This window comes from Lynx rufus, unplaced genomic scaffold (genome assembly GCF_022079265.1).
Source record: "Lynx rufus isolate CCGP_SWC_20201006 ecotype Redwood Valley unplaced genomic scaffold, mLynRuf1.p SCAF_3, whole genome shotgun sequence".
Taxonomy (NCBI): Eukaryota; Metazoa; Chordata; class Mammalia; order Carnivora; family Felidae; genus Lynx; species Lynx rufus.
The window spans coordinates 57,589,284-57,733,462 of record NW_025814845.1 but is presented as its reverse complement, the minus strand read 5'-3'; the positions used below and the strand labels follow the sequence as shown (position 1 = coordinate 57,733,462).

At 44.2% G+C, this 144,179-nt stretch overlaps 1 protein-coding gene across 1 annotated transcript; it reads right to left on the bottom strand.

Annotated features, from left to right (window-relative positions):
* Positions 1-34,478: 34,478 nt before the first annotated feature.
* On the bottom strand, positions 34,479-141,291 carry PARM1 (prostate androgen-regulated mucin-like protein 1). Its single transcript, XM_047091077.1, has 4 exons — positions 141,003-141,291; positions 69,708-70,433; positions 48,077-48,155; positions 34,479-34,666 (listed from the first exon to the last, which is right to left on the bottom strand). The coding sequence occupies exons 1-4, from the start codon at positions 141,043-141,045 to the stop codon at positions 34,582-34,584; spliced, it is 933 nt and encodes a 310-aa protein (XP_046947033.1). The 5' UTR covers positions 141,046-141,291; the 3' UTR covers positions 34,479-34,581.
* Positions 141,292-144,179: the final 2,888 nt, after the last annotated feature.

The following is a 144,179-nucleotide window of genomic DNA, read 5'->3' as shown; positions in this document are numbered from 1 at the left end:
AACCAACTCTGGGTTGGGTGGGAGATTAGGCTTGGCTGGGCTCTGCTCTATGTGTATCTTGTCCTCCTCTTGGGACCAGTGAGGCTGGATATGTACTACTCATGGAGGTCCAACAAAGCAAGTGGTAAATAAGCAAAGCCTCTGAGGAGCTTGGTGTATAGTTATTTCTCTTTTGCTCTATTGGGCACAAGTCATATGGCTGAACCCAATGGGAAGGGGTGGGAAAATATACTTCATCCACATAATGGGAGGATCTATGAAGTTACATGCAAAGGATGTGGCTAAAGGGATGGTGAAGAATTGGGGGGGGTCTCCTTCCTTGTGCCAAGATGAGAAATACTTAGGCAGAAATGTCAATTATATTGCTTACTGATTAAATGTCTTGCAAAGGTTGCTTAATCTTTTTGAGTCTTAACTTACTTGTCTTTAAAACTAAACTAGTAAAATGTTCAGATTTTTTGGTAAAACTCCTGGAATTAAACTGGATTATCTTTTTTTTCTTTTTCCTAGTCTATGTATATGGCCATATATTTGCTATCATCACATTCCGATAATGATGCCCATATATACTCTCTTGTGCTGCTCAGGGCTTCCTCTATCACCTTTCAAAGGTATGTTACTGACTAAAAATATTTAAAAAAAGGAAAAGAAAGGAGGGCATACTTTTTCTCCATGTCCAGTAATGCAAAGCTGGGGAGGGGAGAGTGTTCTTGGCCTTCAGAGTGACTATCAACACCATGTTAACTTTCTTTTTGCTCATGTTCCTACCCAGAAATCTGAAGGATTTACTTTACCTGAATAACCAGTGCTTTTCCAATATATCCTCCAATGATTAGTATCAGAACTCTATTTGATATCAGCGATGACCATACTGTATGCCCTACTTTCTTGCCCAATGCAGTGTGAGGTCTCCAAGGGAATGTATAACTTTTGCACAAAGGATCATTTTATAAAGGCATATACTAGAAAGGCAGTAAAAAGTTGTGATTAGGAACATAAATTAAGTAGCGGAGTGTGTCGTATGCTTTTCCTCATTTGATCCTTGAAACAGTTCCATGAGGTACTATTTTACATACCCATTTTACAGATGCAGATTTTAAGGCTTAGAGAGGCTGGGTAACTGGCTCAGCATCATCTGTCTAGTGAGTTGTAGAAACTAGTCCCAAGTATAGAGCTAATCCTAAAGTCCGTATTATTAACTGCTTTTTTTTTTTAAGAGCAACGGTGTTATAATCTGGAGTTGAATTCCTGATTTAAGATGTACAATGAAATAAACCATAGATATAATCTTTGATGTCAAAAAGAAAAAAATATAACAATAAAGACATCTAAAATAATTGAAATTACTTTCTTGAGTATGAAATGTATATAAATATTGTGCATATAAGCTTCCAACAATTATTAATGATGCATATTTCACATCATAATTCAACTGTACAATATCTTTGACCTGTTGTCAGCATACTAACTACAAGAATATCACTTAAACATTCAAGTCAGTACAATTTTGCTTGCCTTTGGAAAAAATTTAAGGCCTTTCTGGAAATGATTTGAATGGTCTAGTTCTCTCCCTCTCTCTGTCTCTCTCTTTTTCTCAGAGAGAGAGAGAGAGAGAGAGAGCACGCTAAAGCAGGGGAGGGGCAGAAAGAGAGAGAGACTCTCAAGCAGGCTCCATGCTCAGCACAGAGCCTGATGCAGGGCTTGATCCCACATCTGTGAGATGATGACCTGAGCTGAGATCAAGAGTAGGACACTCAACAGAGTGAGCCACCAAGGCACCTAGTTTAGTTTTCTTTTTAAAGCAAAGGGGAATCTTGAACTGATAGTTTCCCCTTTTCTAAGTTTCCCTGCAGCAAGTGGAGGCCTTCTAAATTCCTTCACTGACCTTAGGTTGTTTGCCAAATTGAGATCATTATTTTTATTTTTTAATTAAAGTGTAGTTGACACACAATGTTACCTTAGTTCTAGTTGTACAGCATAGTGATGCGACTGTGATCATTATTTTCCAAATTAGCCATTGCTGTACCTAAAGATTTGAAAACCTGGTGGAGATTTTAATGATGAAAATCTGGTAGAAGAGATATCCCTCTAAATCAATTTTCTCTCTCTCTCTTTTTCTTATATTTTATTCTTTGTTTTCTAACATCTCTCTTTTAGTCCTTCTCCTGCATCAACTCCTCAATCAAGGAGAAGGTTATATTTTGGGGTCTGTGTATGGAGGCTATTTGAAAGCAGATTTTATGACTATAAGTTTTCTCTTAGACCACCTGGCAGCCCCTTGGGTCTTACCTTCATTTGTTTTCCAGAACAAAGGCCCAACATAATTCACCTTGCCTGCAACACAACCTGAGAGTGAGCAGACAGTTAGTGCAGCATGAATATTTATAGGGTAGCAGAAAGTGGAGAAAGATTAGTACCCAGAACATGCCAAATGAGGGGCGAGTTAGCTACCACAATTGAGAACCTAAAAACAAATGGGGAGCAAATTGTTTTCTTGTTGGATATCATGACACCACCAATCCTGTTTTTCATCTGTCAGTCACCACCACTCATTGTCTTCTGCACCTTCTCTCAGCTCTGCTTCTCAGTGTATGAGTTCCCCAGGATTGAGACCTGGGCTTTCTTTTGGTTCACTCTACCCTTACTTTGTTTGGAAATTGTGTACTCTAACAAAGTTTTACATGTAAATTACATTCCCACAGTTTCAACTTGTTTTCTCTCTCCAGCTTGGATCTTTATTCCAAACTTCAGCTCCTTATGTATAGATGCCAACTTGATCGCCCCACCCAGGCATCTCACAAAGCGTCTCAAACTCAACATGTTTGAAACTTGCTTATCCCTTTTTAATCAGCCCCCTTTTGGTTGGTGCTTAGTAAATGCTAACTCCATCTTTCCTCCTGGTTGCTTCTGCCAGATACCCAGGAGTCATTTTTCCCCGCTTTGTTTTCTCTTTTAAAACAGCAATTTAAAGTTTACTCTAGCTATAATACAGGCTTCTCTGGCATGCTTCAGAACCCATTACAAAGACAGTCTGTTGTACTTGTCTGTCTGATTTATGGGTTGGTGCAATTTCTGGCACTAGGGCATCATCTGAGTTTGGACCAGAGAACAGTGATAGAATGGGCAGAATAACTTTAGAAATAGTTAAAGCTAGAGACCATTATGTTTCTAGGACAAATGGCTATCATTATTATTTAATGTTTGCGTGATAAATTAGAATCATTAGCATTTAATTTTTAAATATGATTTAAAATTTAATATTATGTTAATATTTGGGTGATGAATTTTTGTTGTAAATGCAGTTGTCAAAAAGAATATGCATTGATACAGGCTGTCATTAGGGCCTGGAGTTGTGGCTTGTCAACTTGTCATAAGCCAAATGGTTAAGTTCCTTATCAGTGTTTTTGGTCACATGGTCTGTGCTTTCTCCTTCGGTTTTCCACTTTCTCAGTGCGGATGTCAGATGTCTGACCAAACTCCAGGGAAGGAAGAAGAGGCTGTCCTTTTGTGTCACAGCATTTTTGCTGAACACAAGTGCCACGTGGATGACAGGTTGGAGGTGAGGATGCGTTGAGAGGTGGATGAGGGCTGAGGGCAGTGAAGGGGACACAAAAACCTTTATAGGTTGGGAGTCACCCTCAGTGTCTCCTTCCCACCACTCACTCTCCACATCCAACGCGCCACTTAGCCTGGCCAACTAAAACTCAAACCCACCAGTCTTCTCCACCCCACCAGCCACCGTTGCCTTCCTGGAGCCTTGCACTAGCCATCCAGGGGTCTTCCCTCTCATTCTGGCCCACCTTGAATCCGTCCCCTATGCTGCAGCCAACATGAGCACTTAAAAGTCATACATAAAACCGGGGCACCTGGCTGGCTCAGTTGGTTAAGCATCTGACTTCGCTCAGGTCATGATCTCATGGTTCATGAGTTCAAGCCCCACAACTGGTTCTGCATTGACAGCATGGAGTCTGCTTGGGATTGTTTCTTCTTCTTTCTCTGCCCCTCCCCCCCATCTCTCTCTCTCTCTTTCTCTCTCTCTCTCTCTGTCTCAAAATAAATTAATACACTTAAAAATCATACACAAAACTATGTCTTTTCCCTTATTAAAATCCTTTCATGGTTTCCCACTGAACTTATGATACAATCCAAAAGTCTTTTTTTTTAAATTTTTTAAAATTTATTTTTGAGAGAGAGAGAGCGTGAACAGTTAGGGGCAGAAAGAGAGGGGGACAGAGGTTCTGAATCAGGCTGCACACTGACAGCAGTGAGCCTGACGTGGGGCTCGAACTCATGAACTATGAAATCATGAGCTAAGCTGAAGTCGGATGCTAACCCGACTGAGCCACACAGGCGCCCCAGTACAATTACATTTCAAAATTCTTAATGTGTCCTACAAAGCCCTGTATAATCACTATTTCCCCAGATTGCTTCTCCAGCACTCGCCTTTTCACGCTACCCACCGCCACATTTTCTTCAACATACCAAGGACTTTCCCACCTCTTGATGAGGCATGCCTTCTGTCTGCCAGGATGCTTTCCTCCTGCTCTCTATAGAGCTAATCAATTCTTCCTCCTCCGGGTCTAGGCTTAATTGTCACTTCCTCAGAGGGACAGTTCCTAAACTTACTGATCTAAATTGCCATCCTCTGTTATATTCTCACATAATACTTTCCCTTATAATCCTTACCAAAATATATAATTTCGTATTTTTTATGTGGTAACTGTCTGCTATACCAGTCAGTGACTCCAGCCAGCAGGAGAAGGGTCCACTTTGTTATCATGAGCACACATCCAGCTACCATCCATGTGGTAGGTTGGCGATAAGTATCAGTTGGAAAAAAGCTAATCTAATTTTTATTGTAAAATATATATATTTTCTGGAAAATCTAACTTTAGGAGGATCAAATTATTCTTTGCAGAATTTATCACCTAAGTCCACATATAAAAGACATTATTAGGTGGTATAACAGACAATGTGTTTAATTAGGATTTAAAAGAAATATGAAAATATTCATTAAATTGATATTAAAAATGTAATAGTGGCTGATTTTTAATCACAAAAAGAAATACTTGTGTAACTGGTATCTTGAATAGGCAGGACTCTTGGGATATATTCAAAAAGCATATTTATTTTTTATTTCCCACGATCTGTTTCACATATATCCAATGGAAGAAGTATTTCCTTTCCCAGTTTACTTTCCATAATAATGATAAAAATAATTGTATAGTTACAACCTCAGTTTCAATTCAGAAATTAAGATATCCATCCCAAGTAATGACCCAAACTCTGAACTTCATTTAAAGTTAAGATGTTTCTGGGGCACCTGGGTGGCTCAAATGGTTAATTGTCTGATTTGGCTCAGGTCATGATCTTGCAGTTCATGAGTTTGAGGCCCTCTTCGGGCTCTGTGCTGACAGCTCAGAGCCTGGAGCCTGCTTTGGATTCTGTGTCTCCCGCTCTCTCTGTTCCTCCTACTCTTTCCCTCTCTCTCAAAAATAAATGAAAACATTAAAAAAATTAAAGTTAAGATGTTTCTGCCCTTCTGGTTGGTAGTTTTCTTCAGGCGGAAAAGTGGGGACGGGGATGGGTCACCCTCTCTCTCCTTTCCCCAGTTGGGCCTTCATTCCTCCTTTTTTATTTTGCTAATTGTGTTTCCTATCCTTACTGGTATTGATGTGGTTGGGAGAGGGGTGATAGAGGAAGGAGAGAAAAGAGGGACAGAGAACTTTTTCTAAGATGGATATTGTTGTTAGATGGCTGTGCATTTATTTATTTATATTAAAAATTTCTTAAACTTTACTTACTTATTTTGAGAGAGAGAGGGCATGCGAGCATGGGAGGTGCAGAGAGAGAGAGAAGATTCCAAGCAGGCTCTGCACTGCCAGCACAGAGCCTGACATAGGGCTCAAACCCACGAATGTGAGATCATGACTTGAGTGGAAATCAAGGGTCGGATGCTTAATCGACTTAGCCACCGTGGTGCCCCAAGATGGCTGTGCATTCTTTATGCTTGGTTGGTGTTTAATATTCTCTTTCTTTCTTCCCCTTTGGAGGTCCCCTCTGAGAATTCTTGAATGCATGTCCTGTGAGACAGGGAATATATGTATACATATACATACATACATACATATATATACATATAGTGGAGAGGAACAGAGAAGGGAGGAAAGGAAGGGGGCAACTGATGAAGAGAAAGAGAGACGGAGATAATGTTATTTTAAGGAATTGGCTCGTGTGATTGTGGGGACTGGCAAGGGCAGATCAGTAGAACTGGCTGGTAGGATGGAAATTCATGCAAGAATATTATCTGAAATCTCCAGGGTCTTGAATCTGAAATATCCAAGGTGGAAACTCAGGCAGGGTTTCTATGTTTCAGTCTTGAAGAGAATTCCTTCTTTTTTTGGGAAACCTCAGTCTTTGCTTTTAAGGCCTTCACCTGATTGAACGAGGCCCACCCACATTGTGGAGAGTAATCTGCTTCTACAGAATTAAATGTTAAACCCATCTAAAAACTACCTTCACAGAAACATCTAGACTAATGTTTGATGGAGTATCTGGACACTATAGCCTAGCCAACTTGACACATAAAATGAACTGTAACTATTTCTGGTAAGACCCATCACACCCACATGATACTCTTTTGGGCAAGGTTTCAAAGGGCTTCAGCCTGGTTTTTTCTCAGGTGCCATGCCAAATCTTAAAGAAATAGTCATACATCACTTTCCAAACAAGTTTTACTTTTTTTTTTTGCTTTTTTAAGTAATACCTTTTATCTTGTAGCTTTATTGAGGTATAATTCACAACTAAAATTATAAGAGATTTAAAGTATGCAGTATGATAATCTGATATTCATATACATTTTGAAAGGATTCCTCTATCTAGTTAATTAACACCCCCATCATCTCACATATTAACTCCCCTTTTTTTGCTTAGAATACTACATATATTTTTCCTATACATATATCTGTGATAAAGTTTAATTTATAAATTAGGCACAGTAAAAGATTAAGAACAATAACTAGTAATAAAATAGAACAGTTGTAACAGTATACTGTAATAACGGGTTATGTGAACATGGCCTCTCCCTGTCTCTCAAAATATCTTATTATACTACACTCACCCGTCTTTTACACTCACCTTTGTGGTGATGTGAGATGATAAAATGCCTATGCAATGAGATGAAGTGAGGTGCATGGCGTGCGTTGTGACTTAGCTTTAGGATACCATTGACCTTCTGGGGATAGTCAGAAAGAGGATCATCTGCTTCTAGACCATGGTTGACCACAGGTAACTTATACCCGTAAGTGGGATTGCTGGATCATATGGTCTTTCTATTTAAAATGTTTTGAAGAATCTTCATACTATTTTCCATAGTGGCTACACCAATTTACATTTGCACCAATAGTGCAAAAGGATTCCCTTTTCTGCACTGCCTCACTTGTTATCTTTTGTCATTCTGATGATTGCTATTCTAACAGGTATGAGGTGATATTGTGGTTTTGATGTGCATTTCCCTAATGATTAATGATGTTGAACACCTTTTCATGTTACCTGTGGACCATGTGTGTGTTTTCTTTGGAAAGATGTCTATTCAGTTCCTCTCTCCATTTTTTTTTTATATATGAAGTTTATTGTCAAGTTGGTTTCCATACAACACCTAGTGTTCATCCCAAAAGGTGCCCACCTCAATACCCATCACCCACCGTCCCCTCCCTCCCCTTCCTCCCACCCCCCATCAACCTTCAGTTTGTTCTCAGTTTTTTTTTTAATTTTTTTTTAACATTTATTTATTTTTGAGACAGAGAGAGACAGAGCATGAACAGGGGAGGGTCAGAGGAAGAGGGAGACACAGAATCTGAAACAGGCTCCAGGTTCTGAGCTGTCAGCACAGAGCCCGACGCGGGGCTCGAACCCACGGACCGTGAGATCATGACCTGAGCCGAAGTCAGACGCTTAACCGACTGAGCCACCCAGGTGCCCCTGTTCTCAGTTTTTAAGAGTCTCTTATGCTTTGTCTCTCTTCCACTCTAACCTCTTTTTTTTTTTCCACTCTCCATTTTTTAAAAAATAAAATTGCTATTTTGTTTTTTTGTTTTTTGTTTTTTGTGTTTTTGTTTTCTTTTTTGTTTTTTGTTTCTTTTCTGTTGGGTTGTATGAGTTCTTTATATATTTTGGATTTATACTCTTTATCACATATGTGATTTGCAAACATTTTCTCCCCTTCTATAGGTTGCCTTTTCATTTTGTTGGTGGTTTCCTTTGCTGTACAGCAACTTTTTAGTTTGGTATAGTACCACTTGTTTATTTTTGCTTTCGTTGATTTAGATTTTGGTGTTAAATAAAAAAAAAATCATTTAAAAGATCAGGGTTAAGGAGCTGACCCTCTATGTTTTCTTCATTGAATCTTATGGTTTCAGATCTTATATTCAAATCTTTAATCCATTTTTGTGTTGATTTTTGTGTATGGTGTAAGAAAGTGGTCCAGTTTCATTCTTTTGCATATGGCTATTCACTTTTCTCAATACTATTTATTGAAAAGGCTATCCTTTCCTCATTGTATATTCTTAATGCCTTTGTCATAAACTAATTGACCATAATATGCCTGGATTTGTTTCTGGGCTGTATATTTTGTTCCTTGGATCTATGTATCTGCTTTTATTCCAAAACTGTACTATTTTGATTACTACAGCTTTGTAATATTGTGTTGTCAGGAAGTGTGATGCTTCCAGTTTTATTCTTCATTCTCAAGATTTCTTTGGCTATTAGGTGTCTTTTGTGGTTTCATATGAATTTTAGGATTGTCCTATTACTGTAGAAGATGCCATTGGAGATTTTATAGGAATCACATTGAGTCTGTAGATTGCTTTGGGTAGTATGGACATTTTAACAATGTTAATTCTTTCGATCTGTGAGCAAGGAATATCTTTCCATTTATTTGTGTCTTCTCCAATATTTTCCACCAATGTCTTGTGGTTGTTAGTATACAGTTCTTTTACCTCCTTGGTTAAATTTATGCGTAGGTATTTTATTCCTTTTGATGCAATTGTAAAGGGGATTATTTTCTTAATTTCTCTTTCCAATACTTCATGATTATTTACATATATCAGATTCCAATAAAAGTCATGGCATTCAAAGTCTTGTTACTAGCCCTGTGGCTCTTTACCATTCCTGTTCAAGCTATGTGGATGGGGGTTATAGATTATGAGCCATCTTGAAGATTAGTAATGATACGAGTAAATCTAGGAGATGTAGGTAACGTGGCATCCTTTTAAATTTTGGCACCATTTATAGTGACTATAAATTGAACCCTTCCTATCTGTGTAACAGATAAAGATCTCATCCTATCCAAGGCCTTTGTCCTCTGGTGGTTAGGAAACTTCAGCAAACTAAGAAGACAATTACCCTCTACTCCAGTTATTTGGACTGACACATTTGCTTCCTTACTGGGTAAACTGTATATTCTCTTATTCTCTGTTTACTCTTTCAGGCTCAGTCTTTTCTCTACCCTTCTCTGCTCCCCTGAAGGTTGACATGTATCTACTGGATCAACCAGGCTCCCATTCTTCCAGAAGTTCAGAGGGTGTCAGAAGAGATACAGGCAAAGTATTTCTTTCCATGTCTCCCTCCTGCCCTGCTCAGGTTGGTAGTGGCTGAGTTCTCCTTCCAAAGACACAGCTCCTATCACGTGACTGTCCAGTAACTAAAGGTTTCACTGCTTTCTGGCAACTGCTCCGTCTCTTCAGGTCTAGGCATGGCATTCAAAGTCTTGGTACTAGCCCTGTGGCTCAACCATTCTTGTTGATTACCACAATACTTTTGTGAATAATCCTTTACCTTTTCTTCACTACCCTGTTTGAATATGCCGTCTGTATGCTGCCAGCAACCTGATGGATTATATAACTCGTACCGGGAGACACCCCAGAAACGAACTCTTAAAATGGACTCTGATTGAGATTCTTACTTATTTGATGAATACGTGAATAATTGTTTTCTTCTGGGGGAAATGGGAAATGCGACATTGGTGATTGATAATATGTAGTGTCATCATGAATACTCCAAGTATCACCAGTAATAGCATATGATGGAGTTCAGGTGGAGGGCAAAGTAATGGGAGACCAAGTTATCCAATTCCTCTGACACATTTATTGAATAACCCAGTCTTTCTTTACTGATTGAAATGGTCTCCTTTACCATAAACTAAATTCTTTTATATACTGAGGTCTGTTCCTGGGCTATTTTGTTCCATTTATTTGGATGAATCTCACACAATCACTTTATTTTATTGACCCTTTATGTGAGTTGAGGACACAGCACTGATTCATAGTAATAATAGCCTCTGCTTCAATAGTGCTAACTCTACCAGGCCCCGTTCTAAGTGCTTTGTGTGTGTTACCTCATTTTGTCTTCACGGCAACTCTGTGAGGAAAAGCTGCTGTTATCTGTGTTCTGCAGATAGAAAGTGAGGCACAGAGAAGTTAAACCACTGGCACCAGGTGGCACAGCCAGAAAGCAGAGGATCTGGCTTTGAATTTAGGGAGTCTGGGTTCAGAGTCTGTGCTCCTAAGGACTATGCTACATTGCCTCTAACTATGAGGCAGTGAGGGCCTTTCTTCTGGAGACTAAAAAAAATATAGTCTAAATGCACTGCTCCTGATGACCTAAAGTAATCAGATCAGACTTATATAACCTAAAAAAATTGATAGTTACTATATCTCCTCGACTGTCTCTTTCAATTACATGTTTCTCAAGTAACCTTCTAGTTACTGTCAGACTTTATCTGTATCAGACTAGGAAATCAATCCAAAACATTTTATACTTGCCCATCTTCCCTACTGTTCGTATTATTGAGGGCACCAAATAATTTCAACTTTTTCTACTGCTGGTTTCTCATAAATTGTGGCTGGCATGTGTATATTTATGAAGGTTATTGCATTGCTAGATTCTCATTGTGTTGTTATAACAGATTACAGATTGTGTTGATAAATGCTGTGATGAGACATGATAAACACAGTCCATTTAGACTCGGTAAAATTCTCTTCAATTTCCTGGTCTCTCCTAAAGGAAGGATTAGAATAACTGAGTCACAGTGTTGGGGTGAATATTGTAAGATCATGTATATGAGAGCAATTAATATAGTGCTTCGCATGTGTAGGCATTCAAATCACGTTGGCAGAATCTGAATCATTCCAGGCTATGGTTCCTACAGGGCTCAGACTAAAGACAGAGAGGAGATGCAGAGTGATATCTATTTATTGGGCATTTTCCATGGTCCAGGCATTATGTTTGGTGGTTTCCACGCATATAGTTTGATATTTTTTTATAAGATGGCTTCCCCGTGTGGTACAATGCCTGAAATTAAAGTCCTATTCTCTATGCTACCCTGATATCTGGGGAAATCAGGAGGGCAAGGGGCACTCTTGAATATCCTAACCACGAGTTCCCCTCCCACTGTCCTGCAGGCAAGGTCCCCAAGTCAGACAACCCTTAGCAGCAAATGGACAAGGTACAGTTCCCACATATCCCTGATAGCAGGTTTCAGTTCCCTGCCAGCCCACAGAATTATTCAAACGAGCCAATTGTATCCTCCCATGGAAAGCAGCTCTCTTGATACTACAAAGCTTATGTCCCATAGTCCTTGGTTGTTCATTCTGTTCCTGAGCACAACCCTTGTATGGCCTGTGGAGCATGTGGTGTCCTCCCTGCCTCTGGGCTCAGAATATGTGTGACTACTAAGGCACTGTGATCTCATGCATCCAGTGTTGGGTGTTGTGGGTTGGCCACCCCCGTAGCCTTAGGACAGGAATCCCTCTTTTTACCCACTGGGTAAATAGGAGGTGGTCAAACACCCTAGAAGAAACTGAACTGAATGGGTCCCACTGAATGCCCTAGATCATTCTTCTCAAACTTTAATGTGAAAACCAATTACCTGGAGATCTCATTAAAATCCACTCTGACTGAGCTTTGGAGAAGGTCCTGAGTGGGGCCTGGGATATTGCATTTCTTTGTTTTACTTAATTAATTAATTAGTTTTTAGTTTTTACTTTTTAAGTCTTTTTTTATTTTTTGAAAATATTTGAAGTATTTAAATATTTGAATATTTTTCAAAATATTTATTTTTTGAAATAGCGCATTTCTAACAAGCTCTCAGATGAGGCAGCTGTTCCTCAGGCTGCGCACTGAATAACAAGACCCCAAGGAACACAGAATCCAGGCCTAGGAGACCTGGAATGTTTCCTACATCACTCATCAATGACCTTCCAATCATCTAGGAATCTAGCACATCAAAGGATGGCTGATAGTACTTTTCACAAACTGGGACATTCAGCCTGAAGGACTGGAAACTGAGCAGGATCTATGTTAAGATGCTAAGGTGGAACAATCCAGTGGTACCAGAAGAAAGAAACTGCTTAGAGATCACATGACCAAGACACCCATAAGTAGCTGGTAGAAAGGTACTTACCCATCCAGAAAGGACAAGTGCCTTGTCCTAGCCACTCTGTGATCAAAAAATTTTAAAGAAGGAAATACTGGTCTCCGTAAAGTTTATCAGACTTCCTAGGATGAAAGAACTTTGCTTATTTCTATTAACTTTTTAGTAAGGATTGCTGGGAAAATGTCTGACTTGGGGGAAGGGGAAATGAGACAGAGGAGTTGTTGAGAGGTTTGCTAATAACAAGCAAACCAGCTACTTCTCATAGAAGAGGACAGGAGGGAAAGGACAGAAGCAGAAAGAGAAGGGCTGGATGAAATCAAATCATGTTTTCTCCAGGAAGCCTGACCTTAGTGAAATCTAAAAGCAGAGGCCCCAAAGGAGTCCTTCTGTTCCCAAGAGACAGTGCATATTAGATTGGCCTTATGCTTAGCAGACAGGCCTTGATGCTAATTTCTCTTGACCTTCTCATGTGATTCTTGTCAGCCCAGCCCTCATTTGTTAAGCTTGCTTTAATTATGTGCATAATGGCTCATTATTTTTTATAAAGGAAGCAGCAAAGGAAACAATTATGCAAATGAATGAGGTTTGTTGTTCACTAAGGAGTTGGGGGCTAATTGCACATTGGTACAAAAACGCTACCACCAAACACAATGCCAAAAAGTATCTCCCTAATCTCTATCTCTGAGGTCTCTTTAAGCACAACCAGAACCTACAAGATAAACTTAGTGTCTAAGAACAAAGATAAAATGCCAGAGGAATTCACCTAAGGCCAGGGACTTTGGAACCACTGATCTTCCTTGCTAAGGTTGAAGGTTTATCTAAGTTGTCCAAGATTGGGCTTCTCTAAGCAGCACCTCCTTTTTTGTTCGGTCTTCAGTTGTCAGACAGAAAGGGATTTGTGTGTTTGGACTTAGTATTTTTCTGGTCTCTCCTTTGGAATGTCTTTCCCATTCATTCATTCATTCATTCATTCATTTTGCCTGTTTTAATTCCCTTCCTGACTCAGCTTACTCATCACAGGTGGCCTTCTTTCAACCTTAAATGTTTCAACCTTCTTTCATCTTTGATATTTTACCTATAATAGACTAATTCCCCCCATGTAAACTCTAATTCTGATTAGATCGGGGGTAACGTCATATGCTTCCCTGTTTCCCAATATTTCTCCCTTAGGGCATTTGTAACATTTGAAATTAATTGCTGTTGTAAAATGACCTAAACTAACTTGGTCATTTATAATTATTATATCTTCTCCAGAACTCACAACCAGCAAGGATATTATACTGAAGGCAAGTCCCAAAAGGGATTCTGCACAACAAATGTCATTAAGCAGGCACAAAAACTATCACACAACCTATTCTGTAAGCTCAATGAAATCCTAGCTTTCTTTTTGTGCACCCAGACAAGCTCCTAATTCAAGGGTTTATTTGAGGCAAAGGTGAAGATATTCTAGCAGCAAGATTCAGTTATATTTCTAATCCATATCAAATAATACCTAAATGGTAAGATATGGAACCAGAAGAAATACCAAGGCCTAGGGCATCATTTCAAAAGATATAAGGCTATTAGGTTTGATAGATTTCTATATTTGTTTATGTAAGGGTAGCAGGGCTTATACAATATTTTCAGTCATTCCATACAACTGGAAGGTCATCTATTTCACCAAAGAAAAATTACTTCCAACATCCATTATACTAAGTAACAAATTTTCTGATGTTGATCAGATATTGAGGTAATTGTACTCTGGTGGTTCCTGGAGTGTGGATCTTGATTAGAGTCTTTCAAATGCTAACTAACCACTCCTGGAGTCTGTATTTCTGATTAGGGCAGTTCAGATATTAACTAACCACCTCTAGATATAAATTAAAATGCCCACCTATATATTACATAGTCTGTGAAGTAATTTAAATTAAAATGAAGACAACACAGCAGTTGTTAAATCTGCAGGTTTACTTACTGGAATGTAAGCTCAATGGATGGGGCGGTAATTTATTCATATCATATACGCAGATCTATACAGTTCTAGATGCAAGAAATGTTGGAATAAATGGAGATCATCTGCCAACCTCTGCCCCTTCCCAATTTTGCCTTCTTACTTCTCATTTTCTTCTATCACTTTCCTTCCTTCCTTCTTTCCTTTCTTTCTTCCTTCCTTCCTTCTTTCCTTCCTCCTTCCCTCCCTCCCTATTTCTTTTCTTTCCTTTCCTTTTTCTTTTCTTTCTTCTTCCCTTTCTGTCTCTCTCTCTTGTCATCTTTCTCCCCTCCTTTTTTTATTTGTATGGGAAATCATGTGGCTTTTTCAGAATTCTGACAGAATATTCTGCCATTGAAGACTAGAGTGTTTGAAGACTTGCTTTATCTTGATTAAATTGCTTTGAGGCTGTATTCTTTCTTTGTTTCCTCATCTGTAATAGGAGGATAGCAGTGGTGCCTGCTTTGGAGGGTTGTTGGGAGAATTTGTGGAGTGTTCCCAGCATACTTAATTCTCCTCCCACCCCACTTCTAATTTGGGCCCAGCCCTCATTTTACTAATTATGTGATTACTTTAATTTCCTCAGCATGATGTCATTTATTTCTTTCTCCAACTGATCTTGAGAAGGTGAACACATAGCATGTTCTTTGCTGGGTGTATTGACATGTGTGTGAGGTGGATGGGGCAGGAGATGACAGGCCAAGGAGAATTACTTTGCTCCCCTCATCTTTATTTTCTAGTGGGATTTTCTTAGGCAAGCCAATTAATCCATTTCAGTTTTTTGTTTTTCTATCTATGAGAGGGAGTTAGGATGCTAACCTCATATACATGTCATGAGGATAAAATGAGATTGGTATATGTGAAAGACAGTTGACCCAGCCAGATAGATGCTCAACAAATGTTAATGGGATTGAATGATTCTTTCTAGCCAATTGTAACATCAGGGTTCAACCAGGAAGCTGACCACTCTGAGTGACAGATAAGGGATTTATTATAGGACTCAAACCCTATTCAGTTGTGGGAGGTTGGGGAAATGAATGTCTGAAGGGTGAGTTGGTAGATCACAGAAGACACCAACCAGTCAATCTGAAAGCCAGGCACATCCAGCTGCCAAAGCGAGACCAAATGGGGAGTGGATGGAGAGGTTCTATGAGGAACTATTGCCTGTCTGGATCCATAGCCACGCACCTGTTGATGAACTTGTGATCTCTCTTAAGCAGCAGGGTGTGTAATCAGGAAGAAGAGCTTGACCTTGAGTGGAGGAGAGTGACAGCAATATGGAACCAGCTGGTACCTGCGTCTGTCTGTCACCCACGTCTAAGCCTGAAGGCTTTAGAGAATAATGGCTGCTGCTTCATTTCTACCTTTCAAATCTCACACAGATTCCAATTTTGACCAACTTTAGCCTCATATAATATACAGGTGTAAGAATTTTGGGAAATGTAGTTTCAGCTTTACCAAGCTGACCCAGAAAAAGAACCATACCAATATTTTACATTTTACAGCTCACCTCTTTTAGATCTGATTTAAATTATCTTTTTTTTTAAAGAAATAACAGGAGTTAGCCTTTAATCATGATCTTAAATCTATGGAATTATAGGAGTCATATTCTAGAGGAGTCAGACTCCTTGCACTTGAAATACGATGTCACATAAGAGAAGGATTTTAAACATAATCCTATATTAGTTTCCTTACAAATGGGGAAGGGAGATTTCATTGACTATAAATTTGGGTTTAAATTTCAAATAGATGCTACAATGACCGTATCCAAGGGCTTTCCAGTTTATTCATTTGTTATTTATCTCCTCCTACTAGATTTTAGGTTTCATTGTCTATCTTGCCATTTCTTTTCTGAGCCTCTTGGGACTCCTGGCATGCAAAGTCTGGACTCTCAAACCTATGCTTCTAGATTTCCAATGGGTCCAGAACACTTATAGATAATGACTAAAACAGTCAATGCCATCTCTGACTTGTTGAGGAAAAATGAGTGTTAAGGTTCTTGAGTATATAAGGTTAGGTCCTTAAATTTTTTTTTTCTGATCCTTAATATTTTCTTAAAATTTGCCTCCCTGGAAAAAAAAAATTGCCTCCCTGGGGTGCCTGGGTAGCTCAGTTGTTGAACATCTGACTCTTCATCTCGGCTCAGGTCAAGATCTCATGATTTGTGGGATTGAGCCCTGTATGGGGCTCTGCCTGATGATTCAGAGCCTTCTTGGGATTCTCTCTCTCTCTCTGCCCCTCCCCTGCTCACACACACACACACACACTCTCTCTCTCTCTCTCACTCTCTCTCAAGATAAATAAATAAACATAAAAAAATTGTCTCTCTTAGTTGAGGCTAATAGCACAACTGTGAGACCACTTACTTCAGGAATTCTGTAGAGTTTAAAGCATTAGTTCATCTTTCTTGTTAAGCAACAGGAGTTGAATAAGATGCCAGCACTGTCTCAAGAGATTTAAAATCTAGTGTGTCCTGGGGGCACCTGGGTGGCTCAGTTGGTTAAACGTCTGATTTTGGCTCAGGTCATGATCTTGTGGTCTATGAGTTCGAGCCCTGCGTCGGCTCTGTTGCTGATGGCTCAGAGCCTGGAGCTTGCTTCGAATTCTGTGTCTCCCTCTGTGTGTCTGTCCCTCACCCGCTTATGTTCTCTCTCTGTCTCAAAAATAAATAAAGAAAAATTAAGAAAACCTCACTCCTTTCATTAAATAAATAAATGAATAAATAAAAATGAAATCTAGTGTGTCTGGAGGGAGAGGGAGGAAAATGGTAAAATAACTTCAGGAGTGAGTTTCTCTGGAGGAAAACATGGCCAGTGACCAGTTCTTAGGAAGAAGACAGAAATTGGGGGAAGCCAGTAGAGAGCTGCCTTCAGGTGTCAGCCCTCGTGAGAGTTCATCAAGCAAAGAGAGCAGCCAGGGTGTTTATTCCCAGTAGAGGAAACTCAAGGAGAGCTGAACGTTTTATCTTTTAACGGCCTGGTTGAGCGAATGGAGAAGTTTCCTTCTTTTAACTAATTGAAATCTGGCAAGAATGGACAGAGGAGAAGACAGAGAACAAGCAAAACAGGCTGAGTTTGTGATTGTGAAAGGTAAATCATTAAGGGAATGAAGTTTATTTGTAGCATCTCCATTTATCCTCTGGGGTCCCTCTAACGCCCTTTGTCTGGGGTCTCAGTCACCTTATGCTCTCTATGCTTGCTCTCTCTACTGTCATGCCATACCTTGGCTCACCGGAACTCTCTTTTCCCCATTAACCTGTACCTGTCTTGTCTTATTCTTGGAGGCTCTGCTTATTTTCTATTTTATTTTTTAATTGTTTTAATTTTTTAAATGTTTTTTTTTAATTCATTTTTGAGAGAGAGAGACAGAGTGTAAGTGGGGGGAGGGGCAGAGAGAGAGGCAGACACAGAATCCGAAGCAGGCTCCAAGCTCTGAGCTGTCAGTACAGAGCCCAACGTGAGGCTCAAACCCACAAACCACGAGATCATGACCTGAGCCATAGTCGGATGCTTAACCAACTGAGCCACCCAGGCACCCCATGATTTCAGACTTTTAAATAGTCCTTGACATTTACCACATTATATATGAGGGAAAATTGCTTGACAATTTTTTGTTTTATTTATTCCTGAAAACCTACGACCTAGGAGATCTTAGTTCACTTAGTTACATCACAACTTTTTAAAGTCAAGATGTAAATGGGAAAATATACATTCAGATTAGTTCCGAAGGAAGACCAGCCATGTTTACAGCAAGTAAAAGAGATTCAGTTGGAATGTGGAATCACTCACTGTTTTATTCACATGGAATAGTTGGCAGTGAAACAGGTCACAGGTTTTGATTTTAGAAGGAAGAGAAAAAGTTGTAAATACAAATAGTGGTTACGTAGTGTGTTATGTTCAATGTATTATGCAAAAAATTGGGCAGCAAATGAAATCTACTGATGGCAGGTAGAACACAGATAGCCTGGGGCATGCCGTGGTGGTGGTGTAATTGTTAAGCATTTTAGTAGTGGTACACTTGGATGATATGCAGCCTTGACTTTGGCCTCATGAGACCCTCAGCAGAAAATCCAGTTAGGTCTGCCTGGTCCTCTGACCTAGAGAACCATGAGGTAGTATTAAATGGTTAAATGTGTGGTAATTTTTTCATGCAATGACAAAAAATTAATACAACTTAATACAATGTATTCCAGAGGGTTGGAGTTAAACTCTAAAAAGACTCAGTGGCCCACAGCCTTAATGCAACTTTTAGGCTAATGGTCTGAAGCAAACTGGAACATTCTCTCTAGTAAGGGGCAGATTATTGTGTCTTGCACTTCTCATTACCAGGAAAGAACACAGTACCTGATAGGAGTCTTTGATTTCTGGAAGCAGCATACTAGGAATATTGATTCAGCCCATTTACAAGATGACCCATAAAGATTGCCAGCATTATGTGGGTCTCAGAACAGAAAAGGGATCAGCAGTAGGTCCAGGCTGATGGACTTCTCCGTAATGGGTTTGATGCCTCTTCCAAATATGCATTTGCCTTTTCTGCCTACAGTACCTTAGCCAGCACCACAGACCAAGGGCTTAGAAAAAGTTTGATCCATAAACATGGGATCCCACATAAAATTGTATGGGACCAAGAGACGCATTATATAGCAAAGGAGGTGAGCAGTAGGCACATGACCATGATATCTATGGTTCCATCATATGCGCCCCCATCCACAGGCTGCTGGACTGACCAGAGCACTGGAAAAGTCTGTTGAAGGTCTAGCTCATGTGCCATCTTTGAGAGGATGCCCTGTGCAGAGGAAATACTCTCCTTGAAGATGTGGTATACACCTAAATCATTAAATATTATATGCTGCTGTGCTTTAAGATGTAGAAGTCATGGATCCAGGAAGCAAGGGGTGAAAATAGCAGTGACCCTGCTTACCATTTCATCCAATAGCCCCATTAGAGAGTCTGAGCTTCCCTTCCTCACAACAGTGAATTCAGACACTTAATCATCTTGGTTCTTAGAGGGGTGATTGGTCCACTAAGGAAAACAGCAAGATCCTATTAAAGTAATAATAGGATTAAGCACTTGGTTACGTCAAAGATCTTGTCTTAAGAGACCAGCAGGCAAGGAAAGTAGTCACCATACCGGCAGGAATAATTGACCCTGATCATCAGGCAGAGGTAGAGCTGCTGTTCCACACTAGGGGTCAGGGAAGTATATATTTGGCATTCAGGTGATCCGCTTTGACTGCTCTCAGTAACTGCCCAATTCTGATGATTAAGTGTGGCAGCAGTGGTCAGTCCAGCAGCCTGTGGAGGGGGACGCATATGATGGGACCATAGATATCATGGTCATGTGCCTACTGCTCACCTCCTTTGCTATATAACCACGGCCTGGGAAGGTCATGGCGACCAGTGGCCCATTGCCTCTCTTATTCAGAAAATAAGTGTCTGTGTCATCTCAGCAGCCTAGCCACCCAGACCATCAGAGGTGTTAGTTGAGGGCAAAGAGACTCTAGAATAGATGGTGGAGGACAGGCAGGGTGAGTTTGTTATTGCCTCAAGATCCAGTGCAATGGCAGGGATGGTAGTTTTTCCTACTAAGCTTCCTCCTGTGAGATTCTCCCAGGAGGAGAGACCAAACAGAATATTGGAGGAGCTTCTCTCAGGATTTGCTGTATGAAGCTAGTGGATCCAAGTGGAGCGTCTACATCCAAGTGTAGACATCCAAGTGTCTACAAAGGATGCCATTGCGTGTCACCCAGATCCCCCACCAGGTCGGTTCATTCATTCCTCCACCTGGTAGGAGTGTTGGTGGCAGATAGCTCTCAGCTGAGTTCCTCTTCTGGAACTTTCTATAGGCTGGAGAGAGCTGTCTTGCCTAAAGTTATGCAGAAGGGAACCTGCAATTAATACCCCAATTTGAGACCACTCTGCAGGGTCATTTCAGCCCCAGAATTCCCTGTAGGATTGGCTGAGACCTTTGCCGCAATGGTATTGTAATTCCAATACACCCTCTGCCCAGCCCTGCTTCCTTCTTTCTCTCTCAGGTGTTGATCTCTATGTAAATAATCCCCCAGTAAACCTTTTGTACACAAATCTCTGTCTTGGAGCATGATTTGGGGGTTTATGACCTGTGACAGAAGGTTGGTGCCAAGCTATATCCTACTAGAAATATATGAAATAACAGTTCATCACAAAATTTCTGCTATTGGATACCTTGGGGTGTTTAAAGTTGGGGATTCAGTTTTTGTGGTCTAAATTTATTATGCAAAAAGGTGCACTGGCTTTATGTAGAATTTTAAAAATTACTAACAAGGTTGAAAATAATCTTAAAATGTCTGAGTCATGAAGATGGTTGGATCCAGTCTTTACATGTCATCCAGACCAATGGCCATTTCTTTTTGCCTTTCATACTTCTTTTACATGGTGCACAGCGGGAGATTTTGAAGTATGCTGGTCTTTTCTACCATCAAATAAGACACTGTCCTGTCCTCCAATCTCCCAAATTCCTAGAAGAGCCAATTCATAAAACTGGGTTGGAAATATGCTAAATATAAATGGGTTTTTTATTAGAGGCCCGTAAACATACTTCATGACTTCTCTTTGTTTGTTTAAGCTTTTCAAGCTTGTGACTTCAAATTTTCCAAGGCTGGGCTATTTTTTCTGGATACAGGGATACGTATTTCAGGACAAAATGTGCAGACATAGCACTCAGCATCGATGGCCCTGTACTGGGATCCCCTTCAGACTGACAAAAACTTCAACTTTTATCTGACTTCATTTTGAAAGATTAAACACATGTAAAGGTATTTGGAAACCTTTTCAGAAGCCAGAAATACTTTAATAATGCTCCAAACTGCTACTGACATTTAAAAACCTGATTATGCAAAGAACTTCATCTCTGGGACACGGAATTACCTACTTCCAAAAATAACTCATCTTTTTCCAGCTCGGAGAGAGGTGATGTTAGTAGGATTAGTTAACAGACCAGAATCCCCCTTTTGAGCAAAGACATCAGATGTAATTAAGGGAATATTTGGAAACAGACACCACCTGACTTGGGATGGCTTAACTTGAGAAGTGCGGTCTTTACAGGCTTATCATAAGTAACGCTTTAACCATACTGAGCAAATTTTGTATTTATGCATACGTAATAGCTGAAGCTGATGTGCTTTTAGAATAGCCTTCAGTCAATGCAAATAATTAGTGATGACAATATGGTGTGCCGATTTTAAAGGTGAAAAAAGCTCTTGGTGACATGAATTCATGATTGGCTAAAGAGCACGCTCTTCAACTAAGCCATAAATTCTTGGCTTATTAATAGGTATTGGTCGCCACCTTTTAAAACTCTTACAGACAGAGCTTGGGAAACCATTGAGAAGAGGAAATAAGTGATGTAAAGGATGGCTTAATCATTCAGGAGGATGATGACTGGCTGGCAAATTTCAGATTTCAGGGGAAGCTGGAAGAGCTGATCTAAGGGACGGAAGGCTGCTCTGGAGTAGTTGGCGGACATCTTTGAAGATGAAGATGACTGAGCAAGATGGTGTTTCATGTTTTTGAAAAGGGAGCCGGAGATACTGTAAGAGAAGTTACCTTTGGAACTCCTCCCTGAGAATTGACTATTCATGCTCATTAACTCATCAATGGAAAATTTTGCCCCAAGTGAACCAGATATTGAACCTTGGCAGGGTCCCTAGAGCAATGACAGCTGTTGATGCTGATTATAAAGATACCTACCAGGAAAGGAGGCACCTTTGGCCCACATTTTGCTGGACTCACATTTTCAGGAACCAGTTAGCTTATGCCCCCCCCCCTTTAATTTCAAATATAGATTTATGATACGTGTTTGGTTTTATATATTAAGTAGGTATCTGTCAAAGTGGGTATCCAAAGTGAGGGGTTTTACTTTTTATGATTAGTATTTGGCATTTTAATTATATGAAATAGATTTTTTGGGAATAAAACTCCAATTCAAGAGGCAACATGGGACTCTTAGCTGTCATCCAGAGACTTTATTGTATATCATGGGTCAGTCATATCTGCATTTCTAATTCCAGTTTGTCATTCCTTCTGAGACACAGAAGGGGAAGAGCAGAGATGGGGGTAATGGTTTTTGAGCGCTACGCGTAAAGGATCTTATTTAGTCTTTATAAACACGATTGCCAAGAAATGATTGCCATTTACACTTTTTTTTCTTAGGTGAGGAATCTGAGGCTCAGGAAGATTAGGTAACATGCCTGGGGTCTTTAAAGTGTGTGATTGACAGAACTGAGATGTAGCTGCAGGTCTATTTTCATATGCTGCTTTTGCCAACAACCTATCCTACAAGAAGATGAAGATAATAGCATTGAATTACTAACTTGAAAGTAATTATCGTGACTTTTACTTTGTTTTATCCCAAAGAAGTCTAGCTCAGTGCTGGGTACTGTAAATGACCACAGGGGTAGGTGAGGAGCTGGGCAAAGCATGAAATTTGGAGCTGTGGCACCCAGGCTTCAGAGCCAATTCCCAGGGCTTCCCGGATTCACCACTAACCAAATACGTACCCTCAGGAAAGTCAGCTTCCTCAGACTACCTATCTTTTCGGGTGGTTGTGGGGATTAATTGAGTTGATGCTAGTAAACCACTTAGGATAGTGTCTCATACATGATAAGTTCTCACTGGATATTAGTTTTTATTACGATTGATCAGACGGATTGTACCATAGTGTAGGTACATGAACTTGAGTAAGCCTCCTTTTCCTCCTTGGTAAAATATGGAAAACTCACTTATATGGCTATCATATTTAGCAAACATATGCTTTTATAGTCTTTGATCCGTGCTGTGTGCTCTTCAGGTATTAATTTATTTAACTTTCATAATAGGCCCACGAGGCATATACCATTCTGATCCCCATTTTACAGATGAAGAAACTGAGGACCTGAGAGGTTAAATATTGTCTTTAAGGCAATACAACTGGTAATTAGCCGAGGTGAGATTCAAACCCAGACACTCTAGCTCTAGAGTCTGAGTTTGTTGTGTCTAATCCATGCCACGGCTGCAGTGAAACAACATTCGTAAAGCATCTGTCCGTTTCCTGGCAAAGAGCAGAGGCTTAGCAGATGTCAGCCCCTCTCTCATTTTCTCAGTGTATACCCTTCGAAATTGTCGTGGAGTGCAACATACGCATTTATTAGCTGGCCAGCGTGCCTTCCAAAGATGCCCACGTTTGTGTAACAGCAGCATCCCTGGACTCTTTAGGGGTCCCAGACAATATGTGAACATACCTCTCTCTGATTAGGCCCGTCCTGGATCGTCCTTTCTGTTGCAACGCTGGAGTTCGAGGAAGCGGGACGTCAACATGCACTCATGCGTGTGCAGTGATCTCCTGTAGGGCAGTTGTCGGTGCTAACAGTGTGGAGTAGAGCAGCCGGAGGGCACCGCTGATGTTTCCAATGACGGAGAACAAGTAATGGAGATGAGGCAGCCAAAGGGATGGCACCTGACAGTAGTGTGCACACCCCCAGCTGCTGTTCAGGGTTCCTTGATGAAGATCCTAGGAAAATTTTAGGTGAGGCAGTCTGTATCATGTAGGGCTGTCCCAAGAAAATCAACTGTGGATGATTTCATCCACTGAAGGATTTCTAGCATCCTTTACTCCCAGATATGAAATGCAGGTAACTGCACCAGTCATGGCAACAAGCAGAAAACAAAACCCAAATATGCTGCCACACATTGCTACCCGTGGGTAAGGGGCAGTGGTATTGGCCCTATTGAGAATGGCTCCCTGTCGGGCCCTTGGGGTCTACCTGGGATTATGAGTAGAAAGCTGCTTCTTCCACTGCCTTACTGCTCAACATCGGGGCAGCGGGGAACCCCTAGCATCAGCACCACCTGGAGCTTATTACAAATGCAGATTCTCACCCCTTCTCCCCGACCTGTGAATCAGAAGCTGCATTTTTTAATAGACTTTATTTATTTATTTTTGAGAGAGAGAGAGAGAGTGCAAGCAGGGGAGGGGCAGAAAGAGAGAGAGAGAGAGTCATAGAATCCAAAGCAGGCTCCAGGCTCTGAGCTGTCAGCACAGAGCCTGAAGCAGGGCCCGAACCCACAAACCAACCGTGAGATCATGACCTGAGCTGAAGTCGGAAGCTTAACCGACTGAGCCACCCAGGCACCCCCGAAGCTTCATTTTAATGAACCCCCCCCCCCAGTGATTTGTGTACACATTAAAGTTTGAGAAGCACCATCATCTAGATAGAACATGGACTTGGGAATAAGAAGGTCCAGAGCTGAAATCAAGATTCTGCCTCTTATTAGCTCTGTCACCATGGGAAGTTCACTTAACCTTTCTGAGCCTCAATTTTCTGGTCTCTAAAAAACCCTTCCTCACCATGTAGGCACTTAACAGGCATTCAACACAGGCCATTTCCCTTCTGTCCTCCTCTCTTCCATCAGACAACACAGGAAGGCCAGTTAAACTCCTTGGTGAACCTTAGTGAATTTTTACTGTAGGAAATTGTGGCAAGATGAGGATAGGATGACATTCTCTCTCCCTGCCCCCTCCTCACTCTCCGGCTTGCTTTCTGCAGTGAGAGATACAATACTTACCGAGTTCCAGCCTGAGGCATCACTGGGCCATGACAAACACTGGAAGCACGGGCTGATCTGGGCGTGTCCAGGTTGGGGAGAAGCCAGTACCCTTGGCTCAAACGGGTCAGTTAGAAAGAGCAAGTAAGATTTCTAAGATAAAATCTTGGACTAATGGTAAAGGATGGATCTTCAAAGGAACAGCCCAGAGGGCAAGTTCAGGTCCAGGAAATTCATTAGGCAGATGGTAGGGGACTGAGGATCAGAGAGATCTCTGGGAATGAGGAAGATGAAACCAAACTTGTCAGGACACTTTCAGATCTTACTACTACATCCTGTTCTGCGCTCCCAGAGTACCCTGTACATTACCAAGGTACCCATCACTCTGCGTGGAGTCACTGTTTTTATTATTAGATTGAAAGCATTTTGAGGATGAGTATTATTTTAGGGATCATGTCTTGTTTCATTTGTTTATACATCTAGAATGTATACACGAATACTGTTTGTTGAGTGGTGAATGAATGAAATTTTTGCTTCCAATGCTACAGTTCCACCACAGGCTATTCCTTAGTGGAATCCACGGGACCTTTAATGGAGCAAACAGTGAGGCTCTCAATGAACAACTGCTTCTCTGTTGATCTCTAGTCCCATATGCCTCTACCAGGTAGCAGCCTGGGTTTCCCACGGCCCCCTCTCCTCTTACAGCTAGTGTCCTAAGCACAGAGAAGGAACCGAGGGGAAAGGATACAAAGTGGGGCAGAATTTCTAGCCTACCCGTTCTCCTGTGTCGATGGTTTTGACTCTGGTTGGACTGAGAGCCTGTTATTCCACAGGGAACCAGCTGCCTCATTTCCAGGAGATTATAGAGTCTAGGAAAGAGTGATTTTACTTTTTTTTTTTTTTTGAAGAGCCACCTGTCAGCTCCCTGGATAGCTCAGATGTCCAGCCCCAAAGGAGCTAGTTCAGGAATTTACCTGAACTCATAGGGGCATTGAAACTGGCCTAGGGGAGACAGACGTAAAATCCAGCCTCTCCATTATAGAGGAGAGGAGGCCAACAGCCAGGTATTGCTGGGAACCCTTGGAGGGTGGAGGCAAAGGCAAAGGTTCCCAGGCTGTGCCCCATGATTAGGGCTGCTTAGTGAACTTGGCTGCTTTCCAGAAATGAATGTTCTGAAGGAGAGAGCACAGCCCCTCATGTAGCCCCTGGGCCTCAGGACTGGAGATTAATTGCCATCGGGGATTATTCATCCTGTAAGTTAAATGTATTTCATTTCATCGCGTATCGGCTCCAGAGCTTGTTATCATGGTTCAGCAAGACCATCTGCAGCCAGGTGATTCCTCACAAGGGGAGATGAAGGAGGGGGCTTGTTGGTGGGATGTGGAGGGAGGAATGGCCGGTGGAACTTTGAAAGGAAATCTCGCTCTTACTTTCCCCCTCTCTTCCTAGCAGATGTTTTTATCAAGTTCTGGCTTTCTGAAGAATGCATTATTCTCCTCAGAAGACCCCAAGCAGAGATGAAGGGTAGGGAGGAGTTGGTGGGTGGATGGGGGGTGTGGAATGACCCAGGGCTCTTGCATGCAGCAACCTAAGTGTTGACAATGGTTTTGAACCCCTTCTCTACCCTATTTTTTGTTTGTTTGTTTGGTGTGTGTGTGGGTGAGGTGGGGGTGGAGAGAGAAAAGAGCAAGGAAAGTAGGGAAGGGAGAGTATTTGGCATATATGGACCACATAGGCATCTCTCTCTCTCATGTTCATTTGTTTGTAGGGTCCAGTTCAGTCGCACCCTTTCTTTTCCAGTCCCCAAGCTTTACTCACATTTTGGCAGAAAGTTTGAGTCACCCTGCCATGTAAAGACCCATGACCAGATGAGACGTTGGCTAAAACATGAGATGTTAGGGTAAAAGAACATGCAAAGGCTAGTGGAAGAAGAAAGTTCTCAGTGCCAACAAGGTCTAGTGATCAGTTGCAGAAAGGAAGTCTTTCGTAACTATGTGTTATTCTCTTCCTCAATTTGATATATCTCTGTATCTGCCTATCTCTCTATTTGTCTAATCTACCTACAACCTATTTGTTATTTGTATTCATCAGTTCCTCCTCTCTCCTTCATCCCTGCCATGTCTCCCTGCCCCCGCCCCTTATCCAATATCAAGTGGTTAATCGTATAAGTTGGCATATAAGTCATTGGCTCTCAAAGGAAGATTGCATCTGGACTAGGAGTAAATGTTCCCAGAGCTCAAGTCACACATGGAATACTGTGTCTTTCTTTTTAGGGGGCAGGTGAGTGTGTAAGAGACAGTTGCATCACCTTAGGGATAAAATGATGTTGTTACTCTCCTCTTGAGGGAAGTTGTAATCTGGAGTAAGAAGGGTGGACTGTGCTCACTTATTTTCAGCTCAGTATCCTCACCACCTTGTCTAAGGTCTCCTTTGCAGGACAGAGGGGAAGCTGGGAACCGCATTTCTTTCAATTCCCTTTCCTACAGGGTTCTGGCTAGAGCTTGTCCATAAGACGTTCTCACATGAGATAGGAAAGATGGAAAAAAGGGAAAGTCATTCTCCAGACCATTGCTGGCAGGTGTGGGGGTAGCTGGGGCTCCCCAGTGAGCTCTTAAGAACCCCCTGCCTCACTGCTGGAGCCTGAGACAGTGGCAGCCTCCCAGAGACCCAAGAATTTCAGCAGTTACCTGCTATGGCTCCCCTACCCGTTTCTCTTCCTGCTCTTAAAAAGTTTGTGCAAGACTGATTTCTATGTGAAATCCTTAGCTTTGTGTTCAGATGTTCTTATATATTCCAGGAACGCACGGGGAAGTGTTTGTTGTTTTCCCCGATGAACGCCTGTGGCAGGTCTCAGTGTCCTGGCATGGGGGCCAGGGGTGAGCATTTGTCTCTCACACCACCCAACGGCCCCTGGCTTCCGTCGGGCTTGAGCTTTTCAGCACTTTGCCCAGCAGTGTTTGCTGTGGTGAGTTCTGTCCAAGTGCCGAGGCAGACACGGCTAGTGGGAGAACAGGAGTGCTCTGCACTGTCTCACCACAGCTACTGTGTGGCCCTCGTGACAAGAGAAGGGTCAGCCTGGAGTCCCCTGCTGTTGAGCTGGAGGTTGTCAGGTGGGTGACCTTGTCTGGAAGGACCAGAATCTTGACAGAGGGAGCCCAGAGTCTGCCAGGCCAGGTGCCCTACGAGGGGGCCCCTGTGGTGACTCTAGAAGCCTCCCTTCAGGTAGGGGCCTTGCTTTTGCAGCGGGTGCCCGGCCTTGGCCACACTGGATTCAAACACAGATGTCTGGCTGAGTGTATGTGCAGGAAACTCGGGCACTGAGTGAGGGCTCTGTGGAAGCGGTCAAGAGCATGGACTCTGGAGTCTGACGGTTGGCACCAGAATTCTGTTCCACAACTTACCAGCTGTGTGACCTTGGGCAAGTTTCGACACCTTTGGCCCTTAGTGTTCTCATCAGTACCATGGGAATACTGTATTAATAAGATCTACCCCCTTGGGATGTTAACCCACGTAAAATACTTGGAACAGTATCTGGCTCATCGTAAGTGTTAGGTGAGAATAAGCCATTATGATGATGATACCAAAGAAAGACAAGTCAGTGACATAATGGAACAAGAGGGCAAAAGGGGAAGACATTCTGAGGCTAGAATTTCTAGTCCACGCTGCTGGGGAGTCACGCTTGTCTCCTACGGAGAGCGGGGTGGCTTCAAGTGGAAGCTAAGAGGGGGGTTCTTCACTAAACTCTGGGAGACAGTCGGGCCAGTGTTTGTGCTCTGACAGAAGGGGGTAAGTAGAGGCAGTCTCTTCCTTGGCAGAGAACACAGCCCAGCAGGGCAGCATGAATTGGCAGAAAGGTGACAGTGCCTGGCAGGGGACATGTGCTTGGGACCTGACTGGGCTTTCTCTGGGCTGCATGCCAGACCCCCTCCAGATCACCTAAAATAGCTGAGGGGGGTACCTCACAAGACGGGGAAGGGCCCATTTTAGTAGAAGGTGTGAGAGTCTTAAGAGCTGGGTTATATTTAGATAGGAAACCAGCCCCTTGAGTGGAAAATAACCAACAGCTCTGGCAACAGACCGACCTGGTTTGAATTCCACTTCTGCCACTTACTAAACTGTAAATATTTGGCAAGCAGGGGCCATCTTATTCATTGCGGAGTACATGGAAGGAGTCCGTACATGTGTGAGTGAATGGAGTATCCTGGCACCTCAGTTTCCACATCTGTAAGATGGAGAGAGTGTAGTGATCACTGAGTTGATCCAAGGATTACATTAGACAATGCCCACAGGTACCCAAAGTTCCTAATGGATACTACATTCCTTCTGTTTTATAGTAAATATTCAGTATCTTGCTTAAAATAGGAACACAATACACTTCTTGCCTCCAATGGATTAATGCTGCTTTAGTGCTATAAATGGAGTCCATTCTGTACTTGTCATAGATTAGGTCCTTTAAAAGAAGAGACCGTACTGCTTACAGGCGTTTTCCCAATTTGATCATTGCTTTTCAATGGTCATTTATGACTCAATGCTTTCTGACAAACATCAAAATATAGCCAGCTATTGGTGAGCTGGGTGAGTACTACTGAATTTTAGGAGAGTAAAACATCACAGATAGCTTACTAAAGACTTGAAACATGTTATGATCTGACTTGGAAAAGCTATCATATAGGAAAATATATTGATGGGGACCAAATAACTCATAATATGTAAACACCACCCATTAGGCCGTTTCTTTCCATGCATGTTCAAAGTGCTTTCTGACTGATTCTGTTCAGACAAGCTTGGTTGGAATCATGGACTGGTTACTTGCTTTTGTGGCCATGGAGGGCCTCAAAAAAATGGCCGAATCATCAACAGGAAAGGGTCTGTTTGATGTCTGGTCCTGTTTTTTCATCTAGACTCTTCCCAGTCAACCCTCCACGTCGTGCCACTGGAAACCAGGCACCTAACCTTATGAAATCTGACCTTAAGTTTCACATCATCAAATCAACTTGCTCTAGCTTACAGGTGGCTCCGTTCCTCTCCTGTGTTGCAAAGTGCATGCATCTTGTTGCCGTTCTTCTCCTCAGAATCAGAATAATCTTTGGTTAGCTTCTGAGGGTTGATGGTCTATTCTGAATGATTGAAATTGCTTGCTCTTTAACTGTCAGGATGGGTATGATGGACTTAATTTTTTTGAAGGAGAGCCAGCAAGCATCAAATGTACTTGCTGATGTCAAATATGCCTTAATAAGACTTGAGTTTTTCTCACTGCCTACTTACTGAATCAAAGTGTTTATTCTTACATCTACTTTCTAAGACGTGGTGTATTGTTAAGAGCAAAATCACTCCTTAGAAAGTTTCATTTCTGACACTCTTCAATTCTGTTTCAAGATCAGAGAAGCCTTCCTGCCGTGCAGAAAATGCTATTTATTGATGTGGGGTAAATTTTCTTTAAGAACAAGTCAAGGCTACTTAACATGAGCAGAGCGACTCAATGGCTTGAATAACAAAACATATCAAAATGTGAATCACTACTGTCAGATGCAGGCTTTTAACAACTTTAATTGATATAATTAGTATGCAATATGTCTTACAACAAATGTAGGTACAATGACATCAAATATCAAAGAAGTTGCACATCTTTCCATCTTTTAAGTGATGTTGGCTAACTCACCCCAAGAAAGCAAGCTGGCATGGGTCTTCTGGTTAGCACTATTACCAGTATCAACTAATGCTTTAAAATCAAAGTTGAAATGGTACATTCATTTGCCAACAGGAGGTTAAAGGCAAAGAAGGTGAATCAGTGAATCAACGTGCAAATCAACACGGCCCAGTTGCAAAATTCATTTCCCACCCGTGAGGGTTTGAACCATGCACCCTTGCAAGCAGGACGAAGGGCAAACAGATGACTTCAAACCAGAATCAACTCCGTAAAGAACCCAGAACAACTTCGGGGTGGTGAAGGCCAGAGGTCTACCGCTGTTAGTGCTCAGGTATCTATACTGTGTTACCCTAACCTCCTGGATCCTAACTCAGTAGTCCGGGAGACCTATGTCCTGGGACATCTTTTCATTTGGAGACAGAAACCATTCTGGTCCCGGGCACAGCTAACCCTGCAGCCGGTCAGCAGCACGGGGGGTAGCTCATAGCTATGACAGCTGCCTGATGTGGCTACGATAACAGCTGTCGCTTGATAGATGTAAGTGAAAATAACACACCAGTATCACAACAAACAAGAAACTGAAACTGAGATCCTTATATATATCTGCGTAATACTTTAAATGTCCATAAATATCTTTTCTCCAGAAACTGAAAACACTAGACATCGTTTCATTAATCCTCACAACACGTTTGTGAGGTAGTGTGGGGTGAGGTCAATGTGAAAGCAACACCCTCATTTAAGAAATGAAGACAGACATCCAGGGAGGGCAAGAGACTTCACTGGGGCCAGGAGAAAAGACGACAAAGTTGGATCCCACTGTTCATCATTTGCAATCTGTGGTTTCGAAGAGGCTGCTTGCCTCCCTCCTGCTCTGACATTCTATTGCTTTATTGACCTAGTCCTATTCCTGGAAGGAATGTGGTTGCTTTAGATCCGCTGAAGCTATTTCCCTTGGGTAGACCTGAACAGACTCTCTGATGTCTAGGCGTCAATTATCAGCATGTATTTCAGGGGTGTGTGTGTGTGTGTGTGTGTGTGTGTGTGTGTGTGTTGTGTGTGTTAAGCAACCTATGTTGAATACAGTTGTTCAAATTCTTTGGCCAACTCAGAAAAAAAATGCACTTGGCAAAATAAGGTTCAACCTATGGTAGTTTATACTGACATAACACGGAGTGTTAGTTTTTACGGGAAGCTGTCACCTTGCCGAACAGATCTTCCTGAGGTCCAGATCTCTCCCTTTGCCATAAGGATTTGGAAAGTAACAGGAGCAACAAACCCACCAATCGCTCTTGAACAACAGAAGACTTTGGTTAGGACAGATGTTACTGAGTCCGTGGTTCATAACTGGTCAGCTTTTCCTGGGAAGAGGTTGGTCCCTCTGACCCAGCATAATGACTGACCCAGTATTTATCCAGAAGAGCACCGCTTTGAAGGTGTTTCATGGACATTTTGTCAAAATGTTTGTGGAGGGAGAAAATAAAAGGGATATCCTGTTTTTACTGAATTGTCCTTTGCTAAACTGAGAGCCTCTAGGCTTTATAAAGGGCATGACAGTAGGGAAGAGAGACAACTATTCAGGCCCATCATGGCCAGAGGGGGCACCACTGGTCATCCCTGGCCGTTTTTCTGAGAATGTCCACTTTTTTTTTTTTTAAATCAGAGATACCAGAATTCTTGGCACTCTACTTCTCATTACCTAGTCCTATTGTAAAATACCTCTGGGGGTTGCTCATTCTCCTTTGATATGGAAGGAATTTAAGAATAATTTCTTCGCAGGGGCGTCTGTGTGGCTCAGTCGGTTGAGCATCCAACTTTGGCTCAGGTCATGATCTCACGGTTCGTGAGTTTGAGCCCTGCATCGGGCTCTGTGCTGACCAGCTCAGAGCCTGGATCCTGCTTCGAGTTCTGTGTCTCTGCCCTTCACATGCTCACGTTCTCTCTCTCTCTCAAAAATGAAATAAACATTAAATTGTTAATAAGAAGAATAATTTCTTTGCAGAGTGTGGGATGGCAGGCTGTGGAAAGTGGAACCCTCCTGGCAACTGTGAATAGCGTGGCAACAATGGTTTTCATGTCAGTACTTGCTGGACCACAGTGAGTGACAGGTTGACCTGAGGGTAAAGTTTCTGGAAACCAAACAGAGCCATGGCAGCAGGTCCGAGTTTAGAAAGAAAAACTGATCCCATTTCAAGTTCTTTAAAACACTGTGGGACAACAGAACACATTCTGAAACAGGGCCCAATTTATGTTTCCCAAACCATGGAAGTTTCCCACTCCAATCAGGACATGAGATGCCATTTGCTAACATCAGGTGTTACGGGAGGATAGAGTTTGAGCCATGAAATAAAGCTATCTAGAGAACACAGAAATACACAGCCAGCCACGCATGTCAAAACAACCCATAAGCCAACAAACTAAATACTTTTTAGATAACAATTTAACAAATTGTTTCATTTAATTAAAAAGAAAAAATACTACTACTCTGGCAGTGTCCTGTTAACGATGGGCATTTCAGTAACTCATGGTTTCTCAAACTCCGTACTATTGACATTTGGGGCCAGATGATTCTTTGTTGCGGTGGGCTAGCCTGTGCCCTGTAGGTTGTTTAGCGGATCTGTGGCCCCTACCTACTAGGAGCGCCAAGTTTTGACACTCAAAAATGTCACAAGACATTTTTAGATGTTTCCTGGGGGACGCAAAATTGTCTGCCGGTTGAGAACCCCTGCAATAAATGGATATCTGCAAACATGATCGGTTCCTTCTCAAAATTCAAGTTGTAGGGTCTTAAGACTGTATACCTAAGAGTGCTCATTAATTCAAGGGCAGAATTAGTGAGGTAAGTGTATGGGAAGAATGCACGGATTACTCATGGTGTCTGTTTCCTATGGAATTGCCTCCCTGAACAACTGCATATAGACTAATGCCTTTACCCTTAAAAAAAAAAAGTTTACAGCCATTATCCAACAGACCGGAAGGCAGTGGACCAGCTGTTTCATAGGTATAAAGCAAGGATTCCAGACGCCCCTCCAAGCAGTGGATGACTCTGTTAGTTATTGAGGGCCGATTCCTAGTTTCCTTAACGCGGCACTCAGTGCTTGTCTGCTCCCAGCCTGCCCTCCCAGCCTCCCCCACTGCCCCACTGCACGCTCACTCGCACACACGCTCCCCCTTTCTCTCCGATAACTAAACTCATGTCACAGCCCTCTCCCACGGAGAGCCTGGGGGCCGCGATCCCAGCCGCAGCCGACTAGAATGAGCATCCTTAGCAGAGATGGCTGGCCTGGAGGGGAGAACAGATAAGAGGGCACGCTGAGCTCTGACAGCAACATGCTACTGTCCTTCGGCTTGCTGGCCTCCTCCAGGTCACCTTCTAGTTTCCTCTTCCATTAATGAGGCAGTGAAGAAGCCGGGATCCAGCTTGTAGAGCCAAGCAGGCATCCTGTCAGATACAACTAGGTAAAAACAGATTAAAAAGGAATCCGAGCAGCCCCTGCTTCCTCACCTGCGGGGCGAAATCCTCCCAGTACTCATTTCCTTGCCCCTCACTGAGATTTAATAGAATTTCCTAAATAAAAGTATAAGAAATGCCACAAACAAAAAGTCCCTCCCAAAGTAACCCCCCCCCCCCCCCGGACACAAAACAACTCAATCCCTGGCCCTCAGTCCCTCTTCCAGTGGACCCTGTGGTGGGTCCAGAAGCCTCCACCACGGTGGTCTGGCCTGTGGCTCCGGCTCCAGGCTGGCCCATTCTGGCTGCAGATAAGCCTCCACTCACCTTAAAACAAAGATTCTTTTTGTACCAGAAAGGGGAAGTTACAGCAGCCAGAGGAGAGGGAGGAAAACAAAACAACCAAACCAACAAAACAGGGCTTAAGATTGTCGCGCGACGCGCATCAGGTACTTGTATTAATTCTACTGGGAAAGCACTTATAAATAAAGAACAGTTATTTCTCATCCCAGCCACGTTCCTTCGTTAGGAGTCGTCGTACAGAGGGTTGTTGTAGTTTCCCCAGGATCCGTAGTCGTGATCATCCAGAAGCCTTCCGTAGGAGGAATGCCTGGTGGGAGGAGGAGAGGGCTGTGGTTATTTGGAGAAGTTGGCCGTCTGGGGCTAGCCGACGGCGGCCCGACAGCCTGAGCAGGGGAGGCCTCCAGGGCCCTCACGAGGGGAGACAGGATGCTTGCACCCACCAGCCGTGGAAGCCTCAGTCCACAAACCCCTGGAAGTTACCACCTGGGAACTACTCACCTGCTCACCTGGGAACCCAGCTGGCACCTTCCACTGAGACCAGCTGGGTCCTTGTCCCTCTCCTTGACCTCCAGTGCTAGAGAAGGAGGGGGACCCATTCCTATGGCTACTTAATAAGAAGTAATGGCAAAGGGAATGTTGCATTCGGGCATTTCACTTAAGTCCTGGACTCAGTTTCCCCAGAAATAATAATGACACCACTGTTCCTCTCTCCACCCCTCCTGACCAGCATATAGTGTTTTACAATCTACAAAATGCTTCTGTGTTCCATTCGTACTTGAGGGTCCTCAAAATAAGGCCATGGACCAGGTATTGCTTATTTTTCTGCTGGGGAAAATTTCTCCCTCAGAGCGAGCTGTTGACTGACGTGCACAAAGTCACCCAACTGAGCTATGAATCAGATTCCTACCTCCTGGATCCCGAGCTCTGAGCTCAGCTTCCCAGAGTCCGATTAGCACCCCTCAGTTCAATGGCAATGTGGGCTTAACAGGCTTTGATGGGTTATTCTGGGAACCTGTCTCACAATCAATATTATTTCTATAAGAAACTGAAATCAAACAGTGATCACTCCTCTGTTTAAAACCTCGGAGTGGTGGGGCGCCTGCGTGGCTAAGTTGGTTAAGCTTCTAACTTTGGCTCAAGTCATGATCTTGAGGTTCACGAGTTCGAGCCCCGCATCAGGCTGTCTGCTGTCTGTTGTTGGCACAGAGCCTGCTTTGGATCTTCTGTCTCCCTCTCTCTCTGCCTCACTCTGTCCCTCCCCAGCTTGTGCTCTCAAACAAAAATAAACATTTAAAAAACAAAAACCCAACAACCTTGGAGTGGGTCCTCATCTCATAGAGTAAAAGCCAAAGTTATTACAACAGTGTTCAAAGCCCTTCGGGATCTGTCCCCTGTTACTTTTCTGAGCGCATCAGCTACTACTCCAGTCCTTCTCGCTCTTTCTGCTCCAACCATGCCTCCCTGCTCCTTCCCATCATGTCTGGCACCCTCTTGCCTCAGGGCCTTTGCATGTACCATTCCCTCAGCTTGGAACAGCTGTCCTCCAGGTGTCCACACAGTTCATTCCTTCATCTCTATCAAATCTTTGCACAAATGTCACCTTTCCAGTGAGGCCTTCCTTAAGAGCTCTATTTAACTTGCAATTCCCACCCCCCCCCAGCACCCCTGGCTTGATTTTCTCATAGGACTCATCACCTTCTCACATACTATATAATTTCCTTGTTTATTTTGTTATTGCTGCCTCCCTTGACGAAACTGTAAATATGGATGATTTGCCTACTTTGTTCTTAGCACCGTCTCCAAAGCCTCGAAGAATATCCAGCATATAATAAGTCCTTAATAACTGTTTGTGGAAGAAACAGTGATTGGAAATAAACTACATCCCGAAAAGCCAATCTGTTCCCAAGACAGAAGCTTCCCAGGGAGGATTATCATCATTTTACGGCTAAAACTAATGTCAGGACTGGGAGAACACCACAGAATGAAACATAGAGTGGTTCTGAGGTTCATGCTAGTGTGTGAATTATCACACCTGGCCACTGGAAATCATGTCTGCTATATATAGGACACGCAAAATGTGGCCCCCCTATCTCCCTCCCCCCAATGTTTTTCTCGGCTCAACGTGAAAACTGAACAAAATGAAAATACAATCTGAAAGGCACAGAAAGCGTGCGTTACACTTACATCTCTGGCTACCATAATTGCTGTCGCTCGTCTATATGGTGTTTACATATACCAGGGATTTGAAAAGAGAAGATCTGTTGCAAAGAGCCAGGCCCTTGCTGAATTCGTTTTGAGATTCTTAGACCTCAAAATTCTGAGAGCTGGCTCAGCTCACCCAGCCGATGCACCTGGAAATTTGAGAATGTTCCAGCATGTGCTTTGTTTCCCCTAACGGCCCACACTCATTTCTGTAGGTGTGAGAAGGAAAGAGACCAGAAATAACACACCGTTGGATCTGATGGACAGGGATTAAGGGAGGCCAGTTTTGGTAAACAAGGTCACAGGCCATGCATCGCCAACACCTCCCCCACACTTAACACCTCCAGCCTCAAACAAATCCTTCAATGGGACGGTTGAGAAATGGAAGCTATAGAATGAACTAGTAAAAACCTCAGGATTATAGGACTGGAGCTCAGCCTAGATTTCAGCATGACTTACTGTTGCACGCCTGGCCAACATCTACCTAAGAAACTTGCTCCGATATTGATAGGGTACTCCTGCTTCGCCTTTGTATGGTAATATAACGTCTCACAGCATTTTACATCTACCATATAATTTTATTCCCATAAAGTATCAGTTGGGTCAATAGATGCATGTCCTTGAATATGTTTTTAAACCCCTGTTTATTCATCTATAAAATGGAGAAACTTAAAATGTGTTCGAGCTGGTGGGAGGACTAAATGAGGTAATGCATATAAAAGGCCTGGCACATAGTAAATGCACAGTAAATGTTGGCCAGTATCGCTGTTTAATTTTTATTATAATGAAACTTACACAAGCACACGGCAAATAGTGGAAAAGGGCACTGAGTGAAAAGCAAGCCTCCTTCCCACCAAGAACTCCTGAAACTACACTCCAGGCATAGTTAAAAACCCATTTCTGATATTATTGTTATTTGAATTAAAAAAAAAATATTGTGCTGGAGTGGGGCCAGAGGATTAAAACTCTCTCGGTCATCAGGTTTTACTGCTTATCGTTATTTTCAGGCAAGACTATTTGATCAGAGCCTCCCTGAACCTGCTGTTTTCTAAGAGACATTCATGACATCAATACTAGGAAAATAAAAGCAAAAGATAGATCTTTACTTTCATTTTTCTTTGCTTTCTCATTTGAATGAACAGGGAGTTGAATAAATTACCAATAAATGAGGAAAGTGAAGCAAGAGATAGAGATAAGCCATAAGTGGGAATGTACTGAACTTGTAGCTTGTTTCAATATATTAACAAGGCTAAACAAGAAGAATTGGGTGTGCTGGGATCCCAGCCAGGTTTGGATAAATCGTATAATACTGTAGAGAGAGAAAGACAAACACATTTGTGTGTGTGTGTGTGAGAGAGAGAGAGAGAAGAAAAGACAGAGAGGGGTAAGAGGAGAACAATGACCCTTTTAAACTATCTCTCTAGGTCAGAACTTCTTAGATCATGCACGTTTTAGATGGAAATCGGGAGGCTTCAGATCGGTACTCGTGGCGTCCAAGAGGTGAAAACAATCTCACTTTCAAGATTAGGAAGGTAGGGCTTAAGAAACCTACGTGACTCTGTCCACGTGATTTAATGGTAGAGCTGCTATTGAAACCTGGTCTCCTGGCCCTGTTCTGCAACACCGCTTCACCTAATTTCACTCCGAATAGCAGTCTGTACGAATGTCACCGCTGTCAGGTCGAGGCGGTTTTCTTTACTCAACTTCATGAAGACTGGTACCATTCAACATAGCTGCATTTTCTAACTGCTGTGCTTTGGCTCCCTTAGATGGTAAACCTCTTGGGGGCAGCCTACGTCTTACCTTCCTTTGAATTTTCTGGACATCTAGTATGTTGCTCTTACTGCGGTGGCTCTTTCATAAATATTTGATGACGAGTGCTTACATCAGGTACAGATAAATAGTGTATATGGAGTTTGCTTGGTCGATACCAGCAGGGATTAGTCTGGCCCGTGGCAATTCATCGTGCAGTGTAACCGCGGCAAAGTGAAAATATTAAAGAATACAAAGGGTCAAAGCCATCACTTTGACCTTAATTGTAGGGAGAGGAAAGAGAAGTATAGCTAAATTTCTCTCATGCAGCGATGTAGCTTCAAAGCACCCAGCACCGTGCTCACAGGCCCTGTGAATCAACGGCACTCTGCTGTCAGTGCCCTTTTGCGGTACCGTATGGTTTAGGGAGCTAACAGCAGAACCCGGGGAGGACAAAACAGGGAGTGATTTATGTTAAGCCCTGGCTTCGCGGCTTCCTTCTCAAATGGCTTGGCTCTAACAGGAAGCAGCCCTTCCTACTCCCCTCCTCCCTAACTGCTGATGCCTTGTGACAACTGGTACCTGTGGTGGTGACGTTTGTGGTTTGAGGCCTTTTCCACAACTGCAAAATGGTACCTATTTTAAGACAACTGTAGCATCAGTACTTAACGGAACTCCATTGTCTTTGAAAATGAATGAGGTGTTTTACTTGTGCTGAAACAAACTTATTTCAGATCTACCCTATGACCCAGCAATAGCACTGCTAGGAATTTGCCCAAGGGATACAGGAGTGCTGATGCATAGGGGCACTTGTATCCCAATGTTTATAGCAGCATTTTCAACAATAGCCAAATTATGGAAAGAGCCTAAATGTCCATCAACTGATGAGCGGATAAAGAAATTGTGGTTTATATACACAATGGAGTACTACAGGGCAATGAAAAAGAACGAAATATGGCCCTTTGTAGCAACGTGGATGGAACTGGAGAGTGTTATGCTAAGTGAAAGAAGTCATACAGAGAAAGACAGATACTGTATATTTTCACTCTTATGTGGATCCTGAGAAACTGAACAGAAGACTGTGGAGGAGGGGAAGGAAAAAAAAAGTTAGAGAGGGAGGGAGGCAAACCATAACAGACTCTTAAAAACTGAGAACAAACTGAGGGTCGATGGGGGGTGGGAGGGAGGGGAGGGTGGGTGATGGGTATTGAGGAGGGCACCTGTTGGGATGAGCACTGGGTGCCGTATGGAAACCAATTTGACAATAAATTTCATATTAAAAAAAAAAAGGAAAGAAAACACCTTCCCCTTTGTAAGAATCAACCCCAGTTCTCAATGAAGGGTCCAGCTTTGTTTATTGTGACACCTCCCAAAGTTCTCACCTCTTTAGTCGAGGAGTGAGTCTTGCCATTCAATTGTTAGCTCTTATTATGTGCTAAGAAGAAGAGATGTAAAGATGAAAAAGATATGGCTTAGTGCTGGGAAAATACAGCCTAACCTGCAGCTCATTAGTCATTGGTAATTAAGCCTTCAGACTCTTATCATCCATTTGCAAAGTCAGTTCGGTGCAGCTGCCACTGTCTCCTTTGTTTCTGTTGGTGGCTTTCGCTGATTGTCATCTCCCTGGCTGGCTCCTTTCATTTCAGTAGTCACTGAAACCTTACCATCTATTAGGCCCGATTCTGGAGCTGGGAGAATGGCCACGATCCCTGTCCTAAGGGACTTTACAATCTCCTGGGGGCCGACACAATAAATAAGACATGAAAAATAATAGGACGAATGGTAATATGTGCAACAGAAGACAACAAAGCAATGAAGGGGAATGAGGAGTTCCAAACGTGAGGTGGGGACTGTAACCACGAATATGGTTGGTGATCAGAAAAGGTCTCACTAAAATGACATTTGAAGAGACAGGTAAACCAGGTGTGGGATGGGCCATGTGAAGGCCCGCCAGGAACTGCACAGGCAGAGAGAACAGGAGTGCAGAGGCTCTGAGGAAGGAGCAAACAACACATCTGTGTGGTAGCTACTGAACTACGATTGTTTCAAAATAAATTATTTATTGGAATGATTCTGGATTTATAGAAAAAATGCAAGGATGGTACAAAGAATTCACATATGGCCCCCACCCAGCTTCCCTTGATATTGACCTCTTATTTAGCCATGGTGCATTTGTCGAAACTAGGGAATTAGCACTGTCAGCTATAGTTTTGGAGCCGAGAAAAACTGTGACTCTTAGGGGTAGATTTATTTGCCCACAGTTCCTGAAGCAAGTTAGTGGCAGAATGAGTATTCTAATTTAGGAATCAGTTTCTGCCTTTCTACTAAAATCCCAATAATGGAAACTTTCCAAACATTGATTTTCAAGGTATTCTTCCCATGTTCTGGGTTTCTTTTAAAGAGCACCTATTTTAAATTTATCTTTAAGTAACGACCTCTACTGGGGCGCATGGGTGGCTCAGTCAGTTGAGTGTTCAACTCTGGTCATGATCTCAGAGTAGTGGGATCCAGCCCCACATCGGGCTCCACACTGAGCGTGGAACCCACTTGGGATTCTCTCTCTCTCTCCCTCTCTCTCTCTCTTTCTCTCTCTCACTCTGCCCCCACCACTTGCACATGCTCTAAGATGAAATTTTTTTTAAAAATAACCTTCACTTTGAAGGAGTAGATGAAATTTATTTTTTATTTTAAAATTATCTGCCAGTATCATACTGGCAGGCTCTCATCACTTGTTTATTTGTAAACAAGTTCAGAGTCAGGAGGTCACTAACGAAGTGTATGGTTTCATAGATTCCCAGAGCTTCCCCTCCTCTAAATCTAGTTTCCCTTTATTTGGAATAAATGAACACTGCCCACTGCACCCTAAACTTTCCTACCCAGAATTATTCACTCAGCCAGGAACTGTTTATAAAACAATTATGCCAAGGGCTTTCTATCCTTCTAGTGGAGGAGTCCGACCAAGAATACAACGATTCCAGGACAGGGAACGGAGTGGTACAAAGGAGAGGTGTGCAGCTAGGAACTCACCCTGGAGAGGGTGGGAGGGAGGCTTCCCAGAGAGAGTCTCTTTCGAGATAGACAACCTGGAATTAGGCAGATAAAAGAGAGGTGAGCCAAACACCTGTGCCCGAGGGATCAACCTGTCAAAAGTAGCCAAGACATGAACCAGTGGGGGCACTGTATCTAGAATGTGTGTGTCTGGTGTGTTGGGAGATGGGGGTAGATCAGGGTCACTCAAAGTATGGTTCTCACACCCAGCGGCACTGGCCTCACCTGTGAGCTGCCACACGGAATCAGAACCTATGGGGACCAGCCCCAGGAAACCACGGTGGTGCTTTTTGTTTTTGTTTTGGGGGGGGAATGTCTTGAAATTTATTTATTCTAAAGACCCATGAATAACAGATATAGGAACGGGGACAATGGTCACAAGGAAGGCACTTGAAGAAGAAAAAGCGGTGAAACAATTATATAAAGGAGTTCAGATAGGAATACAAATTTTTCCAATCATAAACATTTTTATAGATTGGTAATTTCTTTTCTTTTTTAAGTTTATTTGTTTTGAGAGAAAGAGAGATAAAGAGAGACAGCAAGCATGAGTGGGGGAGGGACAGAGAGAGGAGAGAGAGAATCCCAAGCAGGCTCCACACTGTCAGCGTGGAGCCTGACACGGGGCTCGATCCCATGAACCATGAGCTCATGACCTGAGCCGAAATCAAGAATCAGACACTTAACTGAGCCACACAGGCGCCCCTAGATTGGTATTTTCTAATCCTACATGTTTTCTCAGATTGGTATTAGCCTATAGATGGATTAAATTGGTTGCTAAGCTTAAATATGCTGATTTGGAACATGACAGTGAGCTGCCTAATGTTCATCAAAGCCTTTTTTCCTGTTAAGCAGACAGACAGGGAGCGCCTAACTTTACTTAGATAAGCCATGGACACATCCTGGGGATAAAATACAGGGTACTAAATTAATTTTCATTTTCATTTAAGACCCACTTCCTTCATGAAGACTCTGTCTAGTATCACGTCTGAACATCTTCCCCTTTTTTGAACTTCCGTCAAATAAGGTTGAACATTACTAAACTGGGTTTAGGGGGAACATTTAGGAGGCGTTGCTAACATTGCCGGGCGATCACATGAAAAGGAACCGTGTTTTTAATTACCGCCCCCCCATTGATTCTTATGCACATTAAAGTCTCAGAACCACCGAGGTACAGAATCAAGTCAGTCAGACTTACGGAATGCCAAAAGCTGATCCGAAAAAAGTCAACCCGCAAGTAACAGATTCTAGAAGACCTTAGACTTTATGGCTGGGCCCTACTCTTCAAACCTACCAACCTCCAAAAGGAATCCCGTTGTATAAAATGTGGTCACTGAAAGACTTCAAGCAAGACAGGTGCCTTCTAAGAGAATGCCCTGTCGTGTCTCGAAATCAAGATCACATTTATTTTTGTGACGGGAACAGTCCCTGTTGTCCGTGTGGGTTACCCACACCTAATTATAGCAGCATCCACATTGCTGGCGATAGCAGATACGGTCTCCTGCACAGGGGATTATCTCGTGGCAGAACAGCTTTGAGCCAATTTAAACACAGCAAACCCGACTTACCTCGTTCTTCAATCATCACTAATTAAAGCCACCCTTCTGCAAGAGGCAGGCAGGGCTCTTGCTTCCTTTTAAAGTTGCAAACAGGCCCTGAGATCAAGAGTGCTCAGAGATGGTTTCTGTTTATGAACATGTAACGTGGATGCAACCGCACGGGCGTTTAGAAGCAGCACAACTGAAACCGCCAAGTGGAACACGGAAGTCTGTACATCGGCGTGTAATTGGAAAACGGAGCTGCTGTGTCATCTTCCCCCCTCTCCTCTCCCCTCTCCTTTGAATCCCTGCCTACCCAATGGGACTGTTGGCCGCTACCATTCTACCGAGCACCTAAGTAGTAAGCGCTGCATTAACAACCATTACAGTGACAGGACGTCGTCCTTCCATCGTGCTCACCTTGAACCCGGTGCTGAAGGTTTCTCTCTGGTACAATTTAATCCTCATACCAATTCCGAGCTAGGTACTAGGTATTAGTAGTAGTTAGGTAGTTGTATTACCTAAACTGAGTTAGGTATTAGTACTATAATACTGATATAAATATAACTATATACAGTTATAGAACACAAAACTGATCACAAAGTGCGTAACACATTTGCCCTAGAGCACATGTTCTTAACCACCCTGCTGCATGGTCTTTGCAGGTGCCGTACGTTCATCACTCCACTTCATCTTCAAAAGAACCTTGAAAGAAGGGTGTTATCCATTCGATGTTTGCACATGAAGAAATTCAGGATCAGGGAGGTTATCATTTGTCCAAGGCCACTTAAATAGTAAGTAAAAGGGTCAGTGCTGAACTTGACCGCAAAGCCCACGTTCCTCCCTCCGCACGATGCCACTGCAAGCTAAAATGCGGGGTCGGTAATAGAGAAGAGCCCTGGAAGGTTCAGGGCAGCTCATTTTTACGTCGCTTCCGAAAGTGGCTTAGATTACAGAAAGAGATGGTTCCCTAGGCGGGGGGTATTGTGACAAAACTAGAGGTCATGGGTCCCTGAAGAACAGGAGTGTGGAAAGAGATGGCTGAATTTACCAACGCCTTCAGAGAGAATTAAGATTTAGGAAAAGGGGCAACTACTGAGCCACCGCTGGCAGAGCTGACAGGACGTGCCCCTCGTCTGGTTGTGAGGCTGCCCTTTGAGGCAGACACTTCTTTTGCATTTGCAGGGACACTGGCTGGGCCAGGGTGACAGCCCGTGGTCACACGCCAGCAACTAATGGTTCCCTCATGGGCTGTGATTTCAGTCACTTTCTGCCCAAGCCAAGTGAGCTGAAAGACCACAGAAAACAGACCGCTTGTCATGTTCTATTTCTCAGAAATCGGGGATGATAGAAATGGAATAAACTTCCAGCCAAGGAAAAACCCGCCCTTAGGTATACACACACACATGCATGCACACAGGCAGGCCCCTATGCACACACACACATGCACGTACACACACACATTTGTCGATTTAGCCAAATGTATTTTTGATGAATGATCAGTGGGGCTTTCCAAGAATCTGGCAAAACAACACTTGAAGCGCTTTTAGCCCAGCCTTAAGATGCACGAGGGCTCTTAACCTCCTTATGTTATCGTTTTGCCAAAATAATTAACAGAGCAGCAGAAAGGGGTTTTCCTTAGGGGGTTTCTAAAGAGGGGTCTGATCACTTTACCCATCCTTAAATGTGTAGTCCCAAAGATAAATAACAACCTCAAACCTATACCACTGGGGCCTTTCTACATTTAAGACGGAGGGCCTACACGGGGAGGGAAGCCATGACGAATTCAGTGTAATCATTCACCGAGTTCACCTCGTGTTGAGAATGTCCGGAGAAGATACACTTTAAATTTTTAAAATAAAACGTGATGCAATTTTAATCAGCACTCATTAGAACCAATTTTTATGACCTGCTAGCAAAATATTCCAAACACAGTACATTCTGTGATGGGAGCACTGTGTCTCATCACTGATGGGACCCCAGTGCTAGAAGGGTAACTGGCACACCGCTAATGCTCACGAACTAGAATGCACCTGTTCCGCTGAGAGCCCTTCCCGCTGACAACTTTGATGATGATGGTGATGATGATGGCAGTGCTAGGTACCTGGGAAGCAAGGTCCATTAATTTTCCCAACAATGCTACCAAGTAGTTAATACCGTGGCCCTTATTTTTACGGGGGAGGGAGAAGTGAGGGCTCGTGAAGCTCCGTGACATTTTCAGGTCACACCAGAGCCTTCTAAGAAGTGGTAGAGTGTGGATTCAAACCGAGGTCTCCCTGCTTCTGGAGTCTGAATTTTTTTTTAAGGTTATTTATTGATTTTGAGAGAGAGAGAGAGAGAGAGAGAGAGAGAGAGAGACACGGAGGACATGAGTGGGGAAGGGGCAGAGAGAGAGAAAGAGAGAGATTCCCAAGCAGGCTCCACACTGTCAGCACAGAGGCTGATGTGGGGCTTGAACCCATGAACTGTGAAATCACGACCTGAGCCGAGGTCAAGAGCCAGACCCCTAACCGACTGAGCCACCCAGGAGCCCCTGGAGTCTAATTTTTAATCATGGTTCTAGACTGCCTGTCTGTAGTCAGTGGTTTGAGACAGTAATCTTGAATTCTCGCCTGGAGTCAAGATGAAGAGTCTTTAGATTCTTTCAAGATCCTTTTTGGCAAGTGCATGGCGAGAGGAGAGTGTTTTATTTCACTCCACATTCCAGTGGACGTCACACTTTTTGTGACACAGCCCTTAAGAAACTCACCACTGTGACAATAGAATGGTTCTCAAATTTACCCTTTTCTCAAAGTTCCTTTTCTGCCTCCTCCCACCCCAACACGGAGAAACTGGCTACAAAGAGGGAATGAGGTCCCCAGACTAGTTCATAAAAGCCAACTTAACTCAGAATTAACATGGTGTATCTGCAGTGATAAACTAGTAAGGAAACCAGCTGGAAAAGAGTACCATTTAGTAAGATATAATTCATAAAGTTAAGTTTTCTGGTCAAGGAAATACAGACTTAATGGAGAAAAAGATTTTTTAAACTACGAAGGAGACAAAGATGCTTTTATAAAAGCTTTTAGACACAGGTGATGCTGGCCCTTTAATTCCAATTTCTCTTTGAAACCTGGCTTTCCTGTGCTTTGTACCTTAGATACAGGTGATAGTACCAGGCGCTCTCATATTGAACACCATCGTTCGATTGATCCTGTGCACAATTTAGAACAAAAGATGGAGGAAGGTAACAGGGCAAGAGGAGCGGAAGGGCACCTGGGTGGCTCAGTCGGTTAAGCGTCCTGAGTTTGGCTCAGGTCACGATCTCACAGTTTGTGAGTTTGAGCCCCATACTGGGCTCTGTGCTGACTGCGTGGAGCCTGCTTGGGATTCCGTCTCCCTCTCCCTCTCTCTCTCTCTCTCTCTGCCCTTCCCCTGTGCTCTCTCTTTCTCTCTCAAAAATGAATAAATTAACATTTAAAAAAAAAAGGGAAAGAGGCGGGAGAGTTGGTGAGTGCTGGTTTGGGCTGGGGTGGCCAGGGGAAACGAGACAGGGCAGCCACGGAGACATGTGAAGTGTGATAGAGGTGATAAATGAAGTCCGTGAGATCCACGGAGGCAAGCAGGCCAGGAGGGAAGCCCCGGATGTGCGCCTCTTGAGGAAGAAGCACAGCTGAGGAGAAGAAAAACCAGTGAGGAGTGTACATGTGTGTGCACGGCAGTGCCTGAGTGACTAGGTATTCTTTTTTATTTTTTTTTTTAATTTTTTTAACATTTGTTTATTATTGAGAGACAGAGAGAGACAGAGCATGAGCATGGGAGGGACAGAGAGAGGGGGAGACACAGGATCCGAAGCAGGCTCCAGGCTCTGAGCTGTCAGCACAGAGCCTGACGCGGGGCACGAACTCACAAACCGCGAGATCGTGACCTGAGCCGAAGTCGGACGCTCAACAGTGCGTCTAGACAGTGATTAACAGCCAGGACAAAAGTAATGAGGCGCTTAGACAGTAAAGAACAAGGGCACCAAACTGGAAAGGAAGCCTTCTGGAAGATGTGATGTGAAAGCTTTGCATGAGAGGCAGCTAGAAGAAAAGCCTTCAGGGAGGGGGACCAGCCAGAGCCAAGGGCCTGGAGAGAAAAAGAGCCTGGCATAGTCTATAAGAATTGGGCAGACAGCCAGCGCACCTGTGGCTCTGTGGTTAGGAGGGAGACGTGTGATGAGTGAGAAGAGGTAAGGCAGGCCCCGCGAATGACCTTGAAGGTCAAGCTGAAGGGTTAGAACTTAACTCTCAGTGCAGGGGGAAGCCACTGGGGGCTTTTAAGGGAGGGAGCACAAGGGCCACCAAAAAGATGGCTCCAGCTGTTGAGAAGAGAATGGGTTGGAGGTCAGAGAGGGGCTGTTCTCACCATGGCTGCACGTGCCCTTCTGTCCCTTATTAGAGGCACCGCACAGACTGGCATGGTGAATAAGACTGCTGCTTGCCATGAGGCATGTTTTCGCCGTGAGGACCCTCGGTGTAAGTCACGTGGTTTTGAGCCGTTGGGATTTCACAAAGCAGGAGACAACAAAAGTGGGCGCTCATAGTCTACTGCAACTTTCTATTTGACTAGGGCAAGTAAAACCTCAGCTACCATCTGTGATCACCTTCATTTCATAAAAGAGGAGATATTTTGAAACCAAAGATAGGACATAATTTCAGAGGGGAAAACCCCATTTTATAGAGAATACACTACACTTTCCGTGTATTTTCAACATTTTTGCTTTAGAACCCGTGAAAACCTCCTTATCGACCGGGTACACAGCCACACATCAGTGTTCCGTACGTCGATATTCAGGAACCACTGAGCTCACGCCTCTACCCACTTCACAATTGAGGAACCTGAGGTCCAGGAGGCAGGTGGCCTTCTCAGGGTAAAGGGGGTAGTTAAGGGCAGAGGGCCAAGGCTTCAGCCTCCTGACTACAGGTTCATTCTTGTCCCGTTACATCATCGTGCCGCGTATTTATTCTGCTTATTTATTCTGCTTTGCCAACATTCAGATACTGTACCATCTATTCCGGTCCAATGTGTAGTGCACCGGCCACTTTTACTTCCCTGCCAGGATTTCCAAGAACTAAGTACGTATCAGGAAACAAGCACTCAGCAATCCAGCTCTAATGGAATCCTTCTCTTCATAAAGAAGAAAGTGTGGTGCGTCTCACCTGATCTTCAGATACGCTGCAACTCCGAACACCAACAATACGACGGCAATGACAGTCACCGTAATGGCGGCGATGCTGCCTGTGGAGGAGGAGAGGCACAGAGAGAGATGAAGGAAGGGCATTCGTTTCAGATCAGTCTGCACAGAAGTCAGAGCTAGCATGAAACCCAGGATCTTAATTCTGTCACCAAAATGCTTCTCATTCTAGGAGAGATTTGTTAAATGACCAACACTATTAAGACCTTTTGGCTGGTCCGGAGTTCCGGAAACAAGTCAACAGTAACATTTTTTGCTTTAAGGATGACACAACCTGTTGCTGTTGCTATTGGTGTTTGCGGGGATTTTCGGGGACTCTTGTCTCAAATCTCCTGACACCCTGTTTCCTTCTTCTATACACTCAGGCTCCTCTTTCTATCCCTTGTGAAATCTTGGGAGGCTTAGGGTGTTTTATTCAAGGGTCACTACAAAGTAATGTAGTTGGTTTTTAAATAAACCAGACCCACACAGCCGGATCAGTAGTGTCTGCTTCAAAAGGATCACCTTGGTAGGAGAAGCGCTCATTTTAACGATGCCATCAGATCATGTTTTAAAACAACTTCTTGGAAAGTGTGTCGAACTTTCATCCTTGAAGGGTGAATTCGGTTTTGTGGAGAGTAAAGTCAAGTTTGGTGTAAAAATAAGGTCAAGTCTGATAGGTAACACCACTTTCTGTGTATAGAAATAACCAGGTGTAATTATAAAGTAACATGAACGTTTCATTGTGTAGTTTGAAATCTGGCTCCAAAGGCAACTATTAATGAGCAGCTAAAAAACCCTTTGAGCACGTAGCCTTATGAGAATAGCCACACTGCTTCCAAGTATTACGACTTTGGAGCACAATGCTCTTTTTGTGTGAGCTTTGGATTGTGATGTATATACTTCAGTTTTGTTTCACCTGGGAAATGCCAAGAATCAATTGGGCTCTTGTCCCCTAATAATTAAAGTGACTTTTTTTCGATGCTAAAGCTGGTGTTAGGGACCCCATCAGTCCACTGAGAAACTATTTACCACTGCAGCCAACGCATGGGGCCCTTCCTCACACTGGAAAGAGCATCAGGGATCGGGAGTCCAAATATGTAGATCCAAGTGTGGCCCCATCGCGGTTAGCTGCGTATGTAGCACGGGTTATTTAGGTAACACCAACTTGGCATGCCCATCACCTGCAGCAACCGAGAGAGAAGAGCTGCTCCACCCCCCACACAACTTGAGGAGGGATTAAATGAAGAGCCATGCGCGCCAAGCCCAAGTCTTATCCAAAGCGTACCGTCCTGCACCAGTGCCCATCTGTCATGTACTGGACCTCAAAGGTGATGGATCTGCCCCACGCTTTTGGAGATTTACTGTTTGTAGGTTATTTTGCCATTTCTCCTTTTATTCCTTTCCCTCTCTTATGAATGCCTTTTGTATATTGTTCTTATTAGACCTTTCCACCAAAGGAATTAGAGCAGAGCTAAGAAGCAAATCAGTCTACTTACTTATTAACTCTTTATTAACTCCCCAAAAGCTCTGGGTGAAAGAAGGCTACATCAAACATCCACGCGCTGCTGGTTATGTCTCTCAAAGGGAGCCAAGGAGGTCCGCTGCTAACCCTGAGGCTAAGACCAGAGCTTGACGTGTCTACACAGACTGACCACATTCCACCGTTTCAGAGTTGCCACACGTGTGGACGCTCACATGCCTACCTCCTTGCTCCTGGAATCCTTCAGAGCTAGCTTAGTACAATTATCAGGTTAATCCTTTCCCCCTTGTTACTACTGTAAAGATAGAACTGTGGCACGGAATGGTCCAATGTACAGATCGGATTGAGTAGAGAGAGTTCAAGGTCAGATCCCCTTATGGAAAACTTCCACTCCTCCTCTGAAAGGCTGCACTTGGCTTTGCGGCCTCCAAACTGTGCTGAAATTAGAACAATTCAAAGTTCACGGAAGCCTCTTAACAGCTCTTTTAAAAGAGCTTGTGAAATGAGGATTATGACTGCAAGGTAAGGTGCTGGGGGCCTTTCAAGACTCACAGAGATACAGTGGTTGCAATTAGGAGCAGTTGAAACACTGACCTTTAAATTTAATTTGCCCCTTTCAAAAAAATGGGAAAAGAGACAAAATAGAGTTGATTTCTCTCTGAGACGACTCTTTCTTGCTCCCGCAGAGTTTAATGCAGGAAACTGTAGGTTTGACCTTTTTCAGAGTTTCTTTCCTAACCCTAGGCAGTTGGATCTCCTCCAAATCCGTGATTTACTGGATATATTTATGTATCGCCTCTCTCCAGAGATAAATCAGGCAGTTCCCCAAGTCAAGTGCCGTTCTCAAAAAAATGGCAAGCGATAGAGTGACCCGCTGCCCCTCTAAGTGGCTGCTGGCCGTCTAGCTCTCGAAGCCCCGATCCTCAAATGGGGCTCTCAAGGTCATCGTACCTTGTTCACAAGAGGGCAGCCCCTGCGACCAGAGCTGGGATTAGCAGGTGATTTTCCCCCTGCTGGGCTCTTGAGGGCAGCTGGGCAAAGGGGCCCTTCTGAGGGTTGGTCCTGCTCCATATGAGGTAGAATAGGTCGTACTTCAATATCTGGACCACTTATGAACTATTCTGCCACCCGCTGGCTCTCCTCACAGGGTGCCAGCCAAGGGAGCAAGGGTCCTCTAAAAGTCGATCTCTATCAGGCCCCGAGCCTAGGAGGTCTTGTGTGGCAAGCCTGCTCTGCCCCCCACAGCAGCTACCTTCCAAAGCAGCGAAGCAACGGGGAACCTCATCCTGGGAAGTTCCGCACCTCGGGGCATCATGGTTCCAGCATAATGGGTTGCTGAGCCAACATTAGCACAACTTTTATGGTAACTGAAAAGGCTTGATTTCCTCCTGGTGAAAACAAATGTCACTTCCCCCAGAGTTCTGTTTAAACCAAACTGGAATTTCCCTTCTCCTCCTACTTAGTCTTTTTTCAAGGAGGGGCAGGGAGAGAGAAAAGGAGGAAGGTGTGGCCGGCCAGGGAAGGCTTTGCCCATTGAGGAAGGTATGGGCACTTGTGGGCAGGGTGCTGTGAGTGGGGGATGGGGAGGAGGCTGGCATTTCACTTCCTCCTTACTGGGGTTTGCCAGTTACCGACTGGGTGTGACTCATGCTGTAAAGCCCTGGAGCCAGAAGGAATTAGAGAGAATTGGAGGAAACTTATCTGTATATTTTACAAGCTGAGACGCAAGAATATTCCACTGTGCTAGCACATTCCACTGTGCCAACATGTTCGGCCTGACCAGAGGGTTGCTGAAGATCCACGCAAAGCCTCCTTGAAAACTGGGCCTCTCTGGAGGCTGGGATTTCTCAGGGTGCCATTTTGCCACTTTCACAACAACTCAGAACAAAAATAAACAAGCTAAAGGACAACCATAGTTGTCTCTGCACGCAGGTTACTTTGGGCCAGTACGTGCCCAGAGCCTTACAGCCATCAGGTCACTTAAGTCTCTTTAGGAGATGAGTGGAATTATCCCCACTTTACGGATGAGAAAGTTAGGGCTCAGGGAAATGAAGAGCCTGGTTCAGATCTTACAGTCTGATAAATGGTTACGCTAACATCTGAACCCGGACTATTTCATCGCATGCTTTGTATTTGTAATCACTAATATACACGTTACGTCCACTGGCCCTTCTCTTAGCTTGGCCAGCTCCTTCTCTTTCCTCATGACCTAACTAAATATCAACCCTTCCGAGCGGCTTTCTTGACACCCCCACACGAATTACCACGTTACTGTGGGTTCTCAACTCTTCGTGTCCGCTTCTTTCAAATGCTGTGTGTTGCGTTTATAAGCTTCCCCAGGCAGGTTCTAACCATATTCATCTCTTCCTCTTCTTCCTGCCCTCTCAACCCCAGATGCAGTCTCTAGTCCATAGTGGGTACTTGACTCATTTATTTAATGCTGAATGACGAAATGTAATGTTGGCAAAAAAAGAGAGAGAGAGAGAGAACTGGCAGTTTTGGAGCCCCATCACTGTGCTGAGAAAGTTCCCAAGCAGCAGGTTTTCCGTCTACCCATCTTGGAATCCCCTGCCCCAGGTCTTACCTGATTATCTACATGAATGACTCTATAGCCATGGTCCAACCCCTGCATCATGAGCTTATGAGTGCCCATGGAGGACGGAGCTGGAGGAGTTATTTGGGGAACAGCCATCCAAACAGAGTCAGATGACATCCTTGAAGTAGGCAGAGCAAGCTCCCAGAAGGCTATGCTCCTGGTCAGACCTGGCACTCCAGGAGGCAGGCTGTTCTGGAGGTCATCACTTGCCCTGCTTTGAGTCTGTTCTGTGCCCTGTGCTGTCCTGGAATAAACTATGGCATCATTTTAAGGGGTCTTTCTCCTCACACCTGGTACTCACGCAACAGGCATGTCCCTTTCTTGATCACACTCCTACTGGTCCTTCACAGACATAGAAGTCTTCATACTCTGAAGGGACTCCGCTCCTATCCCAACTAACCCCTCGCCCCACTTGACCTAAAGAGGCCCACCTGTCTTAAATGTTCCTCTGGGGACTTTTCTTGTTGAAGGATTGTCTCTTTTCCCCACTTTAAACTTGGAAGAAATGTTTCATATGAAATATTCAGCAGGATACTTGTCAATCCTATGGAGGATGGGAATATTAGGATATGGCAGGGCAAACCCGAACAACCTCTCTAAGAGCCTTCCCAGGCTCTTTAAAGGAGCTGCCATCGCTCTGAGAGCGCAGGAGGTGACAACGGGCAACTCTTGGGTGACGAAGGTGAGCTGTCCGCAGGCGACTCCTGAACAATGTTTTCCTTGGAAATGCAACAACCGGCTTATTTAGACTGCACTCGTAAGTATTTTGACCAACTTCCTGGGTATGTGTGTGCACGTCTGATCTATTTTGAGAAGTCTGTAACAGACCTTTGGCTGTTTTTCAATATTCTTGCTCTTTTCTTTCCTCTTCCTGGTCCAGAGGGTAGGTAAGACATGGAGAAGAGGAGCAGGTGACCACTTCAGAGTGTGGCGGCCTCTCCAGTCAGGGTCACCAGAGGAAAGGAACATCTTTTCTCAAAGGAATTCTTCCTCTATAAACACAGGTGTCTGCGCATGTGCTGGAGGAGGGGTGTGGGTAGCGAGTGGGGGAGAGGCTGCAGTGCAAGACCTCCGTGTGTGCCCGATTATACTAGGAAAAGTTCCTCCAGCAATAGTCTCCTATCATACCTCTATCCTCCCAACAACAACGATTAACAGTAATGAACAACACTAAAAGTGATCGTGACTGACACTTTCTTGTTATTGGCTCTGGGCCGGGCACTGTTCCATGAGCTTCACTTACTCGAATTCATGTCATTCTCGTCAGAACTTCGTAAGGCAGGTGCTCTCGTTATTTTCTTCTTACAGATGGGGAAACCAAGGCACAGAGAAACTAAGGGCGGGGAGGCACAGAGTTGATCATTAGAATTGCTGGGACCCCAGCACAGGTTGCGGAGTCCATGTTGCTTGGGGCTGGGCTCTCCTGACACCCCGGGCTGCAGCAGTTAAGTGTGAGTCCACCTGGGGGTTAACTGGTGGCCCTGGCACCTCCTCTGCCTGCTGTTGCTGTCCGGGAACCAGGTCCTAACTCACGGCTGTGTGGCGTTTTGCGTCCTCCTGTAGGTACTGGTGAAGTTGGTCAAAGCTCTGCAATTCAGAATACTTGTAGGCAGGACTAGTTAGAAGCAGACAATAGTCACAGAACAGCGACCTAATAAGGCCATGTCCTTCGTTTCTAGCATGTGTCGGGGTCCAGAAGAATCGCCAAGATCACTGCCCAGTGCTATTCACCGCAGCATACCAAGTCACCAGGGGTAGCTGGCAACTGCAATTCACGCTGGTGTGTGTGTGTGTGTGAGTGTGTGTGTGTGTGGGCACGCCTGTGTGTGTAGGATGTACTATGGGGGAGAGAAGGGAAAAAGAAAATCTCAGTTTTTGGATACTCTCACCCAAGTGGGTCCTAATTTTACCATTACTGAAGGTCACTTGGACTTCGGACCTTGAATTCTGCTTGGATTTCACTTCTGTTTTTTTCCCCCGTTCACTCTGTCCCACAACAGGGGAAGCTAAGCTTATCTCACTCTGATCCCAAATCAATCCTGTGAGTTTCTCCTGAATGAGCTGCATGGGTTCCTCTGAGCTAAGGCAGTTGCCGGATGTGGAGAAACAACAGGCAGGGCTGTGAGGTTTCACTTCCCAGTTGCAGAGACATGTGTCAGGCTTGGGAACCACACTGGGAAGCGTAGGATTGGATGGATAGGCAGGTAGGTAGTTATGGGGGGAGGTGTATGGTACCGAACTCTGTATTTCTGTCTCTAACTTGGGGATGTCTATAAAAATTGGAACCTTGGGGAGACATGGGAATGAGGCTGTTCTTTGAAGGATGGACAGGACTCGAATAGACAGTGATGAAGGTTTGAGTCTGGGGCCAGGTAGAGGGAGAATAGACACCTAACATTTCTAGGCTGGACATTTAGCACTGAGTCTGGAGACAGAAGCACCTCAACTGGTGTCCTTAAGTAAAAAATGGCACATTCCTTGTCCTCTCCATTTCATAGGAATATTGAGATGGGGGCGCTTTGTAAATCAGCACAAATGAAGGGGACTGTTGCGATCTTTGCAGAGCCCAGCCCCTTGACTTTAGGGTTCAGGAGTCCTAAGTACTGAGGGATTCACTGAGTAACTTACCCAAGGTCACCCAATTTACAGTGGTGACAAAACCAAAGTCACACTCTACATAAAAGGATATAATGGAAATTAATAGGGATCATGAAATGGTTGGTATTTGGGACCAAATCATGGAGTATTCTCAAAGTCAGACATGGTGTTTGGGGACACTGTGACAGTATGGGGAATGGGGACCATGGAAGTGTTTTGGGCAGAGGGATGATTTGCAATAACCTTCTCAAAAATCCAGTCTTCTCTTAGAACTCATCCCCAATGACGTCTGTTCATCTTGAGCCCTCTTTTTCTAGATATTTGCCCTTTTACTTAGCATGGCACCATTTTTTAAAGTTTATTTATTTATTTTGAGAGAAAGAGAGAGCACAAGTTGGGGAGGAACAGAGTGAGAGGGAGAGAGAGAGAATCCCAAGCAAGCTCCACACTGTCAGTGCAGAGCCCAACCCGGGGCTTGAACCCACAAACCGTGAGATCATGACCTGAACCGAAATCAAGAGTTGGACGCTTCACTGACTGAGCCACCCAAGTGCCCCCAGCATGGCACCATTTAATAAACTTATTCTAGTATACAGCTAATACTGACACGTGTGGTTATGGGTAGTTATGCACACACACACAAGATAAAGACGAGATACGGTATTATACTAATGGTTTTATGTGAGCACGTTCTTTCTGCTCTCCCTAGACTGAAAATCCCTTAAAGCCAGAGATACCAAATACATTTCTTTATTTGTCTAGGCCCAAAGTAAGAAATTCATAAAATATACAATTGCTTCTGAAAGCGTAGCTGTTTTTAAAATTGGACTTTATTAGCAGCTACGATGCAAATATGGAGCTCCCTTATAAGGCATACAGCTTGCGCACAAATATGCTACAGAAATGTTTTTCATTAGCAAAACCTAAATTTGCCTCTGTAAGTTACTCCTGCTCCCCCATGCCCCCAAACCTTTAAGTCATTAAATTATTGCTTACCCATTTCTTCAGAATGGCGGGGGGTAAACTTTATCAAATTTAGTCAAATATGACCGCAACTGGCATCTTTTATTTCACATTTCTACTCTTATTTAAATGCTAGTTAATGAGCAGAATTGCTTAATGGGCAGATGTGGGATTCAAATTTCGGGGCAGGATCCTGAATACTTATCTTTTTCTTCTTCTGGTAATCAGAAGACCTGGTTTGGGGCCTGGTTTCACTTTCATCTAAATATTTTACCTACTTGGGTAGCATATAAAGATGTATACTGGAAATACTAATCTCTTCAAAGATGTATATTGGAAATGTCAGTATCAGGCAAATGCTTATTTCCTCTTCCTCAGTTCCCATTCATGTGAGCACATCAGCTGTACTTCAAGGATGCAGGGAGCACAGGTTTGCAATGAATACAAGTAGGCACGGTCCCTGGTTATCATGGTTTTAAGGTTTTGTCATTTCGGGGCACCAGGGTGGCTCTGTTGGTGAAGTGTCTGACTCTTGATTTTGTCTCAGGTCATGATCTCACGGTTTGTGAGTTCAAGCCCTGCACTGGGCTCCGTGCTGACTGGGCAGAGCCTGCTTGGGATTCTCTCTCCCTCTCTCTCTGCCCCTCCCCTGCTTGTGCTCTCTAAACAAACAAGCAAACAAACAACATGTAAAAATTCTCCATTTCACTTAACATTTGACAGTCTTTCCCAATGCAAATGAAGCCTCTTTCCCACCAGGAATTTCTTCGGGCTATGTGTTCAGGTCCCCTGATCCCAACCCCCCCATTCGACATTTGTAATGTGAGCTAGCTTGGGTTTCTACGAACAGCAAACAGTGCTCCCCAGCCCCTTTGCCCATGGCCAGTTTTGCAGCCTCCAGTCAACGTGAGGGGGCATTCTTCTCACTTGGCACTCCCTAGACTAAAGGAGCCCTGGGGAATGAGAACGCCCTCCTGAAACGTGGGTGAGCCCTCCGTCTGAACTGTATTACAGAGTCTCCCCCAGGACTGCTCTGAGTTCAGTCTTGGCGCGGCAACCGTTCTCAGGGGACATCTGTAGTATTATGCTAAGAACAGTAATAACAACAGAAAGGAAACCAAAGTCATAGCTGCCATCATTTACCGTGGCTACCCTGTGCCAGGCCCTGAGCTGGGCACAGCGGGGGAGTATCTCCACTTTGGTAGTTAGGAACTGGAGGCTCCAAAAGAAGTTACCAAAAACCTGCTCCACTAGTTAGTGGGAAGGAACGGGATTCAAGCTTTAAAGCTGCATCTCCCAAACCTATGCTCTTCTAGTTTCTGTCATCAGAAGACCCGGCATACAGACCTGCCTTATAGATGCACCCACGAGCTGAGTAACCGTGGGCAAGCCACTTTACCCCTCCCTGTCTGTGTTCATGACCTCATTTGTGTCTCTGTCTCTACTTGTAAACCGAGGATTCTTTCAATCATTCACACAGCTGCTGTTTACTGTTTACGATGTGTCAAACTTTGATGAAACACACCCTGCCTCTCAGCGCCTCTCTACAAATTAAATCGTTCATTTCAAATGCTTTGTCCATCACGAAGTGCAACACAAAAGTTTCACGGGCTCTGGGCACCTTCTATCCATAAAACTCTAAAGCCAGTAAGGAACTTTGGTTCCATAGGAGATGTGAGCCAACCTGGCTATTTTAGAAATGACCGCAGATCTCAAATTCAGGGTTTGCTTCCAGTGAGGTCATGACCAATGGAATAATGCAATTTTACCATTCAATGGAAATTCTAAAAGGGTTCACTGAATCTAACCTCTTCATTTTACAGAATGGAAGGTGATAGAAATTAAGGGATTTGGTTGAGATCAGACTCCATCAGTTGCAGAGCTGGGACGAGATACCTTTTGATTTCTGGTTTGCATTCTTTTAAATTCTCTAATTCTGGGACTCATCCCAAGTGAAGCTTTAAAGCACTGATAGCTGAGACAACAGATAGGGATAAGATCCTGGCCTCTACTTCACAGCCGTGTTTCCGAAAATCAAACATCTCCATACCGCTGTCATGATTTTTGTCCTGTCCACATCACCTATGCTATAATTTTCTGAACACACGTCTTTAAGTCATTATTTTTCTTTAGATACTTACTATACAGATAGCTTCACCCTAAACAGTAATAGCTATGGAGTCATGAATTCAACATGCTGTTTTATTCTTTTCTCAAATTCACATGAAGACAAAAACCAGTCTTTATTAGGACAAAAAGGGTTCGCCGCCTTGCATGCTATCCACCCAGAGTAGGGACCACACTCTGGGAACATAGCTCCCAGGAACATCAGTTTCTCAAAGGGGTTGGGAGAGGAGATGCTGGGCTGGGGGGGGGGGAGGTGAGGCACCGGCCCTCAGGGCCCCGAAAGAGGCCAAAAAGAACAGAGGGCAGAGAGCTGGGGCCAGCAGCATCTGCCCTGTCAACTCCTGTCCCTGCCCCTGGGAATGCAGCAGCTTTATGAATACTGCTTCTTGGTGAAGGCCCAAGTTGGTGGAAATGTGACGTAGGAGTGACAACTGTCTCACCCTGCCTCACCCACTCCCAGGAGCAGTGCAGACACGAGGGAGGACTTCACTTCTGGGTCCATCAAGCTAAGCCCTATGTCTGCCCCTTCACATGCGCTATGCCAGTTTCTGCCCTTCTCAGCTCTCTCCTGCAGGACAAATTTGCAGTGCCTGGCTTTATAGCCTAGCATAATTAGTTTTAAATTACTTTATACAAGGTATATAATTCAGCCTAGACTGAATTATAAATTCTTTACAAAAATGTTTTTTAATGTTTATTTATTTTTGAGGAGTGGGGGGAGAGGCAGAGAGAGAGGGAGACATAGAATCTAAAGCAGGCTCTAGGCTCTGAGCTGTCAGCACAGAGCCCGATGCGGGGCTTGAACTCATAAACTGTGAGATCGTGACCTGAGCCAGAGTCGGACGCTTAACCCAGGCACCCCTGGACTGAGTTATAACTTCTAATGAGCTAAGAGAACTACAACTTGCCATGGGGTGGGGAGGGGGGGATTTCAGCTCAGATTCCTGGGGCAGAGGGAAGGCGGGCAGGGTCGGAGAACAGAGAATCCCCTCTATGGTTTGCCCCGGATGAAGGAAAATTCTCTCTCCTCTTCTGAAAATTCTGATCTCTAAGTGTGAGCGGGTCAGCTGTGTCATGTCAGGTCACCTAATTCCTTGACTGGGGGACAGATATTTCTATTCAGGAGTCAAGTCAGAAAGAGGAAAAGAAATCCCTAAATCACTCTGCTACCCGAGTATCCTTAATGCAATTCGCGTTGAAATTATGGAAAAGAATTCCCTGGGGTTCTTTCAGGTGGGAACAACTAACTACATGGCAGTGGGGAGGAGGAGGAGTGTGGGGGCTGAGAAGTCAGCCTTTTGTGGCCCCTGACTTTCAACAGTAAGGGACCAGGTTGAGAATCTCAACTCGGAAGTCATCCCTTTGTGAATTCCACGGAGGGGGCGAATAATGGATGGCACTGCTTGCTTAAAAGCTGTCACTTATCTCCATGGACTCCATGGATGGGGAGGTTTTTGTTATTGTTCCTTCAGTATTTCAATGAGGACAATGAGGCATGACCATGGATAAATCCATTCTGGGTAAAATAAACCAGAAAAGTTGGCCTAGGCTCTTTTTGAGACTCACCCAGTCTGCAAGGCAAGGCTCAGGGTCCTTTGGGGTTCACCACACTTCCACACTGGTGTTCCCTTGAGGACATAAGCAAGAAGGAAGGGAGGAACCTCTCAGAGCCCGAGATAGAGACCTAACCCTATTTGCCAAGCGGTGTGCAAATGTCTGACTTTTATCATGGAATATGGGTGGAGAGCAGAGTTACAGTTTCAGGACACCTGTTCCAATACTTACCTTGGCCAATGGCAGTGACACTAGTGTAATTAATGCAGCCCAAGGACTCAGGGATCTCTGCAGAACCATTAATTAATTTAGCCTTGCCTCCATGTATTTAGTCACCTAGGCCAGGTAGAAATCTGCTTTTGGATATTATTATTTTACCAAATTTTAATTTTTCCCAGACTCAGGCCCCCAAGGTTTTAGCGTTAAAAACTTTGGAAAGAAAATAATTTCCGGGGCGCCTGGGTGCCTCAGTTGGTTAAGTGTCTGACTTTGGCTCAGGTCATGATCTCACGGTTCCTGAGTTCAAGCCCTGCAGCAGGTTCTGTGCTGACAGCTCAGAGCCTGGAGCCTGCTTCAAATTCTGTGTCTCCTCCTCTCTCTGCCCCTCCCCTGCTTGTGCTCTCTCTCTCTCAAAAATATATAAACATTAAAAAAATAAAGGAAAATAATTTCTAAACTTTGATGCCAGTAAAGAGGAGTGAAACCCTAGCTCCTAACTGGCCACACTCAGGGGCCAGTGGGTCCTTGGCAAAATCCTAGCTCGGCTTTTGTATCCCCGTCTCCCCGCAAGATTTCTTTTCTCCCCGCTAGAAATCTCCAGTTGTTGGAGATTTCTCTACCCTTTCCCTCTGCGTTTCCCAAGTTCCACAAAAGAGTTACTATTTCAAATGTGAACCTAGTTATTTCTCCTTTACACGATCTTTTGATTATCCTTTTCTGTACTGTGTTATAGATGGGTACTTAAATGGATCCTTATTACCTAATACTTACAGTAATAATCCTTTTGGGAGTCTTAAAGTGTTTTACAAACATTCCATTTTTTTCAAGTTGAGAAAATCAAAGTCTAGAAGAGTCAGACTCTTGTTGGTATCCACACAGAGAGCTGGAAACCCACTGTAATAATAATAATAACAGCTAACATTTACTTAGTGTGAACTGTGCAAAAGACACTTTATATATACTTGTCTCAGTTAATGCTAGTAAGCACCCTATAAGGCAAGTACTGCAATTCTGTTGTCCTTGTTTCATAGATGAGGAAAACGTGATACTCAACGACAAACCAACTTGTGCACGTCTCCTCTCCAACGAGTGGCGTCGGTGGAATCTGAACCAGGCAGTCTCTCACCAAAGTTTGTAATTCTTACCCCTCTTAGAGCCTGTCTTCAAAGTGACCCCACAATTTCTCCAAACAGAAATACGGCAAAGTGTTTTTGATGGCCCACCTCCATGGACTCACTGAGATTTTATGATTTTAACCTAAATTCACCTTCAGTTTTGAGACTGTGGTTCCCCCCCCCCCCAAAGGTTGGGAGTCTGATGATAAAGGGAAGGTACCGTGACATAAGATGCTGGTTCTCACTGGCCAATATTTTCCTTTCGTGAGACCGGAGAAACAAGGCATGCTGAGGGCAATATCAATTAAGCATCCAGTATGCGTTCTAGAACACGCTGGGGTGGGATTTTTACATTCTTATCTGATAAAGATGATGGATTGGTGCTGATCCGTTTTCACTTTCCTGTTATTATTTTATGATGAAAAAGACATGATCTTTGCAGTGCAAAGATTACGGTAAAGGGTCTGGATATAGAACTGGTTCTATTCCAACCAGTTTCCCCAGTGAGACAGTAAGCCACAGATTCATTAATGATATCAGCTGTGCTTATAAGCTAAATCCCACTCTTTCAGTGAAGCATTTCCAGAATCACTTTAGTCATATACGACTGGTGAAATTATTTGAAACAGAAAGTAAGAAAGTGTTCCATGGAGACAGAAACTCTCCAAATGTAATGAAAGGTGATGCTAAGACAATTAAAATACGGGATGGAGTTGCACCCCTAACAGGTAACAACATAAATGGTAACTAGCTGGTTTCATTACCTTGACATGTATTTTTTAAAGGATATTTTGGAAATATCTCAAAACCAGATTAAGGTTTAGGTAGTAAAAAGTAAACCAAAGGAGAAATAAAAGTCATAGAGACAAGAATGCAGAATAATTTTTACCTAAAATGAAATCTGATCTTTGGAGTTCCTTTGGGCAATTTACTTGGAGTTAACAAACTTTGAGGTTTAGCCTAAGCTTCAAAAATTGGGCACAAAATAAAAAAAAGAAATGTGACTGAGGGTTTTACAGCAATCCATAATCTCATCAGCTCTGAAGTCCATCGGAACCAAAGGCAGGAGGCAGTCAGCAGGTTAGGAAGGCGGTGTGGTGGGAAGGGGCAGTGGGAACCCACAGTGGCAGCACAGAGCCCTTTAGGTCGTCTATAATGATGGCAATGTATTACAGGGGTATCTGTGTGCATGGGAGTTATGAACTAAATGTTTATGCCCAACCCCCAACTCATATGTTGAAATCCTACCCCCGGTATGATAGTATCTGGAGGTGGGGCCTTTGGGAAGTGACTAGGTCATGAGGTGGAGCCCTCGTGAACGGGATTAGTGCCCTTATAAAAGAGTCCCCAGAGAGCTCTTATGCCCCTTCTGCCACATGAGGGCACAGTGAGAAGATAGCCATGTGTCAACCAAGAAGTAGGAGGTCTCATCAGACACTGAATCTGCAGGTGATTTGATCCTGGATATCCCAGCCTCCAGAACTGTGAGAAATAAATTGTTTAAGCCACCCAGCCTGTGGTATTTTTGTCCTACTAGCTTGAACTGATTAAGACAGTACGTGAAAGTGTTTTTCTTCATCCTCAATCCAAAGGTCAGGGTTTACGAGGCTAAGAAAATACGTGGATTTATTATCTGAAGTTTGATATTTAGTCATTAAACTATACACTGTTGGGTGCTAGGAATTTCTTTGTGAGCCCAAACAGACAAGGCCCCACCCATAGTTACCTGGAAATGCAGGGTAAACGATGAACAAAGAGCCACAAGCATAAATGTGAAGAAGAGATACAACTGAACTGTGACAGTGTAACTGGAAGACCAGAGCTAGACTGGGGGGCCCAAGAGAGACTTCCTGAACAGGTGATCTGAGCCGCTGAGACCCCAGGAATGAGTCAGAATTAACTGGTGAAGGGATGTGTTTTGGGTTCCCAGGAGAAGGTGTGTCAAGAGGGAGATGAGCACGTTCATGAAACGGACAGATGTCAGCGTGGGAGGGGCAGAGAGCAAGGAGTAGGGGGTGGGATGAGGCAGGGATGGCAGGGCTCTGTGGCCTTATGGATTCCATCCTAAGGGCAGTGGGATGTCCCAGAGGGGCTGGGATGCAGGGAGGAGCGAGGGGCGTGTGACCTGATCAGATGTGTGTGTGATCCTCACTCTGGCTGCTCTTTGGTGGATGGGCAGGATGGGGAGATGGGTGCAGGGGAGCACAAAGAGGGGCCATGGTGGTGGGATTATGGGAGCTCGGACATGAGAGCAAGAATGAAGTGAAGCAGACGCATTTGGCAGCTACGAAGATTTCGAAATCAACAGTGTTCGGTACTGAGAGGACACAGGGAGCAAAGAAGAACAACCTGAAAAGATGGTGGCACCTGTAAGTAAGTAAGTAAGTAAGTAAATAAATAAATAAATATATTCTTCCATCTTTTTAAGGACCTAATTCTTTCTCAAATCTATACTCATCGTTATGAGTTAATCATGGAGTAAGGAGCTGTCGCGTAGAGCTAAAAGTCCCCTGCAGGTATGGATGTAGAGATGTCTAGATGCCCATGCCTGCCGAGTACCCTTTATTTAAGGGTATTTATTAGCACAGTTTGTACTGAATAAAGACGGGGGTTCAGACAAGCAATTTAAAGTTCGAAGGCCTGCGGCACCTGGGTGGCTCAGTCGGTTAAGCGCCTGACTCTTGATTTAGGCTCAGGTCATGATCTCGTGGTTCGTGAGCTCTAGCCCCGTGGCAGGCTCTGTGCTGACAGCGTGGAGCTTGCTTGGGATTCTTTGTCTCCCTCTCCCTCTCTGCCCTTCTCCTGCTCACTCTCTCTCTCTCTAAATAAATGAACATTAAAAAAAAAAATAAAGTTCAAAGGCCTTCATCGATTTTCACAATGATATGTCCTCTTTGTAACGGGAAGTATAAGATAGCATAAAGAAGGCCAGTGGATGCTTGGATTTTATAGACAAAAGAGAATATCCCTTTGCATCAAGCAAAGTGTAATTTTAAAGTTTTCATTTGCATAAATTGAAGACATTTTGAATATAACTTGGAGCGTGATGTCAGTTAATCTCTCAAGCATTTGCTGAACACCAAATCGTGCACGACACCGTTCAATTTAGTTTATGGGTCAAAACATATCATAGTCATGGTTTCCGCCCTTTTAGAGTTCTGATTTAGTAACACAAGAGGATCCAAATTTAACATATCGTGCATCTCTTTCTTTCTTAAAAACAAAACAGAAACAAACAACAGAACTCATTTGCCCTGCAGAGCTGCTTTGGGATGGCCGCGACTACCACCTGCCTCTCCTTCCATCAGGCAGCCCCACCACCCCTTGGACTCGGCTGGCCGCACTCCGTCCACGGGGCTTATTTCCACAGTGGTGCTGGAGGCCACCAGTCCTCCCCTGACTTTTCACTTCTGTGATTTCAGGTAGGATGGGTCTAGTGGAATAAACTCTTGACTCAGGGCCAGTTAGAACTGAATGGCAATCCTGGTCTGGGTGCTCAAGTGAAAACTTGAGTAAGTTGCTGAATCTCTTTGGGTGAACAGATACCATCGAGATCACATCAATGGAATGTTCTGAACATCACACAAGGGGCTTACCTGTGTCAACTGCTAGCCTGACTCTTAGGACACGTATATTCTCAGTCAGCTTCATATGAATATGGATCTCATTCTTCTGCATCGGACAATTGTAATACACAATTTCATGGCATGATAAGCCAAAAGGACCTGAAAGATTGTCTCTCTTATATTTAGTTTATAGCTAAGAACCCTTAAAGTCAAAGTAGTTAAGTGACATGGTTTATCAGTGGCAACAGCAAACTGGAAACCAGGTAGAAACTGGTCTTTGTGTTTCTAGCACTGAACTTCCTGCAACTTAACCATACATGTTCCTGACAACTGAATATTCTTAAAATATAATTCTCAGCATTTTCTTCTCCTGATCAAAAGCTCTTGATGACTCTTAATCGTCTGGCAAGTAAAGTAAACCACCTTATCCTGCTACTCAGGGTCCTCTAACACTTGTTCTGAAATCTTGTTTCCTGCTTCTGCGAGTTTCCTCTCCATGCAGTCTGGGATCCACTAAACTAGGTTACTTGCCATGTTGTGTTCATGCTACATTGTAAGCTCCATGAGAACAGTGATGTCTCGTTCATGGCCAAATCCCCAGTACCTAGTCAGATGCCTGACTCATAGTTAAAGCTCAATGAAAGTTTGTTGAAAATGGTGGACATTCTTCATTACAATAAATGTAACAGCAACAGAAATAAGAATAGCAACAGTAAAATGGCAATAATAATAATGATGATAAATCATAGTAAAATAATAATCAGACATTGACTGGACCATTGGTCCATAGTCACTAAGCTATAAATTTCTTTTTTTAAAGTTTATTTTATTTATTTTGGGGGGGGGTGGGGCACAGAAAGAGGGAGAGAATCCCAAGCAGGCTCTGCATCCTCCGCGCGGAGCTGGGATGGGGGTCGATCCCACAGACCGTGAGATCGTGACCCGAGCTGAAATCAAGAGTTTGATGCTGAACTGACCGAGTCACCCAGGCGCCCCTAAGCTGTAAATTTCTTAATTAAACCTTATAATAATCCAGTCATGTGGATACTGTTCTTATCCTATTGATGACATGACCAATGCTCAGGGAGATGAAACAACTTCTCTGGTGTTGGTTGACTGACTCTGTCATTCACATGTTCAACAAATGTTACTGAGGGGCTACCCTGTGTCAGGCTCTGTTCTAGGGATTGGGGATGCAGCCTACATATTCCTCTTCGTGAACAAGCTCTTTGCTTTCAGGGAGCTGACATTCTAATGGCAGAAAACACACACCCACTCACTAAATAAATGAGATAGAAAGTGGTAAGAGATCGTGAAGGGATGACGGTTTCATAAAGGGCTAAGGGTAAAGGCTCACTGAGGGGATGACAGTCGAGGTCTTGAGTGATGGAAAGGAGTGAGCTGTGAAAGACCTAGAGGTTTTTAAAATATCTCAGGCAAAGGGAACAGCAAGTACAAAGGACCTGAGGTAAGAGTGTCTCTGGTATGTTCCAGAAAACGGTAAGGCTGCCGGTGTGTCTGCAGGTGAAGGTGGAAGAAGAGAGCAGAAAGACCGCACAGATTAGATCACGTGAACACTGCAGGCGCCTCACAAACTTGGCTTTGGCTCTGATTCAGAAGGTAAGCAACAGGAGAGTCAGAGCCGGGGAGTGACAGGTTCTATCCTGGGTTCTAAAAGGATCTCTCTGGCAAGGATGTAGCTAGTGGGGATCAATTACAGGAATATTAAAATCGTGTCTGTGACCGAAGGCAGAGGAGCCTGGGTTCTGATGGGCTGCATGAGGAGTCTCTGAGGAAAGGAGTCCAGGATTAGCCCAAGGTTTCTGGAAGGTGAGGGAGGAGCAGGTCAGGGGCTGAGGATTTCAGGACCTTACCACATACACATTCAGTGCAAGACGCCTACGAGCCACGCACGTGGAAATACGAGTTAGCTGACAGCTGGATGTACACGTCTTTAGTTCACTGAAATGAAACAGGGATAGAACTTTCTGTCTCAAAGTTATCAGCATGTGGATGGCATGGTGAGTCCTGTGGTGGGATGAGATCATCTCAGGAATGAGTGTGGAGAGGTCAGCAGAGAGGAGGGCAGGACTGGCCCTGGGGTTGCTCTGGTGTGGGAGGGGGTGAGAGGCAGGGACTTTGGAGGAGTGGTCAGCGAGGCAGGTGAAGGAATGAGAGATGTGTCCTCGACGTCAGATGGAGACTGCGCTTTAAAGACCAGGGCAGTGACCATCCCTGTCAAATGCTGTGGAAAGGTCAGGTCAAACCAGGCCTCAACCCCTAGACTCGGCAGACTCGGAGGGCATTGGAAAACTCACCAGGAGCAATTCTGGGGCTTGCAGCTGCTGGGTAGATCCTGAACTACTTTGCCACTGCTTCCCTACTTTGCACGCAGGTGCTTGGATCTCCCTTGCCCTGTCTCTCTTTAGGTCCAAATTCCCTTCCTCTCCTAGGACCCCGCTCCTGTGCCCCCTCCGTCACAGAACCTTCCCTGATCCCCTAGTCAAATTGCACTGCCGTGGCATTTACCTTGTTTTAGCATTATTCATTGGTGACTGTATCTAGATATTTGTTGAATGGATGAGTTCCTGGGCCAATAAAAATATGCCATGTGAACTTCATGCAGAATAAGACAAAATGCTAAACAAAAGTGTGGTATTATTACTGCCACAATTAGGGCAGCTCACGCATCTGAACACGAACACCCCCAAACGGTAACCTGCCAGCAGGGTCTCTGGGTGCTGCTGGGCCTGCGGGGCTGGGGGAGGAGGGAGTGCAGAGACACCGGCTGTTGAAAGAAGACTTGATTGTGGTTTTAAGGATCTGGGCTCTGGGCCCAGCTCTGCCACTGGGTGGTGTGACCTTGGGTGAGGCCCTCCAAACTTCTGGGACATAATTTCTTCACCTTTGAAACGAACGAACAGATTGTACCCCATCTGCTCAAAGATCCTTCCACACACTTCAGTTGATACTCAGGTTAGAAAGTAATGTGGTCACTCTAATGGTATTAAGAGTTACTTGCGCCCTTTCTCTCTACTCAAACTGCAAAGATTCAAAGACAGGTCTCCCATGTCTCTGCCTCAAGCACAGTATACTGGTGGATGCAGAGGAAATGTTTTTTGATTTAATAGATCACAAGAATAAATCCTTTCTGGTCTATGAAACGTACACTGGCCCGATCTCTCTTCACCCTGCCACCCATCTCTCTTCTCAAATCGGTCCCTCCTTCCTTCCTTAATTCACCTCGGAGTTGCTACTGGGTGTAATATTCCCTAGAGCTATAAAGGTTCATGACCCAGCTCTGTCACTAATTTTGCACGTCTTGACTCTGTTGGCTTAGAGTTGAGGACATCGAGACACAGGTTCTACAACACAGGCCAGAGCACTGGAACTGGATGGTCTCAGATAATCCAGCCCACGGAACTAGGGTACTTGTAGAAAGTGGTAGGTTGTGTCTGATTCGGGAGATTTATGCATGGCAGGCTCAGAATCTGTGCTCAGGAATCTTAATCCACCATGTCTGAGTATCCCGGAGGGGACAGAACGTGGAGAGAGGGCCATCAGCCAGAAAGCCGAAGACACGGCGTCACGGGGGTGGTGTCGTGGCCTGAACTAGGAAAGAGAGAAGAGACGAAGGCCACTTCGAGCCAGTACTTTGCTGGCACCTTTGACAGGGACAGTCCTTCAGATACTGAGTCAACACCCACCCTGTTCCAGGAACTGGGTCCGTGTTACAGAGGTCACCTGCAGGCTGGGAGCACAGCATCCTACAACACCACACCGAAAGGCACTGTGGTGAGTGCTGGCCGGAGGTGTGAACAGGGTGCCAATGGGGATGGGGGCTGCACAGACGAATCAGCCTTTCAACTAGGTGTGCCACTCTCTACTGTACCCTTCCCCACTTTGCTCTCTGATGGGCCCTCCGGGAGGCTGACCTGTATGGACGACATCCATGGGCTTCCCCGTTCTTGGCTTCTGGCTGTATATCTAAGGGAAGGGAGACGGGGAGGGCAGAAGGTTTATTTATTTCACTCTCAGGGCTAGCTGTGTCTCTCTCAACCAAGAGTCGGTGCTTCTGTCAAGGTGGTCTGTTCTACAAGACTCTCCTTCTGGGTTCTGGTGACTGTTCCCTCCTCCAAGGCCTGACTCACGACAGCTCTGCTATTATGCTCCCCTGTGGTTACCTTGGACCTTCGTAATTAATTCCTTTACCCCCGTTTGACTGCCTCGCTGTCTCTTTTGGGACTCTCGCGGATATATTAGGCCTTCGGCATCAGAACGCGTAATTCTTCGGGACGTCATCCCCTAGTAAACTCATCTTCCGTGAGGAATCATGTCTTGTTAATCTTAGCCCTCTCTCCCCACCTCCACTGCTTACTGGAGTTTCTGTTCGTAGAGGTTTTCATCGTTAAATGGGAGTTCAAGTCTCCTCGGTCACAGCCATTCCTTTGACTCCAGCTGGTCATGTGTGGCTCTATTCTGAATACTCCCAGGGCAGCCCACAGCTCTGGCAGGACTGTCCCAGCGAAGGGGCCACAGAGCCATTTCCCCCTTCACCTTCTGGCTGCTCTCACCTTATTGTTTCTTGCTCAGGAGGCCAAACGCTCCCACTAAAGCCTATTCCTGCTCAATACCCTCAAGTTTACCATCTTTACGTCAATGTCACACACATGGGACCTTCGAAGAGACCCTAAATCTCCCTCCACTGTAATTTCCGAGATTGGAAAATCAAGATAAAAATAATACTGACTTCACAGGGCTGCTGGGAGAGTAAAAACAAATCCAATGCCCTGTAAAATTTATTGTCTTTCCCATGAACTCTAGCAGTGACTATAAAGAATCAGCCAAGTTCTCTACACACACCCCCCCGCCCCCTCCCTACTTTGCTTTACTGGTTTCCATGAAGTAAGCACTTCGTTAACACACTGAGAAAAATACTAATAACTGACACGTCCTGAGCACTTACTGAGTAAGCACTTCACAGGCATCGCATAGAATCTCCCCAAGGATCATGTACGATAGAACCCCTTGTGTCCCCATTTTACAGATGAGGAAAAATAAGGGCACAAAAAGATGAAGTCACGTGCCCAAGGTCAGGAGCCAGAACTAAAACCTAGGAAGCGTGCCCAAAAGCCACACTGGTACCCCCTTTGCTTATACTGTCTCATCTGCTGCCATTGTCTGTGACATCTGTGAAGATAAACTGTAAAGACTGGCTGTAATAATGACATATCCTGTAGAAATTATCACGTGACTAAAGGCAAAGTTTGCACTTCTGTGGACATTCTTGTGAATTCAGCTCAGGCACTGCACCCCCAAATTCAAATGTAACCTACTGTGCTGGGTTAGCGGAACCGCATTCTTAACATCTCCGTGGTCTAGTGACTGAGACTCACCTGAACTTAGAGCATGCTCCACTTCCTGCATGATCACCCCGGGGGAGGCAGTGGTCTCGACGTCGATCAGCATACAGGTCACTTTGGCCGGCACCGTCGCTTGGGACGTCGTCTCCGTGGGCACGGGCTCTGCTGTGGCATGCGAGGTGGGTGTGTGTTCAGAGCTGTGCTCTTCTGCTGGGGACTCTGATGTGGCTGGGGCTCCTGTGGGCTTGAGGCTGGTCTCAGCAGAGCTGTGATTGGTGCTGGCAGAGGAGGCAGACGAAACCTCGGGGGGTGAGGTTGACAGGGGTGGAGGTGATGAGGCTGCAGCCTGAGGGGAGGGGAGTGCGGGAGACTCCGTGGGGGACTCAGCGGGGGACTGAGCTGGGGTCTCAGAGGGGGACTGCGACCCTGTGGGTGGCACGCTTGCCTTGGGAGTGCCTGAGCTGTGTTCTGAGGGCGTGGGTGTTAAGTGCAGCCCCCCGCTTGTTGGGGAGGGTTCTGTGTTCTTGCGTTCCCAGTGAGAGGCCGGGAGGCTGGTGTCCTCCTCTCTGGGCTCTACGGAAACGTTCTTGGGGAGTGTAGGTGTTGGAGCCGAGGTCGTAACTGGGAAGACGGATGTGCCAGTGGTCGGGGAGGCAGGGGGGCTTTGCGGAGAGCTTGTCCAGATGTCCGTCAACGAGATGTTTGTCGGAAGAGAAAGAGGCAAGGGGCCTGATGTAGGCAGGCTCTGGACCCTCAGCCCTGTGGAAAAGCCAGTACAAACGTGGTGAATGCGTGAAAACCCGGGAGGCAAGGCTGCTTTATAGCACGTTCACAGATCTTTCTCATTTTGCATTGCGCCTCCCCAATTGTGCAGGTGACTTTTAAATATTTTCTTCCCGCTAACCGCTCCCTCCTCCCTTTGTGACTTATCAGTAGGAACCAGCCCGAAGGCTCCGTAAGAATAATTAGTGGGTCAGGCAACACGAGCCTGGCCAACACACTGAATGAACCCATCTCATCTCCTGCTTGCTTAGAAGTGCGCCCTTAAAATAGTGAGACTCTCTGAGGAACTGACCTTTATGGGGATTTGTCCAGAATGCTGAGGGGCTGGTTCCCCAATGCCTGCAGTGATACCCAGGGTATGTGCTGAGGGTGGGGAAGGCGTGGTTGGTGAGGGCACAGCTGGAGGAGCTTACTGATTGGCTAGTCCCTCTGAGGGGAGCTCACTGATTGGCTGTTCCCTGTCCCAGGATTGTGGGCTCTGCATTTATGCACAGGGATGCTGGTGCTATGGGCTTGCCGGCTGGCATGAGTCAAGATGTGGACACATCCCTTGTGAAGGAGGAAAGGGGGGGAAATCCCAGAATAAAAGCTGAGAGGAGGAATTTGAGGTTTGGAAATATCATCTGAGACTGGAACCCAGTTGTTTCAAATTCTAGCTGGGGTCTTTACAATCGTACCATCTTGCAAAATGTTCTCCTTCACATTTTGTAAAATTTAGAATTAGTTTTTTCTTCCTTCCTCCCTCCATTTACACATTCCATTTAATTAACTAATTCTTTCATTCAAGTACTTAATAAATGGCTTCTAAGTGCTATCACTCTGCTAGTACTGGGTTTTGATTTTTTTTTTTAATTTTAATGTTTATTTTTGAGAGAGAGAGATAGACCATGAATAGAGGATGGGCAGAGAGAGAGGGAGACACAGAATCTGAAGCAGGCTCTAGGCTCTGAGCTGCCAGCACAGAGCCTGATGTGGGGCTCAAACTCAGGAACTACAAGATTGTGACCTGAGCTGAAGAAGGTCGCTTAACTGACTGAACCACTCAGGCACCCCTTGATTTCGCTTTTTATGTAAACCATCTTTTGATTGACTCCCATGCCCCTTATCATCCCCCCAATTAGCTTTTCCCCTAGTCGTTGGCACCCTCTCTCACTCAGCTGCTCGCTTAAAAACCGAGTCAACCTTAAGTCAAAACCTTAAGTCATCTCTTTCCCTCATACTGCACCATCAAATTCATTGGCAAATTATAATGGCCCAACCTTGAAAACATCCCAACTTAATCACTTTTCACCACCTCCCCCATTATCTCAACATCACCTGAGCCACCAGTCACTTGCTAGACTATTGCCATAGTCTCTTCATTGGTCTTCTGCTTTCCAGATTTTCTCCCTTTCAGTTACTTTTCACATAGCAGCCAGCATATTTTAAAGTGATCAATCAGATCATGTTCGTTAACTGGTCAAAACCCTCCAAAGCCATCTATCTGCTGCACCTAGAACAAAATCCCAAACTAATCCCCCATTGTCTCCCCATGCTCTCTTCATCATTCCAGTTGGTCTCTACTCAAATGGCCACCTCCTTCTCAGAGGAGCCTTTCCAGATGATCCTAACTATAATCATTCCTACTCCAGCTAGCTCCTTGCTTATTTTTTAAAAGATTACTTTTTTAATTGTTAAAATATACATAACATTTACCATTTCCACCATCTTTAAGGGTACAGTTCAGTGGCATTAAGTACCTTCCCATTATTGTTCAACCATCACCACTAACCCATCTCCAGAACTTTCTTATCTTTCCAAACTGAAACTCTGCACCATTAAATAATAGTACTCTCCTTTCTTCCCTCTCCCCAGTCCTGGAAACCACTATTCTACTTTCTGTCTCTATGAATTTGATTGCTCTAGGTAATGCAAGCAAGTAGAATCATATTATAATTGTCCTTTTATGATGGGCTTATTTCATTTAGCATAATGTCTTCATGGTTCACTCATAGTGTAGCAGGTGTCATAATTTCCTTTCTTTAAAAAAATGTTTATTTTTGAGAGAGAGGGAGAGAGAGAGAGAGAGAGCACACGTGCACAAGCAGGGGAGGGGGCAGAGAGAGGGGAACAGAAGATCTGCTGTGTTGACAGCAGAGACCCCCGATGAAGGGCTCCAACTCATGAACTGCAAGATCATGACCTGAGCCAAAGTCAGATGCTTAACCAACTGAGCCACCCAAGAGTTTCCTTCCCAGAAAATTCCACCCAGAATTTCCTTCCTTTTTAAGGCTGAATAATATTCCATTGTATATACAGACCACATTGTATTCATCCATGCATTCATTGATGGACTTCGATGGGTTGCTTCTACCTTTTGGCTACCGTGAATAATGCTATGAATCTGAGTGTACAAATATCCATTTGAGACCCTGCCTTCAATTCTTCATACACCCAGAAGTGGATGTGGTGGGTCATATAGTAATTGTATGCTTGATTGCTTGAGGAACCACCATACCCTTTGGTCATTTTTGTGTTTCATAAAATAAAATAGTTTCTTCCTGAAATCATTTTATTTATTTATTTATTTATTTATTTCTCTCTCTCTCTTCTATCAGAATATAAGTTCCATGAGGATATAGGGACATGATCTTATTCATTGCTGTTTGCCTCAGACGGTGGCTAGGTCATAGTAAGTGCTCAGTATGTACTTGTAGAAGGAAGGGAGGAAGGGAGGAAAATGAATTAACTTAAGAACTTCATTCAAAAATACCCCAGAATCTCTCTATTCTCTTCTATATATCCCTTAGTATGGCCACACCCATCATAGCTACCTCAGCAATGGCTGCCTACCGGGTGTAACATGAGGGAAGGAACCATGCTTTGAAAGTCAGCCTCACTCTATGTCACTCTCCCATGACATATACCTATCCTGGATGTCATGTTAGGTCTCCAGCTATTTAACCCTCCATACTCTGAGGAGATTTCCTTGGGGGTAGCATATAGGTAATGGTCAACCATGATCAAAATTCATAAGGAATAAAACATGGGCCAGATTCCAGCACAGAGGAAGGGGGGAAAAGATGTATATGGATGCATTCAGGCACTTGGGATAAAACTGCTTACTTCTTCATTCTTGTGCATAGTAGCCTCAGCAACTGATGAAAAGTTGTGCTACAGAATCTATCCTGAAAACATAATTTTCTCATGCTTAACCAAATTTAACATTTGGATTGTTATCAAAGCACTTGGTTTTATCTTACAGAAAAGGAGTTGGTCAAGACCGTAAACCACACGAGGGCTACTGTCCTAGGAAACAGGAGGGCAGACCTCCTAAGTTAGCCACATAATAGTCCATGTTGCTAGGGCGAACTTTTGGCAGTTCTGAAGTGTCAATGGTTTCAGGATGGATACAGATCAAGAGATCTTTCAAATATGGACAAAACAACAGTTGGGACAAAGATTATTAAAACACTAGACCTTCATATGTGACCTTTGCAGCTTACTAGCTCTGCCTCCTGGTAGCTCCCATGGCTCATTATTCTGTGGCCACAAAACAAAAATGGCAATGTTTACTGTTGACAGTATCACTGAACAGACTGGCAGAGGGAGGCAGAAACAGTCTCAGTCTGGTAGGCGAGTCAGAATCTTTGGAAACCTGGGATAAAGTAGGAATAAGTCATATACAAAGAAACACTCATTCATTCATTCATTCATTCTTTCATTGAGTAGCTTCTACGTCTATAGCTTTGTCCTCAGGGAGTTCAATATCCAGCAGGATGGAAACGACACCTGACTTCCTGAAATATGATGTGGTAAGTGCCTAGCTGAAGCAAAAGCAGGTTAGAGTGGGACCCCTGAAGTACAATGAATCCAATCTGTATAGGGACCATGGAATGCAAAAATATACAAATGTCATTTTCAGAGGACATTTAGAGAAGTCACAGAAGAGATGACATTTGAGTTGGTTCTGAAAGGATGACAACACACAAGGTGCCACTTAAGGTATGTGATGTTCAGGGTGACACTTGCATTGTCATTTCCAGTGGAGCTAAAAGCTGTACCATGGAAATCATTACAGTGCTAAAAATAACATGCTCCAGTAATTGGTTTTGTTGCTAGAAATGTCCATTTTCTTGTTTAACCCTGACTAATATACTTTAATAACCCCTACCCTTCCTGCTTCCAAAGAAGACTGGAGGTGGTCATTTCCCATGGCTACCTTCTGAATACTTATTTAAGGTTCTTTTAAATGTTTGAGAGAGAGAGACAGAGAGAGAGAGAGAGAGAGACAGAGAAAACATGAGTGGGGGAGGGACAGACTTGGGGGGGCAGAGTGTGGGGAGGGACAGAGGCTCTGTGCCCCATATCTTCTGAATACTTACTTAAAATACTTTCCAGTCTAATTCAAGCAATTCCTACTCCTAACAAAACAACAATGCAGCAAGTTGTGACCGTGCTGGTTATCTTCCCTTGAACAAGGCATCAGAAGCCTCCTGATTTGCGTCATTTGACGGTACACACGCCATACTGCTCTGATTGCATGGCGGTGGGTATCTTCAGCGTGAAGATATCCAAGTCTTATTCTGACTGTCCTAGGGAGTGCCTGCTGTCTTCATCCGCTCAGGCTGCCAGAACAAAATACCATGTCGACTGGACGGCTCTAAGAACAGAAATCTATTTCTCACAGTTTGAAGCCTGGGAAGTCCAAGCAAGGTGTGGGCCTATGCAGTTTCTGGTGAGAGCTCTATTCCACACTTACAGATGGCCACCTTCTGTGTCCTCACAGGGTCTTGCCCCCTGGAGAGAGAGAGAGAGAGAGAGAGCTCCCTGCTTTCTCTTCTCACAAAGGCACTAATCCCATCCCGAGGGCCCCACCCTCATGATCTCATCTAATCGTGATCACTTCCCCAAAGCCCCATCTCCAAATACCATTACATTGGGGTTAAGACTTCAACGTTCAGAACCACTGAGAGAGTCTGAGGAAGTATCATTTTTGCTTTCTTACATGTTGGCCTTGTGTTTCCCAAGGGCTACCACACTGAGTAAGTCCAACAGATAAGGATGTATACTTTCTCAGATTAAAAAAATTTTTTTAGAGCTGAGAGGGCCTACGTGATGAATGAGTACAGCTCCTCATTTGACAGACAGGGGACAGACTCAGAGTGGAAGTGCTGTCAGTGACCTCAGACTTCTAGGAGGAGGATCTGGGCCACGTTGCCTGGAAAGAATCATTTAGGGACAGAATTGGAAGTAGACCTTCCATCCTCAGCTCCACCTACTCCCCCCCCCCCCACACACACACACAATGCCCTTGACATGAAAATAGTGGTAGAATGTACTGTAGTAACCGCCATTACAGAGTAAGCAAGGAGGCATCCATAGGAGACGGGGCAGTTGAGTAAGTTAAAGTAATGCAGTGCCCCATACACTTTCCCACCCAAAGCAGAGTCCCTTTGCCTTGAGGAAAACAGTTCTAATATTTCCTTGAGAAAATGGCAGAACAAATAGGATGAAGAAATCCAACCCATTAATCTCTAAATTAGAGGTGAATTGTGCATTGTTCCAAAAAACAGTGACCCACGTGGTCAGATACGATGTGCGCTGCTTGGGCAGTGACAGGCCTCCATGCCTGAAACAGACTGACTCAAGGATTGACTCTCTCAGACTTGGCCGGCATGAGAATTCTAGGGGTATGATGACCAACCGAACGCGATCGGAGATTCCTCCTCGTAGGCTAACGAACGGCAGTCTTTCCTGAAGTGTGGGCAGCTTGAGGCTTTTACGTTGCGAGAGCAGCTGGCAGGCTGATGCTCAGAAGAAGAGCAGATTCTCAGTTGGATCGAAAAGGGACTCACGTCCACGTCCATTGGGCTATATGGGAGAGACCGATATCCTAGTTTGTGTCACTTGGATGGATGAAAGAAAGGTGTCTGGCTCCAGCCCCGGTTTCTTGCCTTGCTAGGAGAAGGGACTTGGCAGCTGACAGCTGGGGCGGGTAGGTGAGTTCTCCCAGTGCCGAGAGGAGTCACAGGATATTCCGGGGAAGGGAGTCCACACTGTGCACATGTGTTCGCGTCTCCCCGCCCGACTGGCCGTCAGCAGCAGTCGGGAGCGTTGGCAGCCGGCGGAGAACGAGTGCCCTGAACTGGCACCTTTTCCCGGGCTTCGTGAGCAGCAGCCTGGGTCAGTGCCAGAGTCCCAGGTAGCCTGATTACCTGTGCTACTTGCCTATCCCCCACCCCCACCCCTGGCATGTCCTTTCCTGCCCTTGCCTCGTCAAGTACCTGAGGAAACATGTGACAGAGCTTTGGCACAATCAGTGAAACTCGATCAAAACGCAGTCAGGCTCTTCCCCGTTGCTGCCAAGTCAGCGTGAGCATTGCCTTTGACTGTGGTCTCGAGGATCACGCCAGGCCTGCCTGGCAGAGGCCCCGTGGCTGCTAAGTGATTGCTAAGGTTAGCCAGACAGCCACGACAGTGAGCTTCCTAAAAGGCCGGCTGGACCCTATCACACCGCTCTGACGGTTGAGAGGAAGAAAGGAAGCCCGCACTGGCTTCTCCCTCCACTGATGATAAAACTTCAAATCCCCAGCAAGGTCTGGAAGGCTCTCCGTGATCCCAGTCTGCCCCTCCAGCCTTGCACCCCACTAGGCCCTCAAAACACACCAGGCTTTTCCCTTAATTCTACTCCTTCTGCCTAAACAGTGCTCTCTCTTTTCTCTGCCTGACTTCCTCCTATTCATCGTTCCAGTGTTAGCTTAAGGGCCTTCGCTGATTCTCCTGCTACATCTCTCCCTCGCCTGCTCCCAATCTCTCATGTGCTCCGAGCACCCAGTCCCTTAATGTCAGAGCACTGCGATCCGCGTGTTAGCTATGTAATTGCTTACAAGAAGCTTGGTTTAATGCGTGCCTCCCTCTTTAGCCTCCAGAACGCACGTGGAACAGGGACTCTAGTGGATTTGCTCACCACGTATGCCTCACTGCCTGGCCCATAATAGGAATTCAATCCCTAAAATGACAATATTTTGACAATCTGAAATATTGCCTCCTGTCCACCTCTCTGCCTTGGCATTTGTTGTTCTTCCTACCCTGAATCCCCTCTTCCCATCCCAATTCCGAGAACTCCAGAGCCTCCCCTCCTCTGTGAAGTTGCCACAGCATTTCACACAGATTTCAACTGAAGCACACTGAGCCATGATTTCTCTCCACGTTTGTCTTCCATCCGTTGGGAGCCCTAATAATAGAGACTGCGGCTTGTTGTGTGTGTGTGTGCATGTCTTAGTGCCTGGCACAGAGAAGGGACTCAATAAATATTCATTGAGTACAAACATGGATTCTCTACCCTCTGAAAGACAGAAATGTTCTCTGGCTTATAGGCTGGGCCCTGATAGCACAAATGCATTTTCCCTCTGATTTGTCTGTAAGTTCCATAAAAACCATTGGCTAATATGAAATTGTAGACGGGTCTTGAAACAGACATTTGCTATTTTTGCTTGCTTGTTTCCACTTTGAAGACTGCAGGAATTTCCCCTCTGTGAGCATGATATAGACCAGAGTTACCAGCTCTTGAAATGCTGGCCATCAATCAGTTGGCCCAAACACAGGCCAGCCTTACCATCTCTTTACAGAATGGACTACCCTTCTGTTAAACAGACAGGAAAAGAGAGAATAAAACTCATCTTAACATGACATATAATTTTCAATATCAAAGCTACGTCCTAGTGTCCTTTAGTTTGAGTGAAGTCACCATTAGGGACATTCACACTTACAAAAATTGCCCAACCGAGGGCACCCAACACTTCAGAAGGTTCATCTAACATCTGCAAAACCATTACTAATCAGAGTCTGGTCCAACCATATGGCATTTGAAAGCTATCGTATGTCTAGACAGAATGTGTATGCCCCAAAGCCATCAAACTGTGTTTAAGAAGACACTTGTTTGAAGTAGAAAAGCCATATTCTCCTCAGTGTTTTGTTTATGGAAATGAGATGCAATTCTAGTCCAGAAAGAGGAAAAATATTTCTGTTTTTCAGCCACCGAATCAGAACCTGCAAACCTGGAGTATGACTCAATTTCTCTATCCATAAAATCAGGACTAATGATATCACCAGGCTCCCCGTGGGTGCTGTGAATGCCAACGAGGGAATAACACTTATGAAGAATGTTGTACTTCCTGGAGAAAAAAAAGTAACATTTTCTTCCTTTTCCCCAGAAGCCACATCTATCTTTGGTCAGTCAGATGTCCCCCAAAACTCATTCTCTTTGGTTGAGTGGGGGTTGTGGTGGTCTGTCTCCAGGAGGAGGCTATGCTGAGCAAGGATGCCAACAGATACCCAAAATTCCAAAGTACCATATTGGGGTTTCTCAGGATAGAGCAATGGAGAGAAAGAGACAATGTAGGGAGGGCGAGAACCTTCTCATCGGCTGTTCTGTGGTTGAGGGGGATATGGGCGTGTACAGTGGGTGGTAATAGGATGGAAGAAGAAGAAAATCTAACACCTCCAAGGGGATGTCCAAAGACTCAAACCCACGAACTGTGAGATCATGACCTGAGACAAAATCAGGAGTTGGACGCTTAACTGAGGGCACCACCCAGGTGTCCCAGGGAACCTTCTTTTAGGTTTCAAATGGCCCCCGTGGCCGAGGCAGCCCTGGTGGAGGTCACCACTGCCTTTTCAGCCTAAATGCACTTGCCCACTTCTTCCCCCAGGTTGTGCCTAGTTCAGGGTGCCATCCATGACCCCTTGTTCCACACAAAGAGCTGGGGCTCTTTAGATGGCCAGCTCCACATCAGTCTGCCTTTGAAAGGACAGTTCTCAAGGGCATCCCAGAATGACGCATCCTGGCATTCTTCTTGGTGAATTAGTAGGCAATCTGGCTAATTACAGGATAATGCCCCAAAATGCAATCAGATATTGTATTCCTGTTTGCCTCACCACTAAAGTTCACCAATGATCACCCAGAGGTCATGGCTCCAGTGCAAACATATTTCCATGACCGGGCTAATGACTCAGAGGAAGTTTCCTCTGAAGGGACAGGACAGCAGATCTTTCTGAGAGAAGACAAATAACCCTTGACATTGGTGGGCCCCCTTCTTCTTCCTACCACCAGTTTTTTTCTAAGAGTTTCCTCCAGAAATGGCAGTCAGCATAAATGGTACGCTTCATAGTTTCTTTCTCTTACTTTTTATGTACTTTTAAAATCAAAATATAACATACCTGCGGTATGATGCACACACCTTAAGGGTACAAATCAATGCATTTTTACATGTGTATTTCCTGGCATAACCACCACTCAGACAAAGATACCCTCTCCAGCAGCCCAGAACGTTCCCTCATCCCCTCTCACAGACTTAACTCTCCAACGGTAACTCTTACTCTGACTTTTATCACAAAATATTAGTTTTGTCTGCTTTTGAACTTCACATACATGGAATCAGTGTGTACTTTTATGTCCGGATCTTTCACTCACTGTAATAACACTGTCTTGTGTTTTATGTTTAATAACCCATCATTTTTCATTGCTGGATAGTATTCGATTGTATGAATACACCACAATCTATTTATCCCCTCTGCCAGTGGCAGACATTTGGGCTCTTTCCAGTTTAGGGCTGTTATAAATGAGCTGCTTGCTTCCTATCTTCTTAGTTAACACTTTTCTAGTGCTTACTCCAAGCCAAATTTTCTGGGGACTTTATAAGTATTAAGGTGAGCCATCTAAGGTGAAAAGAGGTTAAATAACCTCTCAAGACATATAACTCAAAGGTGGTGCAGCTTGGATTCAGTCTAGAAGGCAATCTATCTCAGCGACTTGCCTTCTTAGCCACCTTGCTAGATGGCTGCCTCCTATGGTGAAAGCTATAAGCCCAACCACTTATTAGCTGATCGATCTCGGGCAAGTCTCTTGATTATCATCTTCTCATCTTCAGACTGGGGATAACTACAGTATTCCTTTTGTACATCTATCGTGAGGATGACATAAATAATATGTACAAGGCAGACACTTGCTTGACTAAGCTAACATCCATTCCAAAGCCCCTCTTGCCTGCCTCCCTATAGAGGCTGTGAAAGCTAGATGCACTTTTCCTAGTCTCCTCTGCAGCTAGAAGAACCTGTGAACCCCAGTTCTGCACAGTGAGATTGACGGGATGTAGGTTAACGGGCTTCTGGAAAAATTTTGCTTTCTAATGAAAGGCATATATAAGAAAGGGAAATTCCCTTCGTACCTATTCTTTCCCCCTTTCCTGTCTTAATTTTTTTTAATGTTTATTTTATTTATTTTGAGAGAGAGAGAGAGAGAGCAGGGGAGAGAGAGAGGGAGAGAGAGGATCCCAAGCAGGCTCTGCACTGTCAGCACAGAGCCGGACACAGAGCTCGAACTCACAAACCATGAGACCACGACCTGAGCAGAAATCAAGAGTCAGTCGCTTCACTGACTGAGCCCCCAGGTGTCCCCCCTCACCCCTTGCCTCCTTCCTGTCTTTAATGCAGATGTGATGTCTGGCACAGTGGTAGCCATCTTGTGAAGCTAAGAGTGAAACTCAATCCACTAGGGAGGATGAAGGCGTAAGAGAGAAAGAGCCTTTTTCCTTGATAATACTGTTGATCTTGCCAAGCCAGGACTGGTTTGCCTTGTCTCCAGACTTCCTGTTAAATAAACAATAAATGCTGCTGGGGATTAAGGCACTATTGGTCAGGTTTCTCATGACTTGCAATTGAGATGAGAGACTATGTAAAAAAGCTCATCCCAATGCCTTGCACAAAGTAAGAGCTCAGTAAATATTAGGCCATTGCGCTGACCACTATCTAATTGGAAACTGGGCCCTATTGCCTTCACCTCCTTTAATCTGCTAATAATTTGCAGAAGGCACTTTTTAGGCACAATCAGAGAGAGACTATTACTCCCCATGGCATCAGCTGTGAGCCTCGGAGATGGAATGCCCCCACATCCTTGAACGAAGCCACAGGCAACAAGGCCTGTCAGCGTTTCTGGGGGTGTTCGCTAGGCTGATGCTTCTGGACGCTGAGCCACCTCACACACCCACAATGTGCCTCAGAAAGGAAAAAAAACAGCTAAAGGTGATTTTCCACTTTATTAAAAAAAAAAACATTCAGAGAGTCCTGGACGGTTTCATCATGAATCTTGATATGACATGAATGAGGCTGAGTGGCTTCTGAGCAAGCTGAGGAAACAGCACTTAACTAACCACCAAGGACCTGCCTCTCGTTATTCTCAGGCAAGAACACCCTCACGAGAATGGCATCCTCCTACTATTTTTAAATTTTAAGCTTTGCTTCGCAGTTTACTTTTTAAAAATTCAATTAGACTTTTGTTTGTTTAGGTCCAATGTGACCAATCCCTATTGCGCGCCTGCTATGGAAGAAGGCATACTAGGGGAGATAAATTTGTTTCATATTTCATATAGCCTTTCCACTCACCACGGCAATTTGACTCTAGTTTTCCCCCGTGTATGTTGATGCTTTATGCCTTTTGCACCTGACGCTTCTGAGTAAAGACCTCTGACACTGGAGCAGTCGTGACTCCTCCTCTCCCACTCTTCCCCCACACAAATCATCTGTTTTGTCAAGTGTGCTGAAAGGTGGGTGCTATAGTATGAATGTTTGTGCCCCCCCATTCATATGTTGAAGTACTAACCCCCAATGTGACAGCATTAGGAAGTGGGGCCTTTGGGAGGTACTTAGATCATGAGTGTGGAGCCTTCATGAACGTGATTAGTGTTTTTTTTTTTTTTAAAGATAGAGAGAGAGAGGGAGAGAGCTGGGGAGAGGACCAGAGGGAGAGAGAGAGAATCTCAAGCAGGGGCAACACACAGCGTGGAGCCCTACTGGGGGCTCGATCCCACAACCCTGGGATCATGATCTGTGCTGAAATCAAGAGTTGCACACTCAACACACTCAGCCACCCAGGTGCTCCAGATTAGTGCTTTTATAAAAGAGACCCCCACAGGACTTCCAGCCCCTTCCACCTTGCGAGGACGCAGAGACGATACCAGCTCTGCCGGGAAGAGGGCTTTCCACAGAACGCAACAGTGCTGGTGCCTTGATCTTGGACCCTCCAGCCTCCGGAACTGTGAGAAATAAATTTCTGTTGTTTCTAAGCTACCCGGTCTGCGGAATTTTGTTACAGCAGCCTGAACAGAGTAAGACAGAAGCAGATAAACAAGCAGATAAACAACTAGATGAAAGGGATTGGTAGGCTATGAAATAACACACTGAATTAATTAATTATAATTTCTGTGCTTTTGCTCTCTTTCTGCCTTTTAAACTGTCTCCTAAATAACAGGTTTAAAAGCTCAGAGTGTTGGCATGAAAAGGTGCTTAGCATCACTCATCGTCAGGGAAATGCAAATCAAAACCACAATGAGATACCACCTCACACCTGTCAGAATGGCTAAAATAAACAACTCAGGCAACAACAGATGTTGGTGAGGATTTGGAGAAAGAGGGTCTCTTTTGCATTGCTGGTGGGAATGCAAACTGGTACAGCCACTCTGGAAAAACAGTATGGAAGTTCCTCAAAAAGTTAAAATTAGAACCACCCTAGGATCCAGCAATTGCTCTACTAGGTATTTACCCAAAGAATGCAAAAACACTAATTCAGAGGGATACATGCACCCCGATGTTTACAGCAGTGCTATCAACAATAGCCAAACTATGGAAAGAGCTCAGTGTCCATTGACTGATGAATGGATAAAGAAAGGGTGATGTATATACATATATACATGCATGTATATATGCATATACATGTATACATGTATATATGCATATACATGCATGTATATATGCATATACATGCATGTATATACACATGCATACATATACACATATACATGTGTGCATGTATATATACATATACACATGTATACATATACACATATACATATATACACTGCTGTAAACATATATACACATATATACATGCATGTATATGCATACATGTGTATATGTATGTATACACATATATACATGCATGTATATATGCATATATATGCATGTATATATGTATATATATAAATATGGAATATTACTCAGCCATCAAAAAGAATGAAATCTTGCCATTTACAACACCATGGATGGAGCTAGAGTATTATGGTAAGTGAAATAAATCTGTTGGAGAAAGACAATATCATATGATTTCACTCATATGTGAAATTTAAGAAAGAAAACAAAGAAGGGAAAAAAAGGCAAACCAAGGGAAAAAAAAAAGACAGAGAGAGGCAAACCAAGAAACGGACTCTTCACTATAGAGAAAAACTCATGGTTACCAGAGGGCAGGTGGGTGGGGGGTTGGGGCAAATAGGGGGTCGGCAGTGCACTTGTCATGATGAGCACTGGGTAACGTATAGAAAGAAGTATTGAATCACACTATATTGTGTACCTGAAACTAATGCTACATGGTGTGTTAATTCAAATAACAAGTTAAAAAAAAAACACCTTCCAGTGTCAGGACATAGCCCTAGGATCGGAGGATCTGTCTCCTCTATAAATATCTGAGTGAGAATGAGGTCTGTTACTCATTTGAGTGTTCTAGGCGGGAAGCGCTTTGCGGGTGTCAAGGCCACGCACGGTGCTGTGGACATGCTGCTTCTCCTCTCTGAGACTCGAGTCTCCAGTCATTAACGCCTTTTCTGGTGAGGGGGCCTCAGTGCTGCACTTGGTCTCTCTGCTGAGAGGTGTCACTTTTCAGAACTAACCCTGGGTGGGGGCTGACAACTGTGTGGATGGAAACACCCCATGGAAAGACCTCATTCCTCACCAGACACTCCAGGAGAAGACTCTGTGTTTTATCTTCTCGTGGAATGTGGTCCGAGTCCTGCTATGTTGTCCAAGATAGGCACAGCATCCTAGGGGAACAGAGAACCATGTACCCATTATTTCCCTGAATAAAGAGTGGGGGACTCGGTCTGTAGGCGCCTCCAGACACATGTGCAGGCTCACAGCTCACACGAAGGGGTGAAGGGCAAAAGCTCAGTGGCGACAAAGCTTATTTCCAGTTCATGTGCTATCAGGGTACCCGGTTAATTTCGGAGGAGTGACTCTTCTCCGCAGAAACGTTCCCTATAATGAACTAAATCAGTAGAAATCAGTATGAGGAACCACGCTTTATGGAAGAGATGTTGTGGGGTAATGAATTTTAATCAAATACGTTAAGTGATGAGGGGAACTGGCTGTGTGAAGAGATTCCACGGTGAATCCTCATTTGATGTGATTAATTACTTCCTAATTTGTCGCTTGTGGAAAGCAGCTTTCTGATTTCTAATTTGCCTAGAAACCCAGACTCTCTCACGCTCTTGCTCCTGAACGCATTCACCACTCCAGAAAGAATTAGCCTGCTCTCCCTAATTGCCGAGTTGACGTCGCTGCTTAAAACACCCTAAATCACTAGTTGGGTACACACAACCGCATAAACATCGTCTCCAGGGTTTCATTGGTTAACCACCCCCCCCCCCCACCGACTGGCGCTCCTCTCAGTGTCTCTGCCGCAAGGCCACCTCTGCTAGGAAAAGTGTCAGCAAAACCATCGATGGGGATACTGGAGTACAGCGTATTCTGATGAAAATCTTCGGGATCCAAGAAAATGCTGCTCTGCAGCCCTTGCTGACGGATGCTATTAAACACATCAATCTGGGAGGACAGAGGCCGGCGGCGTGAGCTAATTTGGATGGATTGACGGGAGAGGTACAGAAATTGGTAGCTCAACTCGAAGAGTAATTTTTTTGCGTTCAGTTCACTTAGAGTAAATTGATAAGTGTTGCTGCTGAGAGAAAGTTTATGCAAAAAGTAACTCTGCCCATTTGATACCTTCTGAATCACTTCTTTAACATAGTCCTAAATTCCCTCCGGTAACGCTGGGACGGATGACACAACGACACCAAATGCACGTGTGCTTAATTTGAGGCCGAGGCAGCTTTAGCTCATGGCTGTATTTTAGTTTTTTATTTAGTTATTTGTTTGGGGTGGAGGGGCAAAGAGAGAGAGAGAAAGAGGAAGAGAGAGAGTGAGAGGGAGAGAATCCTAAGCAGACAGCTGTCAGTGCAGAGTCCATCACGGGGCTCAATCCCACGAAGTGTGAGATCATGACCTGAGCTGACATCAAGAGCCAGATGCACCCCCTCATGGCTTTATTTTATTTTATTATTACTTTTTTAAAGTTGATTTATTTTGAGGTGCCTGGGTGCCTCAGTCGGTTAAGCGTCCGACTTCAGCTCAAGTCATGATCTCAGGGGTTGTGAGTTCGAGCCACGCGTCGGGCTCTGTGCTGACAGCTCAGAGCCTGGAACCTGCTTCAGGTTCCGTGTCTCTCTCCCTCTCTCTCTGACCCTCCCCTGCTCACACTCTGTCTCTGTCTCTCTCAAAAACACATAAACATTAAAAACTGTTTGGAATATATTTATTTTGAGAGAGAGAGAGAGAGAAAGAGAGAGAGAAAGTGTGAGTGGGGGAGGGTCACAGAGAGAAAATCCCAGGCAGGGTCTACACGGTCAGTGCAGAGACAGATGTGGACTTGAACCTGCAAACCGCGAGATCGTGACCTAAGCCTGAGTCAGATGCTTAGCTGACTGAGCCACCCAGGCACCCTACTCATGGCTCTAATTTAAAAGCAATTCCCAGGCCAACCTATCCAGCCTCCTGGGTTCCGGTGCTCTATTTCCAAATGCCATTTGGGCTTTGCACTCAAACTCAGTAAGTCCAGCAACTGGTTCACCTTTCCTCCTCTCCGTCTTCTCCACCAGCTCCTTCCCTTATTTCTAGCATTACCTTCCCTTATCCAAGTTCCTTTTATTTTATTTTTAATAAAGACTGTACATATTTAAGGAGTACAACATGATGATTATACATATACACATAAAGTGAAATGACTTATGCGAGTCAAGCTAACTCACGTATCATCGCCTCACGTAAGTGCCCCTTTTTTGTGTGTGTGATGAGAGCACCTGAAATCTACTCTTAGCACACTTCCAGTATTCACCACAGTATTATTCACGGCAGTCCCGGTGCCATATATTAGATCTCTAGACTTAGTCATCCTGTGTATCTGCAACTTGGTATCATTTGACCAACGTCTCTCCCCATTTCCCCACCTCCAGCCCTTTGGTGACCACAGTTCTACTCTCTGCTTCTATGTATTCGACTTTTTAAAATTCCACATATGGGTGAGATCACAGTTTTGTTTTTGTTTTTGTTTTTTTCCTTTCTGTGTTGGTTTGCTTCACTTAGCAGAATGTCCTCCAGGTTCATCCATGTTGTTGCAAGTGGCAGGATCTCTTTTTTTTAAGGCTGAATTAATATACATAGAGATAGAGATAGATATATAGATACAGATAGATATAGGTGCCATGATTTCTTCATCCGTCCATCCAAAGTCACACAGCCCACAAGAGGCAAACCTGGGGTTTGTTTCAGATAAATCTAACTATTTCAGCAATTCTGCAAGTCCTTTTGTAAGGAGGATCTTATTCCTGTAGATATTGGAAGCCATAAAGGCAAGTGTTTACACTATGGTTAAATATTAAGCTACAAATGAACGCACATGTGCGCATGAGTGCGTGCACACACACACACACACACACACACATATACACAGTCAAGCCAAACGTACAAATTCCTCATATATCCAGTCAGAAAGAAATGGGTGGGTCATTCTTTAGACTATAGGACAGGCACCCACATATCCTTTGGCAGGGATTATCTCCCAGCCAGACTACTGACACGCCTCTTGTCCAGCTCAGAGGCTATTTTTAGCATGACAGCATCACATCTCACCCTAAAAGCACTTATCAACTGTTAGTTGGGTCTCTGCAGACTGAAGCAGAAGGTCTCTGCTCGCTTGGGTATGGCTATGGGGCTGGAATCGCATTCACAAGTCTTCATCCAGAAAATCTACCTTTTATTAAGTCCTTATCAAATAATGATACATAGAAAAGCCAAATTATTCTTTGCAAGATCAGGAATAGCATTTCTATTTGCTGTGTAATTGAATCAAGAGCATTTCGGCTTTGGCTTCTCTCTCTGAAATCCGTCCTTTCATTTATGACCTAAGCAAAGGACAGCAGAATAAAAAAGATACAAGCAACCTTTCTGAACCATTCAGACAAAATTAATTCTCCTTTCTATGTAGGGTTGTACACACACCCTGGAGAGGAATGTGTTTGATGAGAATTTCAATTTCTGTTTCACTCTAATAAAGCTACACTTTATTAAAGTAAACACTACCGAGCGAAGAAAGGAAAGCAAGATTCTCTTTAAAAAAAAAGTTTGGGGCGCCTGGGTGGCTCAGTCAATTAAATGTCAGACTTCGGCTCAGGTCATGATCTCACAGTTCGTGAGTTCGAGCCCCACATCAGGCTCTGTGCTGACAGCTCAGAGCCTGGAGCCTGCTTCACATTCTGTGTCTCCCTCTCTCTCTGCCCCTTCCCTGCTCGTGCTGTGTCTCTCTCTGTCTCAAAAATAAATACACATTAAAAAAAACTTTAAAAAAGGTGGTATAATTTTAAGAGGGTAACATTAGCAAGTCTGAATCTCCAGCTTCACAAATGAGCCCGCAGTTCCATCATTCCAGTGGCACACAGGGCATTCCTTAGATGACATTTCATCACCAAATTCAACAGGTCCCAATGTTACCTGAACAATTCCAAAACAGTTCTAAATGCTCCCCTGATGTTGCCCAATGGCACTAGCTAGTCCCAGTGAATTAGAAGGAAATTTGATTTCTTCCTCACTTTTGTTTTCTGTATCCCGTCAAACTCAATCCTTGTTTATCCTTCAATTAAAACAACTATTTAGAGCCCACTCTGTGCTAGGTACCATGCTAAGTGTTGGGGATAGAATGATGAACAAGGTCACTGCCCTCGCAGAGCTTAATATTCAGTGGAGTGAGCCAATTAGCAAGTGTGAGGTTAGACTGCTGTGTAATTAGCGAGGGCACAGGGCACTGGGTAGGCACATCAGAGGGAGGGCTGCAGGCGTATGCAGGTCAGCGGGTCAGTGTGGAATTTCTGAGTGAAGTGACCTCTCAGATTGGATGTGAGGGACGTGTGGAAGTTAGTCCATGTAGAACAGGGAGGGTGGGAAGAAGGGGGAACAGTATTTTTTTTTAAATTTTTAAACTTTTTAATGTGTATTTATTTTGAGTGAGAGACAGAGAGCAAGCAGAGGAAAGGCAGAGAGAGAGAGGGAGGCACAGAATCCGAAGCAGGCTCCAGGCTCCGAGCTGTCCGCACGGAGCCTGACGCAGGGCTCGAACCCACGAACTGTGAGATTATGACTTGAGCCGAAATCAGATGCTTAACCACCTGAGCCACCCAGGGCCCCGGGGGAACCGTATTTTACATAGAAAGAGCATCATGTATGGAATCCCAGAAATGAGACAGCATGAAGTCTCATGTCATGTCTGGAACCTAGAATGCCAGAAAATCTGGGACCAGACCAGGTAGGGCCTCAGAAAACACAGATGAGCTTTGGACTTCATCCCAGTCATTCTGAACAGGGGGTGATGTGATCAGCTTTCAGCTTCTGGAAGATCACTCTGGGGAGGGTAGAGAACTGGCCAGAGCCTGGTGAGTCTGGAGCTGGGGAAGGCAGCTGGAGGCTGTTTCAGAGAGGAGAAGCTACTGTCCTGGATGAAGGCAGGGGCCATGGGCTCCTTTTATGTCACTTTCTGTACTCGCATGGGGACCGCACAGAGAGAACACTCGTGGGTCTGCAGAGCAAACATACCACTCTGGGGCCAGAACAAGATCTTCAAACCCCAACGCTGCTCCTCATTAGCTCTGTGACCATGCAGAAGTTACTTAATCTCTTGGTGCCTCGGTTTTCTCAAATGTAAAATAAGGATAATAATAGTGTACACCCCGTAGTAAATACACAGTAGATGCAGAACTCCTACATCTCAGCACTTAGAAAAGTGCCAGGCACAGAGGAAGCAATCAATATTAGTTATTATTATTAAATGTGTTTGGAATTACGCTGCCACCTGCTTTATTCATTCTCATCACACTTTACTTGGTCTACCCCATGGTGACCTGTCCAGCCCTCCCGCCTCACTCCTTCCTTGCTTAAGTCTACTTTGCTCATGCCTTCTATGTCATTGTCAGCACATCTTTCATCACGTCCCTCTCCTTTTCCAGATAGCAGAGGCCTCCCAATCAAGTCCCACATCCTTAATCTAACAATAAGACCCTTCTTTAACCTGGTCCTATTCGCTCTTCTCCAAGCTTATTTCCCAGTTATACCCCAGAGTCTGCCCTCCTGGCTTACAAGAATTTAAATTTGCAAGGAGTCTCATGTAATATCGGCTTTAGCTTATGATGATGCTTTTATTCACATTTATGAGAACTGCTTTGGTGTGTGCTTCCCAAGTATTCGAGTGCCAGGAAACAAGAGCCCCTATGAAGTCATCTTCCCAGTGGTGAAATATTCCCAGCGTTTTTTGGTTCGTAAGTCTATAGCAGTGACAATCCGATGCTTCATTTACATTGCTTTTATTGATTTCTGTTGTCTTCTGTTGGCTAAAACAGAATAGTAAATGTTTAAATGTATGGTATGCAATAGCCATAAATAAGCTGAACAAAGGCATTCAGCCTTATCACAGAGTAATTAACGAAGGGAAATTGCCTTGGAAGGCCATGCCATGACAACTAATGCCATTTAGTTAAGTGACAGTGTCCGTTTGAAGGGGATTTGATGTTGTTTTAGAATAAGTAGATTAATTTCAGGGCTCAGGAAGTATCAACATCTCTTGAAATTAATAGTAATTATGTCTCAGACATACAGGAATTTGCCTTCTGGAGGTTTTCAGGAAGAAATTACCCTTGAAAGCCTGAAGAAGGCTGTTTTCTCAAAAGATACATTCTGCTCAGTGTTGGGCACTGGCTTATTCTTCCTGTCCACACACCAATCCCAACTCCTGCTTCTTGGTCTTGATATTCTACCCTCTGCCTTAGTTCCCTCCCTGCTTTCCTTCTACCACTTTACCAAGGCCCGACTCCGTGGTTAGGTCCTCTGTCCTTTGTGAAGGCTTTTGTGACCATTACAATTTACAACCGCTTCTCCCTTCTCTAAACTGCTATCGTTTATTTTGTATTCTTTTATTCCCATCTTTTTCGAGCATATAAATAATGTATAATTAATGCACAATGGGATTTAACCCAAGTATACTCCCATGAAACCATCACCACAGTCAAGAGAATGAATGTACGTACCACCTCCAAAAGTTTCCCTGTGCCCCCTTGAAATACCATCCTTCTCCACACCTAGCCCTGTTTCTAAACCACCGATCTGCTTTCCGTCACCACTCATAAAAAAATTCTCATGCATTTAACTTCTTCATTTGCTATAAAATTAGTTTTGCCTTAAACACTCAGTTATCTTATAGAGATATGTAACAAACAGGGCAAAAGTGTTTTATATCTATCCCCATATATGTTCCATTTCTCTTCTACTGGCATACCAGTTGCTGCCTAACAAATTATTCCAAAAATGAGTAGCTTAAAACAACACGTATCATTTTGCAGTTCCTGTGGGGCGGGAATTAGTATACAACTTAATTGGGTCCCCTGTCTCCAGGTGTCTCACAAAGCTGCAAACAAGGTATCTAGAGCATCAGTCAGCTCAAGATTCAACTGGGGAAGGAGCTGCTTCTAAATTAATTCATGTGGTGGCAGGATTCAAGTCCTGGTGAGTTTTTGGACAGAACACTTCAATTTCATCATGGCTATTGGCTAGAGTTCACCCTCAGTTCTCTGCCACCTGGGCTTTTCTATAATACAGCACACAACATGGTGGTTTGCTTCATCTGAGTGGGCAAGCAAGAAGAAACAGAGAGAGAGTGTGAGCAAGATGGAAACCACAGGCTTTTATAACCTAATCTTGGAAGTGAGATTCCAGCACTCTTGCTAGATTCCATTCCCCAGAAGCAAGTCTTCAGATCTATCTCACACACAGGGAAGGGAATTAAACCTGGAAGTGGGGATCACTGGGAACCACTTTAGAATCAGACTACTGCTGTTTTGTTCTTGTTTTTGTTTCTGGTACATATATCATAAAGAGCACAACACACTGTTTTCATTTCTGCTTTAAAAAGAGAATTCCTGGAGCTCTTCATTCTTTGGTTAGATCTAGATTTCCACCTGGCATCATTTTCCTTCTGGATTTCCTTTAATATTTCTTACATTGCTTGTCTGTTGAGGCACAGTCTTCCAGCTTTTATATGTCTGAAAGAATCTTTACTTTGCCTTTGTAAAAGTTAGTTAGTTTAGTCTAATTCACTGACTTTTTTATTTTTGCGGGATACAGAATTCTTGACTGACAGTATTTTTTTCAAGTATTTCAATGTTGTCACTTCACTTTCTTATGACTTGTATTGTTTCCAATGAGGAATCTGCTATGATTTTATCTTTGTTCTTAATTGTCTTTTTTCTTCCTGGTTGCTTTAGAGACTTTCTCTTTTTCATTGGTATTAAAACAATTTGATTAACATGTGGCTTGATGTAGTTTTTCTCCATGTTTCTTTTGTTTGGAGTTAGTTAGAATTGCTTATATTTCTAAGTTTATAGTTTCCATCAAGTTTGGAAAAATTTCAGCCACAAGGTCCTCAAATATTTTTTCTGAACTCCCCATTTCCCTTGAAGACATGTATATGAGGCCACATGAAGTCATCCCACAACTCATTGCTGCCTTTTTCAATTATTGTTTAAATCTTTTTTTATCTTATTTCGGAAAATTGTCTTTAAATTTACAAACTTATCTTATGTTGCATGTAGGTCCTATTAGTCCCATTAAATGTTTTTTTGTTTTGTTTTGAATTTGGGTCTTTTTGGTTTTGCTTTGTTTTGGTGATGTTTAAGCACTGTAATTTTCTTCTTTGTACCTTTGTTTTGGCTCTTTAAAAAATCTTCTACATCTCAGAGTGCCTGGGTGGTGCAGTTGGTTAAGTGTCCAGCTCTTGGTTTCAGCCAAGTCATGATCTCATGGTTCGTGAGTTCAAGCCCTGCATTGGGCTCTGTGCTGACAGCAGAGAGCCTGCTTGGGATTCTCTCTCTCCGTCTCTCCCTGCCTCTCCCTTGCTCTGTCTCTCAAAATAAAGAAACTTAAAAAAAATCTTCCACATCTCTCCTTAAAATGCTTTTCATTAATTTTTCTCTTCACTGTGAGTTGTATTTTATTGCTTCTTTACATGTCTGGTAATTTTTGATTAGGTGATAGGCAGTGTGTATTTTCATGTTGGGTTATTTATTTGTTTATCTTTTTAGCTATCTATTTATTTTTGCATTACTTAAACTGTTTTTGAACTTTGTTTTAGGACATGGTTATTTGGAATCATTTTGATTCTTTCATGGCTTACATTTAGGCTTTGTTAAGTGGGACCACAGCAGGCTTTAGAATAAGGTTAATTTGGCCCCTGTACTTAGGCAATATCCTTCTGAGTACTAAACCTGATGCCCCATATATTATTAAATTTCTCTCTTGTTGTTGCTGGGAACTTGAATTACTCCCAGTCTTGAATGAATGTCAGAAATTTTTCTGCCAAATCATGTCTGATGATTCTTTCTTCAGCTCTAAGAAGTTTTCACACAAGCATGCACGAATCAGTACCCAGCTTAGGCCTTGAAAAGAAACTTTTTCAGGTTCTGGAGCTCTCTCCGTGTGTAGTTCTGGTAGGGTACCTTAGGAATTTTAGCTTCTTTGTCCTCCTCTAAAATTCTCAATTCCATTTCTTCAACTCAGGGAGACTGCCTGGCTCTACCTAAATTCTTTTTCTCTGTACCCCAGACTGGCACTCTAAGTATCAGACTGAGGCAATTGTAGGGCTCATCTTGATTGCTTCCCTTCTCTTAGAGATTACTCCCTATTGTCCAATATTGGAAAACCATTGATTCATATAGTTCGTCTGGTTTTTTTTTAGTTGTTCAAGGTTAAAAAAGTTAAATCTGGTCTCTGTTACTCCATTATGTTCAGAAGCAGAAATCTATTCCATATGCTTTAGTAAGCTATAACACAGTTTACCCTCCTCCCCTCAATTTTCATATATCCCTTATGCTCGTGAAAAAGTGCTCCTGGAGGGAGACACGTATCATTTTCCTTCTTTTTCACCTAACACAGTGCTGTACATATATTGAAAAATATGTTTCTTTTTACATGGTCTCTTAGAAGGTCTGGCTGTGAACTATCTTCTGTTTGCTCTGTAATAGTGCATCCTTGTGTTCTTTCTCTTATCTCTGTTTTCTCCATATTTAGTTCTTCTTGTCACCCCCTGAATATAAGAGCTCTTTTGCACAATGTCACCAAATCTGATGGCTTCAGCTCTCATCTTTGTTAAATCCTGGGTGGCAACTTTACTACACCAGAGGACTTCAAAGTGGAATTTATGTGTCAAATATTTTAAAGAGGAACACAGGCAAAAAAACAAAAAAAAAAAAAGCAAAAAAAACCCCAAAACCTGCCATTTGGAAAAATCAGTCTAATGATCTTAATTATTATACTTGGTTGAATCCCATTAGTTTAGTTACCTTCCCGTCTTCTGGTCCCGAGCTCCAGCTCTCTGTTGTGATTTACAATGTCTTCTCAACTCAGATGGCAGCATCCTACCTGTGACTTACCAAGACTTTCCCTGGATGATCCTAAGTCCCTGTCTCTTGGATCACAGACAGAACCTAAGGTCCATTTGCTGTTTCCGGTACTGTCCTAAATTTCATCTTTAGCTAGATCTGTGTTGTTCTGAGGCCAACAGTATTCTGGAGGAGCTCAATAATCCCTATTTATACTACAGTTGCGAAATTCTTCTTCCTCCAGCTGGAAAAACTGGTTTTGTAGATGAAGATATCAATGAAATTACTATCTCATAGGTGAAATTCATTGCCTTAAGGACCTACTGCAGTGGCTCCAAGGCCCTGCTTGCTTGAATTAAAAAGCCTGCCAATTATGCGCACACTCTGTTCTTACCTCGAGTCCAGTATATCCACAATTTATCTTATCATCTCTCTTGCCTTTCTGATCCTTCCTCCGTGGTTCCCATGTTCATTAATGGTGCCTTCAGTCTCCCATTTAGGTAAGCTTGAAGCTCAGGAGTCATATTGGACACCTCAGTCTCTTCCTGTTTTCACCTGATCTGTTTTCCAGTTCCAACAGTTTTATATTTATGATGTCTCCTGTATGTTACAGATTCTAACCCTCCAATGTGTTCTCTTATTCATTTTTTTCTCTATATTCCCATCATCATTCCGTTCCTGCAAGGCCTCATCCCTGGACCCCTGACTCTGGTATCACCAATCCGTCCCACGTGGTCTTTCTAGATAAGTCTCCCTCAGAGGCAGCCCACTTATGTGACTTCCCTCCTCAAAAGTTTCAACAGCTGCCCACTGTCTACAAAACGAAGTCCAAACAAATCCTCCAGCACTGGAGGCTCTTTCCTCAGTGACTTTGGCTTATGCTACCATCATGATCTTACCCATCATGACTCCCCCCACAGCTGCCATCTCCATCCGAACTGCACTTTTCTTTTCTCTCGGAATTCTCTGAGGCTCAGTGGCGCCTGTTTAAACCTACACGTCTGAACGTTAAGGTCCAGCACACATGCCAACCCCTTCATGTCATTTTCTCAAAGTTTCTAGCCACAAGTAACAGCCACGTGCTTATGCTTAGAACACTGCCTGGCACACAGAAGACACAAATAAAGTGTTTATTTGATCAATAAATGACTCTTTCTCTTCCATGCTTTCATAACATTTTTTTTACTTGTCCGATAGCACTTTTATCATCATCCTGCCTTGATGCACTAATTAGTTTATTCATTCAACAAGAAATGATTGAGCACCGATGATGTGCAAGGTTCCATGCTATAGAGTTAAATGAATAATGTTCCGTCTGTCCCATAGCAGTACGAATGTGTCCACTGTATACACACCTATCTTTCCCATGGTGGTATGAATGTGTCCACTGTATACATGGCTGTCTCTCTCATGGCAGTGTGAATGTGTCCACTGTATACACAGCTATCTCTCCCACAGCAGTGTGAATGTGTCCACTGTATACACACCTGTCTTTCCCACGGTGGTATGAACGTGCCCATTGTATACACAGCTGTCTCTCTCATGGCAATGTGAATGTGTCCACTGTATACACACTTGCCTTTTCCATGGTGGTACGAATGTGTCCACTGTATACATGGGTGTCTCTCTTATGGCAGTGTGAGTGTATCCACTGTATACACAGCTATCTCTCTCCCACAGCAGTGTGAATGTGTCCATGCATACCTGGCTATCTTTCCCATGGTCATGTACGGTCATGTATGGTCATGTCGAAGTGTATCTGGCCATCTCTCTCACAGCAGTGTGAACGTGTCCACTACATACGTGGCCATCTCTCCCATGGCACTGTGAATGTGTCCACTGCATACACGGCCATTTCTCCCCTAGTGAGGTTCCCAAAGGAACAGACCACATCTTATTCCTCCTGACTTCATTCATGGAGCCTAGCACAGGGCCCTGAATGACTTGAATGACTTCCGAATTAATGAAATAAATGCAGCTCAAACAAGAGTCAGGATGCCGACAACCTGTTTATGTCTCAAATAATGGAAAGGAGGACAAAGGTCACTTAGTACCCTCAGAGGAAGGAGGTGCTGACTTACTTCTTTTTATTTGACTTTAATCCCTTTCGAAACGGAACAGAATTCTGTCCTTCGAGATCAACCGTAAGAGAATACCACAACCAACACAAAATCTCTCAAGTTTAAGTTTCTTCAAAAGGTAATCAAGCTAATGGAGTGGCAACCTTTAAAACTGCACAGTTTCATCTACTGGCGTTGACAAAATCTGGCTTAAATAACACCTCAAGTATTTAATTTTTAATAAACAAAAGGGATATTCAGTGAAGCTATTATTTCAAATTTAAAAGGAGTCTTCATAGATAATTTTACTTCGTGATCCTCTTATATACCATTTAGAATAGGGTTTGCTTTATGCACACCTTTCCTTAATATAATTGTTGTTTATAGATAGGGCGACTAGAATATTCACTGCCTCTAACTTTTAATGATGAATATTTATAGTGATACAAAAATGCTATCAAAATGTTAGTGTCTTCCCTTCTAACAATGAATAACGGAATGGGCCCCTGTCACACCCAAACACTGGTCCTGTCCTCCAATGACAGCTGACTGGACCGGGGGTGTCGTCACCTGACCCAAGTTGGACCAATCAAATCTTTTCCTCTGGAAAATTAATTGCATTTGGGACCGAGACATTAGGTGATTTGTCAGAATTAATGTTTAAATTGGGATGGCATCATCCCGTATGCATAAAGAAGGGGAAACCAATTTACAAATGAAAAAGAATGAAGCAAACATAAAAGAGAAGCACAAATAATATTGAACATTTAATGTGTCCAGGTACTATGTCACTGAATTCTCATAGAACTCAGCTAAACTCAAGTATTTACAGTTAAGAAAACTGAGGCGGGGCGCCTGGGTGGCTCAGTCGGTTGAGCGTCCGACTTCGGCCCAGGTCATGATCTCGCGGTCCATGAGTTCGAGCCCCGCGTCGGGCTCTGTGCTGACAGCTCGGAGCCCGGAGCCTGTTTCAGATTCTGTGTCTCCCTCTCTCTCTGCCCCTCCCCTGTTCATGCTCTGTCTCTCTGTGTCTCAAAAATAAATAAACATTAAAAAAAAAAAAGAAATAAGGAAACTGAAGCAAAGAGAGATTAATGGGAATGGCATGGCCGCAATGTGAACCCTGTCAGACTGCAGAGCCCAGCTTGTTAGCATGACCTTACACTGCCCTGGACCAGCAGAGCTGGGTGAGGGACCTTGAGACCCCAGGGAGCAGAGTTGGCTGGCTTCTTTATCAGATTTCCTGATCTCGCCTGAGACTCCTCTGAACTTTCTGCCTTTGGATATTATATGGAAGACCAATTTCTTTTATGAAATTCTCCCCCTTCTGCTTAAACCATGGCAGAGGGTTCTGTTACCTGCAATCTAAAAGTCCCATACAACAGCCCCGGGCCCTTCATTCACACTCAAAGTCAGACCTTGCTTTGTCATTGAACTTCACGTGCCTGTGCTCATATCCCCATTCCCAGCAACCTCTGGTGCTGTTGTGTTAGTCTCTGTACATAGGCAACACCCATGCGCCTCAGGTCTTTGCACCTGCTTCTCTGCTGTACAAACAAATCCGTTACTTGTCATGGAAACATACAGAGAATAACACAAAGGGCAGGAGATGCCTGGGACTTTGCTTAATTGATGGGCCTGGTTAAATTATGAGAAAATATTTTATTGTGAGCTGGTGTCTGTAATGTCTGCAATTAATGTTTTTAGTATAATTAGGCAGTTCCAACATTAGCTAGAGAAGGGTAATTAAGTCTGTGTTTTGCCTTTCATACCGCAAAAGAAACCTTTCAAAACAACCGAGAAAGGTAAAACCTAGCTAAATACATTTTTTTTTTTAACCAGGAAAGTTTGTGGCAAACTTTTGTTGGCATCGAAACACGTGTAAATCTTCAAGCTGGTTATTCGCGGCAGGCCCTGAGCATTGTAAACATGCCACCTCTCAGCATTATCGTTATTAAAGCAAGAAGGCAAGCATCGAATTATTTCATCAAGCGTATAATGTAAGTCTAGCCCTTGTGGTTCTTGGCTTCCGGCTGAAGAAAATGAAGAAACTGTATTCAGGGCTCTGCATTCAGACGGGTCAGGGCTAAATCACTGCTCACCGCCTCTGAGCTGTGCCACCTTGGGTAAGTCACTGTGTCGTTCTCCTTCCTCTAAGCCTCGGTGTCTTCATCTGTAAAATGGGAGATTCATTGTATTTATTTACTTCACAGGATTGTGGCGAGGATGAATCGGATGATCCCCTGCTGGGAAAGGCCGTGTGCCCCAGGCCCCAGCATCTGTAAACTTCCTTGCTGAGGGTGCCAAACTCAAGGCCCAAGCGTCCTCTGACCCTGAGCCATTTCTGGAGCCAGTCACGTAGCCAGCGAAGGAAGGTCCCCAGGGGGGACCTGGCTTGTTCACTCCTTGCTATAAAAGGTGCTGAGCCCCTCGTCCCGGATTCCTCAGCTTTGCACAATTGCCTGCACGGGTGACATCTGGGCCACAGTGTCGGGTGGGATTTAGTGGGAGAAGTGTTACCATGTGACGCTCCTAATGTCTGCCGTGCTGTAGGGAAAAATGGGCCTCGCTGCAATCCACTGAGTCTCACTGTCTTCTTTCAGCGACTGTGGGGTTTTGGCAAGCCAGTCTTCCTGCTTGCTTACTCGCGCCCTTTGGGTCTTTGGGGGGGGTCTTTTTTTTTTATCCCTTGCCATCCTCTATGACAGGAGTTGGCAAACCTTTTTCTACAGGGGCCAGATAGTAAATACTTCAGGTTTTCGGGCCACGTACAATTTATACGGCAGATTTTTTTCTTTGTGAATTTCTTTTCTTGAACAACCCTTTCAAAAATGTAAAAAACCACTTCTAATTCACAAGTTGAACAAAAATAGGCTGAGGACTGGAGAGGACCCTCACTTTCATGAGGCTGGGGTCCTTCCCTGCTATCCACACACAGCACTTAAAACAATATGTACTAGATTAGTGAAAATTCAGAAAATGTTAGCTCTTTTCACACTTCCTGCTTTTTGTTTGTTAATCACTAAACCTAAGGAAGCCCTGTTAGTACTCAAATTAAGGTCCCAAATGACGGAGAACTTTCTGGTACACATCATAATGCACCGTGACTAGTTTTTCCTACTCCTGCAAGTGAGTTCTGCCTCTTTGGTTACAGGACAATTCTTTACTATCAGGCTTCCCACTGCAATGCCAGGAAGAGATTACAGGTTAAAAACAAAAAGAATAGATTACAGGTGTGTGTGTGGAGACACCGAACCCCTCAGCTTTCAGGGCAGCTGGGCGACTGGGCTGGGACACTCGCCTCTGTTTACCCCAGTGTGCTGGGTAAATGTTACCATTTTTAACATGATAAAGGTTGTTAAGCTCTGCTTCAAGCCATTAAGTTATTGTTTCCTTAAGTCCAGCTTTGGGCTCTATGGGGTTTTACATGTTCAAATCACTCTTTTCAACTAGAGTATGGAGGGTGTGGAACTCCGAGTCTCTTTACTGATCCCAGGTGACTGTGGGATGGTTTCTCCGACAGGACAGGCGATGATACAAGTCACATTAACTGGTGAACTCTTAATGGTCTAGACAGCCTCTGAGGAGAAAGATGAACTAAAGCAGCTAGGCAGACATCAAGGCCGTAGACAAAATAAAGACAAAGTAAATCTTAGAAGACCGCGAAACTGAAAAGTGAAGGGTTAGTGGGGAAAGGGAGGCCAGAGGGAAGTAATCATTCTGTGCCCATGAATTTCCAGGCACCGATTCTCGTGAAACAGGCAAACACTCTGGGGCCTGACGTAAAAAAGAGACGAGAGGAAAAGTAGTAGGAGAGAGAAGTAAATGGGAGGAAGAGGGAAGAAGCTAGGGTAAAGTGCTGTGGGCTGCAGAAGCTGTTCATAGGAACAGATAGATGCACGACAGGTGACGCCATGTCTCGGGTCCAGCATGGCCACCAGCCCAGGGGAGGACAGACTCCCCCTGGTGCCTCATGGCCGGACATGCCCACATCCCACGGCATCGCTGTATCACGGCGCCTTGCAAGAGTGAGCGTGTATCACCCAGAGACGTTAACAATGAGTTATATACAGTCTGCTTTGTTTTCTGAGTCGGGAAAGCATTTCAGAAAGATTTCCCTCGAAAAACAGTTGCGAGTTATGGTTTCAAAAACACCTTCCATAAAAGGATAGAGACTTTAGTTTTCCTAACAGCCTCATTCCCAGATCATCGTCAGGAACAAAAGCCACACTCTGCTATGACTCTCACGGCACGTGAGTGGCGGTGCAGGTCCCCCTCGACGGACCTGTCCTGGTGCCTCCTGTAGTCGGCTCCTCTAATTCTTCCTCTGAGTATAAGATTCTGAGCTGTCATTATAGAAATACGACAATATCTGGTCCCTGGAACAATTTCTTATGATATCAGGGGTGAGCTAGGGCAGTGGGGATCTGATTTTTTTTTTTTCCTGTTAAAGTGTTAGCGGAAAAGTAGGCAAATATGCACGAGGCTAACAAGCATCCTTTATGGGGTCAGAGCCCAGAATCCTCTGAATAGTGAGCTGATTGACTCCAGAGGTGACAATGATTTTCTGTATAAAAAGAATTAGAACTAAACGGTACATGTCCTGGAATAATGGCATCTTAATTCAGGCATATCATTGGGGAAATTGCTTTAGAAATTTTTTTCTGTTAAAGCTTGACTGAACTTCTCAGAAAATGTTCCTGGAGGAAGTATTTCTGAAAGGCACCCTAAACCCTGGACGTGGAGGGCCACTGCCTCGGGACCAAGTTCCCATTCACCAATGGTGGCCAGGCTTGAAACTTTAATCCCCAGTGGCAGCGACTTTATTTGAAAAATACATGCATTTCACTAAGGTGGAACACAAGTGTTCTTTGTGTGGTTGGAAGAAGAAGTTGTTATTTTTTTTTAAAAAAAGTTTGCTCGTTTGAATTTCCTAATTTTCTACAAAGCATACATATTGCAACTGTAATAATGCAGAGCTTATTTATTTATTTATTTATTTTTTTAAACTTAAAAAAAATGTTTTCATTTTTTTTGAGGGACAGAGAGAGACAGAGCATGAGCAGGGGAGGGGCAGAGAGACAGGCGACAGAGACTCTGAAGCAGGTTCCAGGCTCTGAGCTGTCAGCACAGAGCCTGACATGGGGCTTGAACCCACGAACTGTGAGCTCATGATGTGAGCCGAAGTCAGACGTTTAACCAACTGAGCCACCCAGGTGCCCCAACGCAAAGCCCATTAAAAAAGAAAAGAAAAGAGAAGAAAAGAAAAGAAAATAAAAGAAAAGAAAAAAAAGAAAAGGAAAGGAAAGGAAAGGAAAGGAAAGGAAAGAAAAGAAAAGAAAAGAAAAGAAAAGAAAAGAAAAGAAAAAAAAAGAAAAAAAACTATACCCAAGCCATTGTAGGAGGGTTGATTATACAGGGGTCGGTAAATTACCAGTTTACCTGTCTCTCCTAACTCTATTAATCTAATCAATACAATGAACGGAGTCAAAGGCGACTCAATACCAGTGTTTCACAAACCTCTTCAGTACACAGACACCTGTAAATGTCTGGGAAGTGTCAAAACCTAGTAAGGGATATCCCTTCCTTTGTATTCATAGGCGTGCTTGCGTCTTTCAACTCTCCCAGAACTTACAGAGTGGATCAAGGAAATTGAGATCAGTGATCTATTGCTGGTTGGAGCCTCCCATCCCATATTGTTGTTTTGTTTTGTTTTGCTTTCCAGAAACAAAAACAAAATCATAATCTAGCCTGACTGGGAAGGGCAAAACTCTCATTAACTACATTGTCTGGTTATGTCTCATTACAGCCCAGTTAACTGTAACACTAGGCTCAAGATGCCTTAAAAAAAAAAAACCCGATACATCTGAATTTAATGCATCTAATAGAAGCTGTAATCTTTCAAAAACTGGATGGTGTGGCCCACCTGTTCTAGCTTTTCAGAGGCTGTGCTGACAACCAAAGGTGGGGGTTGGGTCAGGTGGAAATGTGCAAACTGTCCCCTGAGCTGATAGCACCAGCTTTCAGAGTAAGGTCGTGCTGGACAGAGTCTGAATGAACCATGCAGTGGGGTCCAGGATCGTTGCTGTGTATGGTACTGCCCCTGAAACTCATCCCCGTTAGGTGACCACATCTTGAGACTCTACTGTGGATGCAACCACCTCCACATTCTATGCTGATAAACCAAAATGGGGAAGGAAGGCTAGTGTGGCCAATAAAAGTCTTATATGTCTCCCTGTCTCCTGAAATGGAACGAACAGCGCCATACAGGCAGAGATATGGAAGTCTAAAAAGCAGGACAAAGCCTCTCTCGGATGCTATTCCACAGTCCCCAGTGGTGGTCTTTCCCCCAGCACATCTGTGTTAGGTCGAGAGGGAGCTGGGGGGGCGCCCGGGTCCTGACACCTGAGAGAGGTGGCCTGGGCTCCCTTGCTCCAGGACAGAGGAGACAGCCAGAATCTGCAGCCTGTGGACAGTATGGGTTTTCTACATCTGAAAAATGTATGTTCAACTCAATGGCCAGCTCGAGGCTTATGCCACTGCAAGAGGGGGGAGGATCTGAGGTTATCTAGAACCCACGGCAGGACGTTGTCTTCAACTTATACTCTCTTCCAGGACCCAGATGCAGATGAGGACACCTGACCCGCCAGTGGCCTCCAGAAGAGACAATGTCCCCAGCTCTACCCCGGGCTGTGAATATGAATACTGGAAAAAGTGCACTGACTGCTTTCAGGATGCTGAGAATTTTCGGGGGGAAATAAAAGTATTTTACATGCTGAGATCATTTATTCTTTTATACTCTTTGTAAGTCTGTTCACGTTTATTTGAAAAATGTTAGTCTCTTCCACGTATACTCTCCAGCACTGTCTAAATAGCAGCTCTTGCTAATTATCCTATTTCAAGTGTATGTTGCATACATGTGTCCCACTGTGAAAACAACCTGAAATACAAAACCAAAACCAACATTCAAACCAAAATACTGAACAAAGTTTCTGAAAGCACTGTGGAAATGGGAAGGGAGGAGTAAATTTAAATATCTAATGTGTGATGGGACTGTAGTGTGCACATTTGCATACTATTCATTTACTCTTAAGAATAACACTCTGGGGGGCCTGGTGGCTCACTGGGTTGAGTACCCGACTCTTGGTTTTGGCGCAGATCATGATCTCACTGGTTCGTGGAACAGAGACCAGTTTGGGATTCGCTCTCTCTCTCTGCCCCTCCCCTGCTTGCCTGTGCGTGCTCTCCATCTCTCAGAATAAATAAATAAAACTTAAAAAATGTTCTAAAAGAGTTAACACTCTAAAGTATTACTGTCTTATCCTTTACAAATGAGGAAAATGAGGCTGGGAGAAATAAAGACCATTTAGCCGATAATGGGAAGGGCCAAGGTTTTCAACTGTCACCTGCTTGAAAGCAAATCCCATGCTTTCTCAGCTATATTGGACCAGCTCCCAGACGTCCCTCAACTCTCCTATGCCAAAATTGTAAACTTTCATTTCATCTCACTGCCTGGAAACCGAGTGCATCATCATGATTACATCATCCAGGACTTTATATTTAAAATGAAATAATCCAGGGGTGCCTGAGTGGCTCATTTGGTTAAGCGGCCGACTCTTGATTTCAGCTCAGGTCATGATCTCATGGTTCATGAGTTCTGCTCCACATCGGGATCTGTGCTGACAGTGCAGAGCCTGCTTGGAAGTCTCTCTCTCTCCCTCTCTCGCTGCCCCTTGCTGCCCCTCTCTCTCTCCAAATAAATAAACTTAACAAATTATAAAATGAAAGAATCCAGAGAACACAGAAGCACCCATTACTAGGCTCAGATTCAATCTGCATTACTCTCTTAGAGTCTCGGCCGATCAGAATAAGTAATCGTGGGGTACTACTTTGAATGTCTATGGAACATGTTTTCACATGGGTGTTTAAGTAAAAGATAAGTCCCTCAAATATACCTCTTGATTTTAAGAAGCAATTTACAGCACAATGTCAGCGCTCAAAAACACTACTGAAGAGAAACACTAAGAGACAGAATTTTGAGAACACTCAGATTCAACCACGATGTTTAGGAAGGCAAAGATTTCAAAAAGGTTTTAACTTAGTTTTGTGCTTCTTTCTGAAGTTACCTTATTGTTCTAAAACATACAAGCATACAGCTCAACGATAAACAGAGGAGTTCTGAAAGAAACGGAGAGGTTTCAAAAAACAAGTGGACAGAAAGGGTTGAGAGGGAAGTATTGTCACAGGCATTTTTGTTAACACTGTAAAACACACACACACACACACACACACACACACACACACACAATATTTAGGGCAAAAAGCAGGGATCCCTAACGCAGCACAAGAGGCTGTGGATGATTGAGAGATTCCAGAGCAGTGTGGCACTGACTTAGCTCATCCTTCTCGTCTCTATAGTCCCTCAGGAAGGTGATTCAGGCAGCCTTGCTCCACCAGGCAGGACTCAGGAATTTCGACGTTTCCACCCCCTGCCCTGCTCAGAGACAGGGACATGCATGTTATCAAGACTCCTGCTCACCCTTGCTCACCTTTGTACATGCCAGCCCGGCCCCTACTACCTGTGACCTCAAGGAGCTATATGTGAATAAAGAAGGATGTGCGACAAGAAGTCATTAGGCTGGTGGCTGTCCTCTGGTCCTGGGCCAGATGAGCACCAGGCAGCTAACTGGTGCTGCAGGCAGAATGTGTTCTGATACCCTGGACTTCTCAGAAACCTTTGGGACTTTCTTCTGAAGAGTATAGACCAGACTGGGAGAAAATTAGGATGAGGCATAAGGTCATTAAACGGTTAAGCCAGCCCCTCATGTGCCCCACCAGTGGAAGAAGGCGATGGAATGAACAATTCAGCAAAGTGGAACTCAGGACCTCAGAGCTGGCCTCCCCAACCTCTTCATTTTCGGGTAAGCAAACGTAGCCCAGAACCATGACTGTACTTTTATGAAGCCTAAAACGTAATGATGATCAGATGCACCATTATTTCACGTACCATGAACAGACAGCCAAAGTGCTGCCCACAAACCACGACAGGCCACCAATTTGGAGACGCATCCAGGTTCAGGGGTGGTAAATGTAAGACAAAAAAGTGGGTGTCTTAGAACTGATGAGCTGTAGGAAGCAACTTGCCCCCAAACGCCCCAATCTCCACCCTTGGGTGTCTTTTGTCTGTGCTGTACCGTGCGGCTTCACCTTACAGATGAGGAAGCTGGGGTCCAGAGGTTGGGTGACTCACTGAGCCACTGAGCTGATGAAGAACAGAAGTGGGGCTCCGACTAGACCCTGACCCCTACACGTGGCCTCTACTTCAAGGTATCGATCTTTGGCTCTGGAAAACAGAACTAAAAATGTGTCTGCAGAACATCTGCTTCCTGTCTAGGTTTTGCTTATGATAATACAAAAATTAGAGTGCTGTCCTGAACCCAGGGAGCAGGTTGGAAGCAGTCAGGGTAAAGGTTTGCCAGTGCGGGAGACAGTGCCTCTGGACTTATGAATGCACTCGGGAAACCTATGAAGTAGGTAATTCACACGCCTGGCAACTGAGGAACTACTTATGGCGGATTTGATGTTTCACTCGACCTAGACTTACCGGCATGTGGAAGGGGGTGAAAGCCACTTTCTTTTCCACAGGCCTAGCCCTTCCCTCCCCAAAGCTACCCATGATTCTTCCACCAGTCCTGTGTCACCATGTAAATAGTGGAAGCTTGCCCTGTTTGTCACTACACGCTTTGGGAGCTGACCAGCTCCAGGTGGCCCAGAGCCCCCCCAGACTTGAGAAGAGGGCCAAAGCCACACAGGAAGATGGCCCCCTCCTCAGTGCCTCCTCTGGTCAGGCTGGCATCAGAGCACAAAAGAGGCTTGGAAAAGAATGATCTGGAATGTCTCATCTGGCTGGTGCCCCAGGAACCCCAGACACTGTGTACCTCTTGTCCACATACTGTCACTTCTAAGTTTAGCTCAGGGAGGCGTGGCCTCTAAGTCCTCGTGTGGGGACAAGCTTCCAGAGCATTCCAATACCTGGATTAAAGGTGAATGCATTTAATGTCCCCCTCACTCTTCCCGCCCCGCCACCCCCCCCCCGTCCCCCCCGCCCCAGGGCCCAGGGCTGGTCACCTGGCTGTGAACAGCCTTGGTTTCCTGAGCATGCCGATGTCTTAGACAATAAATTAAAAAGGTCATGCCCAGATTCACTTGGCCCCTGTTAGGAGCCCTGGGAGCTCAGCCCACAGATCTTCTCGAGATGAGAGTGTGATCTCAAAAGCAGTGGGAAACAAAACCCCGCTGCTCCCCGGCCACTCTCTTGTTGCCTGGCCTGACAGCGAGGTGTGGAAAGGCTCCCCAAAAGGGGAGCAGCCAGGCTGCCCGTGCTGGGACAGGAACAAAGGCATCGCGTCCTCTCCAGGTATCCGCTTCCATCATGCCCCCACTAGGTCTTTCGGCCTTTGTTTTCCTTGCACTCCGGGCCGCAGGAAGAAAAGAAACATTCTCAGAGCTGTGCCTTCAGACCCAGTTGCTGGAGAAAATGTATCATCCCTCTCGAGACACTGTTTTCAGGAGCATGACAGGCACTTCAGCCCTTGGGATGAAATGTGAGGCCATCTGCCTTCCCGGTCTTCCTCTGCAGGACCACTGTGGGACTCAGGGAGGCAAGACATAGTCCTGCACCGAAGAAAATGGGAGTGGCCAGCGCATTCAGGTTCGGTGTTTGCATGTCAGCGGCTTGGGTAACACAACTTCTGGAAGCCGTGCTGTGCTCTCTGCATTTAAGTGCCTCCTCGTATGTTAAGCGGGAGTTTAGGTTTGTGCTTTCTTCCCAACGCCTACAGACCCTTTTTAAGCCACTTAACCGCCAGGAAGGGGCCCTGGACCCCCAAGGTGACCACAAGGGGCCCGCGAGCTGGGCTCCCTCTGGGGGGTCTCCCAAGTGAGCCTGACCAGGAACAGCCGGAGGATATCAGCTGCTCCTTCCCACCCTACCTTGTCATCAGGAGAAGCCCCACATGCACACGCCAGGGCCACCTTAAAATAGCCACCTGCAAGGAGAGACCGCTGCCAAACGTGGTTTACCTCAGGCCTGAATTCAGTCTAGTCTGGTTCTCTGTCCGGAAGGTTATTTCTGGTTTTGAACACGAACAGCTTTGGCAAGCTACAGCTCACCATCTACTCTCGTCCCTCATGGCATTTCTTTGGTCTTCTTTTACAAAGAAGTATTCTTCCAATTGTGGTTTTTCACTTGAGTTATACATTGGAAGCAGGCGGTGATGTTGCAAAATTACCAACATCCAAGCTCCGTCCCCCGAGTTTCGGGTTTGAATGCTCTGGTGTGGGGCCGTGACAGTGGAACGACACGGGTGTCAAAGCTCCTGACACTAATCACGTAGTTGGAGACGTTCTCCCCTTTACCCCACAGCATCACTTAAATACGGGAAAGCACCGCTATTCTCAGAATGAGCAGAAACCCAAATCCTGCAGGTCTGCCTCTATTTCTAGGATACGAGTTTGAGACCCTCCCAAACTTAACGCTCGGTTTAATTCAGTCTGATGAAATCACATCAGGGATTTTGCTACCTTTAAGTAACAGGGAGACAGAAGTACATGATCAAAAGGAAAAGTTGCTTTTTTTTTTTGTTCAGGGGAACAAAGAAAGAAAGTGGATGCAAAACTGGCCAAGGAAAGCACGGCAGACAACTGACCCTAAACTGCCTTTTCTCCCTACATACGGTTAGCAGGACCATGTCAGCGGAAGGGAAGTTGATTTCACACTGTTTAAAAGTTTTTTTTCTTTAGTTTAAATTTATTCATTCTGAGACACAGAGAGGGAGAGACAGACAGACAGACAGAGGGAGAGAATAAGTGGGGTAGGGGCAGAGAGAGAGGGAAAGAGAATCCCAAGCAGGCTCTGTGCTGTCAGCACAGAGCCCGATGCAGGGCTTGAACTCATGAACCATGAGATCATGACCTGGGCCGAGATCAAGAGTCAGTCGCTTAACCAACTGAGCCACCCAGGCGCCCCATGATTTTACAATTAATTACAGTTTCAGTTCATTTAAGTGTCAGTATTATACTTCCCTCCTTTCCTTCTTCAGTGCACCCTGGCAAATAATCAGGGTATGACATGAGAAAATCTCAACTCTCCTTTCGGGTTGATATGGTATAGAACTCAGGAAGCATGAAAGTCTTCTTACAGAACATAGAACCCACATAAAGGGTGAAGCATAAAACCAGAATAAATCAACTTTCTTATTTCCTGACCTGTACAAACTTCATTATCTAGACCTGATGTTTCGGTAACCTGATTTCCAAATGATGCAATGTCCCTTTCCTTTAATTTTTCTTGAGACAAATGCTCTAATTTTATTTGTAGGATTTGGGGGGAAGGAAAGTTCAATGTCTAATTTTTCTGATATATTTAGAACTATTTTCCTCTGCTTTCTAGGAGACCAAACAGAGAAACAGAAATGGGACCAAATTCTATAAATCAATTATGGTTGGCTTGTCCTTAAATATCATAAACTGCTGAAAAGAAACGAAGTCAAATAGACATGTATTAGTTTTATTTTGAAAGCTGCCTCAGAGAGGGTGTTAAAAGTAAAGAGTGCTGCAAGAACGAAAATGAAAAGGGGGAAAAAATCCTGGGAAGACTTCAGAAATAATGAACTATTTCTTACCAGCCTCTTCTAAGCCATCAGAATCCTGTGCCTGCCACTTTACCCACTGTGCTGGTCTGGATACGTAAGCAATCCAACATGGTGGGGTTAACAGCTGACAATCTGTCACTGTGTTGCCTAATAATGGGTACATTTTGCCCAATATTCTAGCCACTGCTTCACCTTCTTGACATATTAAAATATCCCCCAAGGAAAAACCACAAGTTAAATAACAGCAGAGCAAGAGGACCTTACAGGTAGACGTGGATTTGGTTGGATTTTGTGTCCTGCTTTCATGCCCTTTCAGAATTTATTTAAGGAGTTGGGAGAGTCAGAATGTGTTAGCTTATGAAGTTTTTTTTGGAACTGAAACCAGAAAGAAAGAAGAAAGAAAGAAAGAAAGAAAGAAAGAAAGAAAGAAAGAAAGAAAGAAAGAAGAAAGAAAGGAAGAAAAGAAAGAAAGAAAGAAAGAAAGAAAGAAAGAAAGAAAGAAAGGAAGGAAGAAAGAAAAGAAACAACTTTGAACTTAAGCTTTCACCAGCTCAGCCTGTGTGCCAATGCCAATCTCTGCTGGTTTCCCCGACAAGCCCCCCCCCCCCCGCCCCGTCTAGTGCGCCCCATGGCAGTCTGTCTCTGCAGGCCGAGCGCTAAGGTGTTCCCACAGCCAAAGCCAGGTGGAGAAGCGAGACCACCGTGAAGATCATTTTAGGTCAGAATACAGGCCAAACCCCCAAACTGGTTCTGCTCAAAACTGCCTGGCTGTCCTTATTTTATCACTTGGCTTTACATGGAGAGACACGGTTCCAGGACTCACCACACGACAAACAACTGTGACATTCTACCCCAAGACTTAATGTGAAGTGGAGACTGAGCTGATCAGTGTTTGCAAAGCCTTGCACACCTGGATATGTTAATGTGAACGAATGTGCTGGCTGGCACAGGGGGAAACAAAGCCCTCCCGCAGTTCATCTTCTTGACCTAAACTGGCAGATTTAGGGGATTTGTGTTTGCACTACGTCCAAAGTTCTTACATCTGCGTAAGGATTTCTGACTGGAAAAAGGACTTCTGCTCTGGGAAAGAACTGCCTAGTGGATTCGAGGTACCAAGCCATCTGCAAAATTCCACGCCAAATCCTCAAAGCTTGCTGTTTCCAGACCCCAAAGCTAATCAATTTGGGAGGAAATTGGCTCATACGATACCAACCCAGGAATGCCAGCAGCCAAGATCCAGATGCTGGATGTGAAATCACAGGTGGAATCCGCTCCCAGTCTGCAACACGCCAAAATTACAGATGTAACCAAATCATCTGGACAGGAGTCAAGAGGGCGGATACTGAGAGTATGGGCGCCACTCAAATTGGAATCAGACGGCATCAGCGAGACTGGTGGCGATAAAGACTCTCCTTGACCAAACTGTAGCCAGGTTCCTCTGGGTCTTCTTCTCCCCTAGGCCTTGACCCTGGGGTCCCTCCTCCCCCTCCGCAACCTGTCTTTGGCTTTCCTAGCCCAGTCTCAGCAAGAATCCTGCTAAGTCAGTTTACTGAGACTCCCCCCGCCTTTGAAATCTGATCACCTTTGGTACCTGCTAAGGAGCCTCCTTCCTCTCCTTTGATGTTCTATACATTTACTTGCGCTTGTCTTTGGCCTACCTTCAACACGGTTCCGGTGAGGTCAGTTTAGCAAGAATCCCCCAACCGTTGATGTGTCCTCTTAGTGATTTTCCATCCACTGCCCCCTCACCCTGTTCCTTGGCTGTAAGTCCCCACTTGTCCTTGCTGTATTTGGAGTGGAGCCTGGGCTCTCTCCTCTAACTCCAGAGTCTTGGCACCTACTGCAACCGTCTCGAATAAAGTCTTCTTTACCATTTTAATACATGTTGGAATAATTTTTTCATTAACAGTAATGACTGTACCGCAACAGGACCCAAAGGTCAAGGCATTTTGGTGACAACAAATGTCACCGTCTGCTTAGCAGGGAGCTTATGTTTTCCTTTGTGTGATTGCTTTGTTTAAATAAACTTAGAAAAAAAAAGAAAAAAAACCCTTAGTTATTTATTTCATTTGCTTCCCCTACTAGTTTAACAAAGAGCCAACACTGAGTATTTTAGCTTTAAGGCTTTATCTTTAAATAAACTGTTTATTTTGGAATAATTTTAGATTTACAGAAAACACTGGCTATTTCAGTTATGAGGCTTTACCTTTAAATCAACTGTTTATTTTGGAATAATTTTAGGTCTACAGAAAAATTGCAGCGAGAATACAGAGAGTTGCCACATAGCCCTACTCGGTTTTCCCCATTGTTAATATCTTACTTTTGTCAAAACTAAGAAATTATCATTACATTACTATTAATGAAAAATTTAAATTTAATTAAAATTATTGTTAATTAGACTTTCTTCAGATTTTATCAGGTGTTCCAATAATGGCCTCTTTCTCTTCCAGGATCTAGCCCAGGTACACACTGCATTTAATTTTCATGACTCCCCAGTCTCCTGGGGTCTGGGACAGCTTCTCAGCCTTTCCTTGTTCTCATCCCCTTGGCCTTCAGGAATGCTGGTCAGGCGTCCAGTAGGATGTCCCCCAATCTGAGCTGATCTGATGTTTTTCTCATTAAACTGCGGTGATGGGGTTTTAGAAAGAATATCACGGAGTGAACTGTCCTTTTCATCGCGTGGTCATGTTTTTGTGATTATTTGGAGTCTTACAAAGATGGCAGGTTTTGCCCCTTAATTTCAGAGCATGAGTCTTCACATTGCAAAGGTATCCAAGGGGAAACCCACTACCCAAGACATTGGTGAGAAATTTTACTGGAGGGTTCACGGCGGAGGAGGAGAACGTTGTCTGGCACGTGACAGAGAACAAGTTAATGGAAATCCTCTCTAACGTCAGTGTTCCCTCTTACACAGGAAGGTCAACTCATGCGGCCTCTTATGTGTGCCTAGGTAGCCTCTGGAGCCACCAACCCCAATCCATCTGCACCCCAAGAACCCCCTCAAACTCCCATCTTAAGCATCTGTACACCCATCTTCTGGCACAGCAAAGGCCATTCTGTAGACCCATCTGCACAAAAGTCACCTAGGGATAATAAACTAAATCATTTTGTCAATCACAATTTTTGTCTTTTACATAAGGAAAGTTTATTAAATTCTTTTCTACTCATAATCTAGTAGGCAAAAAAAAAAAAAAAATGACTTCAGTATAGAGTCCACCCATGCCAGATGAACTGGAGAGTTAAGGCAAATTGTCTTGGCCATGGGATCTGGGGTGGAGGGGCAGGCTGGGTGAACAGAAACTTATTTTGCCTAAAGTTTCAAAATTGCCCCTCTTCACAGTCACGCACGCAAGGCAATCCCAAAGTCACTCAGTTCGCTTCAGTTGTTGGCCACTCACCCCTCCCTCTCTATGTCCCAGATAATCTTCAGGCAAGACCACCCCTAAATTCCAGGAGAAGGGAACATGAGATGAGGAGGGCAGGCCATTGAGTCATTCATTCCATCACTCAACAAAAAATTATTCCTTATGTTTAGCTGTTAAATCAGGCAGTCCCTGCCCTTAACACAGCTTTGATTTCTTTAGGTTTTAATTCAACAGGTGTTTTTTAAGCTCCTACAAAATGTCTGGGAATGGACTAGACCCTAGAAACACATAGTAAATAAAACAGATACAATCCCTACCTTCACAGAATCTATAGTCTAAGGAGAGATCAAAGAATCATAAAAATAAACTCATTTTGGGGCGCCCAGGTGGCTCAGTCGATTAAGCATTCAATTCTTGACTTTGGCTCAGGTCACGATCTCACCATCATGAGATAGAGTCCCATGTCATGTTCCGTGCTGGGCAGGGAGCCTGCTTCAGATTCTCTCTCTGCCCTTACCCTCCCACCTCTCTCTCTCTCGCTCTCTCTCAAAATAAGTAAATAAATATTGAAAAATAAACTCATTTCAAGCTATGACAAGAATCACAGTGAAAGCATCAAGAAAAGATGTAATAAGATCTACTCTGTGTGTGTGGGTGAGAGAGAGAGAGAGAGCCAGAGAGAAAGAGGGAGAGAGGGAGAGAAGAGAGAGAGAGAGATTTGCAGGGTGGGGGAGCAGGAGACTTAACTTTTTGGAAGTAGGGGTCAGGGGATGCCTCTCTGGAGGAGTAACATTTATAGGGGAGGGACCTGGGGAATGAGTCAAGTTAGTTAAGCTATGAAAAGCACAGTTCAGGCTGAAAGGAGGGCCTTCTGGAATGTTCCAGGAACTGCAGAGGACAGTGTGTCTGGAGCATAGCGACCCTTATGACCATGGCAATCATTCAGGGCCAGGTTAAGACCATGTTCAGGGTTGTGAGTGCTGCCCTCCCTGTAGGAGGCATGGGAGGTGCTCGGGAAGGCGGGAATTAAGTACCGCCTTCACTTCATAGAAGAGCCCTGTGCAAACTGTGAATAAATGCTAACCGACCTGTCCCCACCTCCGTTAGCCAACCACCCTGCTTCTTCTACACCCACACCCACATCTCAGGAAGGAGAGCAAGGCAGCAACCCCCTAACCAGGGTCTGATACAGATAAAAGCTGAAGCTCCTCTCTCATGAGAAGGAAAGAGCTACATGTGTAGACTGGGTACCATGCTAGTCCCCTGGGCATGCCTGCCTCTGAATTCAAGGATGACAAACTACACTGGTGGTTGCAAAGACTTGTGTCTACACCCCAGCATCCCTCCTTAAGCAATGACTCTGCTACATGGTTCAACAGCGTCAATTTTCCAACGGTAATTTGGGCTCACGTTTTGTAAATAGGGTAAGAAGGTCCGTATTTTTGTTGACAGTTTGGTTAACAACCAGGCAAAGCCACAAAAAAAAAACAACAGTAGTAGAACAATGACAACGAAAGCCCTAGTTACAAAGACAATGGTGTTCAGCATTTTGTACCAAATGAGCGGCCGCAGACGCGTAATGCTCCCATTAGCATTTGCCAAAACCGGGGACTAAAATATCTGTCAGTGAATTATGGATTATCGGGGATCTACTGGGTGCAGCATGTGTCTGAGAAACAAAAGGGACAGAAATGTTTACGAAGGGGGAAGGAGAGGTGGCCCAACGGGGCATCAGAGCCCACAATGCTTATGCAACAGGAACTTTCTAGAGTGAAAAAGATAATCCAGACAAACTGCGGGATAATAAGAGCCTTGCCCAGGGAGCCAGAAGACTTGCTGGGTTCTAGCACTAAGTTTGTCATTAACTATCCGTGTGACCCTGGGCAAGTCAATTTCCCTCTCTGAGGCTCTATCGCCACATTTATATCATGGTGCGGGGAAGGAGGAGCCTGAAGAATGTTTATATCAATCTCTAAGGTCCTTATCATCTGAACCTTCTAAGATTCCATGATGCTAGATCTCCACCGTCAACTCTAGAAGCCATTAGATGCGTGTGGCCATTTGAATTCGATACAACGAAATGAAAACTCTAGTTTCCTGTTGCACTGGTCACACTGCAAATGTTCAATAGCCACGGGCAGCTAGTGGCTGGTGCCGAAAGAGAACATTTCCATCGTGACAGAAAGTTTTCTTGGACAGCACTGTTCTAGACCTTCTTCTTTAAAAGAGACTCTTGAAGAGTCTAACGTGAACACTACTCATGTTCTTAGTTATTGAGTTTATTGTAAAATTACTGCTGTCACAAACACTACTAAGAGTTGACATTCACTGAATACTACTTTGCTAGAATTGTGCTATGGGCTCCTTTTGATTTAATTCTCACAAAAACCCTTAGAGGTAGGGGCTGTTATTTTCCTTACTTATAAATGAGGAAAACAAGGTTCAGAGTGATTATGTCGGCTGTTCAGAGCCACATCCTCAAAGTGACAAGGATAAGACTTGAGCCCACTGACTGTCATCATCCAGAGCCCCCCTGATGTTTGTTCTAAACTTGTTCTCTGGTCTCACTGTCTTAGGACCACGCCTCTTGGACTTCTCAGTCTCTCCCGTGGTGGACGCTGGACCTTTGCACATGCTGTGTGTAGGATGCCCTCCTTCTCCTTTTCTCCTTTGCCTGGCAACTTACTTGTCTTTTAAAAACTAACTCAGGGGCGCTGGGTGGCGCAGTCGGTTAAGTGTCCGACTTCAGCCAGGTCACGATCTCGCGGTCCGTGAGTTCGAGCCCCGCGTCGGGCTCTGGGCTGATGGCTCGGAGCCTGGAGCCTGTTTCCGATTCTGTGTCTCCCTCTCTCTCTGCCCCTCCCCCGTTCATGCTCTGTCTCTCTCTGTCCCAAAAAATAAATAAAAACGCTGAAAAAAAAAAAAACTAACTCAGATATGGGGCGTCTGGGTGGCTCAGTCGGTTAAGTGTCTGACTTCAGCTCAGGTCACGATCTCGTGGTTTGTGCGCTCAAGTCCCGTGTCAGGCTCTGTGCTGACGAGCCTGCTTCAGATTCTGTGTCTCCCTCTCTGTCTGCCGCTTCCCCACTTGTGCTTTGTCTCTGTCTCTCACAAATAAATAAAAACATTAAAAAATTAAAAAAAAAACCTAACTCAGGTATCACTTCTCCATCAGGCAAAACAGTTGCCCTGTCTGCTTTGGGTTTCCACTACGCTCCATTCATGCCTCAAGAGAGCCCACAAGGCTCCGTTATGATATCTGTCTGCAAGTCAGGTCTCCTAGCAGACTGTTCGTGCATTCAAGATTAAGTCCATATAATTTTTATATATCCTCAGTTCGCAAAAGGTGCTGAGTCCATGTTTGCTGAACAAAAATACCAAATATCTTTCTCAGATTACGAGTCACCACCTTTTCCAACCACTGCCGCTTATCTAGATGCTTTCCATTTTCCCTGGAACTTGCAATTTAGATGCATTCCTTACCTGCAAGCAGACGGTTCTGGGTTCTGGGTTCTGGAGCCTGCTTCAGATTCTGTGTCTCCCTTTCTGTCTGCCCCTTCCCCACTTGTTCTCTGTGGCTCCAAGTCTCTCTACAAGCAGGCTGTCATTTATAAGCAAGGAAATGTTGCCACTTCCTACCAAGTTCTGTCCGCATTTTCCGCCATGCACCAGGCCTGGGCAGCACTCTGGGCTAACTGCCTACAGTGTTCAGAGGCTGTCTAGAAACACTTCAGTCCCATCAGGGTGCAGCATGGCCAGTGTCTTGCTTCAGTCCCTCCCCGCAGCAACAGGACTTCCCGCAGCTGCTTTATGAAGGATGTTGAAGTTGTTCACAAGGGTCTTGGTGCACAGTTAACAAGATACCTGGTAACCCCCACACATTCTCCCCAGGAGGAGAACGGCATTACCCCGCTCCCCGCCTTGTAGCTCTTCACGGCACTTCTGTAGCTCTCAGAGAAAACAAGAGAACAAAAAGTTCTTCCTGCCTGCCCTCCCTGTCCTCTAAAGTCATACAGGCACCTGTATTACCTTTTGGCTTCTGCATTTTCAAGAGCTGAGGTAGGTCCAAGTCTTAAAAACAAAACAAAACAAAACAGAACAGAACAAAACAAAACAAAACAAAACCCCTAACTGACCAACCTAACAACCAAAAACAGAATCAGAACTATCAATAGAACAAAGCGTAGGAAGAGAAATGCTATTTCGGGTACCTGGGTGGCTCAGTCGGTTGAGCGTCTGATGTCGGCTCAGGTCATGATCTCAAGGTTTGTGGGTTTGAGCCCCGCGTTGGGCTTTGTGCTGACAGCTCAGAGCCTGGAGCCTGCATCGGATTCTGTGCCTCTCTCTTTTCAGCCCCTCCCCTGCTCACGCTGTCTCTCTCTCTCTCTCGATAATAAATAAACATTAAAAAAAAAAAAGAAATGCTATTTATGAAGACCTTCTGTGTAACAGGATTGTTCTGGGTAAGCTCATCTCTTGTTATCCAACAGTGCAAGAAGGTATACTGAATGATCACATTTTACAGATGGGGATACTGAAGCCTAGAAAGCACTGAATAATTGAATGAGCAAGGGCTTACTGGCAGAGAGAGCTCGGTTTAAACTTGAACATCACTAGTTCTTTGGTTTTGGACAAATGTTTGGATCTCAAGTCTCTGTTTCCTCATTTGGAAATAGAGACCAGTAGTACCAACCTTCCAGGGCTGCCGCAGAGCTGGACAAGAAAACGTCTGTAAAGTGCCTAACACGACATCTGGCACTTTGTTAGGTGTAATGTTAGCTCCCCCTCCCCTTGCCTGCTAAGTGGCTGAGATGGAGTTCAAAAGCAGGGTCACGGGCTCCAACCCGAGTTCTTTGCAGATCTGGAGTGAGAACATATCTCAGCTGCCCCTCTACCGCAAGCTGAACTTGAGCGGTTCTGGCAAACGGTCTCCATTATTTTATGTATCTCTGCCCAGCTCTAACTCTTTTAGAAACCAAAATCAAAATACGTAAGTCATGTATCTCCCAGTGCATTTTAATGCACCTTCAGCGCAGCCTGCTCATGAAAATATCTCTGCCAGCCACTTAATGTCATAGAACCACTTAGGATAAAGGTTTAACGTTGGCAAAAGATAAGAGAACAATCATTGGGTTTCAGTTCCTATGGAATTTGCAAAAAGCCCATAAGATACAGGGAGCAACCATAGTCTTTCCTGTCCTAAATCTTTATTGTAGTCCCCTTCCTTTGAAGGACGCTAGGTATTCTTGCAGAAAGAAAAAAAATCTTTTTGTATAAAGTTGTGGGCTGCATTTAGAACTGGGGAGGATTTCAGTTTCAGTAGTCTTCTTGCTGGCCAGAGATATATTTGTTCTTTGCTTGATCCTCCCATGGAATTTCTTTCTCCTTCTCCAATGCACGGGTCTATGCAAATGTGGTCTCACATGTTTACGTACGTTGTCACATGACCACGTATTTCCCAGCCCAAGCACCCCTTCCCTACTTTCAACGCCCTAAGAGCATTGTAGAGACGGCTGTGGTACAACGAGAAGGTGCAAAGTTGGAGTGGTGAGAGTAGCACTGAGTTCTGGCTCTGCCCCTTTCAATGCGACTTTGGACATGTTGCCTCACTTCTGTGAGTCTCGTTTTTTCTCATCTGTACAATGGGGGTACGAGCCAACTGCCAAAAGCTTGTGAGGATCCAGTGTCATTTTGCATCTGAAAGCTCTGTGGAAACTACCAGGTGCTATTCAAATGTTTTCATTAGAATTTAAGGAGCAAGAGCCTGAAGAACTACATGCTTAGGGTAGTCTTTTCCATTTGTAAAGTTTTTTTTTTAATGCTTATTTATTATTTTTGAGAGAGAGCGAGGACAAGTGGGGAGGGGCAAAGAAAGAGGGGGCAGAGGCTCCATGTTGATAGCAGCGAGCCCCACGTTAGGATCGAACTCATGAACTGTGAGATCATGACCTGAGCTGAAGTCAGACGCTAAGTCAACGGAGCCACCCAGGCATCTCAGTATTTTCCATTTTTAATTTTTTAAAATTGTTTTATTTATTATTTTTGAGAGAGACAGAGACAGAATGCGAATGGGTTAGGGGCAGAGAGAGAGGGAGACACAGAATCTGAAGCAGGCTCCAGGCTCCGAGCCATCAGCACCGAACCCACTGTGGGGCTCGGACCCACGAGCTGTGAGATCATGACCTGAGCTGAAGGCGGACGTTCAACCGACTTGAGCCACCCAGGCACCCCTCCATTTTTAAATTGAAATTCACAGTTGCCAGTAGTCTGATTAATTTTGGATCAGGTATCGGAAAGCTTAGAGATTAAAGACTTTAACTAACATACGTGATTTCCAAAATACGAAACTGTGCATTAAAATGTGGCTTTTATGGCATTCTACCAAACAGACTGTAATGGAAAGAGCAAAGTTAAAACACCCATGACTCGCTCCCAGGGCTCTCACTGACCCACCACCTCAGTGACACATCTCTGAACCACTCTGCCCCCCCCACCTACAATGATTTCCTTATCTGTAACTACAAGGACAATCTCTGCCTTTGTGGGTGATCAGAGGGTGACGAGGATGCATCCAAGAGCAATCTGCACATTGGAAGCTATAACCCACGTAAACTTGAGCCAGGACTACCGCTAGTATAAGGACATCCTCTGGCACCAGACCATCCCGAGGAGCCATTTGTATTTTCAAAGCAAGAATGAACGTCAGATGTTCTGAACCTTATCAGGGACCCAGAGTTCAAGTACTGGATGCGATCTATGGATCTTCTCCCCACCCGCCCCTGCAAAAGGACACATAAGTACATATATGCAATGCTGGGTACAACTTTAGGAGTTTCATGGAGTTCCTGGTGGTCATTTATGGATCAGCCAGGTTTTCGTAGACTTCAGGTTAAGAATCTGTTGCAGATCATAAAGAGCAGATGCCAGAGGTCCTCGCATTTGAGACTTTTACTTAACAGATGATACACGGAGGCAGGGCACTTATCAGTGACCTAGCCACAAATGTTAAATATAGTTTTAACAATGTTGTTCTTCCATTTTATTTAAAAAAAAATTTTTTTTCAACGTTTATTTATTTTTGGGACAGAGAGAGACAGAGCATGAACGGGGGAGGGGCAGAGAGAGAGGGAGACACAGAATCGGAAACAGGCTCCAGGCTCTGAGCCATCAGCCCAGAGCCTGACGCGGGGCTCGAACTCACGGACCGCGAGATCGTGACCTGGCTGAAGTCGGACGCTTAACCGACTGCGCCACCCAGGCACCCCTGTTCTTCCATTTTAAAAACCTGACCACTCATATTCTATAGAGAAAGCTCAGTTATTTGGACTATTTTATTGGTAAATAAACATTTAATTTGTCATCCCTGTTAAATCAAGACAAGTTTACGCATATCTTATCCATTTTCCATACCACAAATTGAATTTATACCTTGAAAGGATGCTGTGTAGCAAGGAAGTATAGACTGAATTAATCCAATGTCCCATTTGAAGCCAAACTGCTAATGCTTTTAGAAGGATACTTTATCCACCAGGGCTTAAACCTAAATTCTTAGATGCATTTTGATCTACCTATTAATCATGCTTCCTGAATTTATATACTAGCTGCCAGTACCCCATCCAAAAGAAAAATCAAGTGTCGGTTAAGTCTGATGCTAAAAAAGTGGATCTTTATAAAAATAAAATCAAGAAAAGTTGTGAACAATATAATTTGCACATTAAGGAGTCCAGGTAGTAAGGGTTACCACTTCCCTTGCAGATGGGGATTTAGTGCCTGTTACTTATTCACGGTCATCACAACCAGTAGAAATTTCTTTCTTGCAGTGCAGTGGGGTTGGTTCATGTTTTCTCAACATGTTAGAGCATATCAACAGTGTCACAAGTGAACAGCAAATTAGCTGGTTTGTAACACTGAGTTTATAGCAAAGTCCAATCTATACGTTGCTTGCTGTGTAGTTTCAAAATAGCAGCATTTTTTTGGCCAGACATTATGAGTCAAAACACAGGTCAAATTTGGGATGTTAAAAACCTTGTAGTGTATAAAAGACAACCTACTGAGTGGAAGAAGGTATTTGCAAATGACATCTCTGATAAATGGTTAGCATCCAAAACATATAAAGAACATATACACCTTAACACACACATAAAAAGACAAAACACAAAAAACAAAAAACCGAATAATCTAATTAAAATGGGCAGAAGACATGAACAGACATCTCTCACAAGAAGATATACAGATGGCCAACGGACACGTGAAAAGATGCTCAACATCACTCACTCTCAGGGAAATGCAAATCAAAACCACAGGGAGATATTACGTCACACTGTCAGAATGGCTAAAATATAAACTACACGAAACAAGTGTTGGCGAGGATGTGGAGAAAAAGGAACCCGCTTGTACTATTGGTGGGAATGCAAACTGGTGCAACCACTGTGGGAAACAGTATAGACGTTCCTCAAAAAGTTAACAATAGTGTTACCATATGATCCAGTAATTCCACTACTGGGGATTTACCCAAAGAAACTGAAAACACTAATTCAAAAAGTTATATGCACCCCTATGTTTATAGCAGCATTATCTGCAATAACCAAATTATGGAAGCAGTTCAAGTGTCCATTGACTGATGAATGGATAAATATGTGGTGTATATATACACACACACACACATATGTGTATATATATATGTACACACACACACACACACACACACACACACACTGGAATATTACTCAGCCATACAAAAGAATGAAATCTTGCCATTTGCAACCACATGGATTATTTAGAGCATACAATGCCAAGTGAAATAAACCAGTCAGAGAAAGACAAACACCGTATGATTTCACTCATATATGGAATTGAAGAAACAAAGGAGCACGGGGAAAAAGGAAAACCAAGAAACAGACTCTTAACTATAGAGAACAGACTGATGGTTACCAGAGGGGAGGCTGGTGGGGGGATGGGCGAAATAGGGGATGGGGATTAAAGAACACAGATATTGTGATGAACACTGAATAATGTACAGGATTACTGAATCACTATATTGTACACCTGACACTAATATAACATTGCATATTACCTACACTGGAATTTAAAAAAAAATTAGAAGGAAAAAAAAAGCCCTTTTCAGGAAGCAAAGAACATAGATGTTCTCTTAAATCCAAGCTGCTATTGTTGATAGTTCGACCAGAAGAGGCACAGCTTCAGACAGAAGATAAATGAAGTCACCTTGGCTAGCACACAGACCTGGTGAAGTACCACCTGGCTCATGTCAGTGAACTCTGTGCCTCTAGTTCAAGCTTTCTGTGTCTTCCTAGAAACCCAACAACAATGACGTCAAAGAGAAATTGGGTCCTTTTCTCCAGAACTCCCTTCCCTTCATACACCATCTCAGCAGGCTTTTAATTTTTCCGGGGTAGTTCTTGCATCAATAGTGAATGACCTCTTCCCACCAATTCTGAGAAGAATTTATCAGGGGGATTGAGGCTTAGAGCTTCGGAGGTTATATTCCAGATCTGCTCCTGGCTTCTGCCTCATGTGCCGTGTAGTCTCAGGCAGCTGCCATTCCAAGTTTGGAGAGGAGGTGGAGAGGTGGCCAGGCAGGTCATGATAGAACTGGTAGCCTCCAAACTGGCCAGCTTGACTTGCCAAGGGAGACAAGCTGTTTCACCAGACCTGACCCACTTTCCTTCCTCTTCCCATCAGGCCCCTCAGGATTTGAGCCCCAGCTGGCTCATCTGCTTTCTTCGGTCTGATGTCTCTGGAGAGGCCAGGATGTTCTCAGATGTCAGTGGTGGGGATCGCTTTTCAGACTTTAATGGTTCTTGTCACTCCTTTCATTCTGGAAGAATTATCATAAAGAACAATCTTCCATGGAAAAGATTGGTCATCCCAAGCATGTGCCCCAAAACAGATACATGAGCTGGTTGACTTGCTCAACCCTTACATAACCTCAGATTTCCTGATTAACTCCTTTAATCTTAATTGTTTTAGAAAAAAAAATTGAAAGCTTCTAAAGCTCTTTACTCCTAGTCTCCTGGGCACTGATGTTGGGTCCCAAGCTGTTTGACCACATTGCTTTGGCAAAACAATGGCTCTCCCTGGGATTTTAAAAATATAGTGAGGCTGTTCTTTTGCTTTGTAACTATTTATCTCAGCATGGACTCAGTTCTCATCAAGGAGCTTTGTTTATAGCTTTACATTTTTTTACTCCTTTGAGAATAACCCAAATCAATAAAGACTTTAGACAGTAGACCTCTCACTTTTCTTAGAATATTTCTCTTGCCTATATAAGCAAAACTATCTAGGTAATTACGTCTCCTGTAAGAGAAATTATACTTTTTCCGGGGAAAAGAATTTCAAATATTGATTTTCACTCTGCCCTATCAGGAAAGCTGTAATTCCAAAACAACATTGACTAGGTAGAACCAAACAAATGTCCATGTCCTACACCTAATCAGAAGATGTGGATGTATATGAGTATAGCTATTGAATATACAGATTATCCAACTTTTTATGGAGAGGAAGAGTTGAGTTTTAGATATTACAAAAAATGCACAAATCCACTGAATATTAATTTTCCCTGAAAAAAACATCCTTTCTCACGTTACCTGGTCTCCTCCTTCTTAAATTCTTCTAATTATTTTGGTAAGGAAGGACGCAAGTAAGAAAGGAGGAAAACACACATCCCACCCACAAATACACCGGCAGAGAAGTGAAACAACGCCCTCAAATTTGCCCCATGCCTCCCAAACAGCATACATGCTACAAGTCATGCCATTATTACAACGTTCCTGAAGCATCTAGAGTATTCTCGAAGTTAAGCTGGCTGCATAAGCAGAATTGCTATTGCTTAGTGCAACCCATTCTGTGATCTAAGGAGAGTCATTAAAAATCTCATTAATTTAGACCATTGGTTTTCAATGAGGCTGATAAGTTTAGAAATATGTGAAGGCATTTCCTTCCCTCCCTTCTTTTTTTTTTCTCTCTCTCTTTACTTTTCTTTTATCTTCCTTGTCACAATGTCTGTAGGTGCTACTGTTTATGTAGTGGTCAGGGACCAGGGATGCTGTCTCTTTATGCTATGTCCCCTCCAAATGCCCACAGCACTCTGATTAAAAAACACCCGATTTAAAAGGTCTCAACCAGCCCTCTACAATCAGGGAAATAGAAATTAAAAAGTTAACAAGTAAAATAAAAAATACCTGACGCGACTGCAGCTGCTATCTTGAATAAAAAGTTAACTTACAGTTGATTAAATTATTGCCTGCTTCTTTTATCAGTGGGGGGAGTGCCTCTCACGAACATGGCTTAGAAGTGAAAATAATACAGCTGGCATGGGCTGAACCGTGTGCCGGCAAAAAGGTATGTGGAAACCCTGACCCCTAGGCACCTGTGAATGTTACCTTAGTTGGAAATCTGGTCTCGGAAGATATAATCAAATTAAGATGAGGCCATACTGGATTAGGGTTGGCCCTGATGCAATATGACTGAGTGACCGGTGTCCTCGTAAAGGGAATCTGGACACAGACGCAGAGGGAAGAAGGTCACGTGAAGACGGAGGCAGAGATTGAAGTTAATGCTTCCACAAGCCAAGGAATGCCTGGGGTTACCAGGAGCTGGAAGAAGCGAGGAAGGGTCCTCCCCTTGAGGCTCTGGAGGGAGCATGGCCCTGCTGAAACCTTAATTTCCAACTTCCAGCTTCCACAACAGTGAGAGAATACATTTCTGTTGTTTTAAGCCATCCAAGTTTGGGGTAATTTGTTATGACAGCCCTAGGAAACTAAGACAATAGCTAATCTATATTTATCCCAAACTTGGCAGTTTGGCACAGTCCAAGGGAGCAAGCAGTTTGCAGCGGAATGGGGGGAGTGATGTTTGGGTACAGGCCACTTACTGGCATCTTCTGCTGCCAGGTGACAGAGAAGGCAGGAGCCGGTGTCCCCTCCTACCCGGGAGAGCACACTTTCCTTTGAATACCTCTACCTATGAATCCTTTAAAGGACAATCTTTACTGGATTCTCTTAGCTAAAGTGAAATTTTATTGCAAAAGTATGTGCCGCTAAGGATGGTTGTCCAAAGACAGCACGCTTGTTTGGAAAGCGATTACAATTCCTTTCCAAATTTCACGAGCTGCTGTGTGATCCTGTGAAGCAGGCTAACAGGATCTCCTCTCCTTTCTGTGCTTCCCCTGGGACCTTCTGATGTCCCTTGCATTCGTGGAGCCTCTCACCATGCAGCTCCTTACCCAGGAGCTGTCCCAGCTCCCAGGCCACTCTCCACTCCCAAAATGTTTTCGTCCTACAGGCTACTAGAGGCTCTCTGCCCTTCTATATGCCAGTCCATGGCAATAAATAAATTACTCTCAGCTACTCTAATGCATTACTTCTTTTTTTTTTTAAAGCTTTTTTTTTTTTTTTATTTTGAGAAAGATAGAGCATGAGCAGGGGAGGGCAGAGAGAGAGAGGGAGAGAGAGAATCCCAGTCTCCACACTGTCAGCACAGAGCCCCACACAGGGCTTGAGTTCACGAACCCCAAGATCATGACCTGAGCTGAAACCAAGAGTCAGACGTTTAACGGACTGAGTCATCCAGACACCCCAATGGTTTACTTCTTTCAGAGATCATGAAGCCTTTAATCCTACCTCTAAGTGGAGGAGTGCTAGGGAACAATGAAGAAGGGGCTTTGGAGTCTTTAAAGTCGGGGCACTCCTATTCCTATAAACATGAGATTTGTAGTCTAAGTTCAGCCGCTAAGGAGCTGTGAGATCTTGGGTCTCCATCTTTGAGCTTCAGATTCGTCAGTTCAACCCAGTAAGTCCTGAGCACCTACTGTGTACACACTCACACCTGGGCAAGGGATATGAAGCTAAGACAGCATTCTTCCTCTCCAAAGGCCGGAAGTCTAAAGGGGTAACGTATGCAAACAGCTGAAGGGGAACTCTGAGCTTACAGGATGAAGAGAACTTTGGCTGGCAGCCAATGGAGTACAGCTTTCTAGAATGAGGAACTGGCAGGGCGAAGGGCTGAAGGTAGTGGCGTGTGCTTCCATCCTGGGGAAGACTTCCCAAACAAGAATCATCTATTTGTTTCTGTAGCCTCTCATACCATGTGTACCCGCACCATCTCTCTTTCGTTCTGCCTCTAACTCAGATCTTAAGCCACTTGCTAAGGAGTTTGGACTTGTTTCTGTAAGAAATGGGGGGTTTCTGGAAAATTCTTTATAAAAACTTTGAATAATGGGAAAATTTAATCATCTACAAAAAATGGGAGAGAAGAGTGCAATGGACCCTTATGTACCCTTTGCCCAGTTTCAAGAATTATCAACCCCAAATCATTTTTTTTCTGTTAACCCCCCCCCCCCCCGCCACACACACAAAACTATTTTCTCTAGGATTTTGAAGCAAATACTAGGCACAGTGGCACTTCTTATGTAAATATAACAGTGTGTATTTCTAAAACATAAGGGCTGTGGGGCACCTGGGTGGCTCAGTCGGTTAAGCGTCCAACTTTGGCTCAGGTTGTGATCTCAAGGTTCATGAGTTCGAGCCCCATGTCAGGCTCTGTGCTGACAGAGCTTAGAGCCTGCTTCGGATTCTGTGTCTCCCTCTCTCTCTGCCCCTCCTCAACTCATGCTCTCTCTCTCTCAAAAACAAATGAACATTTAAAAGGGCTATTGCTAAAAACATATGGCTATGTCATTGTCATACTGAAACGATAATACATTAATATCATCAAATGTCTAGGCAATGATTAAATTCCCAATTGTCTCAGAAATATCATAATTTATTCTTACAGTTTTGGTTTGATCCAAGTAAGGTCCACAGTTGTGACAGGTCACTGTGTCTCTCTTAAAGTCTCTTTTTCATCGATAAATCCTGCCTCCCCATCTTTCTCTCAATCTCCCTTTTTTCCTTGCAATTTATTTATTGAAGAAACCAAGTACGTCTGTCTTGTAGAGTTGTCTGTGGTCAGAAGTTTGTTGATTCCACTTCTGTGGTGTTACTTAACACCCTCTTTGGGCCTCTGTATTTCCTGTGACTTCACAGTTGGATGTGGAGGCTTGATCAGATGTGGGTCCCCTTCAGTGTGGGAAGCCTATTTCACAGGGGATGGTGTACCTTTCCATCAGGAGATATAGTATCTGGCTATGCCACCCTTCACGGTGTTGTCAGCCAGTGAGGGTCAGTGCCAAGATTCACTAACTCATCAGGTGATACAATATGGTGCTCTTCTATTTCTACCATGCCACCTTCATTTATTAGCTAGGATACCTATATAAAGACAGTCATCCCATCATCCAGTATGTGGTCACCCCGTGGGACACAGCACAAAATAAAGTCAAAAATAAGATCAATCAATCAAGAATTTTAATTCTATTTATCTCTTATTTCCCAAAATAACAGCCTCCTCCAAGGGGGACCAATGAAGCTGTGTGCTGTTACTGTTTTGTTCCGGTATCACAATTAACTCGTGAGTTTGAACAATGTGATCCAATCCACTGCAGTTATCCTTACTGGCGTTGAATTTGTTCCATCTTTGGCCAGTGGGAGCCTCATTAAGTGCTTCTGAGTCTTTCTGACAGGAGCCTGGTAGCCTTTGACAGCATTCTTACTACGTGGTAGAACAAGATATTCTAGGCTCATCTTATGTATTTTCTAACACAGATGGGGAATTCGCCACTTCTCTAAGAAGCCTTCGTTCTTTTTAAAATTTTATTTATTTGTTTTTGAGAGAGAGAGAGACAGACAAGAGTGAGAGAGCATGTGTGAGAGGAGGAGGGCCAGAGACAGAGGGAGAGAGAGAATCCCAAGCAGGCTCTGTGCTGTCATCACAGAGCCCAAGTCGGGGCTTGATCTTACGAACTGTGAGATCACAACCTGAGCTGAGATCAGGAGTTGGACACTTAACCGACTAAGTCAGCCAGGCACTCCTCCTTTGGTGGAAATGGGGTTTAGCAGCCACAATCAGAGCACCTAGAAGACTCTTAAGTAGATCTAGGGTTGCTTCTCCTCCTTCGGTGGGGAGGAGGCAGTTTGGCCTGGCCTGAATGATTTCCAAAAGAGTGGTGAGAGACTGTGAGAAGGGAAAGGGTGGCCAGTGACCATTTAGGAGTTACTGTGACAGTCTAGGAAAAGATGACAAAGTCCTCGGTCAAGTCTGTAGATGCGGGGATGGGGAAGAGGACCAGAGTCGAGAGAGAAACTTCCGAGACCAAATTTACATAGTCTGATTTGGCCATTCGAGACAGTAGGGGCTAAGGTGGGTAAAAGATGACGGACCTGGGTTCAAAGCCTAGCTCTGTCACTTATCAGCTGTGTGATTACTTAACTTCTGAGACTCAGTGACCTGAACTGCAACATGGGATCGGTACTGTCTCTCCCATGGGGTTGTTAGAGGAGGATTAGATGAAGTGGCAAAGGAAATCAACATCATAGTATAGTGCGATACCTACTAAAACTAAAAATTACAAATGCGAAATCTCTGCCTTATACTAGCATGTTTATGAGCCTTATTTGGAATACGAAGGGGTTGCCCTATATGCTCATGGGCTGTTAGTAATGGATGCTTTCACATTTGTTTAAACCACATTTTATTGATTATTTTATCAAAAAGATGATATAACAAATTTAATGTTGCTGAAGAAAAACAAATCCTATATTCTTTGCGGACTGTTTTTCTTATTTGATGTCTAAGATGACAGATTTCATTTTAGAGAAGCTTAGAATAATGTTTTCATTTAAAATTGCTCCCATAAGTGACAAAAACATCAAAATCAAGATATTAAAAATGAATGAAGTATCTGAAATACTGATCAGTTAAGTCAGAGTTTCTTAAAATACCGAGACAGTTGTTCTGATCAATGATTTATGTAGCGCTCTGGTTTTACAAAATATAGTATTACTTTAAGTCAATTCCTTCCCAGAACCTTCCCTGCCCATTACGTCAGTGATATCCTGTAAACCTTCCTGAGGTTTTTGCTTTTCTAAGACGTAGTTTTTGAAGGCTCCATCAGAAGGATTTCTGAATCAAGATTTTGAGGATAAAAATAGCTATCCAGCAGTTACTATAGCCACATTAAATGTTGATAAAGAGGAATTGAATTATTGATACTATCTTTACTTTTTTAATTGTGAAGGTAATACAAACTATTAAAAAAATTTCGGACACAACAAAAGAGCATAAAAAGCAATACTGATCCAAAGCCCACCTGCCAGAAATAACCACTGGATTCTTCTGAATCATTTTCTGTGCAGGCACAGACATAAAAATAATGCTTTCAATATTGCATCACAATGTACATTTATTCTGTAACTTGCTTTTCTTTTTTTTTTTTTAATTTTTTTTTCAACGTTTATTTATTTTTGGGACAGAGAGAGACAGAGCATGAACGGGGGAGGGGCAGAGAGAGAGGGAGACACAGAATCGGAAACAGGCTCCAGGCTCTGAGCCATCAGCCCAGAGCCCGACGCGGGGCTCGAACCCACGGACCGTGAGATCGTGACCTGGCTGAAGTCGGACGCTTAACCGACTGCGCCACCCAGGCGCCCCTGTAACTTGCTTTTCTGATACAATTGTGAAATATAAAGTGACAACTATTATTTCAACAGATCGTAACCTATTTAATGTGTTAGTACATAAATAAACCAACTGCCTCATTCATCCAAACGCTTGGTATTATGTGGTTGAATGAACCTTGAATGTATGCTAGTTTACTGGATTAGTGCTTTATACCTAGACATTTACATTATTTCCAATGTACTAACATTTTAATTATTTTTGCCAACATATTAATATTTTTACAAGTTCTTCACCAAGGGTTGCCTGGGTAGCTCTGTTGAACAGCTGACTCTTGGTCTCAGCTCAGGTCTTCGTCTTGGGGTCATGAGTTCAGCCCCATGTTGGGCTCTGCAATGGGCGTGAAACCTACTTAAAAAAACGACTTAAAAAAAAAGTTCTTAACCAAAACAAACAGAATCAAGTCTGGGCCAGTAAGAGACACATTCTTGTCAATTTCTGTGTCTATTTATAGTTTCCATAATAAGAAAAAAAAACAGTGGGGGGGGCAGCTTTTAAAAACTGTTACAAAACAAGAGACAATAATCCCTTACTGACATTTCATTTTTTTTAACAAAAACTTGGCCGTAAATTTCCTAATCTCAAAAATCACATCTCTCCCTCTTTCTGATCACCCTCCAAACTGGAACGGGTCTCAGTGATGTAATAATTTTTGCTCCTTCGGCAGCCACATTTGTCTTCGAGATTTGGGGAAACTTGTCTTGTGGATGCATGTTCCTTTCCCTTCCTTTATTTAAAAAAAATTCACTTGAGGGGCACCTGGATGGTTCAGGGGGGTAAGCATCCAACTCTTGATATTGGCTCTGGTCATCATCTCACGGTTGTGGGATTGAGCCCCGTGTTGGGCTCTGCACTAACAGCACGGAGCCTGCTTGGGATACTCTCTCAAAAGAAATAAATAAAAACTTTAAAAAATGTTACTTGAATAGCTTTATTGAGATGGACTACACAAATATAAAATGATGCAGCTACTTTCGAAAACAGTCTGACAGTTCCTCAAAAATTAAGCCTAGAATTACCATAGGCCCTGCTTTCCATCTCAGTCGGGGACACGGTCTTTCCCAGAGCAGGGAGGTAGGGGAATGGTCACCTGTCGTCCAGAGTCACGCCCACACCCCCAGAGACAGTTCCCTGCTGGTCCTCCAGCATCGGGGCAGATTCACTGTCCTTTGCCCCTCCCCAGTTTACAGTCAGTGCTGCTACACTTCAAGGTGCCTGGGCGCCTTCCCGCCTCAAGAATGGGCAATGGACCTCACTGGTCAAGCAAGGCAGGTGTTTTTAATGCAAAGTGTCATCTTTTCTATTCTTTGGTTTGTTTATAGGTTGCACTTCAAGTACAATCTTAAATTTTACCATTGCCCCTGAGGCTTCCAGACAAGTATGTGGTTATATCCTAAGCTCCTGTTCTTTTTGGCAGCTGCTATATAATGAAATGTTTCTGTGTGAGCCGGAGAGTTCCATGAACATTTGTTGGATAATGAAGCTGAGGGATATGCCAGCCTGGGTGATTTTAACACCAGCCCTGTCAGGGGGTGTCAGCCCCGCAGGTCAGTAACACGTGCTCTCGGGATGCAGGTTTGATTTAGTCAGGGCTTTAATCACTTCCATCCATTGCTTGGACTAAAACACAATTCATATTTCAGAATGACCAGTGAAGGCAGAATGCAGAGTCTTTAAGGCCAAGAAAACTCCCCATTCTGTTTTTCAAGTTTATTAGTAAATAACTTATGCTCTCAACACTCAGCATCTGAATTTACTTAACTTTCTCAAACATCACTGGGAAACCGCCAGTCATGCTTCCTTCAAACTCAAATTACTTTTCACCATCGGGTTGTTTTTAGTTATTCAGAAAATTCTCAAAAATGTTCAAATAGTGGAGGTATCTTTATCTTTCTAGCTGAGCTCAAAGGTGACATTTTCTTTCTTTCTTTTTTTAATGTTTATTTATTTTGAGAGAGCAAGCATGTGCACGTGCAAGGGAGAGGCAGAGAGAGGGGGGGAGAGAGAGAGAGAGCAGAGCCGGATGGATGCAGGGCTCCATCCCACGAACCATGAGATCATGACCTGAGCCGAAATCAGGAGCCGGATGCTCAACTGACTAAGCCACCCAAGTGCCCTAAAGGTGACATTTTCTTTTTTTCTTTAAAGTTTATTTGGTTTTTTTTTTTTTTTGAGTTAAAGGGAGAGAGAGCATGAATGGGAGGGGCGGAGAGAGAGGGTGAATCTTAAGCAGGCTTTGTACCATTAGCGTAGAGCCTGACATGGGGCTCAAACTCACGAACCAGGAGATCATGACCTGAGCTGAAATCAAGAGTCATATGCTCAACCCACTGAGCCACCCAGGTGTCCCAAGGTGACATTCTCTCTCTCTCTCTTTTAGTTGGGGAGGGAGGGAGAGAGAGAGATAGACAGAGAGAGAGAGTGGGAAGGGATAGAGAGAGAGGGAGAGAGAGAATCCCAAGCAGACTCTGTGCTGTCAGCATGGAGCCCAACCTGGGGCTTGATCTCAGGAACAGTGAGATCATGACCTAAGTCGAAACCAGGTCAGATGCTTAACCGACTGAGCCACCCAGGTGCCCCCCAAGGTGACATTTTCTTAATTGGCCAGAGAACTTAAGACATTTCAGCTATTTTAAAGTGACATCCATGGGGGGGGGTTGGGGGGCGAAGGCTTACATTTTTAAAAGAAGTGTTTTGTATGTGCATAGCTAAAAAAAAAAAAAGCTGATTTTAAAGCTTAGCTTTTGTAACCCTCAATGAAAACTAAAGGCTGACTCATATTTTTTAAAAAACTAACTGGAAACACTAGACATAAGCACCTGATAGTAAGTGAGTTTGCCAATGTCTCATTTTTGGGTGATCTAAGGTAAAATTTGAATTAAGTCTTCATTTTGGCCACCCTCAAAAATGTATTTTAATCATTCAGTTCAACAAATATATTTTGGGCACACCCTAAGTGCCACATAGTATTTAGCACTGGGGATCCTACAGAAAACAACAGACAAAATCCCAGGGGGGCAGGGATGGGTAAAGGATGGAGGGAGATAGACATTAAAGAAAAAGCAGAGGGAAAGGCAGTTAAGGGGCACTGGTAATATGGTATTGTGAGGTGCAACAGGCTGTAATTTTAAAGTGCTGGTCAGGAGAAATCTCATTGAGAAGGTGCCATTTGAGGAAAGATTTTCGTGAGGTGAGGGAATTAGCCATCTGGAGAAAGGATGCGCTAGACAGAGGAACCAGCCATCGAATGCTATAAGAAAGACAGTGTGGCTAGCGTGGGATGAGCGAAGAAGATGCAGAGGCCCCGGTCCAAGGATGAATGTGGTGGTGGCTCATGGTGGTCTTAATGGCCACGGTAAGGACTTGGGATTTCACTCTGGGTGCAATGGGAAGCCACTGTAAAGCTGTGAATAGAATGATGACGTCATCTGATGCATTTCTATTGGATCAACTGTTGCTATGTAGAGAAAAGACTTTAGGAAGGCAAGGGCAAAAGTTGGTTGACCTATGAGCCAGCCACCACAATATTCCAAGAGAAAGAGATGATAGTTCACCCAGAGTGAGAGCAGTAGAGGTGGCAAAGGGTGTTTGAATTCTGTATCTATTTTAAAGGTAGGGCAAAAAGATCCTGAAGGATTGGATGAGGGGCGTTGAGAGAAAAAGACCCAAAAGATTTTCAACCTGACTCAAAGAGGACTCGTGATTTTCAACCTGAGCAGCTAGAAAGTTGAGTTGCCATTAATTGAGATGGGGAAGGCTGCATTTGGAGCCTTTTGGTAGAGGGAAGTCCAGGAGTTCAGATTTGGATATGTTGGGTTTGAGATGACTATTAGATGTTCAACTATTGATTTTCTTCTGACCAAGTCAAAATTCATCATCCTCAAAGAATGCAAATTCTTTAAGGGTAGAGTTTTGTCTGTATTGTTCATTGACGTATCTTGGACAGAGTCTTGGACAATGTTTAGTATATGTAGGTTATTAATTAAAAATTAATTTAACAAATATCTGTGAAGCACTCATTGTATGTCTCATTCTGTTCTACATTCTTGGAACACAGTGGGGACAAAACGGCTAAAATTCTTGCCTCCTGCAACTTACAATCTAGGGGTGGGGGGCAGGCAAGCCAATGAAGTAAAATAAATTAAACCTACTATATGTTGGCATACCTGCCTCATAAACATTTGTTGAATATTAACTAACATGGCACTCAATCCAGCAAAGGAGGAAACTCAATGTATATTATCATAACTCAATGAGGGGGAAAATTGAGATCTTGGGAGTTGGCACTCTATGCCAGCCTGACTTATGCCAAAGCCCATTCCACCGCACCGTGTTGCTTCTCACAAATCCCTTCCTCACCTGATAAATTTCAGGGCTGTGCTTCTCTTCCTATAAAGATTTAAAGGGGATTCTGTCCAAAATAGGGCTCTTTGAGGTGCAGGCGTAAGATGGCTGCCGGGAAGTGCACACCCTTGGGCCACTCAGCCCTCCTTACTGGATCCGAACCAAGCAGCAAATTCCTCTTGACATCTTGAAGCGTTTTCTCCCTCTACTTACCCTTTTACAATGCTGGGGTACCTTACTTACCTGCCATTAAATGCCACCGCACTGTTTTATCTGAAAGGCTCAATTTGCAACCTTTCACAAACCCAAAAAGGTATACCAATCGAAGTTTTACATTCATATAAATTTGAGGAGGAATCTCTTCCCCCCCCCCCATCAAAAAATGAAACCTGAGGCATTTTCCATTCCCAGCAGTGGCATAAGGGTGGGGGGGGGTGGTGTGGTCTTCAGAAGCCCCAAATTATTTTAATTATTACGCCCTATCACCACCACCCCCACCAACACATTCAGCCATCTGATATTCTCTGTCTCATGCAAGGGACCACCCCCAGCCTCTCCCATGTAGCCTATGTAGAAATTCTGGAACAGCCATGATCCCTTCCTACTGTCCATTTCTGACCCAGTTTTCACATGTAATCTGAGGTCACACTTACTTTCCCACCAACATTTCCTAGAATGTAAATGATGAATGATCATTTATCCTTCAAAACTGATAATTCCCTCTCTTGCTCAGGCCTGTCTGAACAGCTCTTCAAAAAGGAGAATTCCAGAGCTCTCGCCTCCTGAATGCCGTCCCCATTACCCCTGTAATTTTTAAGACAAACATCCAGGGTTCTGTTCCTCATCAGCTGGGTGATGGCCATATTCATCTTGATGTTGCCTCTCAGGCAGCATCCATCGATAGCGAGGATTCCTGACTGGCAGAGTGCGCCCGCCGATAACTTGCCTCTTTTCCCCAGCCAACAAAGAGGTGTTAGGGCCACCAGATCCTTTAGGACCTTCTGATGAACAGATGGGCATCTAGATTCCCTTGTGTTCTCATTCTCAGATGTGTTGAAATCCTTTCATAATCTGATATAACTTGACATGTTCCATGAACTCAGTAGAATGATGGTGTCTTAAACATTTCCCTAAACACGTATTGACAAGGCATTGTAGTGAATAAAGAGAGCATTCACTATTTGCATAGTGAATAAAGAGGGCCTCCTTTTATCCTTACAATGATTGTCATTGTTCTTCCTAAAGAATCCGAGTTATAGTACAAAGCAAGAATCATATAGCATGGAGTGTCTAACAGTCAAATAAATGTTCCACACCAGTATAATGGTATCTGTCTGTTGCCCATATGCGGGATCACAAAAACTTTTCTAACAGAAACTGAAAAGATTTTCTAAGAAGCGGACAGCACCGGTAATAATCCGATGTCACAGATACAATAGTAAGTGAGCAAACTCTGTCAGTAATGAGGTTATGCTTCTGGACAACACAAAACTGGCAAGAATATCGTAATTTAAAAGGTAACATATATTTTCATCACCCCATTCAACCACGGCCAAAAAACAAAACAAAACAAAACAAAAAAATCAAACAAAATCTTCTCCCCTCCAATTCTTTTCATGTTCAACACCTGCACTAGAGTTCCTCTGTCCTTATTTTCTCCCTCATAAAAAAGTAAATCAGGTGTCAGAATTTGGAAGATGTTATCATCAAAGTATTCTACCGTTCATCTTATTTTGTATCCTATAGACATGTTTTCTAAATACCACACTGGTAACTTCCCACAATGGTTTTCCACGAACAGTTACCTATTCACAGATTTTGCCTTAGGTATAAAAGGTGCAAATTCCCACCACAGTCCAATTGCTTCAGGTTATTGTTGTTGTTTTTTTTTTCCGATTTGCCTTGAAATTCTAATATGCTGCTTGAGGCTCCATACCTACAGATTTCAAGTATTCCAATAGACCTATACGGCAGGAATTATGTAAACCTTATATAATTAATATTTGTGAGATGTACGAAGATCCTGGCACAGAAGAAAGCATTGAAATCCAAAGCTATTCTCTAACTTTCTTTTTTAATCAGTTGCCAGCTGGATTCTAGAAGGCTTCTAGTTCCAGCTCTCAGGCAAGAACATTGCTACCATTTAAAATACGTATACTGTTGTGTTTTTTTTTTTTAAAGGAACGGTACAGGAGGCTAAGGTGATAGAGCCTCAGGAAGGCTACAGAAATCCCAATTGTTCAAAACCACATAACAGTGCTATCCTAGAGACAGCTGCTCTTAAATTTGTCTTCCCAAGAACAGACTGAAAAGGTACAGGACAACTAATGCTAGGTGAGGTGGGGTTCAAAATAGAGCTAATCCTGTATCAAACCCCTTGTTTAGGTGAACCGCAGATGAAAGGCCAAAGGTAGGGGTTCTAGATAAAATACGGGATGCCCAGTTAAATCTGAATTCGAGATAAACCACGAAGAATTGTTTAGTTTAAGTGTCCCAACTATTATGAGGGACATACTTAGAATACACTGTTTATTTGAAATTCAAATTAGACTGGGCAACCTGCGTTTTTATTTGCTAAATCTGGCAGCGCTAGCCAAAAGAAAACTAAAACAGCTTATTTTCAGTTGACATTATACCACCCTGTACCAATGAAAAACATAGATGGAAAGAATTATGTAATTGTCTGTTTTGTTGTAATGATTTCTACATCACTGAGACCTTGGCAAAGGTCTCAAGGTTTATAAACGACATTAAAACAGGTAAAAGACAGGTGAAAGAAACGGGCTACTTTGGCATAAGGATTATGACGAGCCCTTAATGATCTACACATCAGAAAATCTGATGTTCCATGAATTCTGTCATTTAAATAATTGAAGCCGTGACTAAAAATATAAGTAATGCCACACATAAGTCCGTTTTATTTTATAGTCACCCCACTTGCACATTCACCGGACGACAACCTATTAGCCCTGCATTTCCAAGTAAAAAGCAATCATTGCCTAAGGCACGCACTCACTACCTGCCTACCTCTTTTCAGAATTGCCACTGTCTTCTAAATGAAACATTATTTTTTCCCAAACAACTGCTTCATTCAGTATCTTATTAGCAAAGCAAATATTTGATTCCGAAACTAACATGTCCAACTTAAGTGACAGATACTTGCAAAAGAAAGCAAACTGCTGTAAAGGCTATGGGTGTTAAGACAGCCAATCCCTTTTGAAAGTATTTTTAAAATGTCCATTGTTTCCAAATTCTGTGGCCACCTCCTCACCTACCCACCCCTGCAGAGAAAACTCTTGCTTAAGAATGTCTGATCAAACATCAGACATTGGCCAATATTTTCCTTATGAAAACACACAATTAAACCTGGCCCAAATGCTCAAGGTAAATTAGAGATCTGACCATTACTGATGATTTTGGGCCTGAGAGACAGAGACAGAGAGAGAGAGAATGAAAGAGAGCCATTCTGGATCATTCAGATAACCATGAGCTGCCTATTCCTAAGTTCTTGGATCTGAATCATCCAAAATTTATGGCTCTAGGAATCTGACTTTAAGGTTTAGCTGAGTTGGGCTTCTGAAACACACACAGTTTGCAAAAGGCTTTGTGGAAGAAATACAGTCCTTCATGAGACTTGACTTCTATTCGTCACAGAGCATTTTTTTGGACTGTTGTGCTAATGCTGGGAGGACACATTATTAACCTTTTCAAATTAGGCATTTAGTAGGCTCAGTTGAATATTTTCTTCATTTGCACATTAACAGCTGGCACTGTGCTAGGATATTAGTTGAGATCTTTGATTTACATAGTCTAAGCACAAGCACAGAAACTCTATTTCCGAGAGGGGGACGTGATGGGTAGCAATCGCTACTAAACTTTATTTACAAGAGTAATAAAAACAACAGTGGCTAACACTTATTGAGTGCTTACCACGTCCCGGGCACTGTAGGTATATTCAGTCACTTAACAGTTTCAACAACCTTATGAGGTTTTACTTTCCCAAGTTTGTAGAGAAGAAAACGCAGAATGGTTCAGTTTCTTGTCCTAAATTATACACTTACTACGTAGTAAAACTTAGCTTTGTACCTAGGCAATCTAGAATCTTCCCGCTTACCACTTTGCAACACTGCCTCGGTAAAGGTATCAGATAACAATGAAGAGCTTCCTCCTTCTCAGGTCAGGTTTCATGGGAAGGAGGTGTCACTTCTTTGTGCTACTGACTTCAGGGGAACAGGAGATAACCAGGCTAGAGGACCGTGAGCAACCCGTTACCCCCACTCCCAGACAACCACGGATAACCTCACTGTTCTTAAATGTGTGTGCATTTTTGGATTATTTTTAATAGGTTTATGATATGATTTATGGTGAGGCTTTCCTATGCTTATGATAAGCTCTTGACCTATATATCAGGATCGGCAGTGAGAACACAGCCATAAATGTGTAGGGTGGGGTTGCCCTTCCATGATAAGGACATTCTAGATGTTAGTCACCTGGAGAAGAGCTACCTGATAAGCCCAGAGCACAAACAGGATCTCTAGCTGGTGGCCGACTGCAGTCTAGCTCTCCTGGTCTTGATCACCAAAGGGCAACCTAAGTACTGGGGTAAGATATGATAGTTTCTTGGCGGAGAGAGCAGGGATAGACAAGGCAGACTCTCCAGGACAGAAAAGTAGGATCATGGGGTTTGTGTTTCTTTTACCTGTGTTTGCTTCCCTTTTGTCCCCCTTGAGTGTTGGAAAAGGGCTTTGTAAAGTTCTAGTATATCTCAGATGTCTCAGTGAGGAAGTTGGTTTTTTGTTTTTTTTTTTTTTTTTTTGCAGGGGTGGGGGAGAGCACAAGCAGAGGAAGGGCAGAGAGAGGGGGACAGAGGATCTGAAGCGGGCTCTGCACTGACAGGCTGATGGCAGAACGCCCAGTTTGCGGCTGGAACTCACGAACCACAAAATCATGACCTGAGCAGACGCTCAACCAACTGAGCCACCCAGGTACCCTTGAGTGAAGAAGTTTTTAAACAATTCAGCCATAGAACACCAAGAGGTGGCAATGATGGTGGTGGGCAAGGAGAAGAGAATCCAGAAGGGAGAGGGAAAGGAATGAAGATGGAAACTTCCTGCACCCTGCCATCCTCTCTCCTTCCCTCCTCAGTGCTGCAGCCAAAACGTGATGGTGCCAGCTTGTATTTCAATTCGGAGGCAGGACTCCCGTGTGCCTTGTACAGAGAGATGTTTGAGAATGGTCTGTAAAATACCCTTAACAGTTTATGCCACAGTCAACTTTGAAAGAACTGAAGATGGTCCAAGCTTTCTCTCTTCCTTCTTTTTAAAATACAAGTGAGTAAGTGTCAAGATTACTTTTGTTGACAATGCCCACATATTTGCAAGTGTCCAAGTGTCCATTATTCAGGCAGGAGTAAGTGCTATGAATATACCGAGTGGATTTACTAAGCTACAAAATGTCCCCTGCCAAGCCCCATTCCTGGCTCAAGAAGGTATCACCTGAAGAATTTTACTGGAGGGGTGAAAAAGAAGGAAGAGGAGAAGGTAGAAAAAGAGGAGGAGAAGTTGGAGGAGGAGGGGGAAGAGGAGAGGAGGAGGAAGACTAGAGGAGAACACAAAAGTAGCAACTACTGGGTGAAACTAACCAGAGCTTCACCAGAGGAGCTGGGAGAGGAGTCACTGAAACATACATACCACACTCATTTCAGGAACCCTCACCCCTCTCTCCTTTACTGACACCTCTATTGTTTTTCCTAGAAAAACGCTATTTTGGTTTCTGAAAACACCCTACTTCGGGATGCAAAGAATCACATGAGGTATTTATGCCAATTTTTATATTATTTTCCTGACAACTAGCTGCAAGTAGCCTCCCCTAAAGAGATTCCTTCAGATGGAAGGTTGAAAGACATGCAGACACGTTAACTATGTTTCCAGGGTCAGGAGAGCCCCCAAACTGGGAGGCTGTGGCTTTCTCCCTTCAGAACCACCCCCCACCATGTGTACATGGATGGGGATCAGGCTACTCTGTGTGTCCACCAGCCCTCTCTCTCCACTGATGGACAAGGGCAATAGTCTCCCTTCCAGAATAGCTGGGCTAAACTCTAAAACTGACCAAGAAAAAAAAATGTTGAGTTCCTTAGAAAAAAAAAAAAAAGCTACAATACACTGCCTAGTAGGGTTAATCTGGGTAGTGCCAACTGCCAGATCTATCAATAAAAATTAAAAAGACAATGGAGCCCCTGGGTGGCTCAGTCATTGAGCCTGACTTCAGCTCAGGTCATGATCTCAGGGTTCTTGGTTCCAGCCCCTCTTCCGGCTGGGTGTTGACAGCTCAGAGCCTGCAGCCTGCTTCGGATTCTGTGTCTCCCTCTCTCTCTGCCCCTCCCCTGGTCACATTCTGTCTCTCTCTCTCTCAAAAATAAATAAACATTAAAAAAACTGGAAAAAAAAAAAGACAAGCCACAAGATAAAATCAGGAAACAAACCTATCTATGGGCTCTACTGGCTCACTCAAGTTTTTCTGAGCTTTGAGCTTCATGAAAAGATTCCTAGCGAGGAGAAAAGTAAAGGCACCTTTCATGTCATTTCGTAAACACCTCTTGCCCGGAGTGGGGCTGGAATTGCCTCACATGGCAACCCCGTGGTTTGGGATAGCGGCTGTTACACCTGCTAGGATCCTGGCGCTCTCCGCTGAGGCTGTGTAGCCAAAGCGCCCAGAGTGTTCCGGAACCTCCGCAGACGCGGTTGCTAACCGTGCGGATACCAAAACGAAAGGTTTTCTCAGGCTTTCAGCAAGTCGAGAAAAACAAAAACAAAAACAAAAATGAAACAAAACACGCTATACTCTCAAGTCTGGAAACTTTTCCTGAAAATTGCACTCTCTTTTGTGAGCTGTCAGGAAACTCCTGGCTTCTTTTCCAAGGATTGTAACGACCACTGCCCACAATTACAGGAGCCCAAGCGATTCGGGAGGAAAAGAATTCACGGACTATAGGCAGCAGTCAAATCGGCTTGTGCCATATGGCTTTGGAACATTCTTGTCGAAACATGCCGGTGTCCGCGTACTCCGCTGCCTGTTCCACTGCCACCTTATCCAGAGTCAGCTGTCCCTTGTCCGGCTGCATTTTCTGGAAAAGCTGGGTACCCAGCACCAGACTGAAAGCGTTGTTTGAATGTACCCCGGCCCCCACTAAGCCGAGCTCAGGCCTGATCCTCTCTCCACAGCCCCTGCCAGAGGCCGCGGTCGGTGGTCCCGAGACCCGCGAGACGCGCGCGGCGAAGACGTCCCGAATTGGTGTCGGGGGCGGGGGGTAGTTTTAGCCAACTTAACGGGTTGTGCCACGGTTTCTCCCCTTTTGGGGAGGCTCCGGGTCACGGGGTAGAATTGCAACCCCAGGTTTGATCGCGAGTCAGGCAGCTGCCGGTGGGGCTGTTAGTGCCGCATCATCCCCAAGCGCACCTCCTCAGAGACGCGGGAGACCGGAGAGCAGAGACCGCCAAGTCTCAGGGACCGCAACCAGACCCGCCGCGCGCGCAGCCACCGCTTAGAGCCATCCAGATGCCATCGCCCCGCTCCCCCGCCGCTGCTCCCGCTTTCTCTTCCCTCCCAGGGTCCAACCGCCTCAAGAAGTCGGCTGCCCGACTCTGGCAGGGTGTGCTCGGAGACCCGAAAAGCCTCAAGTCGCCATCAGTGTCGCCCACCAGGGTTCGAACGCGTCGCGCAGCCACCTGTTCCACAAAGCCCCGAGTTTGTGCGGGCGCGGGCTGCGACAGGAAGGACCCCGTCACCCCCTCGGTCTCGCACAGCCCAGGCTCTCCACAGGCTCACACCACCCCAAATTCAAGTGCGCACATACCTTCACGCAACTCCGGAGGCTCGCGCCACTCGGGCCGCCCGCGCGCGGTGACTTACTTCCCGGTGTCCCCGCTCCAGCCCCAGCCCCAGCCCCGGCCGCCGGAGCCCCTCCCGCGCCCGGCCGCTCGGGGAGGACGGCGCCCCCAAATACCTGCCGTGAAGATGCAGAGAGCGAAGAGAGTCGTGCAGACCATGGTACCCGGGTGTTCGGTGCCGAGCTCCGGGAATGACCGAGCGCTCCGGGCGCGTACGGCTCCTCCTCTGCCCGGCTGGCTGCCGCGGGAGCCGGGAGGCGAGGGCGGCTCTGCGCGCTCAGCCCCGGCGGCTCGGGCTTGTTCCTGCGGCTGACGGAGAAGCCAGGCAAACGCGGTGCGGCTCCGTCAGCTGCGTGTGCTCCCGCGCCGGGCGCGTTTCTGCTCCATCCCAGCCGCCCGAGCCGGGGCCGCCTCTGCCGCCGCGCCTGCCCCCGCCAAACCCCTCCCACCCGGGCCCCGCGGCGCTGACAAGGCCACCCCCTGGCCTCCCCTCTCCCGGCGCGCTCGGGTCCCGGGAGCCCCGGCCCAGGGCGGCCTCTGCTGGACAGACTCGAGTTTTGAAAAGGTTTAAGAGTCTAGCACGGTGCTGGGAACTAAACGGATGCTGAGTGTGAGCAGATCTCTGCCCTGGGGAGTTCATCTCAACTTTTCTCATGAATGCTTACAACAGGTGACCATATGCCACCTTAGGCGTCAACCCGAGGAGCCAAGACCCCACTATTGCGTAAGAGAATACACATTACTTTCCTGCGTGCAGGTTACACCCTCATGCGCATTCAACCCCACTGCACTTCCTGCTGCCAGAGCCAGGATGTCTTTTATCCTATTCAGCTTCTTACCAGAGGAAATAACACTAAGGTCAGGTAACAGTGATCATGGGATCACTGAGCCAGGCAACCTCCTAGGTGTGGTATCATGACTCCTTCCAACAATCTTGTGACATAAGATTGCTGCTATTCCATTTTCCAGATGAGAAAACTAAGGCCTAGAGAAGAGAAGTAATGCACTCAAGGTCACATAGCTGGTAAGGGCTGGGACCCCATAATTGAACAGTTTGTGCACCGGGGTTATAAAAACAAAGGCTGACATTTCCTGAGTGGTTGCCGTGTGCTGGGCAACTGTGCTGCACAGATATTAACTGTGTGAATTCTCACAACAGTCCCTTGAGGTGGGCGCTATTATATCTTCGTTTTCAGGGGAGGAAGTGGAAGTACAGGGAGGTTTAAGTACTTGTCCGAGATCACACAACTAGCTAATGGTATCGGTAGGATGCCCCCGCACCCCCATCCTCTGTACTAAACTTGGTTTTCAAACCCCAAGGTTTCTGTATGTTCTGTATGATCAAAGCTGACCTTGCACTTAATCTTCCCCACCACCTTAGACTTGCTTGTTTCTCACACCTCTATCAGACCAGATGCCAGATCATCTCTAATATCTCTGTTGTTATGAGCCTGCTGGTCCCCTAGTCACCAGAGCTGGAAAGCGGCTGGAATTAATGAGCCTTCCTAAAGAATTAATTTGCTCAGGACCATTAGTAGCGCTGGGGAGCAGCTTTCTTTTCCTGTGGCTTCTTCTTCCTGTACTCAGGTTTCATTTTCTCACTTGTTTGGGTCTTATCACGGTATCTGTGATGACGTGCATTCCTCTGCCTGACCCCACCATTACCACTCGTGCAGCTGGTCACGCCTTCCACAACCAGATGCAACTGGGCTCAGAGGTTTGATGGTTTGTTTTGTTTTGCTGGGATCTTTTTTCTTGGTTAATTGATTGATCCTTGTTGGAATGAGAAGTAAAAGATACCACAACCAGGTGCCTATCCTCTTTCCTCCTCCCTAGCCAGAGAACCTGTAAATTCAATTTGTTAAACAAGTTTTCTGAGTGCTTTTGACCTTGAGGTTTTTCCAGTTTCTGGTGCTCTCTACATGATTATGAAAAATTTCTGCATCTGCGCTGTGGTTGTCTTGGGGGGCAAGGATCATACACAGGTGAATTTTATATGTAAAATAAAATGTGTATATTTGTATATACATATTTCTTCTTTATCTTATTTATATATAAAATTTATATAAGGCAATGATGCCTTTCAAGGAGGGCCATTTCAGTAACTAACTCTATGATAGAAATAAATGTTTTTCAAAATCCCTGTACAGAGAAAAATACTCGATTGGATTTCAGCAAAACTTTAACGGAAACTCTCTGGGGCACAAAGCATGTGTGACTCCAGCTTTGATATCTAAGATGATGGTTTGGTACCCAAAGGATGGTGATTCCCACGTCGGAATCGGTTAAAATTTCCAAAGCTTTTCATTGTATACGGAATAGAGTTGAAAATTGTTTCGTTCACTAAAATCAGTCATTTTTATTAATGGTTAAAACTTGTAATTTATTATTTGGTGAAAACATATTTGATCACTTACTAGATGCCAGACCTCATGCAAGGCTGTGGGAATGTAATGGGTTGTAAGAGTCAGGGTAGGCCAGGTTATGCTGCTGTAATAACCCACCCTAAAGTCTCAGAGGCTTAAGCAATAATGATTTATTTCATGCTCATCAACGTCTGCTATAAATCCAGGTCGTTTCCCAGAGTAGCTATCCTCTACATCGGGGAACTCAGTGCTATACTCCCATGTCAAATCCTGCTTCCACAGTCACCGAGATAGAGAAAGGGAGAAGCGGAGACTTAAGTGAAGCCTTTCCATCTTCTACCTGGAAGTCGCATGCACTTCTGCTCATATTTCGTTGGTTAAAGCAAGTCATTGGCCATGCTCAACTTCAGGAAAGCAAGAAAGCACAATCTTCTTCTTTGCCCAGATGGAGAGGAGAGCTAGAGAGCAGGGGACAGTTGTGATGTGTGCCACAGTGCTTCATTGTCTCTGCCATCAGGAGCTTATGTTCTGGTAGTGGAAAGTCAAACATCGAATGAACAATCATAAAAATACATGCAATAACTTATTGTATTAAAAATGGCGGGGAGACAAGAGAAATGGGTGAACTGTTTTTAAATTTTTTCTTTAAATAAATAGAATTTTTAAAGAGTTTTGAAATATATGCAGTAGCTTATTATATTAAATTCTATAAATAATAATACCCACTAACATTTATGGAACTTCTGCTACGTATTAGGAATTGTTCCAGGCGTTTTATGTACTACGTTTAAACTTTGTACTGCATAAGGTTATATGAACTTCACAAATAAAGAGACTGAAAGATACTAAAAGAGACTGTAAGTGTGAAGGAAACCAAAAGATGCTATGAGATATTCCACCAGGGGGACGTGGACTCCTCAGTGGGTC

Coding starts and splice junctions, on each gene's coding strand:
- PARM1 (XM_047091077.1), bottom strand. CDS start 141,045: ATGGTCTGCACGACTCTCTTCGCTCTCTGCATCTTCACGGCAG. Junction 70,434..141,002: donor TCTCTGCATCTTCACGGCAG/GTATTTGGGGGC, acceptor GCTTTTCCACAG/GGCTGAGGGTCCAGAGCCTG. Junction 34,667..48,076: donor GCAGCGTATCTGAAGATCAG/GTGAGACGCACC, acceptor TCCTCCCACCAG/GCATTCCTCCTACGGAAGGC.